The sequence below is a fragment of the Candoia aspera genome, chromosome 1 (genome assembly GCF_035149785.1).
Source record: "Candoia aspera isolate rCanAsp1 chromosome 1, rCanAsp1.hap2, whole genome shotgun sequence".
NCBI classification, from domain to species: domain Eukaryota; kingdom Metazoa; phylum Chordata; class Lepidosauria; order Squamata; family Boidae; genus Candoia; species Candoia aspera.
The window spans coordinates 91,029,465-91,173,643 of record NC_086153.1 but is presented as its reverse complement, the minus strand read 5'-3'; the positions used below and the strand labels follow the sequence as shown (position 1 = coordinate 91,173,643).

The 144,179-nt window shown below is 40.6% G+C and overlaps 2 protein-coding genes and 1 long non-coding RNA gene across 3 annotated transcripts; 2 read left to right on the top strand and 1 right to left on the bottom strand.

Annotated features, from left to right (window-relative positions):
* Positions 1 to 11,070: 11,070 nt before the first annotated feature.
* Positions 11,071 to 30,590, bottom strand: PERP (p53 apoptosis effector related to PMP22). Its single transcript, XM_063309428.1, has 3 exons — positions 30,263 to 30,590; positions 16,344 to 16,487; positions 11,071 to 13,636 (listed from the first exon to the last, which is right to left on the bottom strand). Exons 1-3 carry the CDS (start codon positions 30,474 to 30,476, stop codon positions 13,425 to 13,427), a joined length of 570 nt encoding a protein of 189 aa, XP_063165498.1. The 5' UTR covers positions 30,477 to 30,590; the 3' UTR covers positions 11,071 to 13,424.
* A 24,385-nt stretch (positions 30,591 to 54,975) lies between these two features.
* Positions 54,976 to 133,700, top strand: ARFGEF3 (ARFGEF family member 3). Its single transcript, XM_063309337.1, has 35 exons — positions 54,976 to 55,174; positions 57,456 to 57,507; positions 62,287 to 62,368; positions 63,414 to 63,545; positions 80,936 to 81,004; positions 81,443 to 81,565; positions 81,880 to 81,922; positions 82,961 to 83,039; positions 87,758 to 87,862; positions 90,689 to 91,013; positions 92,689 to 92,801; positions 95,598 to 96,508; positions 97,771 to 97,937; positions 98,688 to 98,853; positions 100,891 to 100,998; positions 101,610 to 101,825; positions 102,031 to 102,141; positions 103,450 to 103,600; positions 105,819 to 106,133; positions 107,398 to 107,531; positions 108,617 to 108,762; positions 110,009 to 110,188; positions 114,358 to 114,502; positions 117,157 to 117,279; positions 119,109 to 119,206; positions 119,831 to 119,975; positions 121,773 to 121,901; positions 123,471 to 123,647; positions 125,011 to 125,125; positions 125,649 to 125,751; positions 126,865 to 126,996; positions 127,677 to 127,807; positions 129,678 to 130,905; positions 132,312 to 133,198; positions 133,628 to 133,700. The coding sequence occupies exons 1-34, from the start codon at positions 55,075 to 55,077 to the stop codon at positions 132,501 to 132,503; spliced, it is 6,546 nt and encodes a 2,181-aa protein (XP_063165407.1). The 5' UTR covers positions 54,976 to 55,074; the 3' UTR covers positions 132,504 to 133,198; positions 133,628 to 133,700.
* Positions 133,701 to 134,273: 573 nt separating this feature from the next.
* Positions 134,274 to 137,033, top strand: LOC134501502 (uncharacterized). The gene is made up of 2 exons (XR_010068360.1): positions 134,274 to 134,910; positions 134,942 to 137,033. It is a non-coding gene; the product is annotated as an uncharacterized LOC134501502 (long non-coding RNA).
* The last annotated feature ends 7,146 nt before the right edge of the window (positions 137,034 to 144,179 follow it).

Genomic DNA, 144,179 nt, shown 5'->3' with positions numbered 1-144,179 from the left:
AATAAAAAATGGTTATAGAAGTGGTTAAAGAGGGCTAAACAAGGAGTCTCCAACAAAATGAAGGGAATTAAAAATAAAAGTAATGAAATTACTTTGGGGGATGTGCTACACTGGACTTCAGTTCCAAAACTAGAAAGCCCTTGCAGTCTCCTGTTACCAGGTTAACAACTTTTGTCTAGCTGGGCACAGTGGAGAAGCTGCCTTCTAGGGAGAAGTAACCAGATCTTTTGCAGTGAGGAAATACAGACGATACACATCATTCAGCAACAACAAAGCTTTATTGATTCCAAGCAAATCAGCAAAGATTGCACTCACTCTTCATACATACCGCCCCCGCCCCCCAGCTTCCCAGCCGGGTTGACCAAACTTGAGCATGAGTTAATGGAGAAAACAGCTATGTAGCAAGATGAAAGGGTCCACATGAAGGGCTCTTCCAGCAAGCCTAGATTTTTATACAGAAAAAAAAAAATAGCACGCTTTGGATTGCACAGTGCCATGCCGGTTTGCACTTTGATACCAAGTCCAGCGTAATAACAAATTATTCATTCTCAGGTAGAAAATGTCTAATAATAGCTTGTCTAGTTCCAAGTACTTCACCAATATCAGCTTTCCCACCATCACAATTACTAAGCTGTAGCCTCAGAGTTGGACCACTTTGGCCTATTTTATCGAAGGATGAAACCAACTGAGAGAATGCTGGAAGGAATATAGGAATGATAGTGATGTGTCAAAGAGATTTGGTTTATGGAGTGGTTATGCAAGTGAGTAAATATTGCATCCATGCCTGATGATTGGAAGACTGCTTTTACTGCTCTCCTGTACAAAGGGAAAAGTAGCAAGAATGAATGCAAAAACATCATGGGGCTTAGTTTATTAAGCATGCCTCTGAAGGCATTTGGCAGAATTATTCCTGAAACCATGCAAGAGGTGATAACGAGGAAAATTGGAGAAGTACAGATAGCTTTTGGCCACACAGGGAGTGTGCTGATCAGGCTTTTACTCTTCAGCAGCTCACTGAGAAATTTCTGAATGTGAGAAAGAAAGTTAGTTGTATATGCAATAATTTAGAAAAAGTATATGATAAAATGAATCAAGATAAAATATATGATAAAGTGAATAAACTCAAATTATGGAATGTTTTGCATGAATATGGAACTTAAGGTTGGATGCTGAATGTAGTTAAGTGTGGTTTATGAGGGAAGTAAAGCAGGCATGAGGATAAAGGGAATGCTTAGTGACACTGAGCAGGGCAAAAGACAAAGTTGTGTGATATCCCTTTTATTTTTTAACATATTTGTGGATAAATGGAAAGCCAGTTTGGTCTAGTGGTTAAGGCACCAAGCTAGAAACCAGGAGACTGTTCTAGTCCCTCCTTAGGCCAGAGTTCTAGTCACTCTTCAGGCATGAAAGCCGGCTGGGTGACTTTGGGCCAGTCACTCTCTCTCAGCCCAACTCACCTCTCAGGGTTGTTGTTGTGGGGAAAATAGGAGGAGGAAGGAGCAACAGATATGTTCCATGCCTTGAGTTATTTATCAAAATAATAAAGGTGGGATAAAAAAATCTAAAAAGAATATAAAAACATCGCTTAGGGTGACATGGTTGGAAATGTGAATACATGTACTTTTGTATGCAGAGTATGTTATGTTATTAGGTAAGAAGCCAAATAATTTTCAGAAATATTAAATGGACTTTATGATGCAATGAAAAGCAAAGATCTGAAAATTATTGTCTCAAAGACCAAGGTAGCTGTGTTTGATAGGGCAGCCAGAATGAATGATTATAAATTATCCATAATAGGTGAAAATCAGAGCAAGTAGATGAAGTCGTGGTCCATCTGCAGGTAGTCCTTGCTTAACAACCGTTCATTTAGCAACCATCTGGAGTTATGATGGCGCTGAAAAAAACAACTTATGATCATTCCTCACATTTACAATAGTTGAAGCATCACTTGATCACCATTTTCGATCTTCCTAGCCAGCTTCCAATAAGCAAAATCAAGAGGGAAATGCTTAATTCTCTTAACAACCACATGGTTTGCTTAACAACCATGTAATTCGCATAACGACCACCACAAAAATGATCATAAAATCGGGTCTGGATTCTCTTAACAACCACATCACTTAGTGACCTAAATTCTGGTCCCAGTTGTGGTTGTTAAACAAGGACTACCTGTATTGCATTTCATTCCTTCTTAGCCACTGCCTTTGTTTGGATTAGCTATTGTGCCTGTAGTGGAACACCTCCTTCCCTCTGGCCACTGGTCATGGCCCTCCATGGCTATTTTGTCCCAAACTGCCAGGGCTGCCATCTATCCTTGTTCTGTTTAGACTGTGAGGTGAGCAGGCAAGTAAAATGGAATTCTTTATTTATACTACAACTATATACAATTAGCAATTGTCTCTTAAATAATAGTTCAGTTCAATTCAAGCCCAACTGGGCAAGGGCAGAGTGCTTGGCAAAACAACAAAGCCAGGTTCAGCTGGAGAACCCGATGATGCGGCTGCACTGGACTCGACTGGGGCTTGCAGCAAGGCAGCTAGGCAGGACTTGACTGGAGACTATGACAGGGAGGCAGGACAGGATTCGGCAGGAACTGACGGCAAGGTGACTGAACCAGCCTCGGCTGGAGAACACGGCAAGACTGCAAGGCAAAACTCGGCTATGGATCGTAACGAGGCAACAAGGCTAGGCTCAACTGGGCTCCATGGCAAGGAGACAAGAATGGATTTGGCTGGACCTCGTGGCAAGGTGGCAAGGCAAGACTTGACTGGGCTTTGGGGCAAAGCAGCAGGACTCAACTTGGCTGAGCTCTGTGGCAGGATGGCAAGGCAAGGCTCAAGTGGGCTTTGGGGCAAGGTGGCAGGACTCGACTCAGCTGGGCTTCATGGCAGGATGGCAAAGCAAGGCTCAGAAGGCTGGGAAGGCTCTGGTTCCGTAGCAGCTATAGGGCAGGGCTCCAAGAACAGTTCCGGCTTTTCTTCTCCTTGGGAAGCTGTTAGCTCAGTGGAACGTTTGTCTCCAGCATCTCAGTCCTTGCGCTGGTTCCTTTTTAAGCTGTTCCCTTCAGGCAGTTTCTCCTCTGCAGCCAATCGGACTTCCTTTTGTTTGGTGCGCTTTTCGGGTCGCCTTTCCCTTGTGCTGATTGGCTGCTTTGAATTCAGCTCCTGATTTTGCCCAATCAGCTGCTCAAGACTTTATTTATTTATTTATTATTCAAATTTTGCTACTGCCCACCTCCTCCCAAAAGAGGGACTCTGGGTGGTTTACAATAAAATTAAGACTATAATAATAGACAATTGAGATCTTATAAAATAAATTACAAATATAAAATACAATATAAATAAGTATAAAATCCAAGAGGTTAAAAATTCTAATCAGGTGGGAGGGGATCTAAGGCACGAGCCAACCCCATGAACGGTTGCTCACCTTCCCGCCCCATACAAAATGGCAGAACCAGGTTTTCAGGGCCCTCCTGAAGGTCGGAAGTGAAGGCGCCTGCCTCACCTCTGGGGGCAAGATGTTCCGGGGGGGGGCAACTGCAGAGAAGGCCCGCTTCCTGGACCCCGCCAGATGGAGTTCTCTTGCAGACGGGGTCCGCAGCATGCCTTCTCTGCCTGACCAGGTGGGGCGGGTCAATGTTGTGGGGATGAGATGGTCCCTCAGGTAGCCTGGCCCCATGCCATGTAGTGCTTTAAAGGTCATAACCAACACCTTGAATTGGACCTGGAAGCAAATTGGCACCCAGTGCAGCTCGCACAGTAAAGGCGTTATATGTGCCGATCTAGGGGCACCAAAAATAGCCCGTGCGGCTGCATTCTGGACCAGCTGAAGCTTCTGGATACTCTTCAAGGGTAGCCCCATGTAGAGCGCATTGCAGTAATCGATATGGGAGATGACGAGGGCATGAGTGACTGTTCGGAGGGCCTCTCCGGGAACTTTCCTGCTCTGCTGAGTCACTCGGAGTTTTGATTACCCCATTTTGCCTAGCGTAGGTTTTGATTTCCCCTTCCTCATCCTCAGAGTCAGATTCAACCCTTACAGTCCTGGAGAGGTTCAAGCTGGACACCAGGAAGAGCTTCCTAATTGGACTAGGCTACTACACAAAGTAGTGAGTTCTCCTTCAGTGGAGGTCTTCAAACAGTGGCTGGATGGTCATCTATCAGAAATGCGATAAGGAATATTGCCCTGACCAGGAGGTTGGACTAAATGACCTCTAATGATGACTATGCTTTTGTTTCTTCTGGCAAATGCACCCTTTGGTTCCGTATAACACAATGGGCAGAAGCATGTTCTTATTTTCACTTCATTCCTCACCACAGACCACATGCTATTGACTATACTTGATTCTACTAGCACTGGCAAGTTTTCAAATATCTTCATCCATTTTCCCATTATACCAAAGTACATAAATTCATCTATTTGGTCTGATTTTTCAATATTTATGTTGTGCTGGCTCAGGTTGGAAAACAGTAGTTTTGAAGTAGAGCAGAAAGAGGACGTTGTGTTTGTGGTAGGCTGGTGGTGGATCAAGGACACCACCATTTATTTATGCCCTCCAGAAACAGTTTGGTGGGCTGTATTTACAATGGGGCAACTTGGCTGCTGATCAGCCTTGTTAGACAAAATTATCTGCCTGATTGGGTATGGTTTTTCACCCTTAAAAAAAAACAACTACTGGAGCCAAATCTGTCCCTAGGCAATAGTTGTTGAGCTTAAAAACAAGGAATGGTAGCCAAGTTGGCAGATTCCAGTGTTTTTTTTAAATGATTTTGATGAAATGTTGAGGGAAAGTTAATGTAAGGCCAAACACCTCTCTCAAGGTTAGATCAGAGACTAAATTGAAAAATTATAAACTGCTGGGTATATGGGGTAGCAGCACAAAATATGAACAAAATATGAAACCAATATGTTAGTTGTATTGCAGGGGCATCCTGAGGAGTGGGCCCAAAAACTCGAGATAGCGTTCACAATCATGCAATTGGAGCCTTGCCTCTTGATAATCAAATCAAATTATCCATTCAGTTGTATCTGAGCCTTGGCAATTCCATAAGCCAGCTCTCTCCATGATTTCCAATCTTGTACAGCTTCTTTCAGTTGCTTTATATTTTGGCCTATGTCTGCTTTGATTACATCCAACCAGCACATTCTTTGGCATGTATAAAAGTCTGTGGGAGTGGGCAGCTATAATAAATTTGAAAGGAGGAGGAGGAGGAGGGGGTGGGCTTTGATCACAAGGTCACCTCTTCCTTTTTTGACTTTTGTGATACCCTCATGGATGCCTTTCTAATATTAGAACATTGAATGAAAGCTAATTGACCCTACAGTTCCTTAATTCTCTTAAGGACTGGGGTTTACATCCAGGATCTATAGAATGACATTCTTTGAATCCCTGCTGCTCCAGCCGTGGAAGAAGGACCTGCTATGAGTAGAGCTCAACATCATAGCCCAGGGCAAGAGAAGCCAGGAAGGCTGGTCAGAGGAGAGCAACTTCCCACTAACTTTTTCCTCACTCGTTCTGCCAGCTGCCAGTTGTTCTTCAAGTAAGATGTTATATGAAGTACAAGCCATAATCTTCTCTTTTTTCTATATTAATTTATTTTTATATATACTTTTCCTTTCAGTCCCCAGACTTCGAAATATAAGACTAACCTCTGTAGGGATTGGCAAGCAACTGTGTAAAATGTAGTCTCTGATGTGAAGTTTAGCATGCTGATCATAATAGTAGCACCTTTAACAGCATCAGTGTCAAGGCAAAAGGAAGACAAAATAAACACTGATGATCAGAAAATGGGGACTGATTCCTTTTCCTACTCGGTTATATCCATAATAATTTCTCCTTTTAATCCCATTCTCATACTACTAAATTTACTCTGGAGAGGTTTGTGATTAAGGGTTTTAAGAGGGATATCCATGACTTCTTTCAGGCATATAGAGAGATTGTGTTGCAAGCATAAAAGCAGATGAGGCTGCCCCTGCTGTTTACACCCAGACACTTAGGGCTGCAATGGGAACGGGTGTGTGCATGCCCAGGACTCAATGTAAGAGGTGATGGATCCTAGTGTAGATCCACGTTAGTGGTAGGGACAGGGCTACATGGACCAGATTTCATCCATACAGCCCATTTCTGTGTAGGAAGTTCTCAATTAGATCAGGCATGAAGGAGGTTATTTAGATTATATCTAGCTAATGGTAGCATATGCTATACGTGGCATGAGATGTCCTTGTGGTAGCTACAGATGAAATGTTTTTCGAAATTGAACAATAGATCATCAACAAACAATTCCCTTGTAATAAGTGTTGCTAACTGAAACCTGTATGTTCAAAGGTATTTGACTGAAAACAGAATGTGAGATTTTGTTTTCATCCAGCAAAATAATTGCAAAGGGCCTGATTTTCTTGTAACAAAGTTTGCTTTCTCAATGTTGAAATAAACTTTTTAATGCTGAATTGCCTTTACAAAAACATTTCATTTCTCTACTGCCTTTCCCAGAAGGCTCAGCACAATTTTTATACAATTTAGAGCATTTAAATACAGTATCTTAAAAGAAAATAAACTCAACATAAAACTAATATAAAAACCATTCATAGTTACAAAAAAAAATCAGACTAGGCTGAAAAGACAGGTATTTATGGCTCCCCTGAACATCTCCAAAGGTAGACACACACACATACCCCAGCAGGAGCACATTCCACTGCACAGGGGTGATAACTGAGAAGTCCCAGTCTTGAGTCTTCACGAGAAGGGCTGATGCTCCCCAGAGAAAAGACCAATACACTTAATGAACAGTGAGGAATATGCAGAGAAATATACATATTCTTAAGTAATCTTGACATAAGCTATTGACAGGCAACCTGTGTATTTAAGAGTAGGCATGATATGACCTGTCCAGCTGGCCTCAGATCCAATCTGCCCTCCTGCCTTTTGAACTGAAGTTTCTGAACTACAGAAAAAAGGCAGTGCATAGCCCACCACATACTGAAGGTTATCAGCTGATGTTCTGAGGTCATCCTCTTCAAGGAAAGGGTGGAGCTCTCATATTAGTCACAGCTGGTGAAAAGTGCTCCTGGACCTAACCATAGTCTGAGATTCCAGGCTGATATCAAAAGCCATGGACATCTGCATCTAGCTACAGTGACATCAAAGTGATGGAATGTGAGTCATTATATCACAATGCAAGCTCCGCCCTTTCATACTTATATCATAATGTTGCATGCAAGTATATAAGGAGTGGAGTTTGGGTCACAACATCATGACATAGATTTATCATTTTGGTGTCATTGTGGCCCACGCCTAGAGCAGTCCCAAATAGCCTACCTGTTATTTCTGAGGAAGTGTAATCGTCCATCCAGATACAGGAGAATCCATCTCACCCTTCGGATCATGATCCTATACAAATATCACCGCAGACTTCCTACTATTCAGTTTCAATCTATTATCTTTCATCTAGCCTACAACTGCTGGTAGACAGTCATTTAGTGAAATCATGCCTGAGAACAATAATATGGCAAAAATAGATTTGGGTGAAATCAACATATTGGTAACACTCAGCACCAAGTCTTCTGATATCTTCTCCCAATAGTCTCACACAGGTATTTAAAAGCACTGGTGAGAGAATGAGGGATTCCTGTTTAGAGGAGCAATTATCACCAAGCACCATCAAATGAGATGGCAGCAGAACCATTACAATGCAGTGCCCCCATCCCCAACATTTTGAGATGGTCCAGAAGGATACCATGGTCAGTGGTACTGAAAACTGCCAAGAGAACTGAAAGAACCAACAATCCTGCTTCCTCTTTCCATGTCAGGCCAATCTAGGCCAACTCAACCCACTAGCCTGATCTAGAGCAGGTTTGAAATAGGCTTCGAGAACCCATTCCTTTCAAGATCATTTGAAACTGAATAGTTTTCATCCTATCATCTTTCACAATCAATAGATCTAGGCTAGGCTTCTTAAGAAGATGTCTTTGCCTGCTTTAAACATTGAAGCAGCAACACGGCAAGGTCAGCTGGGGTGGCAGGGCAGCAGGGGACTTGGAATGCACTGTGGCAAGGGCGGCTGTGGCTGGGACGGGGCTGGGGCAGCTGTGGCTTCCCGGGGTGTGGCAAGCAGGGTATGCAAAGCAGGGTACAGGGCGGCCAAAAGGGGCAGATCTGGGGGGGAGATAGGCAAGCGGGGGGAGTTGAAGCACCCCTGCAGTTGTAAGTGTGGGCGGGCTGCCAAGCACCCGAGCTTTGATCACATGACCACAGGGGCACTGCAACAGCCTAACTTTGGGCACCTGTTATAAGTCACTTTTTTCAGCATGTTTGTAACTTCAAACAGTCGCTGAACAAATGGTTGTAAGTCAAGGACTACCTGTATACATTCAGACTGATTTTGGAAGAGCCCCACTGGTACTTTAAAACTACTTCTGCTATGGTGAATTATCATGGGCTGTTAGTGGTGCATAAAGCCAGTGGCATCCCACGTTCTCTTATGATCATCAGCACCCCACACAACTCTGCCCCCTCTCTTAAGAGAAGGGTGCTAGCTAGACGCACACTTTCCAAGTGTTTAGCACTCTCCCTCCCTCCCTCTGCATGAATGAGCAGGGCACAGATCCACTTCCTATACACTCTCTTCTGTTTCTGTGTCGCCTCCATCTCTCCCTGTTATCAGTTCAGGACTGTATGCTGCAGATGACCTAATATTTTCAGCTTCTCCATCCATTTCTTCACTTTTCTCCAACTTGTTGAAGTACATGATCCCAGCTTTGTTCTTAAAATCTTAAAATTGATACCAAATACCAAACGCTGTTGGAGTCAGAGCTGTGCAGGGAGGCAGATTCCATATCACAACCTGCCTTGGAGGAAGGTATGACAAATAGATAGGGGGGTTGTAGTAAGCCTTGAGTTGCAGTCTTAATCTTACCAACCTGAACGGAAGTTTCAATGGAATGGAAATTAAAATGTATTTGGGATATTAGTATATTTTTTACAAGATCCAGTGTGATATGATTTGAGCATTGATCAAGGTTAAAATCTCTGTTCAGCCATGGATAACAATTATTCAAGCACTTGTAGTCTAATGCATCACACAATAGTTGTTGTATGGAAGAACATGTGTATCAGTCTCAGCTCCATTGAAGAAAGGTAGGCAATAAAGACAGATAATAAGTAAGTCTGAGATTTAAATACTAGAGCTCTTATTTTCCTAGTATCAGTGCAATAAAAATCTACTCGGGTGGATCACATTCTATAATTGAAAGCGTCTGCAAAGCTGAAGTACCGAGTGTGACCTTTGAAGGTAAGATTGCCTGGTGATGCAGGATTTGTACACATATTTTATTTACTGAAACATTATACCTTAACTGAGGGATTTTTCATCTTCTATCAGGAAATTAGTGAATTGCCATGTTTCCTAGCAGGAAGGCATATTCCCTCTTTTTTAAAGGGAACAGTAATAAAACCCCTTTTAAAACAATTAGAATCTCCCTTTATTCAGCAAACCTGGAAAATTACAGGCAGGTAAGGTGATTGCCTATGGTGATTGCGAAGGTAGACTTGTAATTCCTTGACTTACCTGGGTAAGACAGTCTATCTGGTCCCATTTCAGATAGGCTAGAATAAGGCATAGTTCTAGTGACTGAACCATGGTTTTGGATGCTGGAAATAACCCAGTGAAATCATGCAGATGTTATTCAGTGTAGTGTTTTACAACAGTCCAGATAAATTATCCGCAGTGGCTTATATAAAACTTAGAAGGATAACCAAGTCCCTTTCCCACATATGTACTTCTGAAATTATAAGAAAAATAGATAAAATGGTCAAACTGGATGAATAATGAATTACAATTATTAAATTTACGTATATGCCACCCAACTCCCAGCAACTCTAACCTAACAAATTGTTACATTTGGAGATTGCAGTGTATTATCAATGGCTACTATATGAACTGAATGGGATGCCTCTTTCCAGTGTAATTATACCTTTTTCCATGGGAAATATTCTGATTAAGAGACAGAGGGCTGAGTCGTGCTCTGCAAGGATTTGAGGGTGCAGACCATCACCTCAGGAACTCTAATTGGGAACAGTGAACTTTGGACTGTTAACGAGAACCTCTATACTGTATATGCTCAACTCATATTTAAATATAGAATCATAGTACAGTACTGGAAAGGCCATTGAATCTAAACCCCTGATCGGTGCAGAAATTTATTAAAGCAGTATTGAAAACAGCAGTATTTGCCATATAGTTTTTCTATATATGCTTTTTCATGCATCTTCACTCTGGATGGTAAATAGCATGACAACATTCTCAGCAGTGTGCATGTATTCATTCACTTAGTTGCAATCCTTGTTTTATGTAAGACTGATGCAATCTCTAATATCCAAAGTATGTTGCATTTACATCCAACTCACCTTTCATTTCACTGAGTTTGCGGAGGAAATGCTCCAAACTGATCACAAGTTTTCACCTGCATATTCTCAATATAATTTATCTATAAACTTTTTTATATAAAGATAAAACACACAGAATTCAAACACCCATTTAAACATATGACGTAAATATAAAATGCTAGAATATATGTGAACACTCAAGAATCTTTGTTTTGGCTTTGGCTTCTTGGATGCTGGAACAGTGGTGTAACTCAGTCTAGGCAAATCTAAATATGGTCCTTTGAAGTGATGTGTGATATTGTTTTATTACTGACCAAATGATAGAATATCAGCAAGAGCTAGACTCTGCCTTCAGCTATCATCTGATGATGGAAGTAAATGTGAGCTAAAGGAATTTAATCTGTATGAATTAAAGACCCTTTAATTTTTATTCTATTAGTTTCTTTAAAAACTTCTTGTTGCCAAAACATAATCCTACTTATGTTTATCCAGAAAAAGCAAACTCTATGAAGGCAATGGGCTCATTTCCATAAAGTGGATGGAAGATTTCTGTCTTCAATTGTAGATTACAATATTTACAGAACACATAGGCAGTATTTCATATCTCTTTAAAAAAAACTATGTTCTATCACAATCCAATATAGCATAAAATACAACGTAACTTTAAATAATGTGGATTCACATGAGAATTTCTTATGTACCTTAAGCAACTTTTATTAATCAACTCATGCAACAGTGGGTGGATTACTTTTGAGAACAATCATCGTAAACTTACAAAACAGTCATATCTGAAATTATACATGGGAATATACAATATTTCTGCAAGTACAAAATAAGCTTCTACCAAAAGGTACAAAATATATGGTAGACTTTTTTTTACTAATATACTGTACACTCAGAGGGCTGTCAGATTAACAATGGATTTAATGGTGTTAAAGTTTTCACATATTCTAATCAGGGATTCCACCCATGATAATATCTTCAGTGATTGCTTAACTTTATTACTGAAATTAATGGAATTTAATTCTCTGCAATCTTCTCTGTGTTTATTTAGGATTAAGACCTACTGAACTCTGTGTTCTGTTGCTGACTAGACATCCATAGAATTATGCCAGGATTGACAGGCAGAGTTGGAATTTTGAAAGTGTGCTGTAGGCATTTGGGCAATCTGACTGCCAAAGGTGTATCTGTTTACACAATGGCTGCCACAGGGTGTGTTGGTAGGTGGGCAGCAAATCACAGAAATCCTTTAAAAAGGCAAAATGACGTGGTTATTCCCATTTAGCCCATTCCACCAATGCTTTGTACCACTGCAATTTATCATTGCCTTTCTTTTCCTAGGCAGATAAAGTGCTAGGCTTATACCCAAGTACTACTTTTATTTTGGAACAACATGGGGTGGGGGGGCGGTCTACATGAGATCCAGAGGCATTATTTTAAATAAAATGTCATGGGCTGGCACTTTGCTTTGCAGCATGGAAGCATTCCATATAATTTAATTAAAAAATAAAATCCAGAGCTTCAGGCACCTGACTAGCCCCACTGGAGCTGTCCTCAGGTATACTGTGCCCATAGGTACCACACTGCCTACCTGTGAATTACACTGTAAATGCTTGAATTTGGAAAGCTCAGTCTAGATTATTAGTCCACTACTGATTAATTAATCCTGAAGAACCTTATCCAAAAGTTTAACTGCCTTGTAAAACCACCTTATAGAGGTATTCTACCCTTTTGAAAAATCAACCACTCATGGGAGCTATCCTAATCTACCCTTTGATTCAACGCCATTCGAATCCTAGATAAGCGTATGGGGTGTGGTGATAAAATGAGATGAGAAGGTTGGCAGCAGAGAAGCACGTTTCGAATTGCAGCTATTCAATATACTGTACCAGCTTCCTTTTGTTGTCTAATAAATTGGGGAATCTAACAGTTATCTGGGTTTTTGTTTTTTGCTTTAAATCCATATATACTGAGAATAAAGTTGTAATATCAGATATTGGGGAGAAGGGAAATTCAAAGTATAATTCTAAAGTTTTAGCTTCTGCCTAATTTCAATTTATGAGACATATGCCGTATTTTATTTATTTATTTTCTATCCCTTTATTTTTATAAACAACTCAAGGCAGCAAACATACCTGATACTCCTTCCTCCTCCTATTTCCCCCACAACAACAACCCTGTGAGGTGAGCTGGGCTGAGTGTGTGTGACTGGCCCAAGGTCACCCAGCCGGCTTTTATGCCTCAGATGGGACTAGAACTCTCCTACTACGCCTGATTGGCTCTTGGGCTGAGAGAGGGGGACTGGCCCAAGGTCACCCAGCCAGCTGTTCAGAAGTACGCAGGTAAATTCAGATGGAAGAGCCTTGGCATTTACCACCAATAGCATTATGCATTTACGCTTTCTCTCCCAAGAAACACAAAATGGCTAACTTCCCGACACTAATTATCTCAATAGAGCAGAGTTATCATATTCATAACCTCATCTAGAAGCATCCAATGATGGGGTGGGTGGGTTATCACATAAATTCTTTAGTGTGAGATACCTGCACATACATGTTCATTTTTTAATATCAAGTAAGCTATGAAGCATTGTTGCAGCAGAAATGCCAGTAAAATAATAAAATTTTAGCAGAATCCAGTGCTTAGACGATTGCGTACCGAATGTATAAATAGCTACACTTTCAAACATTCTTTTATTAATGTATATTGGGTAAGGAGTTTGAACTACAGGCTAAAAAACAAAAGCTTACAATTGTCCAACAGTTAACCCCCCCGCACCCCTTTATATATACTCAGTAAAATATTACTATCTTGGAACATATCACTTTGCCAAAGCTTCTGTCCCCCACAAAAACCAATTAATTCCTGAAGGGAATTGTTTTTAGTTATCAAAATTCAGAATGCAATCTTTTTAATAAAATAAGTCTGAAAATAGGGATGTCTAAAAATAAACTGCATTTGTTATTCAAACAAACAAATAATCCTATGTCAGAAACAATATTGCTTTATTCCCTAGAAATAGTTTCTATTAAGTCCGCGCAGGTTATATGCCATCATGCCTGTAGGGTTTTATGTTACCCAGGACTTCATCTTCCCAGTTGGGAAGACAGCAGAAAAAGAACGCACAACCTATCACAATCACTGTACTTGCCCAACCAAAGCCGTAAGCCCAACTGAACATGTTGCTTCCTGTCAATATAATATCTTCGGTGTATTTCACTGGATAGATGACCAAGCTTAAAATCTGGAAAGCAGCTGGATGGAAATAAGGTGGAAAGAAAAAGCATTAAATAAAATCTCATACTGCACAGATATTTGCAGCAAATTGTATTTCCATTAGAAGAGATTAGGACAACCCCAACCCTGCTGGCCTCTTGTAAGATCCTAAAGACTTGCTTCTGTGACCTGGCCTGGGGCCCTGAGGGTGTGAAGGGACCCATCTCCTGGCTGTATTAGCGTTTGTTGACTGGGTTACTTCCTCGGCTGCTATGCATTTTAATTGTTGTTTTTATTATTATAATTTTTTTAATTTAATGCTTGCTGCCCAGAGTCACTTTTTGACTTTACAAATTGATTAATTGATTGAATAAATAAGAGGGATTGTCAATATAGCACATGAGATATCAGAGTATATGTCATACCCATAATAATTTATGTAGATAGATATAAAAGTTTCTAATTAAATCTCTTAAAGTTTCAGCATTCTTTCTTGCATGGTATCTCACAAGATGGGGTTGAGATTGCTGGAATCTAGTCTAGGGGGAATCATCCAGCATTAGAGACATGGCTGAACTCTGTCTGCTAATTTTCAATGAATTACTTCTGTAATTATTGGTAAAACCAATAATTGGTCTTACCAATAATTACAGATTTTCCAAGTCTCTTTTCCAGAGACTTGGAAAATTTCGTATTAGTGATGTCTTTTCCCATCAACACAAAAATTGTTGAAAATTACTTTTTCAGAAAAAAATTTGAGTATACAAAACTTAAACATGGGAAAGCATCTATCACACAAGATGTATGAAGCATCACTAAACATGTGTGTAGCAATCAGACAAGTGAATATTAATGTGATGTTTACATCTGTTTCACACAAGTAAGTTATCACAGAACTAGGAGCCATTGGGCAAATTCCCTTCTCAAAGCAAGAATCCAGCACAACTGATTCTACTGTCAAACCACTTCTTTGAAGTTTTCCCTAACATTCCACTGGAACCTGCCTTCCTGTAACTTCAGAGCATTCTTAAATATCTTGCACTTGGGATAACAGAAATCATAGCTGTCTTCTGTGTAATGTTCCTTCAGATACTTGAGGATTGCTATCAAATCCTCCCAGTACAGTTGGGGGTTTTCTGTTGTTGCAAAGCTCAACATATTTAGCCTTCCATGTGTCTTCTCACAGAGAGAAGTTTTAGTTCTATGATCATGTTGGCCTTCTTTGAAACCATTACAACTTATCTGAATCTTCTTCAACCATGGTGCCCAAAACTGGCCAGGTATTCAAGATAGGTTATGACCAATATAGAATAGAATGGAACTCATACTTCCTGTGATTTGGAAACTATGCTTCTATTGATGCAACCTAAAACCATATTTGACTATTTGCAGCCATGCATATTCAGCATGATCATCTACAATTCCAATTTTTGCATAACTATTACTAAACCAGGTTTCCCCTATCCAATATTAGCACATCTGATTTCTTTTTCTTAAATGACTAACTTTGTATTTGCCTCTGCTCAATTTTATTCTGTTATTTCCAACTCCTGTTTCTACCCCAGGAGTAGGCAATCCATAACCACAGAGAATAACCAGTACTCCAAGACTGCACAGCACAATTTTGGATGTTGTATTCAGAGAGAGAGTTAAGTGTGGGAATAGCAGTGTTTTGCCACTCCCATTCCCACTCGTAATGGCCCCATACATGCCAAAATAAGACAGAAATCTGACTACCCTCTTCCACTAGTATCACCATGAATAGTTTCTTGCAGCTTTCCAAAAACCTGAAGGCTGAATTAAAACTTCCAACTCTCAGAAGCTGCTCAACTTGACTTAACCTATTAAAATAATTTTGTTTTGTGCTTCCATCTTTAAGGATTCTAGTAGTCACGCCTAATTCTGCCTTCAGCTAATCTAGAAAGCATTCCTTCCACCTCCTCATCCAAGTCATTAATAAAAACACTGAAGGGCGTGAGATCCAGATGAAGGCTCTAGTTGAGTTTCTGCACTGCACTAAGACTTGGTTGGATAACCATGGTTTTTTAATAAATGATTTGCTAAGGTTTCACAACACATTAATCCATAACTATGCTTCACAAATCATCCTAGCTAAATTCATGCAAGACAATAAACCCAAACCAAAGAAACCTCATTACAGCTTAGCACAGTGTACAAAGTCATTCTTTTTATAAATGATTCTCAAGCTAGCTGTGGTTCAACCACAACTAACTTGCTCCATAGAATTCTATGGGCATTTTTGTCAAATGTTTTGAAGAGATTAAGATATAGTATGTCCACAATATATAAGGGAATATATTTACGCAATAATTTTTTGGGGGGAAATTTATGTAATTGTGGATTTATGCAATCAAATGCTCATGTGATATATCTTTAATAACACATCCCAACAGTAATATTCTAAAATACATAAAGGTTCCTCCAAAAATGAAGATATTTGCCTATTAAAGAGTAACCTGGGGAAGGCTAATTAGAAACTAAATGATGGCTTGATATTGGCCAGTTTCAATTAAGAAAGCTGACCACAGTATATCTGAGTCTGGACAGAAAGCTAATTGTTGCTAATATGAAATCTAAGAAAAGTGGTGCCGGAGGAGGAAAGAGCTGAATAATAACTTAAGGCTTGGCATGACTCATTTTGACATATCCTAGAGAGAAGCATATTTCAGGAAAGTCATATCAATTATAATTGGTCAGAAAATCAGTGTCTTATTTACAGGCTTACCAGCAACAAAAAGCAAGCCTCCAATTCCTCGAACAAAGTTAAACCGCAGTATTTCAATGGAAAATGCTATGACTGCTAAGCAGAAACAGATGCAGACGATGATAAAACCAACAAGATAAGTAGCAGCAGCAGCTCTGCCCCAACCTTTGAAGAAAAAAAAATAAGGAATGAGAAACATAAATACCTTGTACGTAAATACACACATTTTGCATTAGTTAAACGTAAGCTTAGAAAAATGTTGGTTAAAGGGATTGAGCAGAATCTTGCTTCTATTGTTAAAGGCATTATGAAATATTGTGATGCTTCTTCTCATCTGACACAATTTATCATGTGTCTTTTTTAAAAGTTCACCTGAAAAGTCTTAGGACATTTTATATGCATTTTCCTAATATATATTTGTACACAACTTTGCTTTCTACAAACCTTTTCTGCATAAATTGTTTTATGCTGCATAGGTGTATACAGTAGTAAAAATAATGTATAAAATTATAAGGGTCGCTTTGGTGAGATGGGCGGTGAAGAAATGTGAGGAATAAGTAAAATAAAATAAATAAAATATATGCTTTATGTATTTTTTAAAAAACAACAAATAGCAATACAGGACAGGACAGGACAAGACAGGAACAATGTAAAAAAAAAAAAGCTCTCTCTTATAAGTAATGTTCCAGGCCCTAAAAAAATCTAGGTAAAGGTAAAGGTTTCCCTTGACGTTAAGTCCAGTCGCGTCCAACTCTAGGAGGCGGTGCTCATCTCCATTTCAAAGCCGAAGAGCCGGCGTTTGTCCGTAGACACTTCCGTAGTCATGTGGCCAGCATGACTACACGGAACACCGTTACCTGCCCGCCGAAGCGGTACTTATTAATCTACTCACATTTGCATGTTTTCGAACTGCTAGGTTGGCAGGAACTGGGACTAGCAACAGGAGCTCACCCCGTCACGTGGATTCAAACCGCCGACCTTCCGATCGGCAAACTCAGCAGCTCAGCGGTTTAATCTGCAGCGCCACCATGTCCCTTAAAAATTCTACTTACTAATAAATTGGCAGAAAAGCCTTGCCTAGATTGGAAGGCAAAAGGATGGAGAAGGAAGTTTGGTCTAGTGCAGCCTCTCAACTTTTTGACCCTGGAGGAACCCTTGAAATATCTTTCAGGCCTCAGGGAACCCCTGCACATTCAGGCTCAAATATAGGCCAGAAGTTACAAAATTATTATATTCGTTTCATGTGTGGGCCTGGATATATGCATTAACAGTGTTCTTAAACTAAAAATAGAGAATGAAACTTACCTCTTTAATGTAAAGTTGCCTGAATTTGAAATAATTTTTTAAAATAAATCATGATCTCCTAGGGAACCCCTAGTGACCTCTCCTGGAATCCTGGTTGAGAAACCCTGGTCTAGTGGTTAAGGCACCAGGCCAGAATCCAGAAGACTGAGAGTTCTAGTTCTGCCTTAGATGAAAGCTGGCTGGGTGACCTTGGGCCAGTCCCTCTTTCTCAGCCCAACTCACCTCACAGGGTTGTTGTTGTGGGGAAAATAGGAGGAGGAAGGAGTATTCAGTATGTTCACTGCCTTGAGTTATTTGTTAAAAAAAAATAAGGGCGGGATAAAAAAATCTAAAAAATGTACAGTTGAAATCCATCAATGAAGTAGGTAAGCCTTATTAAGACAATAAGCATGGCAAATCATGGATATTTTATGCTTCCCTTCTCAGCACAGACTGGAAGGTGATCTGACAATTCCACATATACTGTATCTTAGATTAACCATAATTTTGCATTATAGCCAATGCTAAAACTGTTTTTAATGTGTGACTGCTGACAAAAACCACCAAACAAGCTTCATAACTATGGCATGAATTTGGCTTGTTTTCATTAACCATAGTTATGAATAATCAAAGTTTCTCTGGGCTTTGAAATCATAAGAGATTGCTGTTAGTTTATATATGAAAACAGAAGCCTTCTGAACCATGGAGAGACGATGAGTGTCCAAACCCAAGGTTTCTTTCCTTCTAACAATGAACCAGACATGGGCAACCTATGTCCACATATATCCTCCTACCACCTTGAGATTAGTCTTTAATTTTTTTCAAGTTTCTCTTTGCTTTTGCCACCATCCCCTTCTAAATAAGGATGGAATTAGGAGCAGAAAAATCTCAGATAGCTTTTCCTCTCACAGTTAAGACACCCACAGACGGGCATCCATCCTCCCTCATTTCATCCCTTAAAACAAGCTGGGTAAGCTGGGTTGGGGGAGAAAGTCCAGGGCAATCTCACTTAGTCATCTGTATGGTCAAACAGAGAGTGTGTCATGCGCTGCCTACCTCCGAGTAATACTCAGACGCTGATTCTGTGAAACAGGCTCTGATTTATTCGCAGTGTAGGTACAGTATAGGAAAAAAGCTGAGAGTGACAGGAGCGCGCCGGTGCGGGGTTTAAATACCCCGCGCCGGTCAGCGCCCCCTCACTCGCGGTTACGTCACCCCCCCTTTGTCCAACACGTTGTCCTGCCGGTAGGTGAGGGGTTGCGAGGCCCCGCTGGCGTTCCGGGATCGCCCATCATCGGTTTCCCTATTCCTCCGGTGATTGCTGTCAGCTGGGCGATCTCCGTTGCGTTAGCGCTAACAGCTTGGGTGTGCCTCGCGATCCGTTTAGCCATTGTCTCTTGTCCTTCAGTCTTTGTAAGTTGATGGCTACTTATCTTGAGCCCCTTCCCCTGTTTCCTTGTTATTGTCATGTGTGCCATTGCGCTGATGTCTTCAGCTCAACGGCACTCATGACATACTGCCCCCTGTCCGAATAGTGCCCCCCCCCCGGTTTTCTGGTTTTTACCAGGAGAGCTGTCAAAATGGTTTTTTTTTTTGGTTTTTTTTTTTAATTTCCCGCCGGAGTGTTTTTCGCCCCTCCCTTTGTTCCGCCCTCTCCCACGTGTCTCTCTAGGGTGTGTTCTTGGTGCGCATGCCCAGGTCACACCCTGGGCGTGCGCATGCTCCGGCCACACCCTGTTTGTTTGGCTCAGTTCGACGAGGAGAGAGGCGTGGCTGGTCGGGTGCTTATCAGCTCCAGGTAGGGCCCTTCTTTTTTATTCTGAGTGCGTCGCCTTTGTTATGTGTGCTCCTGGGCGTTGCCCCCAGGATGCACTGTTGACTTGTTTGCCACTCCCCCGTGGGCCCGGGGCGGGGGGAGGGTGCTGGCGACCGCTTGTTACTGCCTCGTGGGCCCGGGGCGGGGGGGGTGAGTCCCGGGGGGTGGAGGTCCACCCAAGTCGCGGGCTTGGGGGGGCCCTTTCCCTTGGGGCACGGTAGGCGGGGGGGCCCGCAGGGGAGGGGTTGTGCAGGTGACGGTTTGCTAGCCTTGGTTTTGGCTTGTCGGGGTATGCCCGGTGAAAAGCCCAGGTCAGGTCAGGCGCGTTAACGTTGTGCGCCGCCACCCATTCTGGGTGGGGGAAGTGTTTCCACCTGACCAAATAGTGTAAAGTCCCCCGTTGCCTGCGAGAGTCGAGTATGTCCCTTACGTCAAAGTGATGTTGCCCGTCGATCATCACCGGTGAGGGCAGTGGCGTGCTTGGGTGCCATCGAGAGGTGGTTGCCGGTTTCAGGAGGCTGGTGTGGAACACCGGGTGGAGTCTCCGTAGGTTGTGTGGCAGGTCCAAGCGTATTGCCACCGGGTTCACCATCTGCGTGACTCGGAACAGCCCGATGTACTTAGGCCCCAGTTTTTTCGAGGGTTGGGGCGACTTTAGGAATTTGGTGGATAGGTAGACCATATCCCCCGCTTGGAACATCGGTTGTTGGCGCCGGTGCTTCTCGGCCTGCTCTTTGTAGGCCGCCTGTGCATTCTTCAGCGCTGCCGTGATTATTGGCCACGATTCCGCAATCTTCCGTCCCCAGTCGCTAGCGTCCACCTGGGGTTCCGGGGGTTGTGGTAGCTCCGGTATGGGGACGAAGTCGCGCCCCGAGACTACCTCGGAGTTTTCCCCGTGCTCGTGTGGACGGCGTTGTTGTATGCGACTTCGGCGAATGGGAGCAGTTCGGCCCAGTCGTCTTGATGATAGTTGGTGTATGAGCGTATGAATTGCTCTAGGGTGGCATTAAGGACCTCTGTGGCTCCGTCCGTCTGGGGGTGCCAGGCAGTGGATAGGGCCTGTTGGGTCCCCGTCAGCTTTAGAAAGGCCCGCCAGAACTTAGAAGTGAACTGTGTGCCCCTGTCGGTCACCACACGTGCGGGACATCCGTGTAACCTGTACACGTGGATGAGGAAGAGTTTGGCTAGTTGTTGTGCGGACGGGACCGACGTGCAGGGGATGAAGTGGGCCTGTTTCGAGAAATAATCCTTCACCACCCAAATGGCCGTTTTCTTCTGGCTGGGTGGGAGGTCCACTATAAAATCCATAGAGATTTCCTCCCATGGGTGGGAGGGTTCTGCCACCTGTTGTAAAAGCCCCGCGGGTTTGCCTGGTGTCCGTCTGGCCCTAGCGCACGTTGGGCAGGACGCTACGTATGCTTTCACATCTCGTCTTAGCGCGGGCCACCAGAATTGACGCCTTGTTAGGTGTAGGGTCTTAAGGAACCCAAAGTGTCCCGCTTGCTTGGCGTCGTGTGATCTGTGCAAGATCGCTTGGCGTTGCGCGTCCGGGACATAGATTCTGCCTTCCCCCCATGCCAGGTCCTGTGCCATCGTTACCTTGTCGGGGTTTGCCAGGAACCAGGGGTCGGTTTTGAGGGCGGCGGCGAGGTCCGTGCGTATCCCCCCTGGTAGTTGCGGTTGGCGTCATCTGGTCACAGGTTGTCCCGCCGTTGGTTGCGCTGTAGAGTCGAGCTGCCTCCGAGCACCGCTTCGGGTGGTCACGGCCATCCCCAGTTGCGAGGCGGATAGGACCGTCCCAATGGTGTCTGGGGCGGGTTCTTCGTCTTGGGACAGTCGGGAAAGGGCGTCGGCCAGGAAGTTCTTTTTACCCGGCATGAACTTCAGCTGGAAGTTGAAGCGGCTGAAGAATTGGGCCCATCGGACCTGTTTTGGGCTGAGGCGTCTGGGCGTTCGGAGGGCCTCGAGGTTCCGGTGGTCGGTCCAGACCTCGAATGGTTGGGTGGCTCCCTCGAGTAGGTGTCGCCATGTTTCTAGCACCGATTTTACCGCGAAGGCTTCTTTCTCCCAGACGTGCCATCGCCTTTCTGTCTCGGAAAATTTCCTCGACAGGTAGGCGCATGGTTTCAGGAGTCCTGTGGGGTCCTTTTGGAGTAGGATGGCCCCCAGGGAGAAGTCTGAGGCGTCGGCTTGGACCACGAATGGCCGTTCTGGGTCCGGGTGCACGAGGATTGGCTCCGTGGTGAACAGCGCTTTCAGCTTGTTGAATGCAGTCTGGCACGCGGGAGTCCAATTCAGTACTGTGCCCGGGTTCTTGGCGCGATGGGTGTCCCCCACCCCTTTGGTTTTGAGGAGGAGCACTTTGTACTGGAAGGCGCCTAGGGGGCAGTTGAACGCAGTCTTCCATTCGTCCCCCTCCCTGATTCAGATGCGGTAGTACGCCTCGCGAAGGTCCAATTTGGAAAAGACTTTGCCCGTGGACAGGTGGGCGAGCATGTCTTTCACCAGGGGTAAGGGGTATTTGTTGGACAGGGAAGCCGCGTTTAGGCCCCGGTAGTCGGTGCAGAGCCGTAGGGTGCCGTCTTTCTTCTCCCGGAATAAGACGGGGGCTCCGACCGGTGAGCATGCTGGCTCTATGAATCCCCTCTCTAGGTTTTTATCGATGAACTCCCGGAGGGTTGCCATCTCCTTCGGGGTCATCGAGTAGATCTTCGGTCTAGGTAAGGGGACGTCGGGCAGCAGGTCGATCCGGCAGTCCGTCTTGCGGTGGGGGGGTAGTTGGTCAGCTTCCGCCTCTCCGAAGACCTCGGAGAAGTCAGCGTATTGTTCCGGTAGGTCTGCTGTGGTAGCGGCGTTGTCCTGTGTAGTCGCCTCTGCTCGTCCCACAGTGGGGTTGGTTCTGCCCGCCGGAACTGGTGCCCGATACTCGCCGTCGCCAAATGTGAAGGTGCGGGTCTCCCAGTCGATGCGCGGGTTGTTTGTCGCGAGCCATGGCATTCCTAGGACTGCAATGGGTCGTCCGATGTGGGTGACGACGAACGATGTGCATTCGGTGTGAGTGCCCATTTGCAGGGTGACCGGCCCCGTTTGCATCGTGGCTGGTTTCCCTCCCGCTGTAGAGCCGTCCAGCTGGTGGAATGCCAACGGCGTGGGGAGGGGGAAGCAGCGGAGGTCGAGTTTGGCGACTAAGTCGGGGTGGATGAGGTTTTTTGAGCACCCCGAGTCCACTAGTGCCGCGGCCGTGGTGGCTCCGTTGCCGGCAGAGAGTTTAATTGCCGCCATTATCACGGAGCTTTCGCCGTTCCGTCGGGGTGGTCCGCGCTGCTGTCCCACCGCCTGCCTCGCAACGCGTTTCAGGGCAGGCGGGGAGTGTTTCCCGCCGGCTGGTCTGGGTCTACGTCGTCCTCTTCCCCCCAGTAGGCGTCCCCGCCTTCCTCTGGTGTCGCTGTGGCTCCGGTCATTCGGCGGTGAGGGGGCGGCGGCGGGTTAGGTGGTTTGGGGCTAGTTTTCGGGGTGGGTTTAGGCACACTGGTCGGCGGTCGGTTGGCGAAGCAATCTGCCGTCTTGTGCCCTAGTTTTCCACACCTCCCGCAGGGCCCCCGATTAAATTTCTTCTTTGGGTATGTGGGGCCGGCCGTCCCCACGTGTGATGCGGGTACCTTTTTGCAGGTGTTCTTCGTGTCTTCCGTAGTTGACATGAGGAAGGTGCGGTGCACGTGTTCTGCTTTCCCCGCGAGGTGGATCCACCCGTGCAGAGTTTCTGGGTCGTCGCGGTAGAGGGCCCATTGAAGTACGTCGCGGTTGAGCCCCCTTTTGAACATTTCCAGCAGGGTGGTCTCGGACCAGTCGTTGACCTTCCCCGCGAGGGCTTTGAACTCGAGGGCGTAGTCTGGGACAGTGCGTGTGCCCTGTTTAAGTCTTTGGAGTGCGCTTTTCGCCCTCACTTTGGCTAGTGGGTCCTCGAAGTAATTTTTCATCTCATTGATGAAGGCGGGGAAGTTGGCGAGGGCAGGGGAGCTGGACTCGTACAGTTGGACGTACCAGTCCGCCGCCCGGTCTTGTAGTTTGATCGCCACGGCAGCGATCTTGTCCGCTTCGGAGTCGTAGGAGTGTCCGTGCCTCCCCATGAACTCCCTGGCGTTCGTGATAAAGAACGACAGTTTCGCAGGGTTCCCATCAAAGAAGATGGGGAAGTCCTTTGGGGCCCGGGCGTTTTGTGCACCCCTTCCTCTCGCTTCCCGGCCTGTGGTGTCGTCCGCCTGGGCCGTCTGTTGACCTTCATTTGGCCCGTGGGGGTTCGGCGCTTCGCTCGGGGTGTGGACCTGTGCGGGGATGTCGTTGGGCGGCGCGGGGGGCATGAGCGACTGAAGCATGGTCCGGAGTTCCTTCAGTTGGGTCTCCATGGCCGCGAGTCTAGCTTGTGCGTCCTCGTCCGCGATCCGCGCCGCTGCTGGGGCTGGTTCCGTCGGTGTGTCGGCGGGGGTGGGTTGCCGGTGGGGTTCAGTCTCTCTCGGCCGTTGGTCCGCTTCCTCCGCCGTCTGCTGGGTTGCTTCATCGTCCTCCCCCGTGCTTGCCGCCGTTGGGCTGCCGCTCCACGCCCGTTGCTGGGGTGCGATGTGGGGCGCGGGGTTCTCCGCTGGTCTCGGGAGGTATGTTGCTCCCTCCCGTGGTCGGGTTGCCTCCGTCGCCATCTCCCCTTGGGGTTGGAGCTGAGGCTCGGGTTGGGTCGGGTGGGCGTCCATGGCTCCGGGAGTCCGCGGTACCTCTGGCCTCGATCGGTCCTCCTCTGCTTCTTGCCGTGCGGCTCGCCCCCCTTGTCCGCGTCGCGCCGGCCTCATCTTCCTGGTCTTCTCGCCGTCTACTCCTCCCGCGGCTCATTGTCGTCCGGTGGGGCTCGGCGAGGCTGAGTTTATGACTCTCAGCTTTATGTCATGCGCTGCCTACCTCCGAGTAATACTCAGACGCTGATTCTGTGAAACAGGCTCTGATTTATTCGCAGTGTAGGTACAGTATAGGAAAAAAGCTGAGAGTGACAGGAGCGCGCCGGTGCGGGGTTTAAATACCCCACGCCGGTCAGCGCCCCCTCACTCGCGGTTACGTCACCCCCCCTTTGTCCAACACGTTGTCCTGCCGGTAGGTGAGGGGTTGCGAGGCCCCGCTGGCGTTCCGGGATCGCCCATCATCGGTTTCCCTATTCCTCCGGTGATTGCTGTCAGCTGGGCGATCTCCGTTGCGTTAGCGCTAACAGCTTGGGTGTGCCTCGCGATCCGTTTAGCCATTGTCTCTTGTCCTTCAGTCTTTGTAAGTTGATGGCTACTTATCTTGAGCCCCTTCCCGTTTCCTTGTTATTGTCATGTGTGCCATTGCGCTGATGTCTTCAGCTCAACGGCACTCATGACAGAGTGCGACTGGACCTCCCCAGTCCAAGTGCAGCATCTTAACCATATTAGCACAGCTTAGCTTTATGTGTCTCTAACTTTCCTCTTTTCAATGAGACTTTTTCTAAATCAAAGAGCCTAAACAGTGTGTCCTTTCCACCTAAACATATTGCTTCTGCCCTTATAGCTTTTCTTTGTTTTTTCTGTGATCTAGTGCCAGGTCATGGTTTGCTTAACTGTAGTTTACTGATTAAGCTACAATTGGATAAGTTTACAAAACAAGTAAATAACTTTAATGATTAGGACCTAGTCCTATATCTCAGTACCTTTTTAGAAATGGTGTTCGTACAGCATCGTATTTAATACTCCAAATACAGTTTCATCAGTGAGACAGTTGATAAATCAAACCTTACCGTAACAGCTCTAGGTTATACTTCTGATTAGTGTAAATGCAATAAATTTTACGTTTAATTCTTTCCCCTACAATTCCCAATATGGACTTTATTTATTTTTTATAGCAACCATAACCTCGTCATCTTCCAGGTATATGGACTTCAACACCCAGAATTTCCCAGCCACCTTGGCTACAGCAGAGAATTCAGGATAATTCTCAGAAATCTTCACATCAGATTACTCACATTGGGGAAGACTGCACTAGTTCAACATTTTCATCTATCATAATCCCAAGTTCCTTCTCTCGGTCAGTGATCACTTGCTTATACCCTATCAATATATACATACAGGTATGATTTTTAAATCTTCCATGTGTATTACTTTACACTAAATTACATTTGCCCACCCTCCAGATTGGTAACATTCTTTTGGAGCATTTCAGTTTTTCTCTTCTTGATCCTCAGACAACTTGGTCCCTTCCAGAACATTTACGAATGTGTTAGAATACTCATCTAACTATAGAACCTTGGATTAACTCACTGCTTACAATTGTCCATTATGAGAAACAACTGTCACTATCCTTTTTGTAGTTTGGTGCCCAAAAGTGGAGACAGTATTTACTCTCTGACCAAGAGTGGGGTTCAAACCCACATGATCATGCATCCATTGGATCTTAAATCCAATGCTTTAACCACTTGATTAACCTGGTGTCATAACCAACCCATTTTTTGATGCCATACTTGTGCTAATTTCCATTCCTTGAGGGGCCAATCTTAATACTTTCTCAGAAGATCACCACTTCATATCTGATTTTTTTAAATCAAGTATGCTTTTTCTCAGTTTGCAAGCAAAGTCTAGAATTTAATCTGTGGTCATCTCTATTTATTGTAACTCCTCAATCTCTTACTGAAAATGTTAGTTTTGTCATAGGCTATTACCCTATATTTTCTACAGTGAAAATGACACATTAAGTATAATTATCCTCTTTTAATTATACTTAACTCCTCTGTCATCCAATGGTCCAATGGTTGTTGCACAATAAAGGAATCATCTGGGACAACTGCAAGTCTTGCACCATGACTAATATTAACCTGGTTTGCTACAAATTGAGAGTTAATTTTTAAAAGCAGTTTTTAATTTCAGAGTTAAAATTAAAGATATTATTAAAGATATTTCCATACTGGATAATAAAATTATCCAGTATGGAAAGAGGAAGAAAAGTTACACAGTAATAGAGGAAAGGAGAGATCCCATAGTTTACTCCTAAACCCTTACCTATGGCTGCTGGCTGAGGAATCATCAACACATTTACAGCTATAACAACTCTAACAAATAATTGTTTAAAAAGTAAAAGATATAGCAAGTTCGAATTATATAGGCCTGACCTTGATTAGAACAGGTGATTAGAAAAGTTTATGACAACATCTCTCCTATAAAATTCAGACAACTGTTAACTACAATTTCATTTTATAATCTGTCTTTGCTGATGAGAGGCACCTTTTCATACTGGATTTCAGTACACCTCCACAAGCTGGACAAACTACAGTATATAAACTGAGAGCAAGGCCCACCCCCTCTTCACACTGAAGATGTTGCCTAGTCTGGCAATGAAATGTCTGCAAGAAAACAACAAAGCTCAGAGAGCACCAAGGACTCCACGGATTTCAGTTGTGTTGCTAATCATATTGTTCTAATACCGCTCTTATATTTCCACATTTTAAAAAGCAATTAACAATTAGTACTGTTGATGAAATTGACAACTTCTTAAAAGATGAAAGGAGATTTTGTTTGCGACGAATAGTGTTTGAGGCAAAAGCCATGTAAGAACCATAAATTCAGTTTTTCGGTTTCCTAAAAAATCTGCTCTAGAGAATTGGGGAACATTCCCCAAAAGTGTGGGATAACAGAGAGGCAGGAGGCCATATGAATAAGCATGACTTCCTCTGCCTACCTTATGCCTGGAAAGTGTGGAGTGATGGATGGGGTAACACTACTAATCCACATCCCTTTCGTTCTACAGGAAAAAATGATTATAGTTTTCTATTTTCTATCTGGAGAAGAAATAGCCAGAGTAGAAAAAAATGAAGCTTTATCCATCATCTATTCCATTTTCCTTCACCCCAATTTCTGTAACAAGCAACTGGGGTAGAGGCTATTCTTCAATGCAAAAAAAAATTTGGGGGGGGGGAGAAAAGATATATATGGTGCCATATTACATCTAGTTTAAGCAAATCTGAATTACTGACTCTGCAATTTAATTATCATTCCAAACAGAGAATACCTTCCTCCCCAATGCATAGGGAGTGGCTCTTTTTTGTACTCTGTGCAACTTTAATACTTAACAAGTACAATCTTGAATAAGAATCTGTGCCCAATGTTGGCCTGCATTAACAAGCAATCTTAGATTCCTTTTAAATGAAAGGGTAGAATAAAAGCAATGTGTGAATTATGTGCAGCTTTTAATCTGAGTAACACCATTTTATGTATTGAGTAATCCTTTCATGCACTGTATTTTTACCTTTTTTTAAAAATAAGGCACTGTTCAAATTGATAGCAAGTTCTTCAATCAGGTATATGCTGAAGTTTGCAATAATCTTACAAACCAGTTGATTTATTGCAACACATTAATCTTAGCTTGCTTGTGCAATTAGCTTGCATACAGCATAGTAAAGATAAAGGTTTCCCTTGACATTAAGTCCAGTCATGTCCGACTCTAGGGGGGGCGGTGCTCATCTCCGTTTCAAAGCTGAAGAGCCGGCGTTTCTCCGCAGACACTTCCGACAAAGATTTAATGTTCATTCCATTCCCAGTGCATGTTGAGCATATCACCCTTCTATCTAGGTATTCTTTACAAAACAGACAAAAAGTGCTATAAGAAAGTCCAGAATTTAAGCACTGTGTCTTTAGAAAATCTGCACACCTGAAACAGCAAACAACAGTTTGGCTTCCCTCACAAAAGTCTAGATTTAAATAAACAAGTCTATTTTAAAACATTTTCCCTGTGCACAAGTTGTAAATCCCCTTGATTTTATTTTTATGTTCCCAGATTGAACCACTGAGCCTCTTGCTTCTAGATTTTCCTATTTTATTTGCAAGCCAATGTTGTTAACCATATTTAATAGCTAATTATATTTAGAGAGCCCAAACATAAACATATACACAGACTACTTCTGGCCTCAAACATCTAGGTTAGAGCATAATTTGCCACCCTAACTTGACTAACCTCAGTGATCAAATCTACCCTGAACACAAGTGTTGCAAAAGAAGATGGGAAAATAGTTTTTGATCTTTACATCAAAACCAAGGTGTTTTATTTTGCTTAACATGATTTCAGATAAGCCAAATTTGATTCCAGCAAAGTTCTATGCAGCTGATCACTTGCTTGGGAAGGGATAAAAGACACTCCTCACAAAATTACTATCAACACTGACTCATAGCACAAGATATGCCATAAAAATAATATTCATGTATAAGCTCTCCACCAGGAGTTCAAGCTGGCTTGTGTAGGGGTCTCTCTTCATTTTATCTCCATAACAACTCTGTGAGGTAGATTGCACTGTCCAAGAATGACTGCCCCCAATCCTCTACTGTCAGTGTGGTAGTCCACAAGACTGTTCTCCTTCCCTAGAGGAACCCATTTTCAATAAGTGTTAGAGCTCCTCAGCAGCTTATCTGGCTTGTATAAAAGTTCTGTCTTGCTTAAACGATTCTCTAATTTTTTTTTGTCAAAACAATAGTTAAGTATAGATAAGTGTTAGAGTGAATGCTTACTATTTCTATTACAGTTCAAGAAATACACACACAGCAAAGTAGCTTGCATTTGGGAAGCACCACATTTAGACCATAAATTATAGCCATTTTTTAAAATATAGTTAGGGAACAAATGCAATCATCATTCTGACTTCTCCATTTAAAGGAAGAAAAAAAGGCGATTACCAGCAGATTTAAAAACAGCTCTAAAGGACATGCTTGGCAGCACCGAAGTTCCTCTGCTTCTACATCTCCAATATCCTTTGTCGTTCCATTAGTTCTCAGGGCACCATTTCACAGACACTCAATCTTCTGTAATTGGCACCCTCCAGATGTTTTGGGAACCCAAAAACACTTTGCTGTTTGGAAATGCTGGTAATTGCCATCCCAACATATCTGGAGGCATAAAGCTGAGGAAACCTAAGTTAATGTATCACTGTATCACACAAAGACTATCATGGCAATATGTTAAAAACTTCTGGGTATGTATTTCCTTAACTACAAAAGGCACTGCAGATCTTCCCTATTTGGCCATCATTCAATTCTAGCTCAGTCTCAAAAGAGATTACAGGCTGATTTGGTGTCAAGTTACAACCAGTATTCAGGGGCAAAGGAAATGGTTGCTCCCCCACCCCCTCTTAAAACAAAGGCTATTTGATTCTTCAGCTCTGACCGAAGGTTGGTATTTCTGGTGGAGAACAGAAATAAAGACCTTCAGAGACTCCACTTCTGTGCATTAAAGCAAACCAACACTGGTGAGCAAAGCTTGTCAAAATAATATTTCTGAAGAAGTTTGATGAGTAAAGGGTGTGGCAACCAGTTTAACCACACCCCTTCCAACTAGTCTCGATGAATAATTTTCGATTGATACTGCAGTTCACCTTATTGCACTTTAAAATCCTTAGTTCAACAATCTAAATAATGAGGGTCTCACTGTCTGACTGTTACCCTCCATCTCTCCCTGCGCCTCGCTCTAGGGTTGTGTTACACTAACCCCGCTTTTGAATGGCTGCTCAGTCTAGTTTCTGCTCCTAATTACCTATTTCTCAGGCTCACCAGACCACTAGTTTTGCTTAAAGGCGACGACACTGCCACATATGTAATTGCTTTCCAAGCTAGGCCTGTATCCTTTAACGTGAATCGGTGCGCCCTTTGGCAACTGCGTCTCCCGGGGGAGTTTCTTCCCGGACACATTTTCCGATTAATTCTGACCTTTTCACCACCGTAACCCCCGCAAGGCTCAGAACATCGACTCAATAAAGCTAGACAGAAAACACCCTTTAGGCTAATGGTGCTCGCCATTTGCCGCCCAGACTTACTGTAATCCATGAGAGAATTGCAGATCCATTCCCCGTCCTTGGGGTTTTGTTTGTGACAGTCCCGCCACAACCAGGCTTTACGCACGTACGGGGCTTCGGCCGACTCCAACCATCCCTTGCCAGCCAATGCAATGATGCCAAGGATGATGGCTAAACCCAAGAGAAGGGGCAGGAGCCATCTGCACCTCCAGCAGGCCAGGCCGCACCTGAACATTTTGTGCAGACAGACTTCAGGGGAGGAAGAGGAGAGAAAGCAGGAAGCGTGGCTTCAAGGGCAATTTCCTCGGGCCGGGCTTGCGCCTGGGAGAGGCGGTAGGAAAGCGCCGGGCTTTTTAAGCGGCGGGCAAGGTTCGAAGGAGGGCGCCGCCCAGATTCCGGGCGCGGAGAGCGGCAGCAGGAAGAACCTGTCGAGCGAGGGAGGAACTGGTAATAAACAAACCTGGATTCCAAGCACACTCCTGGGCTTTTAACCCTTTCCTGACGGCAAGGTAGCATGCATATCCTGAGGTGCGGTTCTGTCAAGCTGCTGCTAATGAAAGGCGAACAATAACAACTCCCGACAAATAAACTCGTAAATTAAGTTTCTGACGGATACCTTCAAGTATCCGTAAGTAAAGCAAATAAGTAATTCCTAATTAAAAGGAATTTCTAAGTCTATGTGCTTAAAATCAAGCTGCAAATGATGTATCTCGGGAATTGCTTTCCAAATGTATTCCTCGTTCTTTTGGAATGACAGTTTTTGTTTTCTGAAGCAAAGTGCTCATTTCAGTCCAAACTTCAAACCGGAGCCATTCCAAACGTTCCAGATGGCTTCGAACTACAGCTCACAAAATTCCCAAACCAGAATTCAGGGATTTGTACTCTGGCTTGGAGGCTACCAAGTTGGGAAGGGTGCTGTAAGAGATCTAAAGCTTCTTTGTTGTACACTTCCTTGGAACGTATAGTTATTTGTTTGAATATGTAAAACTGGAAGCAAGTTTGCTCTCTGTTCTACAACCAAAGAGAGCAGAACTGCAGTTATCTTCCTCAGACAGTGATCAAATATCTTAAGTTTTCAGAAATCTCTCCTATTGTTCCTGCACTTTAAACAAAGGTTATCATCTAGTCCACTTCATCAGTCTACCATACCTCTGCTCACATGTGATTATCCCAGAAGACCTTAACTTGACAGATACATCTAGGACCAGTGTTTCTCAACCTTGGCAACTTTCAGATGTGTGGACTTCGACTCTCAGAATTCCCCAGCCAGCCAACTTGGCTGGGGAATTCTGGGAGTTGAAGTCCACACATCTGAAAGTTGCCAAGGTTGAGAAACACTGTCTTAGACTTTTGTTCCAATAGGCTGTGGTCTATGCATGCAGAAGAATGAAGTGGCAGACATTCCTGATATATGACACTTTCTGTATGGCCTTGTTTTATTGTTGTTCAGTTGATTACAGTTTTACTCAACAGGTACAAATCTTCCTGCAGTGCAACTGCAATGATCTAGCAGCGATTTATCCAATGTAAAAATAAGACCTAACTGCATATCCTGCAATAAAGTCGGCACATCATTTGCTCTGAAATCACAGTTTCATACATTGCAAACTAGAAGTGGAAATACATACTTTGAAAGTTCCTCAATTTATTCTTTAATTTAAAAAGGCCTCTGGTTTTAATTATGATGCGGAAGGAAGGAAGGAAGGAAGGAAGGAAGGAAGGAAGGAAGGAAGGAAGGAAGGAAGGAAGGAAGGAAGGAAGGTGATAAGCCCTGATGTGTTAGTTTTCTTCTTGTATTGATCTGTATATAAAGGAAACCCATTCACAGATTTCTCAGCCTGGGGTCTGAGTATAGTTCATTCAGTTGATAGTGATGCATGTATATACAAGCAACCAAAAGAATTGGCAGAAGACTGGATTTCCTAGAAGTTTTAGAAAAAACAATATCCTTGAAGAAAACAATATTTATCCTAGCAGAATCTCAGTTATTTTTCGAGATCCAGTATTGGAGGATTACAGACTTAATCCCACGGAACCAGTAGCAGCTGCAGGGATTCAGTTTGGGACAAATGAAACAAAAGGGGCAATGATTTGCAACAGCAACCCAAAACAAAAACCCAAATTCCCCAAAAGCCACGGTTCCACTTTACATGGATTACAATATTTAGATTTCAAAAAAAATGTAGTGAGTGTGAACTGAGAACTTTTACTCCCATAAATAGTTTCACCTTCAATCTACTTATTATGAGAAGAATGGGTGGCTTATGTAAGATCACTGACATACTTTTATTATACTTGGAAGCTCAGATAAGAGAATTGCATTTTTTTTTAATGCTGAAGATATAGTGAACATGCAGGATCAGTTGCAGCTTTCTATCAAACAATAAATATTTAGGACTTTTTCGGTAGGCAATATCAACTATGAATACAATGCCTTTTTTAAAAAAATAAAACCAGGGAAACCATTTAATGGATACTGCTAGTACTGGAGTAAATGCAAGAAATGCCGTGTATTTCTTGAAAATAATAGTTTTAGGTGTTTGGATATTTGGTACTGTAATATGTGAGGGCATCTTGAGAAAGCTTTGTTGCTTTCTCTGTTTCAAATAAAGTCCACTGTAAATTAAGACCATGACTTTGAAAACTATACTTTCTGGGAGCTGACTTATATAAAGGCTTGCATCATTATCATATCGCTTGTAGAATTTTTTTTCTCTGAACTAGCAGAATGGAAGAACTGGAGTTAAAAATAGACTAATGTAAGTTAGTGGAATATCAATTTTTATTCAACAATTCTACTATCTAGAACAGAGGGGCACCATCTGGGGCCCCAACATAACATGAAGGTCCCTAAAACCATGAATGCAGCCCTTTGAGGCCACCAAAAGCAGATACCAAGCTGTAATTTTTAGTGAGAAAGAAAAATATTTTAATTTGTTATACCCACCCGACTCCAAAGGACTCCAAACCAAAAGAAATCCATAAAAACAGATAAAACATAAAACCACACAGACAGCCTGGACTAACACAATCTAAAAGCAACACAAATAAAAAACCTATTATTATTATTATTTAATACATTTATAGGTTGCCCATCTCATATATGACTAGAGAGCAATCACATTCACTTTAATTTTATGCAGTTTTAATCACAGGCCTGCCTACTACTTTTTGGAATGTGGCCTAGGATGCCATTCAAAAACTAAGCATAGCCCTCAGCCCAGAAAAGTGTGGGTGTGAATTTTGCTATCTATGTGAAAGTACATATTGTCAAGACAATGGTCTTCCCTGTTTAATGTATGACTGTGAAAGCTGGACTATGGAGATGGCTGAACAAAGAGACATACAGGACTGTGATGCTGGGGAAAATTATTAGGTGTACTTGGGCAGCATGAAAAGTAAATCATTCAGTAGTAGAGGAAGTAAAACCAGACTGCTCACGAGAAGCTCTAATAACAAAGTTAAAGCTTATCTTTTGAACACATAATGTGGAAGCAAGATTATGTGGGGAAGACCCTGATGCTTGTAAAAAATTGAAGGCAGGAGAAAAAGAGGCCAACAGAAGATGACTAGACACAAGCATGAGCTTACAAGAACTCAAAAAGCAGAATGTGTGTGTGTGTGCATGCATGCATTCAAGTCAATCTTGGCTCCTGGTGACTACACGGACAAGTCCTTGCAGTTTCTTGGCAATATTTTTCAGAAGTGGTTAATTTGCTACTCCTAGCTAAATATTGTCCATCAATCACAAAGTTTGAAGTGACTGAATGACTGAAGAGCAAATGAAAAAGAAAGAGGCTGTATTCACCCATCACATTAAACCATAATGTGATTTGTTTGGTTTTGGCTTAGAGGGCACAGACTTTGTGTTAAACATGTTTTATAGCTTAGCCAAAGTGCAGTGTGTGTGAATCAATCAAATAGAGAGAGAGATTGGGAAGAAATTAGCTTTTTAAAAGTTATTGTTAAAATATTTATATCACACACTGTATTTTAGACAGACAGCACAGGGGCACCACTTTCAGAAAGAGTTACATGATTGATGTTATGCAGCACCCTCCTTCTTTGTAATAAAACGTTTTATCCTGTACTTTTAGGGTGGCACAAAATGTAGTTAGATGCTCCGATATGTATCTGGATTGTCACCTATCATATGAATATCCTAATTTTAGCAAGATGACTGACACTGTGCTCTATGTGACAATTACCAACAATTACCAACCATTGTTCCAATGAGCACACTGTGGTCACAAGGTAGATTAAGAGGAATCAGGGGAAAAAACTTCAAATTCTAAATTGCAGTCACATTCCTGATTAATGATGTTATTTCATCTTTTTTACTTGTTCCACTCCATGCCATTGTTAGATTGTTTCATCCAATTTTTAACATTTCCAAATATAAAGTCAAGTCAGTATGACAGGTCAGGAATTACAATCCTGCAGTTTCCACTGATTGTGACAAAGAATATACCACTTTCCTTTGTGCCTTCAGGACAATGCACATATTAATAGCAATACTACCCAATTTGGGAAAAACTTTTTGCTGAAATGCGTCTTATTCCAGATTCCTCCCATGCCTTTCTCCCAGCAAACTCCTCTTCCAGATTTCACTGCATCAACTACCTTGAGTGACTAATTTTTCCATACACTGTCTTGTCCAGAGATGCACTTGATTGCAGAGAGGGGTTGTAGACAATGGATACTTCTGCAGTGTTGGGCTGCACCAACTTATAATTGTTGATTAGTTGTGGCTTTGTTTTAAAAGAGCTCCTAGAGGCAAGCATTTGGACAGCCAATTAATTGAGGGCTTAGTACCCTATCCCAGGGCTGCCTTGTGTCCCATTTATTCCAATTCCATGTAGTGACAGCTTACTGAGGAATATGTCTGTCCTTTTCACAAGCTTCCTTGTATTCCTTAGTTACATACATTATTCTTAGCTTATGTGGAATTTTGTTGTGTTCCATATTTCCTATGTGGAGTGCCAAGCTGGCAGAAAAATGGATGTGCAAATATTGCCATCACTTTAGCTGGTAGTGTCTGTGCTCTTCTCCTTTTCTGGTTCATTGAACTGGTTGTCATAGCTATATAATCTTTGACCCTTCTAGACATATAAGATAAACTCTGTGTGTGAATACAAGCAGGTAATGCAGTCTTATCCTTTCGATACATGGGACTACAAAATCCTATATTTTTCAGCCAGTTTACTGATTCGTTCTGGAACATGATATTGTTACTGTTGGCATGGCCTTAGTCAAAATCTTGCTTGGCTCACACATTTCTTGACAGAGTGGATAGGCTTGTTCTATTAATCTAGAATTTTTTCTTAGAACTATTTTAGGTTGCTTACATTAGACATTTAGAATGTGTCAAGAACAGTCCTGCAAAATGGCTGCTGTGGGTGGCTTTTGTGTTCACAAAACTATGGGGGACCTAGCCAACTAGATTGATCACAAAACTCCCTACTTTTACCTTTACCTTTCAGGGCCTCCCTGATTACCTGTCTTCATTTTCTGAGCATCTGGAATACTTTAAACAACACTTTGGATTATTGGCACCCACATTTATATTTTCTAAGGAAGTTTATTGTGTCCATTTGGAGCCCATAGGCATTCTTGAAAATAAAGATGAAGCTGGAAGATGACACATATTTATAGCATACCAGTTTCCCACTATTTTAATTAATATAATAAAAACAAGTTAAGAAGTCAGATGTGGACCTAGCAGGCACTAATGTCTATACATTAGCATTCCCAAGCAACACACGGATGATTCCAACATGTGATAGAGCCTATATGTTGGGGTATATTTTCCTGAACACTTCTTCTGGATTTTCTGAATATCCATCAGTTCCAAATTGTGCAGATGCAAATTTAATTTGCAAGTCCTATGCATATTGCTGGAATTTCCCACAGTATGTACATTATGCACACCTCGTCGTAGCATGTCAGTTACTCTATTACAACAGTGAATGAAACTGAACAGGTCTTCAAACTATCAATGACTCAACAGAGAATAATTAGTCTGGAGAAGAACAAATTCTCACCCCAGCAGATTTTACCAGTTCTGCGCATCTCAGTGCTACTTCCAACTGTTTCCTAGTAAACATATTCAAGTGAGGAACGTATAGAATAGGACAGAAGTTTTGTTCTGTGTTTGCTGTTTCTGATTACACCAGTAATAATTGGTACAGACCGTCCCAATTTCTAAGTATCAGGCCTGCCAAATCAGAAGACATAACTCCTCCAAAATGTGTTCATTGAGAAATGCAAGGAGCGTGCCCTCAAAAGGGCCTCTCTTGTAAAACATAGTAATTAGGCAGGTTCATAGTGAGACAGGCAATCTCTTGGATAGCCAAGGATAAAGTCATATAAGTTCAACACTTTGAAGTGATTCTGGTATTCACAGCAGATCTCCCAGTATGAGAATGAAATGATGATAAGATCATGCCAGGACAGCTTTACCCACTGGAACAGAGGTATTGTTGTGTCAAGATTTATTATTTCAAATGTGATCCTCTTTCACAAGCTCTATTCAGGTCCCAAGAGATTCTGATGACTATGAAGAAGTGGGTATGAGACAGCTGAAAGGGTAGGATTGTAAAGATACGGCATGGGACTGTAGGAAAAGTATTTGTGATGGTAGGGAAACAAAGCTTTAGTAATTAAACTTGTATTGTCCTGCAGCGTCAGGACGTATGAGAATTAATGAGAAATTAATAATCTCACACACTAGTGACAAATCTTGTAAAATGGAGGATGAGCTTTTTCCTTGAGACATAGTGCAGTATGATTATTTCATTTCATTTTATTAAATTTATTCTAGCTGCCCATTCCAATAGACTCTGCGCAGCTCATAAAATCTAATACCAAATTAAAACCATTAAAACATAGACAAAACAGCCCAGACTAAAAACAGCTGTTAAAACACAAAGCAACAGGGTGCCCCCAAACACACTATGGCCTGGGACCAAAACTAGGTTTTAAGAGTGTTTCAGAACCCCAGGAGTGTGGGTGTCCTTTGTACTTCTGGGGGGATGCTCTTCCAGAGGGTGGAGGCTGCAACAGAGAAGGCACACTTCCTAGGTCCCACAAGATGGCAACAATTAACAGAAGGGACCTGGAGCACACTTACTCTGCCCAAATGAGAAAGGCAGTCCCTCAGATAACCAGGTCCTATGCCATGAAGGGCTTTAAAGGTAACAACCAGCGCCTTGAATTGTACCTGGAAGCTCACACTGCTGTGTGTGACACATGGGCACAATGAGAAGTGTCCATTACTGCTTGCAATGCTGCATATTGAACCAGCTGCAGCTCCAGATGGTCTTCAAGGTCAACCCCATGTAGAGTGCATTGCAGTAGTCCAGCTGTGAGGTTACCAGGGTGTGAGTAACCATCTGCAGAGCCTCTTGGTCAAGGAAAGGGCACAATTGGCACACAAGATGTACCTGTGCAAAGGCCAATAAATTCGAGTCCAAGAGGACCCCCAAGTTGCACACAGGTCTTGAATGGGGAAGTGCAACCCCATCTAAGACCAGTGGTGGAAATGTTTCCAATATTGAGGAGGGGGAGCACAAATAGCCACAGCAACTCAGTTGTCAGGATTGAGCCAAAGTCTGTTCCTCCCCATCTAGACCTGAACAGCCTCCAAAAACTGGGTCAATACCTGAACAGCTTCACTTGTGCAGTCCAGGGTAGAGATGTAAAGTTGGGTATCTTCAGATCCAAACCAGCAGATGACCTCACCTAGCAGTTTCATGTAGGTCTTAAACAGGAGGGGGGAAAACGTTAAACCCTGAGGCACACCGTGAGGGGCCGCAAGGACAATCTCTTCCTGTCAACACCAACTGGAACTGATCAGTTGGGGGTTCCAGTTGGTGGAAGGAGGTGAACCACTGCAGCACCTTGCCACTTACTCCTAGCCCCTGCATTTGGTCCAGAAGGATATTGTGGTTTATTATATCAAAAGCCATGAAGAAATGAAGGAGCACAAGGATGGATGTACCACCCCCATTTCAGCTCCACCAAAGGTCAACAAGCGTGACCAGTGCTCTCCGTATCCCAGTCTGAAGCCAGACTGAAGTGGGTCCAGATAATCTGTAATGTGAGACTGCTGTCCAACCACCTCTTGAAATGGGTGTTTAATCTGCACTTGCAAGATAATGAGGTGATCTAAGAATCTGCATAATATAGATTGCTGCAGGCTAAGTACATTTCTAAAGACAAAAACAAAGCTCCAATAGAATAGGTCAGATTTTGATAAATACTGAAATAAGCAACAACGACAAATGCTTCCTGTTCAAAGCATTAAAGGAGCAGTATTTTTAACAGTTAATTTAAATTACTACCACAACATGCAAATAGATTAACATTTTTATTGACTAAATTGTTAATCATCTGGGCAATATATTTTCATGATGTTAAAAATTATTTTAATGAACTTTATAAATATCCAGTGTCATCTTATATTCTTCCCAAAAAACTATCTATCTGGACTCACATTCTGCTTCACGTAATAGCAAAGCAGATGTTTCAGAGAAAGCCATGCACAGAACCTGAAGCAGTAACAAAACAATGACTGTATAGCACAAAACATGTTCGCTTATGCACAATTTTCCTGAGTTTTAACTTTGCATTAACAAGAAGTAGCAGGTGAATGCAGTGAGCACCACCCAGTTGAACACAAGGCCTTGCTGCTTTGTTGACTGCCCACTTAAGTCAGTTACTACATACGTGCTACTTTGTGAGAATTATTACTGCTTAAGTGCGATTTTCCTCCAAAAAATGAGCAAACTAATTGAGAAGAATGTGCCAAAAAGATACATTTCAAGTGGAGAAAGAAAAAGAGAAGCTTTATTGATTAAGTTTGAAACTCTCAAGCTTTTTGAAAGAAACAAAAGGACATGTGACATTGTGCATGCTACTAGTCCAAATGAGGTGACGTTACACACAATCAGAAGAAATGGTGAGAAAAATCAAGGTTTTTTAGCCAGAACAAGCAAAGGTGCTACAAAGTCTATTAGAACAAGACATAAAGAATTGGAAGAGATGGAACATCTATTAAGCGTTTTGATTCAGATCTGACGAAGAAGAGATAAGGGGCAAATTTCTCACAATAAAAGAGAAGGTGTTAGCAATCTATGAAGAAAAATAGCTGAAAATTCTGAATGAGCTGCGTGACTACTTGATTAGGTTTATTGTGTTTGGTAATGTTTTGGTTACAAATGTGATTTCATTCTTGACTTACCTGTCTCTAACCCTATTTTTTCTACACGCCTTGTTATACATACTGCATGATTTTGCTTAGCACAAGGGTTCTTAGGAATGGAACTATTGTGCTACAGTATATGAGACCAGACATATTAGTGGGGCAGGTTTTATAACAGAAAGCAGGTTTATTTGTAGGAAATTCAGTATAGGGAAAGGCAAAGCCTGTCACCTAGTTAACGACATTCTACCAGGAGGAGAGTCCAACAGCATGTGCTGTGCACATGTGCCTGGGAAGGAACACCAAGGAAATTACCTGAGATTAGCAATCACTTAGGCAAAGAGGGGCCACAGAGTAAATCCTCTCTCTATCTGACCCCTACTGCCCCCTTACATCAATAGGTCATGAGGTGCTGAAAAGGCAATATCATTGGATTTGGACCACCAGCACTTACTTGCTTACTTATTTATACAGTTTATAGGGCGCCTGACTCCCAACGACTCTGGGTGGCTTACAATTAAACATAAAAAATACAAAATAAGGGAAAAAAGATCATGGTGGCCCCAAAACAACCCATTCCAGCAGGAGCTCAATCTTCACTCTGTCCCAGGGCCTGGAATATAGTAGCTTCCTGAATGTTATCAGGGTGGGAGCCATTCCCTTCTCTTGGGGAACATCGTTCCTGAGGGCAGGGGTCACAATGGAGAAGGAGTGCTACAAGGAATCACTCCAAGTTGATTTTTCACCTATGAGATGAGGCAAAAATAATTTCTGTTAGTTAAAGCCCCTGCTTGCCAGCTGATTCCAAGAGCTGCTGGCAGAGAAATCATCCAGCAGAACAAACAGCAAAAGAGCCCAAGAAGGAGGCACTGCAAGGGAAAACCCCTCCCCAGACAGACTAGGGAATTGCCCATAATGCCCATGCAAAGAGAGTCCTACACTGAACCAAATAGGAGTTCTCTGTGATAATTATTCCAACCACCTTTCTGGGTCTGGAGAGGTTTGGTTTCAGCACAGAATCAAGAAGTCTATGTCCAGTTCAGCTGAAAGCTGGGCTTTTGGGTTGGGGTGTCTCACCCAAAGAATAATTAAAGAAACAGAGGGTACGTATGAGTGAACAATTCCTGAATGGGGAGAGTTAAGCACTGAGGAAGAATTAAATATCACCAATCTGTTTTGAGTAGTGCCAGGGAGAGAATTTTTCCTGAATCATTTTCTACCTGTTCTCATTCAGTCTGATGTTTGTTTTAGAAAATCTGTTAAAGGAAAAGAGAATTTTTATGGAATCATAACGGTAAAAAAAATCTCTCTGGTGGTATGCAGCTTCCTGGGCCCCTTATGTCAGTTAAATTTCAATGGAAAATAACAACAGGGAATTCACTTGCAATGTTCTCACCACCACTAAGGAGAGTCATGCCCTTGAGGTATTCTTGGAGAATTCCTCCTTCTTCTCTCCGCAAATGTCCTTTTCTTGTGAAAGTATCATTTCCAGATGGGCGAATCAATATCAAGTTCATATACTAATCAACTGCTGCTCCAAGCACCTAGAACCATGGTGGAAAGACAATGGCATGATCCCCTGAAGCACATAACCAGGATTGGCATTATTTGACATGGTGATAATGTCTGATATCGTACCACATGCCACCCCCACAACATGCTCATGATGCTATTTCAGCTTTCCATAGGGTGCCAGGAGACATGGAAGCCCCTCTCCCACCTTCCTGCCTCTGTGGACAGGATGCAGCTGCTACTAGTTCCATCTTGTAAGGCTGACAGTATGTTTATACAGATGGTTAGTCACCCAGTGTTTGGATTAGTCTGAAGCTTTTGAAACTTGGTGGTGATTCACCAGTTACCTGAATTACAAGACAGTTCTACAGTAGTGATCTAGGTAATTGTTTCTTTAAACAAAACAGAGAAGAAACTTGGATACTTGCTGCAGGGGCAGGGATGAGCCTGTGGAGTGAAAGATGGGGCGGACTCAACCCTTTTTTCCCCAATGCTCTAGCCTTGGCCCAGCTGTTACGTAGTTTCGTCAATGTAGGGAGTAAAGAGGCTGACCTTGATGGAGAGGAGGAAGATCTGTTGCCAAGGCAATGAGGAGATAAACACTGCAGAAGCCCAGATGAGGAGGGAGGGTTAAGAAAACATCTCAGACAGGCACACACTCCCCTGCCGAATTCACATGAATATAAAAAAGGAAGGAAAGGAACCACATTCAGACTTGCAAGATTCTGTTACTATAGCCAATCTTAATAAAAGTAGTTTTAGGCCAACATGGCACTTGTTTTTTGTTCTGGTCTGCCTTGTAGGCTTGATATTCATTGCTACTACCTGTTGTCTTGGGAAATACCTTTACCTGGCTTCCTCCCCACAGCCTTGGTGTAAGGACTCTTACTGCCTATGGCTGACTTGCCAGTACAGTAACATGGAATAATTAATTAATTAATTAACTGAACTCTGTAGTGCCACCTCATGGCCCTTGTAGCTTTGAAAAATGCTACCTCAGAAAACAGCTCCCTCCCTCCTTTTAAAGAACTGAAACCAAGAGCCCAATTTATAATTTAAAAATCAACTAGATTAAAAATAATAAAAAAGAACATGTAAAACTTTGTTTTAACTTTAGGTAGTCACATGCAAAACCAGATACGGGTGGATGAAATAAGAACTACAGCACTGATAAAAATCACAAACAGCATCTTCAAAATCAATCTCATGTAAAATGCTGTTGGAGAGATCGCATACAGATCTACCTAAAATGGAGCAAAAAAAATGTATTTTTTAATTTTCTTTGCACAAATACAATATACAGTAGTTCAAATACAAAATCAGAGATGATTACCAGAAACAATCAAGCAGCCATGGCCACAGAAAATAAAGCATAAATCTTGTTGATGCCTCTTAGCTTCTGTTCCCTATTATTCTGTGATCCAGTGATCACCTACACTAGATAAACCTTGCTTCTTACAGGTTTCCAACTTTTAAGTGGAGCCTTAGCATCATTGACACCCCACCCTCAAGCATCCCCCTCTGCTACATTAGTTCTCCCAGGAGATCAGGGCTCTCTGGGTCTTGTCCAGCCCCCATGCCAAGGCCATGTCCTCTCCAGGCCCAGAGAACTCCAGTCTGTTCTTGTGAACTCTCTTGCACCTCCCCACTCTGCATCTTTCTTTCAGTCTCTTTTTTAATCAGAAAGGGTGAGCTTGGGGAAATCTCCTTTGGGGCTTGCCTGATCGAGCCTCTCTTTGTCCTTGCTTCATGCCTGAGGCTAGAATTCCCTAATGACCAAGTTTTGTTCCCAGTAACCTAAAGGAAGGAGCCTTGGGCCATTCCATGGTCTCAGTTCATGCAAAGAGAGCAAAGATGTTGACTCACTGTCTAAGTGAGTTTTGGATATGTCAGTCCTGGGGTAAGGCTTGGCTGACCTGCCTACATGCAGAGGATGCCTGAGTGAACAGGGGCTTACTCATTTATTACAATTGCATTACATATTGAAACCATTAGGGGACACAACATTAAATTGTACCTGGGTAGAATGAGGGGTACTATCCCTTTCCAGATTTCAGTCCCTTCCTCTGATTTAGATATCCTGAGAACTATTGTCAATAAGAAAACACATTTTCCAAATGCATTTGGCAATATGTAATCCTATTTACTTATTTATGTATGGCTCCTATCTTCCAATCGTCCCTGCTTTGCAACAAATACTCCCCGTCCCCAGGGCCTTCCACTCAAGAGGTAACAGTGGAGCTGACAGAGAACTGGGATAAACAAATAGTAGTTTCTGGCTAGGGTTCAATTTCAACCTGTTCCAACCCATCCAGTCACTAACAGCTTCTAGACACCAAGCAAAAGATATTAATGGCATCTACAGCTGGGCCTTAGGTCGCCCTGTGAAGCTGAGGATTGTCATGGTAGCATACCTCAACTGACAGATGACCTCTTCCAGCAGCTTTTATAAATGTTAAAGAGCAAGGGGGAGAACACCAGACCCTGGCTGATGTCTTGCTTTTCAATGCTCCCGAAAAGAACCATCCACTGAGGTAGGAACAGAACCACCCTAACCCTTGCAGGCTCTCCATGGTGAATGGTATCAAAAACCACCAAGAAATTTAGTAGGACAAGGATGGATACACTCCCCCCATCAGGTTCCCAGCAAAGGTCACCCACTAGAGCAACCAATATTCAGTCCCACACCCAGGCCTGAATCCTGACGGAAAAGCATCAAGATAATCTGCTGCTTCTGGAGTGCCCTGCAGTTAAGAACCCCCTCCCTGGGCAACAATCTTCCATAAAAAGGTTGGAGACTGGGCAATTGTGTTCAAGCACTTCTGGATCCAGGGAAGGCCTCTTAAGGAGGGAGATCCTATCTGAAGGCTGCCGGCATCAACCCCTTCCAAAGAGAGGTGTTGACTGTCTCCAGAATCCAAGTTGTAAGTGGCAGGAGGAACATGTAAGATGCAGGAGGAACATGGATCATACCTGAGAAGATCCTATCTACTTCTTTAGAGTCCACAAGCCCAAAAGAAATCCAGATAAACAGGTTAGACAATGTCCCAGTCACCATTTCAGATTCTCCCCAGGTGGAGTCAAGATGTAAGTCAACTGACTTTGTTGACAAACTGCTAAGCAAAATAGTCACAGCTCACAGATGGGAGATGTTCCTGAACATCCCTTCCTAAGAAGGAATTTATTACTCTAAGTGAAGCAGCTGGCCAACAGCCCACTAAGAGAGCAGAAATAATGATGCTTCACCTCCCTTCTTGTTACAGTGTAGGTTCAAACTTGATCAGGTTCATTTTTGAACTTTCTGAATTCTGGCAACTTAATCTCTGGGAACTCTGCAGAAAACCAAGGTGCACCTCAGCATTGGCAAACAAAAAGGCTACCCAGGGGCAATTTCATCAACAGCCCAACTTATCTCTTGTTGCTAGAAGCTAACGAAGCAATCAGCAAAACTGGGGAAACGCCTCAAGTATCCTCCAGAAACCCTCTGAATCCACCAAGCACCCAGGGCAAACCTCCAAACACAGTCCAGCCTGTGGAGGTCCCAGGTGGCAGTTAAATATGGAAATGAGCCAGATGTAATGCTTGTTTTAATGGCCCAACTGAACATGCAGGCACTCATACCCTGACACTTCAGGATCAGTTGTCCCTGATCACAAACAGGTCATGCCACACAATCCACACCACCACCACCACTCCCTGGCCTTCAGCCTGCAGTTTGTGCAGGACCTGAGACCAGGCTGGGCAGATTTCCAGCAAGGCAGCCTTACTGCCTTTGCCTGGCTGGGCCAGGTCCACCCACTCAGCCTGTTGTGAATGACAACAGTCTTATTACAACTGATCTGAAGCTTATCAGCATCATCTTAAGGCCTAGTTTACCATCCACCAGGACTCAGGAGTGGGGCTGCCAAGGCAGAGGCAGAGATCAAAAATAAATTGTCACACTTCCTTCCCTGGAATGACACACCCAACATCATCTGCTATATCTCTTTTGGCTTGTCTCATGCCATCATCCCCAACATGTCAGCCCCATTTGTCTTATCTACCCACCATCACACTCCCACATTCCCACACTGGGAGCACCAACAACCACACAAGCACTCACTAGCCTATTATTCACACACTCAATCTCTAACCAGCTTTATCCCAACATACCCCATAACTACCAGGTTTATTCCTGGCAAAGCTACTGAGACCACTCTAAAATCTCAATATCTCTATAACAGCTGCGCAACATAGAAGCCCAACGAAACAATCTCCCCCCGTGCCTCCAGGAGCTTCCTCTTAGTTTTGTATAGTCAGGAATAATTTACCTTTCTTTGTTCTATGGTTTGGTAATGTAATGTAATATTATTATTATATACACAACAACGTGACGTCACAAGTGCCAGTTCTTTAGCTGGTGTTGGCCTTCATTCGCATCGAGTTCTTCCCAAGAACCTAGGATGTCGTAAGGTATCGGCATAGTATATGTGCGGATCCAAGCAGTGTGGCCTTTTGTAAGTGACAGATGGAAATTTTGTCAAAGCACAAATTTTCTAAGTGCCGTCCAAGGTTTTTGGATATGGCACCCAGTGTGCCGATTACCACTGGGACCACCACTGCCGGTTTATACCATAATCTTTCAAGTTCAGTTTTCAGGTCTTGATATTTTGTGATCTTCTCCAATTCTTTGGCTTCTATTCTACTATCCCCTAGTATTGCCACATCAATTATCCACACATTCTTCTTTTCAACCAGTTAAATCTGGTGTGTTATCTGCCAAGACTTTATCAGTTTGTATTCAGAAATCCCACCATATTTCAACCTGTTCATTTTTGACTACTTTTTCAACTATGTGTTCCCACCAATTTTTCATTAATGGCACATGATAATTTTCACAGAGGTTCCAGTGAATCATTTTGGCAACTGTGTTATGTAATTCAATAATAATAATAATAATAATAATAATAATAATAATAATAATAATTTATTGTTCTATCCCACCTTTTTATATATATGTATATATGTAACTCAAAGCAGCGAACATACCTAATACTCTTGCCTCCTGTTTTTCCAACAATAACAGCCTTGTGAGGTGAGCTGTGCTGAGAGAGAGTGACTGGCCCAAGGTCACCCAGCCAGTTTTCATGCCTAAGGAGGTCACAGTAAGCCAGCACCTTAACCACTACACCAAACTGACTCTTTAGAAACAGTACAGTATGTGTATTATGTTCAATAACAGCAACAGATTCTATTCTGCTTGCATGACTTTTGTTCTCTTAACTGTTGTTGACCTCCTTTCAATGGCTTCTAGCTATTTGATTTAACGTAATTGACTTATTTATGCAGAGCGTAAGGTATAACAAGATCAGAAGGAAATGCTGGGAGGCATGAATGGGAGATGGGTTGTTTTTAGTTTCTTCAATTTCACAACATATTCTTTGGGAAATATGCTGATTCTAACCTCTCCCCCCAAGGGCTTGATTAAGTAAGTAAGTAAGTATGTATGTATGTGTGTATGTATTTATTTATTTATTTTCCTAAAAATATAGCATTGTGGTTTTCTGTGAGCAAAAATATGTTTCTTGAGCCTATGTTTATGATTAGTATCTAGTGCAGAAAAGTCAATTGTTACTTCCAATTTTGTTTAAATTATGATGGAAGAGGGGCTAAAGGTGTGTTTCTTAACCTTGGGAACTTTAAGATGTGTGGATATACCTGCTGTATAAACATGTTTGCTGTTGTTGTTTTGCCTACTAGTGCAAGTGAAGAGTTAGCCAAATGGGTTCCAAAGCCCAAGAACAGTTACTAATAAAGCCCTGCACTTGGGGTGGGGCCAAGATATTTATATTGGATTTAGCTTGCTCAGAACATATTCAGAATTCTTTGCATGCACAGATGATAGAGAAAGGCAGAACCTTGTGATTTCACTTTTACTGAGTAAATTAGGCCTAATTTCGTGTTAGCATGGAATCTTTCCTGTTTCACAAGGTAAAACTTTTATATAAAGATTATTATTATTATTATTATTATTATTATTATTATTATTATTATATACACAACAACATGACATCACAGCTGCTAATTCTTTAGCTGGTGTTGGCCTTCATTTGCATCGAGTTCTTCCCAAGAACCTAGGATGTCGTAAGGTATCGGCATAGTATATGTGCGGATCCAAGCAGTGTGGCCTTTTGTAAGTGACAGATGAAAATTTTGTCAAAGCACAAATTTTCTAAGTGCCATCCAAGGTTTTTGGATATGGCACCCAGTGTGCCGATTACCACTGGGACCACCACTGCCGGTTTATGCCATAATCTTTCAATTTCTGTTTTCAGGTCTTGATACTTTGTGATCTTCTCCAATTCTTTGGCTTCTATTCTACTATCCCCTAGTATTGCCACATCAATTATCCACACATTCTCCTTTTCAACCACAGTTAAATCTGGTGTGTTATCTGCCAAGACTTTATCAGTTTGTATTTGGAAATCCCACAGTATTTTGACCTGCTCATTTTTGACTACTTTTTCAACTATGTGTTCCCACCAATTTTTCATTATTGGCACATGATAAGTTTTACAGATGTTCTAGTGAACCATTTTGGTGACTGTGTTATGTCGTTGTTTATAATCAGTTTGTGCAATCTTCTTGCAGGAGCTGAGCATATGTACAGGAAACAAAAACGGTTTCTTCTGCTTCTTTGTACAATACGCACTTTGAATCATTTGATGATTTTTGAATTCTGGCCTTCATTGCATTAGTTTGAATAGCTTGCTCTTGAGCAGCCAAAATCAAGGCTTCAGTTTCTTTTTTTAATGTTCCAGTTGTAAGCCATTGCCAGGTTTTATTTTTATCCACTTTCCCTTCGATCTTTTGTAGAAACTGACCATGTAATGCTTTTCCTTGCCAGCATTCTGTTCATGTTTTTATTGCATTATTTTGGTATTCATTTTTTGTTTCCTGTACATTCAGGAAGTTCTAATTTTTAACTTGCATCAGTGCTTGTTCTTGGCTGTCTTTTACATCATCAGTCAATGCATGCTGTTCTTCTTCGACAGTTTGTTTGAATTGAAGTAAACCTCTGCCTCCATTTCTGTGGAGCAGGTATAATCTATCAATATCATTACAGGGTTATTGAATAGTGAATAGTCATGAGTTTTCTTGTTTTTCGGTCCAAACTGTCCAGTTCATCTTGTGTCCAGTTAATAATTCCAGCAGTGTATCGTATAACAGGTATGGAACAGGTAGTGATCATTTTGATGCTGTTTCCACCGTTCAATTCTGTCTTTAGCAATTTTCCAACTCTTTGTATATATTCTTTACTAATAACATTTTTAATTTGTCCATGCTTGATGTTACCCAACTGTAAAATGCTCTTATATCCTGATGGCTCCTTATAGTTTGGCCATTCGGCATTTTAATTCCATTACTGTTCATGATTTTACCCCAATTTATTGCTGCTGTAGCACATCTCTCTAGGCCAAATTTCATTGCTATATCTGTGCTAAAAATCCTTACAGTATTTGTCAATGACTGGATTTTGTTGCTATTATTATTATCATACATATTTCTTACCCTTCAGAAAGGCAATATACATGTACATATTAACATACACGTCTAAATTTATAGTTCCCTCTGTTGGAAATGCTATGATTAGTAAAAGCCTTTGTTGTGCTATTTATGGGCCATATTAAACCTGACAGAAGTGGCTGTGTCCACTCTTTCTGTGCCTGTTCATATAGTCATGCATATATAAAGTCAGGGTCAGGAATGATTGAAAATAAAATCAGGGTGTGGAAAAGTGCACAGGAAAACTCCCACTCACTTTAACCCTTTGTAATCTAGTTGCTCCAGTAAGTCCAAGCATTTTGTTTTGTTCCCAATTCATGTTCAGCATCAAAAACAAAAATTCAGAAAACAGCCTGGAGCAAGCAACCCAGGGGAGGTAAAGTACAGGGCTGGGATGGAAGTAAGAGTTAAAAGGGCAACTGTACTTTGCTTTTCAAATGAATAGTATTTAAGGCTACCGGATCTCATCTGCAAAAAAATAGAGTTTTCTGTATCTTTTTTTCTGCTGTCTAATGGTCACCCAGATGTTTTGCAGTTGAGATCTGGTAGCTATAGGTAGGGTTAATACTAGAATTAATAGCATTTTTATCGCAATTGCTTTGGCAATACAATATACTTCTAAATGAATCACAGGGAGACCTTTGCAATGGACTCATCTCTAATCTTTCCTACACACCCTTTATGATTCAGTGTGATTAAATGGGTGTCACTAGGTTTGAAGAACTTGACCGATACTTTTAGCGAGTCAGCAGCTAGCAACCAATTAAATATTATGATAGGTTATCCTGAATATGATCCCGATCTTAATAAATGGTCCAACCATTTAGTAAAATTAGCTCCACCTTTAACAAGTACCTTAAAGCATTCGTGGTTTATGATTACTGCTGCCCATAAGACCCAGAGGAGTCCAGTTTGGACTCTAAAAACTATGGGGACAAAACCAAATTGTATCGCACTTTAGGTTGTAATTGGGAGAACATGAAGATATGGAGTACCGCAGTGTGCTCTACATAGGGCTGTCCTTGAAGACCACCCAGAAGTTACAACTGGTCCAGAATGTAGAGGCACACCTGCCATTGGGCATCCCTAGGTTCACCTATATTATACCCATTTGTCTGAGCTGCAATGGCTCCCAGTTTTCTTCCAGGTACAATTCAACGTGCTGCTTATTACCTTTAAAGCCCTACATGGCATGGGACCAGGTTATCTGCAGGACTGTCTCTCCCTGAGGACATCTGTCTATCTCACCAGGGCGAATAGGGTAGGCATACTCCAGGTCCCTTCCCTTAAATATTGCCATCTTGTGGGGCTTTGGAAGTGTGCTTCTTCCATTGCAGACCCTGCCCTATGGAACACCCTCACCACTGAGATCCAACAGGCCCCTATCCTTCTATTTTTCCAGAGAGCATTTAAGCCGGGCTCTTCCCACAGGCATGGGGATAGGGTGAGGCCAGGGTGGGATGAGACTGTGGATATATTAGAGAAGTGTGGCTGTGGCGCCAGGTTTTTCTGTTTTTATTTTTACTGTTGAAAGTTTTTTATACTGTTTTACACTGTTTTATTGTTCATAAGCTGCCCAGAGTTGTTTTAAGCTGGGTGGCTATATAAATAATAAAATAGATAAATAAATTATTGCTCTGTCATGTTCTAGCAGGGGACTGTAATTATTGTATAACCTTGTCCAACACACTTCTATTTGGGGTGGTCATCTTTCTTCCACCAAGCTTGCAGCTGTAGGAGAAACACACATAGATCAGTGTAGGAGGAAAGAGTCACTGACTGTATCATCCAGAGGCATCCTAGAGTTGCAGCCATATCAGTTTCACATTACTTTAAGGTTGTTGTGTAGAAATCCCCCCACCCAAACCTCCTGCCATTGTTACATGAGTTGTGGAATCCATGCAGCTCATTCCTATTCTTTTTGAAAGACATGAGAGCCAGTTTGGTCTAGTGGTTAAGGTGCTGGGCTAGAAACCAGGAGTCTGTGAGTTCTAGTCCTGCCTTAGGCATGAAAGCTGGCTGGGTGACCTTGGGCCAGTCACTCACTCTCAGCCCAACTGGAAGCCAATTTAGTGGCCTGCTAGAACCACTGAAATGGAGCAGAGCTTATAACACAGCTGAGAAGCTGACACAGAAAAAGACAATTATCTTAGATAGCTTCAATGAGCATGTCAGAGAAACACAGGTTATTGTTCTTACACACTCAGCCCTCCCAAGCATAAAGAATTACACGCTTAGACAGATTAGGTTAAGAACTAAAAAGAATCTTACTGATTTTATTCTTTGTTGTTCTGTTACATCCATCTTGGTGGAAAAGATGAAGTTCCTTTGTTCTTCTTTTCTTTTCTTTCTAAATACTTAGTTTTGCCCTAAACTCTTGGCCCTATAGCTGCCAAGAGCTGCGTGGAAGAAAGGGGCAGAATTCTTCATCAAGGCCTGAGCACATGGCCCTGATGAAGAGAGCAGCATCCATGCTGCCTGCTTGATTGGTGGAAGGAGGAGGAAGAGAGGGAGAGGGAGTGGGAGTGGGAGTGGCAACAAACAGCTTCCTCAGAGTTGAATTGTGGGACAACTCAATTTACATGCTAATTCACATGCTAATGAGGCATGCTGGATTTGCCAGGACTTCCAACACAACTCACAGGGCTGTTGTGGGGAAAATAGGAGGAGGAAGGAGTATTAGGTATGTTCGCTGCCTTGAGTTATTTATAAAAATAATAAAGGTGGGATAAAAAATAAAATAAAAATAAAATAAATCTGCTATATCCTGCCACACTAGCCAAATAATCATGACAGGACATCTTGAATTTTTATGTTTGTCTTCAATAAGTTCTTCCCTTTCTATACTGGCAAACAAAAATATTCCTTAAACACCAAACATCTGGAAAATATCCAGATTGGAATACACTGGGATGGGCAACCAGAAAGGTGCAGTAAGTGTCTCTGCCAATGTCAAAGCCACCTGCTTCAATGTAGATGTCTTCCTGGCAAACAGCCACATCACTGTGCTGGATGAGGAAGAGGGGACCTTAACTGCTAGCAGCCTGCTTGGTTCCTCTGTTAGATACAGAAGAAGAACTGAGCCCTTGGCTTCTCACCTGTGTGGAATCGCCCTGCACACACTTGTCTTCATTTCCTTGTTGCCTTTGGTTATCATACCAATTCTGAAATACAAAGTTAGAACTAGCTCTGAATAGTGTTGAAAAAAATGGATTTCTCCCAGTGTTATTTAAGTAGATGAACCTACTTCATACATGAAAAACATTTAGAAAATTAATTTGTTGTTTTATTATTGTTTTTGTGGGATTATTATTAGGATTGTTTTGAATGGGTTTATGTGGTTTTTTTATTCTAAGCCATTTTAAGCTTAATTTTACTACGAACAGATCTGGTATGTCATTTTAAAAAAATGTTATAAATTTAATTTGGACTAATTGTTTGTCTATTTATTTATTTTCTATCCCGCCTTTATTATTTTTATAAATAACTCAAGGTGGTGAACATACCAAATACTCCTTCCTCCTCCTATTTTCTCCACAACCACCCTGTGTGGTGATCTGGACTGAGAGAGTGACTGGCCCAAGTTCACCCAGCCAGCTTTCATGCCTAAGGCGGGACTAGTTTTATCCCAAATGCCTTCCCACAATTATGCTTTGGATATCTTGAAAGGTCTTTCTTTTTTTGAAGCTTGTTGAAAGCTTAATTTTCATCTACAGTCCTATACTTTTATTTGAAAAGAAGTCTGAACTTGGTGGCCTTTATTTCTGACTAGACATGTATAAGATTGTATTGCATGATTTTTTTCCTTTTCAGTTTAGCTGACCAGCCTTTATATAGCAATTTGTCTTTTTATCCAATTACTTTTATCCTCACTATCTTATGTCTACATTGCTAAGGAAATGAATAAATATCCATGTTTAACCACTAGAGGGCAGAAGATATAGATGTAAAGGAATGGGGGGCATTAAATGCTGAATTATTTTAGAAGGTAGAGCTAAGGACTATTCTACAAATTGTGAAGATAGCTTCATTCCTAATATTTGCTAAAGTACCTTTTTAGAGGTAAACACCTTAAAGAATGCACTTGTCCTAAATAAATAAAATTGGAGAAGACATCTTTTTCCATTTTTTTTCCTTTTCAGTTGTATCAGTTGAATCAGTTATAAACAACTGAGTCATTAAAAAAATACTTATTGAAATATGGTAGAAACTATTTATCCAAATGATCTGGGTTGGAAGATTGCACCTTGGAGTAACTCTGATTACCTGGTCTTGGAACTAACATTTAGGATATCCTGCTTCTTAGCTGCCCAAAGACCAGTTTTTTGGTTTGATCCTTGCAAGGTTATTACATTTTATATAAAATGTTAGTAGATATTGTTGTGAGTGTGTGCTATCTACTATGGAGAACTGTTTATTATGTTGTCCAGGAAATTATGGTGTGTAGCTCTAGCATGAAATTACTGAATACATCCTTCAAATGGGCAGAATGGAGTTTTGAAAGTGGAGATGCTGAAATGGACCCATGAAATTAGGCTGCCTCTGACCAACTGCTGTCAATTTCTTTCAGCTATAAGAGCACAAAACTCTACATATCTATTCAGAAGTACTGTAACTCTCATTCAGTCATATATGGATACAGGTTGGCAGCAAAAATCACACTTAGCCTCAGTGGTGGATTAGAATGACCAAACTGTAACACACAGTGAAAAATTCTCACCTGTTTTAATAATGAGCCAATAGTCATACTAGATCACAATTATCAAGCTCAGCATTGCTAGTAGACTGTGGCAACCATATTCTTCAAGAAGTCTCAGATTCATGCATTCTTAATGTTTACCTGGTAGTCATAAGTATTGTTGTTCATTCGTTCAGTCGCTTCCGACTCTTCGTGACTTCATGGACCAGCCCACGCCAGAGCTTCCTGTCGGTCGTCAACACCCCCAGCTCCCCCAGGGACGAGCCCTTCACCTCTAGAATATCATCCATCCATCTTGCCCTTGGTCGGCCCCTCTTCCTTTTGCCTTCCACTCTCCCTAGCATCAGCATCTTCTCCAGGGTGTCCTGTCTTCTCATTATGTGGCCAAAGTATTTCAGTTTTGCCTTTAATACCATTCCCTCAAGTGAGCAGTCTGGCTTTATTTCCTGGAGGATGGACTGGTTTGATCTTCTTGCAGTCCAAGGCTCTCTCAGAATTTCCTCCAACAGGAACTCATCATCAGCAAACCTCTCACAATAAATAAATAATTATTCACCATCTTGCAGTAGCTCCATGGAAGTAGATTTAATACCTCTCCCTCCTCCCCTTTGAAGAAGCCACAAATGGCTGGAATTGCTCAACTGCATGCTTTACGGAATGGCAATCGCTGGGTATGCAAAACTCGTTAAGCCAAAACAGTTGTGACTTAGTGAGATATGCGAATCAGGGCAATATTTTTCTCCTACTTGCTTTCCCTGCACTATAAATGTCTAATATTGTCTCTGTAGCCTTTCTTTCGTTTCATCTAAGGAAAAGCATCTCAGTGAATAGTGAGAAGGTTTGGGGAGTGGTCAGAGAGTAGAGCTGAAAGAACCACACTCTCTGTGAGATCTCTTCCCTTCCATGACTCTGTGTGGTTCTAGGTAATATTCTATGCACGTTCCTACACTGGGCAGCGGCTTAACTCCTAGATCCTTATCCAACCATTCCATATTATGATTCAGGGTATGAGGTGACAATCTTACAAAATCAAGAGGATGCCTTTTTTACTGCATGGACCCTGCTTTAACCTCCTCCTACTTCTATTCCTCTCCTCCAATCTCAAATACCCGTTTATTCAACAAATGCGTCTATCACCAACCAACTCCCCTCCACCCCAACGAAACGATCACCTAAAACTAGCAGTGCTGGCAAGCTCTCATACTGTAACAGGATGATTTAGAAATTCAGGTTCAGTATTTAGTTCTGTTGCTTCCCTCGGTTTAGCGCCAAGTGTGTTCCTGAGCATGTCAGCATTCCTTCTATTTGACCCTGGGAGTAACCCACCATTGTACAGCCAGAATGAGAGAAAAAGGGTTTCTACTGCAGGATTTAGGTCCGTGGCGCTCCTTTTATTCTGAGCCGGCAGCAATCCACCATTACGTTATTAACATTAGGAGAAATGATTTCTGGATTAGAGAGGAATGTAGCAAGTCCAGGTGCAATCGGTTTTTCTTTCGGGCTGTATTTACGCAGCACGCTAAGCCATAATGAAACTGAATGGCTGGGCTTCCACGTAAGCAAAGCACACGACGGCCTCGCCGTCGCCGTCGCCGTCCCGCCCGCCAGCGCGCGCGACCTCTCCGCCCGCCCCGCCTTCCCGCTGGTGGCGCTGTGGCTGGAGGTCTGGGCTGCCACCGCAGGGAGCTGCCGTCACCGCCCGCCCTCTGCCGGGCGAGGAGGGGCAGGAGCACGCCGAGTGACGTGCCCCATCCCGGGCTTAGCATGATTCATCAACAGCCGCCGCTAGGATGCTGCGCGCAGCCCCGATGTAGCGCTTGAGCGCCGACCCTCTCGCCGCACTCCCGGCCCGGCGTCTTCCCTTCTCTTTGGATGCCGCGGGGCAAGATGGAAGAGATCCTGAAGAAGCTGCAGAAGGAAGCATCGGGGAGCAAATACAAGGCGATCAAGGAGAGTTGCACCTGGGCCAGCGGTAAGGAAGCTGGCGGCGGGCGGGAGGCGCTTTCCCTCCCGCTCCTCGTCCTTCTCCCCCGCGCCAGAAGGGAAAGCCGCACCGCTCCTCGTAGGCTGCCTTCCTGATGCCCCGTGCACGAGCTTAATCTTTCCCTGTTAGCACCCAGCCTGCGCTTTAAAAGCCTGGGGCTGGGGTTTTTTGTGCCGTTTGGGAACGTGCTTTTGACCCGGGGGTTGCGTTGAATCCATCGCTGGCTGTCGACCTCTTAACTCCGCAGATAGAGGGACCCTTTCCCCGGCTTCATCGCCTAGCGAAGGGCCCCCTCCGCCCAGATCTCCGGTGCATTTACTTCAGTACATTTTTACACTCAATTCTGTGGCTGCAGTAATTTCCCATGTACTCCAACGCTGATTCCTTTAGCCCTTTTTATACTCTTTATTCTGAAGCTTTTTTTTTTGGTCCCTTGGAGTCAATTTTTACTCCTGATTTTGGGGGCAACACTTCTGTCACCCAGCTGGTTTCCATGCCTAAGGCAGGACTAGAACTGGGAGTTTCTCCTCCTTGTGCAGGGCTTTAACTGCTAGACCAAACTGCCTCTCCTTTTAAAGTGCAGAAGTTGTAAAGCTCCTGTAGAAAAATGATAAAAACAGAAAAGGGCTGTGCTGCTTTAATGTAGCCAGTCACAAAAGTTGGGGTACCCAGGGTAACTGTGGGTCCTCCCTTGCAAGAGTCAGCTTTCTAATGGAAGAACTATCAGAGGACTGTTTTCAAAGGTATTTCTGTAATTCAAAGGTTGTCCAAGACCCCTTGACAGGTCAAAACCTCCTAGAATGGAGACAGCTGGGCCCATCAAGAATTGGCATCTGACAGGAGACCAGTCTACCAGGCAAATGGCCGCTGTTTTCTGGCTATAGCAACATACTGTATATTTTGTTTCTTCTTAAATGATAATATATAAACTTAAGCTATAGCCACACCCCCTATGGGATTGTTTCTTTTTAATCCATATTTCCTGTTTTGTTGATCCATAATTAAGCACCTTACAATAAACCAAGCAGGACTTGCTGTTACTGCAATCTGTATATCTGCAGGTAATGAACTTTAAAAGGAAAATGATAGTTTAGAGATTAGGATTATTAAAGTGCTCTCTTAATCTCCTGCAAGGGCCTAGCAATTTACTGTTCTGCCAACAGCTTTATTTAAGTTACTTCCCAGGGATGTCTGTAGGGAGGAAGTCTAAAACATCAAGATGCAATCGAAGCCCTGCCCCCTTTTAACCTGCGTTTACCCCCCCCCCCCCATGCGGACTGCCCTGCTACTACTACACATGACATTCTGGTTAGAAAAGAGTCCAACAGGATATTACAATGTAGATTAAAGAAAAATATACCTCCTATCCACCTTTTAATCAACATATGCTTTCTTTAGTGATAGAAGTCTGGTATGCTACTTAGATGTGCATGTTGTGCTATGCTAAGCTGCTTCACCATTTTTGTAACTTTGGTCAATAGTGTTGCTTTTATATATGAGTGATACTCCTTTTTAAGCGTTCCTTGCAATATATTTAATACGCTTATGCACATGGGGTTTTAAAATAAATCAAGTCTTCCTACATCAGCTTGTGCAAAAATAATGCTCATCTTTTATTCAGCCCAGAGTAGGAATGGAGTTATCCACAGGATGACTTTTTGATTTTCACTTAGGAGTTAGAGGAAAATAGGCTTGCCAGGTGGGAGGTCTTCAAATAATGGATGCCATCCAGGCCAGATTATATTAGTATTTGTAAATCCAATTGATTTGAACAAGAAAATTTAACCATGTGCCGTGTATGGATCATAGAGTTGTATTTTTTTTTATTTTAAGATTTGAGTTCATTACATTAACTAAACAATAATTCATGTGCATTTAGTTACAGAAGCATAATACGCTTGTTGGGAAGTTAGGAAATGGTGTCATTTAAGCCAAAGAGACAAGACTTGAGACATTTTACCATATGTGAAAGAGAAAAGTAGGCCTAAATAATAGGAAGGACAGTGTGCTTATAATCACTTCTTGGGGAAAAGGTGCTCCTAATTCAGTCCTGAACAGTTAAATACTTGCCCCTTGGCAATCCACATACATGCGCACTTGCAGTGTACAGCACTGAATCAGCTGAACAATTTTAATCTGGGATAATCCTGATTGAACAAGATGGGACTTAACTTCAAGTAAACTTGCATAAGACTCTATATAGTGGTATGTGTTTTCAATTCCATGCTGGGTGCTTTCTGAAATGATTCCTTCTCCCTTTTCTACCTAGAAACATTAGAATCTCTAGATGCTACAAACAAGATCCCTCCTTATCAGCTGAGGTAGGAAATACGTATTTCTTTATTTTATGGATGTCAGTGACATTAGAAATGAGAGAGGGAATGTCTTCTCTGTTTTACATTTGCTTCCTCTTGAAGCCAGAGTGACACTGCTGTAAGCTAAAAGTAAGTTGTAAGCAAGTGGTCCCATAGGTCAGGTTTACCATTTTCTAGCTATTGTGATGTATTTGTGGTTGTGAGCTGCCCAGGAATGCTTGGATGCAGAGATTGCTTGAAATGTGGTGGGAAATGCTGTGCTCTTCGTTGTCAGATCCCTCTTTTCCTCGCCCTCAATTTCTGTAAAACCTCAGCTACAGAAATGAGCAAGAACATCGCAATCTGTTGTGGTGGGGGAAGGAGAAAAGAAACTAAGGTGTTAACTTAGAAGCTTTTGAAATGTTGTCTCTGTCCATGTGATTAACCTGCATTTCACTGTTATCCCAATTAATGCCACCATCATTAATTCACATTGTTATTGCTTGTTTATATAGTACTAATTCCACAATCAGAGAAAGGCAATTCTGCAAAATCCCCATGGCCCAAAGCTTGTGAAAGTCTGAAGACCATGATATATGTAAGGAAATGGAAATGGGTGAAGTTAAAAGCTCAGAAGAGATTATGAATTATGAGTCTCTTTTTAGTAAATTGTTTGGAAGTAGACACCAATTTTGTACTACATGCCCCATTCTTGCTTAGGAAAGAATGATTTGGCTAATATATTGTTTAATCATAGTTTGTGGAACCATAGTTTTCAGTCACAGCAGCTGGGTTCATGCATCACATTAAGCCAAAAACAAACCAATGGTGTTACGGCTAAGATGATGCATGAACTTAGATGATGTGCAAGCTTTGGGAACATTGAAATGCCATTAGGTAATAACAATGGCAGGATTAAGACTATAGAAGCAGTGGAGCAAAAATTACAAATCTGGCATGAAGTTCAACCTATATTTTTGTCTTGGGGCCCATAGCTTTGACATATTTCTGATGGGTAGACAGCCTTAGGTTGTGGAAAATACAACAAAAGGTATCCCCACTCTCTCCTTCTTTGTTAATCCCAATTTGCTTGTCAGCAGAACTGTTTTCTGGATTGATACACTGATCTACATCAGAGTGAAATTGTTGTTGTAACTAAAATTGCAAACATATATGTAAAGTGTTTTGTGTAGCCTAAACTAAACTCAATGCTCTCCAGCTATTTTGGTCACAACTTCCATAAAATAACAGCTAAAGTGGCCACTTGTTAGTGTTTATGAAAGATGAAGTGCAAAGCATATAGAAGTCTTATACACACACAGTGTGTGTGTAAAGCACTAATTTTAGGCATTATTCTAGGCATCATAGGCAACTTGCAATTCCATATAGGCAAGTGTATGGGCAGTGATTAAGGTTTTCCTCTTTCGTCTTCACCCAGTATAAAAACTAAAAGGTCTCTTAGAACATCAATACTCTTTTCCCTTGCTCAGTTTAGAACTGCAGCTTTCTGTCTTTCTTCAGATAGATTATAGTAGGTAAAGGTAAAGGTTTCCCTTGACGTAAAGTCCAGTCGAATCCAACTCTAGGGGGCGGTGCTCATCTCCGTTTCTAAGCCTTGGAGCCAGCGTTGTCATAGACACTTCCGGGTCATGTGGCCAGCATGACGACTCGGAATGCCGTTACTTTCCCGCTGAAGCGGTACCTATTGATCTACTCACATTTGCATGTTTTCGAACTGCTAGGTGAGCAGGAGCTGGGATTAACAACGGGAGCTCACCCCGCCGCGCGGTTTCGAACCGCCGATCTTCCGATCGGCAGCTCAGCAGTTTAACCCGCAGCGCCACCGCGTCCCTCTTAGATAGATTATACCTTAAATGAAAAAACAGGCAGGAAACCTGTGGGGGATTATTTATAAGACTGAGTATTATTACTGGCACAAGATCTTATATTAGGGGTAGGATAAATTAGAGCCCATGATTTTATTGAATATTGTAGCTCAGTTTCCTATTGTCATTGGGTGAAAGTGCAGACAATTTTTAAATTGATTATGTGTTATGTTTTCCATTGTGTTTCTTCATTTGGCACATGATTCCTAGATGAACCTGAGGGCAGTGCACACTTGAAACATGATCTGGAAGAAGTACTTCGGGTCTTGTGTGAGTGCAAGCACAGCATCTCTCTGTTGTTCATTAGAGCACAGACGCAGAGCCTGAAAAAAGAAGTAGCTGTTTTAATAGTTCCATTAAAGATTTGGTACTTTAATGTTTCAATTCAACTTCACATGTAAATCTGAAATATGCTGTATCTGCTTTAATGAATAGCAGAAATGTGCTGTGGTTGTGTGAAGTCTGAAGCACTTCTTTCAGATGTTTTTTGAAGCAAACCCAGCCCTAGTAAATACATAATAATGTTTGCATCACAGCTTGAAACTTTCATGTAATGCTCATGGATGGTGCTATAATTCCAAGACCTATAGTAGTTTCCTTTTTACCCAGTTCTCTAAAGCAAATTCTAGCAACTCAGAAAGGAAGAACTTATTTGAGGGGAATCTTAATTTAAATTTAATAAACATATGTTGCCTGAATCCCAATGTATTTGGGCAACTCACAACAACCAAAACAAGGAAATTACAATAAAACAAATTTTAAAAGAAGAAGAAAAGATAAAAGATGGCAAGAACTGGATGGGAATGAAGCAAGGGACCTCTTCCTCCCTCTCAAAAGGCTTATTTTACTTTTTGAGTGCAGTTCCATAATGTGTTAATTTTATTTAGTGTAATTCAGGAAATCCTATAAAATCAACCCCAAACTATAAGCGCTTTTATTGACCATTGGCTAGAAATGATGTGGTTATCATCATATACCTTATCAATGAGTTTGCAAACACAACTGTATGAAATACAGGTAGGCTTGCAACAAAGTATAAAGGTTCAGATTTGGATTTTGCCACAAGCCATAACAGTATCAGAATGACCACATGCTGAGCAATTGGAGGTTTCAAGACCAAATGGCTGGGGGGGGAGCCATTCCACTAAAATGAGAACTGGAGCGAGGAAGATCTGAGTTTGTTTTTCTTTATTAAGACACCTATGAAGTGATCACTGGGCCTCACCCAAAGCAAACTGAGAGCCCCCAGCTTAGGTCAGTGAGGATTATACACAAACAGAGAGAAAATGGGCTAATCAGTAGTGTGTGATTAATTACATAGTATAGTCCCCAATTTGACATCACTCATGAGGCAAATACTTGGACCTGAACCCTGAGGCTGACGCTTGGTTTTTCTGTTTCCCTGATCTGCTCCACTGAGCAGAAACTGGGCATTCTATTTATTCCTGATTGAACCTTCCATTTATTGCGATAAATGTGGCTCCGCTTCACATTTCCCTTTGCTTGGCAGATGTAGCCTCTTATCTTCTTATTTACTTCTTTGCCTCAGGGTTAACTGTGGTTAATGGCAGCATCACAGAACATTCTGCATTCCTTGCTTGTTGCTTGTGTAATATAGTTTTTTTTTTTTTTTTTGCCTTTTTGGTGGCTTTGGGTCAGTGTTGACTCCTGGCGAGTACCTGGACAGGTCCCTGCAGTGTTCTTGGCAAGGTTTTTTTGGAAGTGGTTTGCCATTGCCTTCTTCCCAAGGCTGAGAGAAAGAGACCGGCCCAAGGTCACCCAGCTGGCTTTGTGCCAAAGGCAGGACTAGAACTCACAGTCTCCCCGTTTCTCCCTGTTTCTCCTTGTTTCTAGCCCATTGCCTTAACCACTAGCCCCAGTTGACTCTCTACATAGGTAAATATATTATATCAGTATTAAAACAGAAGCAAGGAGGAGCTTTCATTGCAACCAGTCTGGTAATGACTTCTAAGTCATCTGAAACTTCCTTCTCTAGGAAGTATTGGGCCCAGAAAAATGTAATAATTTTGTGTGAGAGCAGAATTAGCTTCAAGGTTCCTTATTTTCTGTCTGATTTTGTTTCCTGTTCTTTTACTGGGGCTCTAACAGATGAAAAAAAAAAACCTGAGCCTTTCTCTATCACGTCAGCATTGCATGGTGAATTAGTCTTATAATTATCTGCCATATGGCACTTGTTCCCTTGCACTTACGAAGCAAATACTGTTCTGAAATGTTGTGTCATTGCCTTCAGCTTTGGACAACATTTTCTAATACTGTAGCTCTGGGTTACCTAGGGTGGTTGTTGTTTTTCAAGAATGGCGATAACTGATCTTGCTTTGGTTTACATCTGTAGGCTGTGTTGATCAATAAGGCTAAGTCCAGAACTACCTTTCTGCTCTAATAGGTACGGTAGACAGTTTTGAGGGTTGCCTGAGCTTTTGAAGAAGGCTGGTGATAGCCATGGGAGATGCATGTAACTTTTGGGAAATTGGTGCAGGTTGTTAAAAGACACGAAGGCAAGTTGGTTTCCTACTTCCACTGTTTAGTTTTCTAATGTCTTTTTCCTGTGTTTCTGCCAGAACTGTGCTTCTAGAAGTGTTTTTCCCCACATCCTTATTTCATATATCAACAATGGCTTCCATTTGATTGCTTTAAAATTTACCAAGATGCTTTAAGGGATAGGACTTAAGATATGTGACTAATTCAGACGATCTGTTCTATATTGTTTATTAGACTTATATCTCCTTTCCTTAAAGAGCATCCATAGTGGTCTCTCCTCCCATTTTCCCCCACAATAGCCACTCTGTGATGTAGGCTGAGCTGAGAAAGAGCATCTGGCCCAAAGTCACTCAGTGAGCATCCACGGCTAAGAGTAGACCAGAACTCAGACCTCTGACTCTTCTCTTTCTTTGAAAACTAGGGAGAAGTGTCTCCTTCCACTGCAGCTTGCTTTGGAGAGCAAGAATATGAAACTGGCACAGCAAGCTCTAGCAGGGATGCAGGTACGTGGATAAGGTTTTGCCACATTTGGAATTGCTGAGTAAAATAAGAGTTGACAGGAAAATGAATGGTAAAAAAGCTTAATTATACACTTTAAAAGCATGCAGGCCCATGAAATGATATGGAAGATAAGCAGGACTGTGTATTAGGGTTAATCCTGGGCAAAACCTTTACAGGTGCTTGTAATGTAGCCTTCCTCAATTTGATGCTCTCAAAATGTATCTGCTGATAAGTGAGCATTCTCAGCCAGCCCTCTTGGGAGCTGTACCCTGACACATTCCCAGTTGGGGAACAACGCTGCAGTGAGTATTTATGGAGCAATGAGGAGTCTTTCATCTCACTCAGTGAAGGCTATAGGGACTATTTATGAAAGGGGGACTTTGTGAAGCCTACACAGAAGGACATCTCTGATAAGCACTGCAGTCCTCATATGCTTGTCTAATGAATCCTTTAAACAGAAGCCGTTAGTACCCCAAGGTATGACCCTAGGCTACAGATGCTCCATCTTGGGCAGTTACTGCTGTGGTACTTTGAGGATCGAAAAGCTGCCTCTGGATGCATGAAAGAGAGGAGAAACTTAGCAATTCATATTCTTTGAGAAAAGTCCAGAAGGCTAGTTTGACCAGTGTGGAATGAGTGGGATGGTCTGCATTCAGAGGGCAAAATTTGGTACTGCATTTGCCATTTTTCTATCAGTTGGTCAGGAAACTTATCCTTTATTCTTGTTGGCAAGATTGAATCTTCTAGTTCCGGTATAGCATCATTGTGGAAATGTTTCCCCACCCCACCCCACCCCACCCCACCCCCAGGCTAGAAGATTGAACTTGTCTTCGAATTTTGTTTGCCTTATCTGGAATATAAAGGCTTTCCTATTCACACCTTCAACAGAAATTATCAGGTTCACTGCATCTTAAGTGATAGGCATTGCATGCATTTAATGGATTTTACTATTCCATCATTTGCTAGTAACTATCATTTTTATAGCAACATTATGAGAGAACCAAACTGAGAACCTCTGAAATTAAATAGTTCAATTTTTCTTTGCAGAAGCTACTGTCTGATGAGCGATTTGTATCCATGGAAACTGACTCTGATGACAAGCAGTTGCTTAATCAAATGCTGAATGCAGTCAGAGTGACTCCATCTCTCAATGAAGACCTGCAGGTAGAAGTGATGAAGGTTAGTCTTTTACAGACGTCAGTACTTGCATGTTTGCAGAACAGGCTTCCTATCTGACTCAGCTGTGCAGTTCTCCTGGAGTTGGCTGTGACCCTTAATTGAATTGTTTTATACAACGGTACAAAGTTAGCTGTCATGCTTGTGACACAGCTGGATTATTCTTTACTAATGTAAGCCTGGATCTGCAGGACATCAACATGTCAGTGCTATTTTTTTATGTCAAATGTAAAGGTAGCCATCCTCTTGGCTGAAAGTCCGTAGGCTGGAGCAACTACAAAGCAGAGCTTTATGCATGTTGATGACCTAACAGACAAAACCAGGTGCCTTTTGCAAACAGAATAATGGTATACACCAGGTCTTTAAAATCTGTAACACATCAAACCAATCTTAGCTTACTAGGCACATCTAATGTCCTCCGGAATCAATGGCTAGGAGAGGGTGCAACAGGTAATGTAGCCAAATCCAAGCCAAAACATAGCTAGGTGATATCTTTATTAGGACTAGTATTTGGAACTCTCCACTTTTTTGTTACATCAAAAATGGGAAATGAGGAAATTTTTAAAACTGGGCTAGACATTGAAAGCCATGAAGTTTGTAATTTCAAATGAGTCCTGAAATGAAGACAGTGGATTGAATGCAGTCATTTTTGGTACTGTTGGTCTCAGACTGCAGTCAGGTATGAGGGATAAAGAAAGTGGAATTTCTCTTCCCTCCAAACTCTGGAGACATAAATTACAATGATGTCCTATTCTGTTACCTACCAGTGGCAGAGCAGAACCAGAATCATCACTGTCCTTACATAAACAAGGGTAGAGAATAATTTTAATTGTTTGCTAGGGTAAAGTAATTTTAACCAAATTATATAGTTGGCTCTTTTATCTCCCTCTCCCCCCTCAAAGAAAAGTTCTTGGGCTCCTCAAAAGTCCCTCACTTTTGTGGAAGAAATGTTTACTTCCAAATCTCTGGCACAATTCTGCTCCTGAATTTATATGTGAGAATTGTAAATACTTTGAACATTGAATGCATACTGCTACTCCTAGAAATACATACTTTCATTACTGTGAATTAAAATAGCAGGAGTGCTGACCTGGCAAGCAACCATATGCATTGGAAATGAAGGAATATCAATAGAACCTTGTTCTGCGGATTGTTACTGTGGCAGTTCTTTGGTGGAAGACTGCATGTCTAGAGAAGAATAAAATTAAGATAGTGTATTTCCATTCTGTAGGATGTCTGTCTATCTACCTATCAGGACTGTACAGGTTTTGAAAAAGAGATGATGCACTTGGGCTCCCATATCTTCCAAAGCACTTCTCTGAAATAATTTTTGAAGCATGTACATACATTGCCTTTCACACATACAGTTGTTTCTACATCGGTAGATCACAATTATGTCCAGAAGAGGTTCATTTCACATTTTTCCAGGTGTTTGAATTCAGTACAAGACAGTTATAGTACAGTAAGCCATCTTGATATTCCAGCTTCCGCAAAGGGAAACTATTTTTACATTTCTCATGGTTTAGTTCTGGTTTTGTAATTTAATGAGTGGACAGTTGGAAGGAATTGAATTAAAATAGATTTTCTTTTAAAAGGTAAAATAATTGAAGGGTTGTCATTCCTTCCTGCCATTCTAGAAGCCTCCAGCATGTTAGATGTTCTGGAGTGTTAGGACTTCAGAATACTCCAACCACAGCAGCATTCATTTCTGGTCTTCCAAATATCCGTGTTTTCAAAGAGCCACTCAAATGAATACTAATTGAATTTTGCTTAAGTTCTTCAATCCCTCTTATTTCTAATATTTTTTAATAAAAAGATAAGAATATACAGGGAGCTTCATAGGTAGAGAGCTTAAATCTAATATTCCTTGTCTACTGTGCTGTCTGTCTGTCTATCCCATTCAATCATGTCTTATTCTCGGAGACTGTCTGGACAAATCCCTGCAGTTTTCTTGGGAAGGTTTTTCAGAAGTGGTTTGCCATTTCCTTTTTCCTAGGGCAGAGAGAGAGTGAGTGGCATAAGGTTACCCAGCTGGCTTTGTGCCTAAGGCGAGACTAGAACTCATGGTCGCCCGGTTTCTAGCCTGGGGCCTTAACCACTACGCCAACCTGGCCTTAATTAACAATTAAGCTGTAGCTTTTCAAAACTATGGAGCATCTGAGAGTATAGCTCTACATACTGAAGTTGTCCTTGATTACTACTGAGGAGTGTTTTCAGTAACAAATGCCTATCCCAGCAGAGAATTTCCAGGCAATGTAGCTGTTCTCTATATAGGGCAGATCTGATAAGTGCTATGCTTCTTCAACATCCAGTTACTGGTAGTGGAGCCTTTGGGGGACTGGAGGTTATCTGGGAGTGACCCAGGAAGCGGAAGAGGAAGCAGTGAAGCTAGGGCTGGGATAGTGATGTTTGCATAAACCAACTTGAAGGAATGAGGAAGGTCTATGGGTGGCCTTTCAGGGATTTGGGAAAGCAGGTCAGTAAATGTGACTTGTTCACATTATTTTGAAAAGAGCATGAGAAAAGCGTGCATCCTGAATGAAAGTGCAATGAGTTGTTGTTTTTTAATCGTAAGGCATAGCAGTTCAGTGTTCATGCTGCTTTTCTTGCTAGGAAATCCTTGTGAGGTCCAGCAGCCAGATGTGTAGACTATTTAGCCATGACAAGTCATGTTGCCCTGGGTACACCACGAGGAGGCTAGTCTACATTGCACCGAGTTGGGCTGAGGGAGAGTGATTGGCCCAAGGTCACCCAGTCGGCTTTCACGCCTAAGGCGGGACTAGAACTCACAGTTTCCTGGTTTCTAGTCCAGCGCCTTAACCACTAGACCAAACTGGCTGGTCCGATTGCAGTGGTGCTTATAATTAATTGATCACAGTCAGTGCAATGAATGACGAGGGCACTTAGTTCTCACATTCTGGGAAATCAGGTTTGTGGGCCCATATATTGGGGCTAATCCAAAACAGAATGTGTATTTTGGAGCTAAGGTATCAACTCTATTATATATTCACTCCTTTAGTCTTTCTGAATATTGGTGTTTTGTGACTGTGTCCATCACAGCAGACGTTTTATGATTCAGAGTGTCATTTCCTCTCACAGCATTCATTTGGTAACAGTGCCCTTAATAATTTCTCAAAATTCTGGATGTGTCAGTGAGTCAGAAAGATTGATATGAAAACTCTGCTTAGTATTTGCTATAAGCACTTGGCTAGACTTACAATCTTTCTTTTGGAAATCGACTCATTTTATGTTAATATTGCCAGCTTTGGGCTGGGAGATGTCTGCAAAAATTGCCCAGTAGACAGTAATTTTGCACATAATGTTTGCCAGATCACTTTATCATCCTAGTAGTAAAACTGCCAAATTATGAAAATGGGACTGCTCTGACAGGAGACAAGAAAATGGGCAACTTCCTGTTAGAGAAAAGATTCGAATGGGTTACCGGATATTTTTTTTCCCTTGATTTGACTTGTTCCAACTTTCCTCATTATCCTCAAATGTAAAAGTGCTGAGAAAGTAGCTATGTGCAAAGAAAGATGAAAATAACTAATTAATTCCTGCTCAACTATTTCCCTGAACCAGTGTCAGGAGTGACCTTTTCTAGTATTTATGAGCCATTCTTTCTTTACTGCTAATTAAAGTGATAAAGAATCTCTGGACTGAGATGATGGCTATATACACTGATAAACACTGTTCTTTGTTTTCTTACCCTGACTCTGGAATAATTAATCTTCATAAATTTAGTAGGTCTCATGTATCATGCGGACATGGAATAAAGAGAAGCCTTTTGCATTACAAAAAGGATAACCAGTTACATAGAAAGAGATGGGATTAAATAAAAATGGTTTATACCTGCATTTTCATGAAGAAAATCTATCTATGTGGTCGCTAGGAGTCAAAGATGACTTAATGGCAAATAATCAACATCATTTACTGCATTTACTTGATGGGTGTGTTAGTTGCTTGTTCATTTCAAGAAACATTAATCTTTCCTTAACTGAACAGAGGTAAAGATGCACTGTTATTGATTTTCTGTGTTGACTAGGATTTTCATGTTGTTTATTGTACAGAATTTGCCAGTCACTTTTCATACTCTGTGAAATGTAATTACATTACATACAATGAAACCGATACTCTTGGATTTTCTTCCATCTAAATCTTTCCATAGATTCAATTTCTGTGTGAGATGACAAGCACATCCTGATCCTGTGCTTGCCTCCTTAGATGCAAATGCCTGTGTGTTCACTAAGATTCCCCCCCCCAAATATGCAAAATAGAGTATTCAGAAAGTCATGGTATGTTAATATATCAGGTACTTAATTGCAGTGAGTCTTGGTAAAAGCAGGCTTGTGAACAATAGTGTATCATCTGTTGTATGTGTATCAGGTTGTGATGGGAGATAAAGTAAATGTTCTATTAAGCTGCATTTAAGCTCATAATATTCCAAATTTTCTTTGTATAGCTACAAATGCTTTTTGTGAGATTTAAGATACTGCGGGGTGGCTGAGAGCGGCTTTGCACTAGTGAAAGACATTTCTGTTTCTACAAGTCAAATCCTCTCCTACCCACTACTATACAGCCTTTGTTCTGGAAATGTCAAATGTCATTTATAATTACTTCCTTGTTCAGCCTGACTGGCAGAACAGGAGCTAAACGATTTTTTAGTCACCTAAATTGCTGTTGTAAAAAATTTGGAATGACCTAAGTCATTGTTTTAAAATACTACTTGAGATTCCATAATCCTTAAACTAAAATCTGCTGTCCAGAAGGGGGTGTATTAATTTGGGCTCTTGAAGAATTTGAAATGTTTCATTCAAAGAAGATTGATAAATGTTGCCTCTGAAGCAGTCTCCCATTGCAGAACCAAGTGAGCTTTATACTGAGCAATCAGAATGATCAGCCCCGACCAAGAGTAGCAAGTCTACTAGCTACAACAATGCCACGCATGCAGGAGAAGTGGAGGAAGCAGCTCTGGTTGGCCTGCGTTCAGTAGCATCCACCAGGTGGGAGGTCAGAAGAGTCAGGATGGCAGTCACAGCAGCACAGTCGAAGCCCCACCTCTTTTGTACATGCATTGATGGCACACGCATGTCCAAATGGTGGGCTTCAATAATGTTGCCACAACTGCCATCTTGACTTTTTGATCGCTCATGCGGAAATTGCTCTTGCCTGTGTTCCCAGCTGCAATTTTTCTTCATGTTTTTAACCATTGTTAAGAGTAAACTTAGTTAGACTAGGTAATGTGTTCCTTCACGTCCAGTTAATTATATTTATAAAATATGCAAAATGCTGGAAAGAAATAGCACGATTTTTACATGCTTTGGAGCCGTTGACAGCATCCAGATTTTTCTGCTAAGTGATCATTAGTAGAACTGTGTAGCCCTTTGGTACTTCAGAGGATGCGGGAGCGTGAATGCAGCACCTGTCTGCCAGACCTTTCCCTGGATTTGCTTTGCACCTCTTTTAATGGCATAATCCCCTGAAGAGGCAGGTTGCTTTGAAACGGTACTCTTTAAACTTCTGCATAAGATACAGTGCTGTCAGTGCTCTGTTGCTTAAGAATATAGTGTCTCTGGTTACAGCTTCTACTAGAGGAATAAAAACCATTTTACTAGCCATAAAAATAGGTATTAATTACAAAAACAATTTTAAAAAGTAGATGACAAGGCGGGCCATCAGCTCAGATTTCACGCATGTCACCAAAATCACCTGTTACGATTTGGATCAGAATTTTACATCCAACACACAAACCCTATTTCAAAGGTACTGCTCAGGGTTTGAAGGTATAAAAGCCAGGAGTACAGTTTTTGTTGTACTTGGAAACCAGTGCCATTCTCTAAGCACAGTTGTATGCTATGGCAAGTACACAATAAGAATTTTTGCCACTAAATTTGAACTACTAAGTGTGGCTTTTAAACTTACTCCAAAGGCAAACCTGTACCGAGAACATTCTGACCTCTTAGGAGTAAGCTGCATGGTACATTAAGTAGTAATGCCAGTGCTCTCTGTTTTTGTGTGAAAAAAGTGAAGAAGCTTAATCCTGCCCAAGGCAACCATATGGGGTTCTTTTTCTTAAACCAAGCAAAACTACAAGACCGAACCCTCTGTGAATACCAGTGGTGCCCACCCTGTTTTCATCTGTGGTATGGGGTGAGAGAGAAAGAGGAAGGGATGTTGACAGAGTCGGTGATTTGGCTGGAGCAAGAGATGATTTCTGTTTCCTGTAGTCATTTGAAGTGGTCTTGGTCGGGACGAAGGCACCATCACTTTCATCAGTTTCAGGAAAAGGCAGAATATCATGCTCTGAATACACATTACATTTTTTTTTGGTATCAGCCATATATATTTCATATTTACAAGTGGCAATAAAGCAGACTCTTTAATTTTTCTTCTCCTCCCCTCCCCCCTTTTTTCATATTTTCCTTACATAATTCTAACTCTGAATAGGAATTTTGTACCCAGAGCCAGGGATGAATATTATCTTCTTTCTGTGGTTACTACTGGCATTATACCTAAGCAGACATTTTGCTTGGCTTCAGGCTGAGGTCTGTCTTAGCCCAGTGGATTAATGCATCCCTTCTTTAGGGAACATCCAATAGATCACATGCTTTACAGTTGTTCCACCCCTGGTATAAGACTTTGCCTGGAGATTTAAGCATCCATCACTCTGAGTAATTGTTTCTAATCACAGGAAAACCTTTTCACAGTTCCAGTGCTTAATAGAAAGCTCTGTGTTCATCCTCTTCAAAATTAAACACATCATGCTGTATACACTGAAGGAGTACCTAATCCTTCGAAACGTATAAATGCTTTCCCAGTTTCTTTTGCCTTTTTTTTTTTACTGGGTGGCACAGATGTGCTTGAATCAGAGAACTGAACCTAATTTTAACAACTGGGACCACCAGTTATACTGCCTTTTCTGGACTTTGGTCAATACTTATTATCTGTAAAGACAGAAGTTTAGAGTTCATTAAGAACAACATATGGAAGTATACCAGAAAATAGAAAATTAAAATTGCTGTCAGTTCCATGTAGCAGATGGAAGTGGTTTGTTGCATTCAGCATGCCTAGAATTATTTGCAAACAATGGGGAGAAGCCTCTGAGTAAAGTGGAATGGTCCATCCCATAGATGCAAGTTAGAGCAAAACCAATGCTGGGAGACTACAATTACAGTATCAACAAATAGATTACCATCAAACTATGAAATAGCCCATCAAATTCTACAAATCCTTTTGGATCTTTTGTTTGTTTGTTTATTCGTTTAGTCGCTTCCGACTCTTCGTGACTTCATGGACCAGCCCACGCCAGAGTTTCCTGTCGGTCGTCAACACCCCCAGCTCCCCCAGGGACGAGTCCGTCACCTCTAGAATATCATCCATCCATCTTGCCCTTGGTCGGCCCCTCTTCCTTTTGCCTTCCACTCTCCCTAGCATCAGCATCTTCTCCAGGGTGTCCTGTCTTCTCATTATGTGGCCAAAGTATTTCAGTTTGGCCTTTAATATCATTCCCTCCAGTGAGCAGTCTGGCTTTATTTCCTGCAGGATGGACTGGTTTGATCTTCTTGCAGTCCAAGGCACTCTCAGAATTTTCCTCCAACACCACAGTTCAAAAGCATCGATCTTCCTTCTCTCAGCCTTCCTTATGGTCCAGCTCTCGCAACCATATGTTACTACGGGGAACACCATTGCTTTAACTATGCGGACCTTTGTTGTCAGTGTGATGTCTCTGCTCTTAACTATTTTATCGAGATTTGTCATTGCTCTTCTTCCAAGGATTAAGCGTCTTCTGATTTCCTGACTGCAGTCAGCATCTGCAGTAATCTTTGCACCTAGGAATACAAAGTCTTTCACTGCTTCTACATTTTCTCCCTCTATTTGCCAGTTATCAATCAAGCTGGTTGCCATAATCTTGGTTTTTTTAAGGTTTAGCTGCAAACCAGCTTTTGCACTTTCTTCTTTCACCTTCATCACTTTTGGATCTACAAGATCACAACACTATAGTTCCCTTGTTGTGATCTTCTAGACTCTCCATCTCCAATTCTGGTACTCTCCAGAATTCCCAGATGACAGCACATCTGGAGAGTGCCAAGCTGGAGAAACCTGGTCTAGATTACCAATCCCATTTCTTCTTAACTCCTTAACTCCAGATCTGTTATTCCTTAGTGGCCTCCTGTCCAAGTACTTGTGTTTCATGAGATTAGCCAAACAGAGCTCATCTTTAGAGTTGCTCTTTTATTGCCAGATTTTTCTTCAACCCTATTTTCTATTGACTCTTCCTTGTTGCTCTGCCTTCATTTTCCATGCAGAAGTGTGATTTTAATTGTGAATGATAAGAGGGCACTTATTTTGCAGGTTTTTGAAAAAAAAAATCTGACACTGGAGGGGTGTATATTATAACTTCTCCCAGCCATTTATTAAATGTTAAGCTATCCATTAACATATACCGAGTAGCTGTAGCTGTTTATTTATTTAATTTATATAGCCGCTCATCCAGTGACTCTTTAACGAGTGAATGTATTATAACACTCAGAAAGATAATGTGTGGGTGTTGCTATTTTCCAAAGCTTCTTCCATAAGGGAATAAATATATAAAAATTATTAATATTATATGTAGTGGAATAAGTTGCACCTTTTCCTGGCTCTGTACAAGGAAGCAATGGCCCTTTCTTCATTCCTGCATTCTGCTCCATTGAATAGATATGCTGATTGCCCTTTGTTTCTGCTCACTCCTCTTAATACCAAACCATTGTTTTTCATGTTTGGGTGTGTGTGTGTGTGTGGTGTGTTAAACCTTTTCTCAGCTGCAGTGGATTTTATTTCATTTTTCTCTCTCCATTCTTGGTGTACATTCTTCCATTTAGGTTATTACAACAGTATTTTATCCATGTGCCACTGAATGTGAATTGTGTAGATAGGCAGCTTCCTGGCACTAGAAAAAGATAATTTCTGAGTAGATGTAGTTAGATAACATGAGATTTATTACTTGGTAGTTAACTATTTCATTTAGCGGTACTGAATTCATATCAGTTGCTCATCACTGCAGCAGATAATCAGGTAAACAGTGGGGGGGGGATTAGGGGTTTGGTGCAATGAATTTTGCAAAATATTCAAACTTACATAAACAGATGATATGCTTTTGAGCAGTGTGTTCTCCTATGACAGGTTTTCATTTGGTAGAGATTTCTTAAAATTGTAGTTGGGCCAATCTCAGGCTATAAATCTCCTCTCCCTCTAAGGTTTCTAAAAATAACTATGATTCCAGATTGAATAAATTGAAGGATTGGCAGCTTTGCAAATACAGAATGCTTTATTTCAAGACAGCTGTTCTGAAAATAACAAGAATACAAACCCTACAATTTTGATTTGAGGACTTTAACAAATTGTGGCACTTAAGAAACAATTTATTTAGACTGCAAGTTACTTTCTGTTTTTATATATCTGAAATGCTTTGCTGTTTTACAATAATCTTTTTTAACATTCTGCAATTATTTTGAAAATGAAAATTTCAAATTATATTAAGTGCTGATTGGCCATGTGTAAGTGCTTGAAAATACTGCCAAATTCAGTTGTAGGAAAATAGCTTTCTGTTTAATAATTTTAAAAAAAAATTCCCCGCTCATTGATTTGTAGAACTCATCAGGATAATATCATTCATTTTCTGGGCAGCCAAAGAGCAAAACAACATTTCCTCTTTTATTGCAGAAAGCTTTCCAGTTGTGATTAACATCTACATTGTTGTTATGGTCACTCAGTACTGGAGGAAACTTTTTTCTGAGCATGTGCAAGACAAGAATCCAGTATTGTTTTCTCAGAAGATAACAGGGTTTAACTAACCACATAAGCTGCTCAGAGTCCCTTGCTGAGATGGGCGGCTATAGAAATCAATCAATCAATCAATCAAATAAATAAATAAATAAATTTTAAGAAAGGTTTCAAGCTCCATCCCACTTTTCTCCCCAGTATCTAAGCATCCATCTTACTTTCCATAATGCCCAATGCTACAGTGGCCTTGTTCTGGGTATCTTGTTATTTCAGATACTCAGATTTAAATTGTGCAGAGTAGGACTTTATGTTGACATTGATGTTGGAAAATAGTCTCTTTTGAGGATATGAACAGGCAACTTCACTTTGAACCTTAGGACCCATCTCAAAATCTTTCTGTTTAGTTAAGGATATAAATTCTGCATTTATACAGGGTTGAAAGAAATACTTACCCTCTTAGAATTTTGTCAGTTGTTGTTGTTGTTAGTTGCCGTCGAGTTGTTTACGACGGTTGTATTTCTGGTTGTATTTCTTTTAAAACTGATTTGTTTTTGTTCTTCTGGCAGTCCATGGTATTTTCAATAATCTTTGCCAACACCACAATTCGAATGCATCAATTCTTCTTCTGTCTTCCTTTTTTAATGTCCAACGTTCACAGGCATATGTGGCAACTGAGAAGACCATGGTGTGAGTCAGACGCACCTTCGTTTTTAAACTTCTGAAAACCTTAGATAGGTCTTTGATGGCAGATTTTCTCAGCGGGATATGTAGTTCGATTTCTTGATTATTACTTCCCTTGGCATTGATCGTTGATCCGAGTAGAATGAAATCATTGATGACTTCAATCTCTTCTCCATTTATTGTGACATTGTTTATTCGTCCATTTGTGAGAATCTTCGTCTTCTTCACATTCAGGCGTAGTCCGTATCGCTGACTACAATCTTTGATCTTCATCAGCAAGTACTTCAAGTCTTCTTCATTTCCAGCAAAGTTGTATCATCTGCATATTGCAAGTTGTTAATGAGTCTTCCACCAATTCTGATACCCCGTTCTTCTTTGTACATTCCTGCTTCTCGAATTATTTGTTCAGCGTACATATTGAATAAGTAGGGTGAAAGTATACAACCTTGCCGCACACCTTTTCTAATTTTGAACCACTCGGTGTCAGTTTTCTGTTCTAATGACTACCTCTTGATCCGTGTACAGGTTCTGCAAATGTACAATTAAGTGCTCTGGAATTCCCATTCTTTGTAATATTAGCCATAACTTGTTATGGTCCACACAGTCAAATGCCTTTGCGTAATCAATGAAACCGAGGTAACCATCTCTCTGGTATTCTTTACATTCAGCCAAGATCCATCTGATATCAGCAATGATATCTCTCGTACCACATCCTCTTCTAAATCCAGCCTGGACTTCTGGTAGTTCTCTATCGATGTAAGGCTGCAAACTTTGTTGAATTATTTTCAGCAAAATTTTGCTAGTATGTGAAATCAATGAAATTGTTCGATAATTTCCACATTCTGTTTGATCTCCTTTCTTTGGAATGGGCATGAATATGGATCTCCTCCAGTCAATTGGCCAGGTCATTGTCTTACAAACTTCTTGACATAAAAAAGTAAGTGCTTCCACTGCTGTGTGTTAAAACATCTCAACTGGTAATCCATCAATTCCTGGAGCTTTGTTTTTCGCCAATGTCTTCAGTGCAGCTTGAACTTCTTCCTTCAGCACCAATGGTTCTTGATCATATTCTACCTCCTGAAATAGCTGAACATCGACTGACTCTTTTTTATACAGTGATTCTCTATATTCCTTCCATCTTCTCTTAATATTACCCATGCCATTTAATGTATTGCCCACAGAATCTTTAAGGATAGCAACTCGGGCTTGAATTTTCTCTTCAGCTCTTTCAGCTTGAGAAATGCTGATCGTGTTCTTCCTCTTTGATTTTCTAGCTCTAGGTCTTTGCATATTTCATCATAATATTTTTCCTTATCTTTTTGAGCTGCCTTTTGAAATTTTCTATTTAGCTCTCTTACTTCATTCTTTCTTCCATTAGCTTTAGCTACTCAGCATTTAAGGGCAAGTTCCAGAGTCTCATCTGACATCCATTTGGATCTTTTCCTTCTTTCCTGCCTTTTTAATGATCTTTCTCTTTCTTCATGTATTATGTTCTTAATGTCTTCCCACAACTCTTCTGGTCTTCGGTCATCAATGTTTAGTGCATCGAATCTATTTTTGAGGTGATCTCTAAATTCAGGTGGGATGTTTTCTAGATCATACTTTGGCACTCTTGGACTTGCTTTGATTTTCTTCAGCTTCAGCTTGAACTTGCACATGAGCAACTGATGACCTGTCCTGCAGTCAGCTCCTGGCTTGGTCTTAACTGATAGTATTGAGCTTCTCCATCTTCTTCCACAAACTTAATCAATTTGATTTCTGTGTAATCCATCTGTCGAGGTCCATGTATATAGTTGTCGACTGTGTTGTTGGAAAAAAGTATTGCAAATAAATAAATCATTGGTCTTAAGAATCCTATCATGCGATCTCCAGCATTGTTTCTGTCACCAAGGCCATATTTTCCAACTACTGATCCTTCTTCTTTGTTTCCAACTTTTGCGTTCCAGTTGCCAATAATTAACAAAGCATCTTGACTGCATGTTTGATCAATTTCAGATTGCAGCACTTTGTAAAAGTTTTCAATTTCTTCATCTTCAGCATTTGTGGTCAGTGCGTACATTTGAATAGTAGTAGTATTAACTGGTCTTTCTTGTAGACGTATAGATATTAGTCTATCACTGGTGGTGTTGTCCTTTAGAACTGATCTTGAAATATTCTTCTTAATGATGAATGCCACGCCATTCCTCTTCGATTTTTCATTCCCAGCATAGTATACCATTTGACTGTCAGATTCAAAGTGACCAATGCCAGTCCACATCAGCTCACTAATGCCTAAGACGTCGATCTTTAGGCGTTCCATTTCATTCTTGACAACTTCCAATTTTCCTTGATTCATACTTCGTACATTCCATGTCCCAATTATTAGTGGATGTTTGTAGCTGTTGCTTCTCATTTTGAGTCATGCCACATCAGCAAATGAAGGTCCCGGAGGCTTTACTCCATCCGTGTCACAAAACTTGGCTCTACTTCGAGAAGGCAGCTCTTCCCCAGTAGCATATTGAGTGCCTTCCGACCTGAGGGGCTCATCTTCCAGCACTATATCTCAGAATGTTCTGTTGTGATCCATAGGGCTTTCATTGGCACGTTTTCGGGAGTAGATTGCCAGGCCTTGTTCCCTAGTTTGTTCTTTGTCTGGAAGCTCTGCTGAAACCTGTCCACCAAGGGTAACCCTTCTGATAGTAGAACTACTGGTAGCATGGCTTCCAGCATCATAGCAACACGCAAGCCACCACAGTACAACAAACTGACAGACGGCTGGTGGCCTACTTATTTTAGGACTGTGTTTCCACTGTGTTATTGAGGTACAAACTTTAATAACATACACTGTGTTATTAACCTTAATCGTTGTTTTAAGCAGGAAGATGAGCTGCATGTTTTATTTATGTGTTTGCTTGTTAGATTTATTTCCCACCTTTCTTCCAGGAGCTAAAGGTGGTGTACATAGCATTCTTCTCCAACTTTTTACAGAATACCCCTGTGGGGTAGGGTAGAGAGATTGAGAGTAGCCGGGCCAAAGTCACTCACTGGGCTTCCATGGCTGTTAGTGAATAACAGGGCAATTTAAACAGTCATGCTCTCATGAACCTCTACAATGGCGCCTGGACTATTGCATTGGGCTTTACATGGAGCTGCCCTTGAAGACCCCTGAGAAGTTTCAACTCATCCAGAATGCAGTGGCTTGTGTATTGTCTAGTACTCATCCCATGAACACATTACCCCTTGCTAGGAGCCTTGCACTGGCTTCCAGTTAGCTTCCAGATTCAGTTCACGGTGCTGCTTATTACCTGTAAAGCCCTACATGGCTTGGGACTCGGGACTTCAGGACTGTCTTGTTCAGGCAGAATTGGTGTGCCTGACCTGGGTGACCCTGGAGAAGCTGTTGGTGATCTCCCATTTCCATGAGATATACAGGATGGAGGTTCATAGGTAAAGCTTTCCTTGGCTCCCACACTGTGGAATAGCCTCCCACCAATTGTTGGTGGCTATAATTCTGGCCTTCTGGAAACTGTTCTGGAAAACTGAGTTCTTCCAGATTGATGCATGATCCTGTTAATGTTTTCTACTACCAATTAAGGTTACTATGGTAACTAATCATTTTGGCCGGGTGAAGAGGTTGAATTCAACTGTCCCCTTTTCGAATGTTAATTTTTGCACCTGGGGGAAAGAACTTGCCTGGACTTGTTTTAGTTTCTGTTTCCCTTCTGTATAGGCATGTAGAGAGTTTAGCAGCTCTCACTGAGAGCCTGTAAGAATGCAGAACCTTTTAAATATGTTTTGCTTTCTGTAAATAAAATTATTTTTATAGAAATGCCTGGTGTGTGACTTTTCTGATCTCTCCTGGGCCAAAGGCTTTCCTAGCAATCTGCCAACAGATCCTTAGGTTGGATGATTGTAATTATAGCTTTAGGATTATATCATTTATTTTAAATTTTACAGTGGGTGCTCCTTTTATTTTTCTTTCTTACTGTAAATCTCTTGAGAATCTCACAATTGCAACAGGTAGAAATGTAGTAAATAAAGAAATCCAGAACAGCAGTTTGACTAAATTTAAGCAAGAATGGCTTCCCTATATATTACATGTCCCAAAATAAGGAAACCTTAGATACTTAGAGTACAGTTTTAAGGGGGAAATGTCTGATGTAAAGATAGTATCCAAAAGCAATTGTAATGTGTATAAATATATTGATTTGATCAGTCAGGTGCAACTGGAAGGAATTTAGAACTCCGTACTTTTTTTACTGTTTTTTAAAATTATTGTTATTATGTATTCATTATTTTTCACTTTTCACTTGTTTTCTTGTTTTGCTTTTTTACAAGATCATGTGTATTTATTTTAGGAATAATGACAGTGTTGAAATCAATATAAATATTATCTTGAGTTTTGTAGTGATTTTCAGTTATTTCTTAAGACAGTATGAATCTAGTTTTATATATCCAATTAATTACTTAAAGAATAAAATGATTCATTATAATTTTCATAATAATTGTAAATTATTTATTCACTGATATTTTATTTTCCATGCACTATTTTTTTACTTTTTACTTTTTATTTTTATCTAGTCATTTATTTTTTTTCCTTAAATATTTTAAAATAAAAATGTTAAAAATAGATGGAGATATATTATGTTGCTTTTGTTTATAAACGTTTAATTTTCACTCGATTATATTTTGTATCTAGTTGTTTTAAATACTGTCACATGAGCAATTGTCAGTGAAAGCAGTATTGCATGGCAGTTTAATTTTTTACCAGACTTGTCAATAGTCTCAAAATAGTCTCAAAATGTGCAACAAGAAATGTGTTCAACTGCAAAAAGAAAAGAAAAGAAATCACCCTAATCAACAGTATTATATTATAGATTGAATGGAAATTCTGTCCCTTTAATATGATGAATATTTCTATGATATATTTTAACTTGATGTGGTAAAGATTTGCAAACTCAAACAGAAAAATAACCAGTTTTTTAGAATAAGAATTTCTCAACAATATTATATAAGGACAGATCCTGGATTAGCAAAACAGTGCAGGTAAAGACTATAGATGGAAGATGCCTTCTGTGCATCTGTTGCAGATGAATATGAATACGAATCACCACTGTAAGTGTGGTTTTCCCTATAGACCCAAAATGGCCAAAACTATATTAAACTAATTCTGCCATGGCACCCACCTTATGGAACATCATCCCACCCCCCAAGGTGAGGTCGGCCCCATCCCTGTTAACTTTCTGTAAGTCCCTCAAAACTTGATTGTGTCAACAGGCCTGGGGTCGCAAGGGAATGGTGAGTTGCTGAGGTGGCTTCATGGTTGGTAATATTTGTTGGTCTCTCCTTGCCTTTTGGGGGATGCGGTGGCGCTGTGGGTTAAACCGCTGAGCCACTGAGCTTGCTGATCGGAAGGTCGGCGGTTCGAATCTGCGTGATGGGGTGAGCTCCCGTTGCTAGTCCCAGCTCCTGCCAACCTAGCAGTTCGAAAACATGCAAATGTGAGTAGATTAATAGGTACCACTTCGGTGGGCAGGTAACAGCGTTCCGTTCAGTCATGCCGGCCACATGACCACGGAAGTGTCTACAGACAAACGCCGGCTCTTCGGCTTTGAAATGGAGATGAGCACCGCCCCCTAGAGTCGGACACGACTGGACTTAATGTCAAGGGAAACCTTTACCTTTACCTACCTTGCCTTTTAATCATAATATTAATATTTTTAATTGTTGACTTTTTTATATTACTGTTGTATAGTTTTTTATTGTATGCTGTCCAAAGTCACATTTTGTGAGATGGGCGGCCATATAAATATGATGAATGAATGAATGAATGAATGAATGAATGAATGAATGAATGACAGTTAATTATGTGTGCCCCTGGATTGTTTCCTTGGGTTTGAGGATTTCACTACCAGTTCTTGCAGTGACATTTGGATTTCTGAAGGAGGGCAATTATAAACAACTCTGAAGCATAAACAATATATAACCATTTTTGTATGAAGATTTTGGAAGTTATTTCACAGGTTTTGTATACTTTTTGTGAAATGACACATGCAGTGCTAGCTGACATTTGCTAGGTCAGTTAAAAATTGGGAATAACATCCAAAGTATTTAGCATTGAACCATTTTTTTAGAATTTGCCTTGAGAAAAGCTGCGGTAAGTGCCACATAATCATGCCAATGGATGTCATTGAAATTAATCCCTATTTTATGGTTAGGATCCTTTCTATTCCATTGTCTCCTTCTAAGAGCAAGCTTGAGTAGGATCTAAATTTTCACTTGCTATTTGCAGAGGCTTTCTTAACTTTCTCAAATTCCTAGACAGCAGTCATTTAGTATCCTTACAAAACAAGAAATGTGTCATATTTGTTCTTTATAGCACATTTCATTGGTTTATAGCTTTACAAACCTGTTTTTGCCCTGTAGATTTAATTCATAGCTTGGTAGATATACTGTTCTAGCAAATGTAGTTAATATTCCTGTTGCCACTGTAGATCTTTCCCCTTCAAAGGTTGGGTCAGGAAGGTCCCAAAATATTTATAATTTTATTCTTGGCACTATAACCTTTTTCATGCTGGTAGTTTCTGGGTGTGCTAGACAGCAGTTTGCATAATCACTAGCCAGTATGGTTTATATCCAACATATCCAGAGGCTATCAGGTTGTAAAAGACTGGTACAATTAATGTTTAGACCCTTGAACTACTCAGAGACCTTAAAAAGATACCTCTGAATAATGGCCTGCCTTTGTGTGGATTGTATTAATTTGTTTGTTGGTTTCTGTTTTGGTGACACTTTGGCTTTAATGTTTTTTGGCCTGTATGTGTTGTATGATTCTGCAGTTAGATAACAGGGGAATATGCTATAGGCTTGCTCCCAGATGATGTTCATCACTGTTGACTCTTAAAAAATGTTGTTTATTTAAGGGAATAGTCAATCTAAAGCTCTTTTGTACTGTATTTGTTTGACTCTAGGTATTGCTCTGCATAACATACACTCCAACGTTTGAGTTGAACGCAAGTTCTGTACTTAAGATTGCTGAAGTGAGTATTCTCTGTCAATTGGAAATTAAACTTGGGCTGTTCAATAAAATGACTGTGCTGCTAGGTATGGCATATTAGATTTATGTCAGTCATATATCACTAATGCAGGTAATTGTTTCAGAAGAGGTTGCCATTCCCTCATCGCCCTCTTGAACTCTTTCAAGCAAGCAGCTTCCATCAGAGTAGGAAGAAAAAAACTAAATACCAAAAAGTGACTTCTAGTAGTTTTCTGTTTTGTATATATTATTATGAAATGAGACTTTAGTATTCAGCAGTATGATAAGATAGATGAGAGAGAGAGAGAGAGAGAGATGCTGCTATATAAAGATGGATATTTGGAATAGTGATTCATGTCTAAAACAGCTGATACACTTTACCTTCTAACCAGTATAATTGTGTTGCTATTATTGTCTCTTTTTTTTTCCTTTTCCCAACCAGGTCTGCATTGAAACTTATATTTCCAGTTATCACCAGCGGAGTATTAATACAGCTGTACGGGCAACTCTCAGCCAGATGTTGAGCGATTTGATTTTACAGTTGCGGCAAAAACAAGAAAATACAGTGAGTCTGTTGGCAACTGTAATGGGACTGGTCTTTGCTTCCTATGCTTCAGTTAGGGTTGGTATGATATTCACAAAACTGAATTTGTAAATAAGCATCTACAAAATATTAAAGCCTACAAAAAAAAATCAAGGTGATTTTTAACCAGCTCTGAAATTTTCCTCTGGATCAGGTTTTATCTGAGCAAGAAAATTATAGACTTTTCTCTGTTTCAGGAGCAACTTTCTACAAATTGTAAAGTAAGAAATTTGTCTATAGTAAGTCTTGCCACTTTTCTTTGTGCTAATGACATTACCTCTGTCCTTCTTCAATAGATGACTGAAAGCCAAGGAGTTCTTCAAGGGCTCAAGAATTCAGGTATCAATTAATTAATGTTGAGAAAAATGATTTATTTATTACCTTCATATTTATACAAAATTTTGGTGTAGTTTCAGTTTCACAAAATACACAAGAGGCAGGCAGCTTAATGCTCTGGAGCTGCTTCAGTTCCCATCAGCGTCTTGACAAGGGAGTTTGAGAACAACATTTGAATGACATGGCATTGCCTGTCTCTGCTATATACAGCTTCCGCTTTCTTCCTTTCCAATTTTTCAGAGTGTAATTGTTTTTCTATCGTAGCAGCCATCTGTGGTGAATGGCTGTTGGGTTATTTTGAAGCAATAAAAACCTCCAATGTTTAGATTGCATGTCCTCCTATCTTATATCAGTCTTCTCAAAATTGTATCTTTTGGATGTCATAAACTACAGTAGCTATAGCTTTGACCAGTATTTTCATTGGTCAGGGAAAATGGAAAATATGAGGTAGCCAAGCTGATTGGGAATCATATGAGTTGGACTCTAGCATAACTATAGCATACCAGGGTGCCGTGAATATGAACAGCTTCTAGCAGTTTCATGTAGCTAGTGACTGAGCAATCAGAAGGTAGTAAGTACTTCATGTATACAAAGAGAACTTCAGCTCATAGATACTTTGTCATCTTTTTTCCAAAGGTTTGGCAGAGGATGAAAAAGGTTGAATGTGCTGGTATAGTACATATGGAATTCCAAGAGGTTCATTATGAGTCAGCTCATGGTTGTTTCCCATAGTCTCTACAGCTGAATGATATGCAACATGACTAGTACAAGTGAAGTGCTCTACAGAGAAACGTTCAGAATTCACCCTCTGTAGATCATGCATTCTAACTCTTCTCTTCTTTGATTTGGGAGTTGATAAGATCCTTGATAGAGTTGCTCTAAGAAGGAGGTTTTCTTGCAATACCATATCCCAGTCATCCACAGTTTCTGTGTGATGTGTCTAGTTGCTGAGGTTGGAGATATTGCACACGCCTAATTTTGGTGTAGTTAGGCTTGCATATATCTGAAGCTGCTAATGCATGCCTTTTGTTCACTTTGGAGATTCCACCACTGAGTCATTCTGTGATGATGTTGTCTCTGTCTTCATGGTCCTCTGCGAAAAACTTCAGACAGCCATCAGGTGAGTGAGTGTTTCCAACTTTAAATGGGGCTAGGGAGGAAATCTACCCCTGTTCTTGGTTGGGTTCCCTATCTGCCGTGTAGAATCAAGCTTAGATTTGTACTAGCTGATGATTAATTCTGCAAGCATAACACTAGCTTGACAGTATTCAGAGCCATACACTTCTTCTGTACCCTACATACTCTCCCTTCCTAAGCTCCTACATCCCGTGTAGTGCTATGTTGTTTTCCATCAGCAATAAAACTATGAAGAACAAGTTTTGTGTAATTTTGAAACACAGGCATCAGAACATACTACAAAAACAAATTCTGTAATTTTTCAGTTGCAGATATTTGCTCTGCCAGGTGGAGTCTTCCAGGCAGATCCTTGAACTATAATTTGATCAGCTGTTACAGCATTCGTTTTGGTTTGTTATTGTACTTCCCATTTTGGATGTTAGTTTCTATAGCATTTGGTCTATTTAAAGAGAGTAGCCTACATGTTTTGCATTGTTACCATAAAGAATGTTTTGTATAAGTGATTAGCAATAAACAAATTTCCTTGTGTGATATTCAGCAGCCTAGAACATGTTTTGGCAAATTAGTCCTTGCTGTGCTAGATTGTAGTACATGAGCATCATTATAGAAAATTAATTGAATATTGGATTGGACAATTACAGAGTATGTATACTGGAAGAACAGTCAATTATTGTTCCTAAGAATTATTGTAATTTATATAATAATATATACATTCCTATAAGTTTAGGAACTGTAATTACTTGTGCACCTAAATAACTATAATTATTTGCAAGTGATAACTACTTTTTAATTGCATATAGTTTGTTAGGGATGTTTATCTTTATTGATGGGCACATTTTTAATTATTAACAGTGCTTGTAAGTGTGATTTATTATTATTATTATTATTATTATTATTATTATTATTATTCATAGCTAGTATTTCTTTATTACAATTATTCATATCCCACCTTTCAGGATAAGAACCCTCACAAAACATTTTATGACAAATTTAAACAATTTTAAAGTCTTGGCAGTGAGAGTACCTAGCTGAGCTTGTTTGAGCATAAAAGATAAGCAGGATTGAAGGATCTCAAGGACTTACAAGGTTTGTGGGCTAAACAGGGACATGGAAAAAACATCTTGGACAAAGAGAATGTCAAATTCATTTCATACTGTAGCCTCAGACACTACATGGATGTCTCTGTATGGATTCACCAGGACTCAAGCTTTACTCAAAGGAGCTGTGTTTTTTTTCTTAAATAAAAATTGAATAAAAAGATACAAAAAAGAAGCCAGCTCCTATGATCTTTCCCACTGTTAGTAGTAATAGCTTTGTTGGAGAGTCCAGTGGAGAAGACTTTCCCCATTTCCCCTTTAGAGATATTTCCCAGAAGGTGTTAATGAGTAGAAGAGATTATGCAACTGAGCAGACTTCTGTGGAAGTGGTCACCTGCTGCCTTCCTCCTCCCTGCTGGGTGATTGAGGGCAGTAGCCTTTTTTGAGACAGGAAGGAAGAGAAGAGTCCAGCTGAACAAACTTCTGGGATGAGCTTTACTGGCCTTTCTTCTCCCCCTTTTGGGGACCTTTTCCACATAATAGTAAGGAACTAGTATGTATTGTCTAATTTAGTTAAGTTCCCATTATTAGAGTAAACAAACAGTATTGCTTATTCTCTAATATAAATATGACAGCAGTTTCCCTTCCCTGCATTTCAGTATAAATTATTTTACTTGGACATAAAATAGCAAATGCAACTGAAGTACCCTCTGTCTGTGAAGCATGGCAACTGCAGGGACTGTTGCCTTATGATGTAATACTTCTATGGCATATGTCAGCTTTCATCAACCTGGCACTATCCAGAACCAGAATGACTTTTGAATTATATTCTAGCTAGAAATTCTGTGGGTTGAAATTATAGAATCCTAGAGCTGGAAGGGGCTGATCAAGGCCAACCCCCTGCTCAGTCCAGGAACCCAAAATAAACCATCTGCAACAAATGGGGGCCTATCATCTATTTGAATGCATCTGACAAAGGTGAACACATCAACCTTCTCCACTGTTGCCCTTCTGTTATTGTTAGGAAGATTTTCCTAACCTTTAGTTGGAATCTGCTTTCTTGTAACTTCAGTCCATGATTTCATGTTCTGCACCTTTAATGGCAGCAAATGGGTATGACACTCTTTCAGTACTTGAAAAGTGCCATCACATTCTTTCCCTCAGTTGTCTTTTTCTAAGGCTACCCAGTCCCCTCAGTTTCTCCTCGTACGAGAAGAGTTTAGCTTAAACTATTAACTTAGTTTCCAGTCAGAATCATCCGCTGCAGCAGGGGTGGGGGTGGGACAAATGATGAAATCAGCATGGTGGTGTTGGGATGCGAGCTCCACCCCATTTGAGCAAAAGTGGTATCATCACACCTGTTATGAAAGAGGCAGAACTTGCAAGACTGCAGTTGGATCCGGTGAACACCTCTATTTCCAGTCCCCTGATTATCCTCACTGCTCCTCCTTGCTCAGTATCCCTGGAGGGCATCAAGTTTTGGAAGGGCTGGCTGGTGCTGTAATGCTGTGATACGGGCTGCATGAATGATTTTAGTCTTTGTATGGAGATCCAATAATGGGCCAGCTTTACATTCCCAAATAAACATCATGCATCAAACCGCACACTGTGATCATTCCAAAGAAATCACTGATTTCATGTAACTGGCGTTCTTTCAGTTGAACAAACAGATAATTGGGATAGGTCATTTCTAGAATGTTGGTGGGGATAACCATTGAAAAGTCCTCTTCCAAAACTGGCCATTAAATCATAATTGCTTATGATAGAATTCTGGTCTGGCTTGTTCTTAATACTGTAAGTCTCTGGTTGTTTCCCTGCTAGAATCTTATATCTTCTAGAGTCACTCAACCAGCATGTGTAGTGGAACTTGCAGAAAGGAGATTATCTGCCAGTAAGCACAGAGAAAATAGAAAAATCCTAGAGAACGTTAAAGGACAGAAAAAGAATTGAAATTCTAAGAGGGACTCCAAAGCATAAATGGGAAGTAAACATTTCCATGTTCCATGGCACCAACAAAGAACATGGAAGAGGGTAATTTTGCCTCTTTCTTCTCTCCCCACTTGAGAATGAGCAGGCAGCAATGTCCATGGCCCTTATCTTAAACAGAAAACCTAAATCTAGCTAGCTCTGCTTTCCTTTAGGGCCATACAGGTAGAATAATTCATTATGCTCTTCTCTTGTAGTGCTTTATTTCTTCTAATTGCCATCTCAGAGGAAATCTCTCTCTGTCTCCTTATATATAATTCTCTTACATTACCGATAGTGGATTATTGGGATAGCACACCTTGGCAGACTAGGTTGATTAAAGAAGAAAACAATGTATATTTAAATTTATCTGCTTTCCAAGTAACTAGATCAGATACAGGCATAGAGAAATATATCTTAAAATATTAACAATAACCCTTTAGGCTGCATTATTGCCCCTCCATATCTAAACAAGGCACACATTTGTAAGTTTGTGGTTTAGATCCCTTTAAATTAATCTTCAAAACTTAATGTGCTTGTGCTTGGAGATGTGTGGATATAACCTAATGAAGCAGGCCATCAAGTGATAACTTTTCAAGAGAGGCTTCCATTTCTCCAAAAGTGGCTTCACCTTTTTAAAAAATGAGTCGGTGGAATTCACCAAGGGCAGTAAAGTAGAGGTTTACTTCATTATTTTGTACTTGATCTAATATCTAACTAGATCATTATTATTTCTGTTTTCTCTTGCTGGGTTATTTGTGAGCAAAGTGAAACTGGTGAGCTGGAGAAAAATTAAAGAATTATTCATATGCTTCGTAATTTGGTACTTGGGTATAGACCCCTAAATGACTTAGAAACAAAAGTCTTGAAAGATTGTCTCCTGGAGTACTAAGCTGCCTGGATGGTGAGACCCTACGTGTGATCACATGGGGCAGTGATACAAAACTGAGACTTCTCAGTGGCACCATTATTAGGGAAGTCTGATTAGCCTCATATTACTGAATTTTAATTGATAAGTAAAATGTTAGCTGCAGCTGCGCATGCATAGATATATTTTTATTTGGGTGGATATTTTGGGTGTGTGTATTGTTAATAATACTAGCAACCTAGAAAAAAGATCTCAGTCCTTAAGGAAGGAGTCACGCATAAAAGCAGTCTTCCGTACACAAAGATGACATAGAGGCAGATATATAACTGGATGCCATCTTCATAAATATTAAGATATTCATCCGACATTCAGTAAATGGGCAGGATACATTTTTAATGTATGCGATAATGCAAATACCCTTCCAAAATGATCAGATGACACTATATTAAACTAATTGCCTATGGTTAGAACGTGATTGAGTTCACGGAAGTAACTTACGGCACCTTAACCACATTTCTGCACCTACCTCTTTCCTACTGAAATCACTGGCAGGAACATGCTCTTTTTTAATGAACCAAAATACTTAACTGCCAAGTTTGTGAATGTGTTCAGCAATGTTTCTTCCTTCATTTTCACAAGTAATGTATTATATGTACTTTTCCCGACATAATTGCATGCAGCTGTTTTTTCTTGCCTTGCCTTTGGAGAGGACTTTTCTTTCGGGGTTTTTTTTTTTTTCTGATTCATGGGAAAGTATGCAGTGCCTGCTTTTTCATTATCTCCGCAGGAATGAACCACAGGCCTGTTATGCATTGTGCTTCCCTTTTTCAGTGACAATCAGCAGTTGCAGCTTCTCTACCTGGAATGCATTCTCTCCATGCTGAATAGCTTTTCTCCTAGTATGCGCCACCATAAAGGATTCACTGACCTCATCTGGTAAGCAGATGTACTTTGAATGTTACAGAGAACAAACAGGTTCAGCCTTGCAGAAAACTTCTTCGGTCTTTATATTTGAGCAAAGGTAATACCTGTCTATGAGATTTATTTTAAAAGAGGGGAAGAAATACTTAGGGAATTCAGTCTACCTGAGTCTGAAATTGCTTCATGATCTGGGTCTGGTGTATTTAGTATATGCTGCAAGTCAGAAGTCACCTCTGCTTTGAGAAGAATACCACCCACAGGAGAACAACAGCAGCCCCTCGCTGAAACTGCAGCAGAGGAAGCCTGGGATCCTGCACTAGAGTTGGTCTTCATGAATGATCTGGTCCCTTTCACGGCAGGGTGACTTAGTAGGCACCTCTTTCTCTAACCAAGGAGAGAAAGAGCTTTGAGACAGCATGCAAATCGAGTGAGTGAGTGATTGTATTTATATCCTATTTTTCTTCCTCAAAGACCTCAAGAGGGCATATGTGGGCATCTCGATTGAACCCTACAACCCTGTGAGGTATGTTGGGATAAGAAAGTCCAAAGTCACCCAGTCAATCATTTGATCAACTGAAGACTTGAACTGGGATTGGCCCTTCTCTAGTACTTCAGTGGGCTTCACAGCACTCTGGGCTGAAGACAAAAAGCTCCTCTGGAGCATCCAAGGGCATACAGGCAGTACTTATCTACAGTTGTTAAAACCAAAGGGAAGGCAGCTTAAACCAGCTGCAACTCTTTAAACCAGTTGCAAATGGTAGCCATACGATCCTCAGAAAAGATACAGCTGTGTTAAGGAGTTGCAGGTAGGTGCTACATGAGCATTCCTGCATGCTCTGAAATATTTTTTATCTGAATCCAAAGTGCTGCACAGCCTTGTTGCACATACATTTCCCTTCATATATTCACATATTGTCAGATATGGCTTTTGCAAATCAGAAGCCACATCTGTCTTTGAAAAGAATACCACCCAACAGGAGAACAACAGATACAGTATATCGAAAATGAGGGTAGACCAGTTGTAAAAGCATGTTTTTTTATGCAGAAGGCTCAGTTCTGGGTTGAGTTCTTAGTCAGATGGATGGAAATTTAGGAGAGCCACAGCCAGGTGATATTGTGGATGACCCAGTGAGTTGACAAGGCACTTTTCTGTGTATCTGTGTACCATAACCAAGAAGTTCCTTATGGAGGTGTTCTGTGTAGAAGGTTTAGGACAATTGATACTATAATATAACTTTAACTTTTATGCCAGGCCATCGTATTATTATGGCTGTGAATGCTTTGGTTGCACGCAACCACAGTACTTCTCTGGTGACCGTGAATGCCGCTCAACATTCTTTTCAGATTGCTGTGCAGATCTGGATCAAAATATGCCACTATTATAAGACATTCACTCTTTGAAGTTCATGCAGCTCTTAAAGTAGCCCCAACTACTTTTCACGGTCTCATGAAAGCTTGAAAAAGGCTGAATTGCTTTAATCATTCTGGAAATAGGCATAGCATATTACTTTTTTCAGGTTTGAGTTCCTTTCGTTCTAATTCTGCATATATCGTACAGCCACACCTTAGTTCAGTTGTTGTGTGTGGATATGCATCTTTCCCTTCCCCTTAATGCTCATATGCTAAAAAAAATTAAGACCTCAAGGGATGCAGAAAACTAATGAAAATTTGCATTAGAATATTGCTTTTAAAGAAGATGGGGTATCATCTGGACACAGTAACTATCATTAAACATATAGACACATGTCATTTGCATTCCCATGAGACTATAGCATGAATTGGAAGCATCCAAGAAGAAATAGCAGTAGCTATTCAAGGATATCTCAAAATGGTTCATGGATTGAGCAAATATTAGTTGAAAGGTAAATTTGTCATTTCAGTTCCCAGTGTATTGTGGTTGAAATAGTGAATCACAGTCTTTAAAGATACCTGTATCGAGAACAGAAAGAAATGTTATAGAAGTTAGTTTTGCTACTAAACTGAAATTCCCATGGAAGCTGGCCAACTTTCCCATGTATTTAAGGTTTAATTTTATTATAATCTGCCTTTATTATTCCTTTTGGCAACAGCTCCATTTCCATTTGTAACATTCTTGTATTTCTGATGGTTCTTCAGTATGTGATGTTGTAATGTATAATTCTATTTCAGTAACAAATTTGTACAGTGATCAAAGGTGCAATGCTAAGTTTGAAATTACTAGATCTATTCTGTTTTAATTTCCTTGAATAAAGAATATCCTTCACTTCTTTTCACAACACATCAGGATGGTTGCTTGGTAGTACTTCATGTGTTTATTTAAGGGACTTTCCTCAGTCATGCAACAATTACTTGCAGGCTTGCCGCTGTATGAAATACAATCTTTGGAAATATTGTTTGATGCCCTTGAGTCAAGTCTGATTCCTGATGACTATGTTCACCATCTCAACCTTTCTGATAATAACTCATAGCTCTTCTAGGTACAACTCTGTAATTTCTTTCATCCTGTCCATCCTCCTTATCTGTTGTCTTCCCTTCTACTTCTCTCAGTTTTGCCCACATAATCTTCTTTTTCCCCTAGTCCAGTATTTGCCCACATTCCATGCCCAAAGTGTATGAGTGTGAAATAGGGACAAAAGCAGTCAAAAAATAAGTGCAAGTTAAGGCACATGGATGAAGGGCTAAACACCAAAGCCATAATTCTGTTTACAAGTGAATCATTCTGTGTTTCAGTACTTTTGGATTATTCCATTTTTCTATAAAACTGTACTTTCTTTTCAAAATATAACAAAAGCATTTTAACTATTCAAACACTTTATCCTTCACTCTTTCTCCCACCCTACTTCTTTAATTTATTTTTCTCAGGAAGCAGCTTTGTCCAGCCCTGATTGTAATCTTGGGCAATCCAGTTCATGACAAAACAATCACATCTGCTCACAGCAACACTAGTCATGAAGCCGATTCTCCTTCCTCGGGAGTCTCTGACCGTGGCCGAGGGTCAGGCTGCTCTACAACTGCCCCTGCCCTTAGTAGTCCTGTTGCACGGACTATCTACTACATTGCAGCGGAGCTCGTTCGATTGGTGGGCTCAATGGAGTCCATGAAGCCTGTTCTGCAATCTCTGTACCATCGGATGCTTCTGTATCCCCCACCCCAGCACAGAGTAGAAGCTATCAAGATCATGAAAGAGGTGAATTTACAGGAAGACACTCCCTGATTGTTTTTTACATTTGGGAACTTAAATTGCAGCTGAAGTTTCTTTATGAGTCACAGACTTTCTGTTTTCAGTAATAAAATTTATAAAACAATACAATGATAAAAGAAACAGCTGGTGTACAATCAGTAACAACTTTGTTTTCAGCAATTCAAATGGAATGGTCTAATTAACAACCAGATTTTCCTGCTTGACTTCTAACCATAACAGGGCTCCCTGTTATGGGTAATAATCCCTACCCTTTGACCTCCCGGGATGAATGAAGAAGATACCCTGCTGATATGCTGGGTCACAGCTATTTTATAGCATGTAAGCAGCCATTACAAGCAAGCTGATGCAGATTGTATGCATTCTCCAAGCCAGGTCCAACTGGATACTAATTTTCTGTGTTAGCTGAAATCTGCAGATCATTCTGAAACATTGGCTCATGTGGAGACTAAATAATCAATTAAAACATACATGTAAGAATAGCTGACTTTAACAATTAATTTGACTAATACAAGGAAAAGTAATATATGGATATAAATTGACATTGACCAAATTGACATGGTGGAAAATAAACGTTTACAAAGAAGATCTTAGTGATTTTTACCAGGATTAACTGGAATAAGATTTATAGTACTTTCTGCCTCCAGTTACCTTTTATAGTAGTTGTACAGTATGCACAAAACAAACAAAGCACCATTTCCTTGTTGCAATTCACATCATGGAATCAATCCATGAAACTGCTATTAGGAAAAAATATTCTTTATTTTTATGAATATGAAGATATTCTATTTGGTCTAGTTAAGAGTCAGTAGTGTTTATCCTACTTATGCCCAGTTCTAACCTGCCATTAAGAGATGAATGGCAAAACCTGCCAAATATTTTCTATGGTTATGGAGGTTTTTTAGAAGGACGTAAGAACATTAGGCCCTGCCTAGTCCAGCATTTATTGTCACACAATTGGCAACCAGATGCATTCAGAAACTTATGCATGGACACATGAGCAGGATGTTCTCGCTCCCAGTGCTCCCTGCAGCTGGGATTTTAGGTACGTTGCCTGTGATTTTGGAAGTAATGAACAGCCATCAAAACTAATAGTCCTTGTGGCCCAAACCTTTAGTAATTTTCCTGCTACGTTTTAAAAACTGCCCAAATTAGTGGTCCTCACTCTGACGTCAACAGACTCAGTATGTTAACTGAGCATTTTGTAAATAAATATTTATGAATTTCCCCACATTTAGTTTTAAGAGATTATCCTGAGTTATGACATTTTAAGATATTATTCTAATTTTAAAAAATAATATTAGATGCTATAATATATTGGTGGAATTATATACCATTTCCCTGCAGTTCTGCCATAGGGTAAAAGTGATGTCTTATGAAAGGACATTTTAGAATAGTTTATTACAGCAGCCTTTGTGAACTCAACCTGGAACAAGATTAAAATGTGAGGAATGCCCATAAACATTTTATTGTTAGGTCTTTCCTCTTTGCTTGAGTTCTTGAATAAATTTTGACGAGTTATTTCAAGATTAACTGCAAATCTTGAAAAATGAAAAGTTTCCTTTGCTTCAGAACAGTGCCTTTGTTTAGAACAACCTGCTGAAGAATTAGTCTCTTTAACATAATGCATTTAACTGATGTTCTCAAATTGCATTATATTTAGATACTCGGAAGTCCTCGACGGCTTTGTGATTTAGCAGGTCCCTGCTCCACAGAACCAGAATCCAGAAAGAGGTCCATTTCAAAAAGAAAATCCCACCTGGATCTTCTTAAACTGTATGTACCCATTATTTTGGAATGCTTAGTAACTGTTGCATGATTGCTTTAAAAAAAATCTTCTTTGACAATGTTTAATTCAATAGGCCTTCCATAATTCTAATTAGCACAGTTTTCTGCTTCATCTAACAGGGCGGACCTAAAAGGCTAAGAATATGCTAAATAATTCTAAAATATAATGCAGGTATGCATAATGCATATTCTGAGACAACAGGAGAAACCTTAATTACAACATCTGTAGGATTTTGCCTTTTGAATACAGTCAGTGACTTCTTGATTAGGCAGGCATTTGTTTTATCAGATGGATGCCTTTATTATTTAACATCTCTCTCATTTTCTGCAGCTTGTCTAGAACATTTAGAAATTAGAAATTTCTAATTTAGAAATTGCAAGGGTTTGTACTTGACTGAGAAGCTTCACAGGTAGAAAAAACTTTCTGAGGAAAATGTAAAAGCTTCTTAATACAAGTAGTCCTCTTTTAATGACAATTCATTTAGCAACTGTTGAAAGTTACGATGGAGCTGGAAAAAGTGACTTATGACCAGCGTTCATGCTTATGACTGTTGCACCTGCAGTCATGTGATAGTGATTCAGGTGCTTGGCAACTGTTGCACCCTTATGACAGTTGAAGCATCCTGTGGTCATATGATCACCATTTGTGACTTCCCAGCTGGCTTTCAACAAGCAAAGTCAATGGGGAAGCCAGTAGGTGATCACAGTTGCAGTCATGTGATGTCTCGTTTAATGACCATGGGTGATTTGCTTAACGACTGCAACAGGGACTGCTGGAACTAAGCAGGGCGATTATGTGATGTTTCACTTAATGATCACTTTGTTTAGCGATGGAGTTGCTGGTCCCAATTAGGGTTGTTAAGCGAGGACTACCTGTAGTTATTCCAGGCTGATTGAGGGGGTTTATATACCGCTTACAGATTTCTGTTCTAAGGAGGACACCTCACTAAACTAATTTCTAAAATTTCTGAATCAGTTTTGGAGAGCCTGATGCATCTGATGTCCATGTGTGTGTGTATGAGTACACATATGTATATTTGTAGGCATATATGCATGCAAATTAAAGATTGATATTTCAGTTATCAATTTAAAATCCAATCTATATGTGATGTACTGGTAGGTCTCAATTAGTGCTGATAATGAATCCTATGAAGTGATTACATTATTTGAATTTGCACTATTCGAAGTGATATTTCTATGGAAAATAGGGTAATCGGTTCCAGCTCAATGGAAATAGGCAGTGAAAATTTTTAAACATTGTTAAAATGTTCCATCATAATATATGTTTATTAATGAAATATGACAGTAAAAGATTAAAAGAATATACTTATAACTTCATTTTATTTTTAACGAAGTCACAGAGTAGTTATAGAAATAAAAACAAAATATTCTAAATATCATTCCTAAAGGTAAGCTTACACTGACAAAAACATCTTTATCATATAATGCAGGAAGTGGTAGCAAGATTGTTACCTAGACCACCCTTCGGTTATTTTTTACATGGTTTTAGTTTTTCTTAATTGCTTCTAATGGATTACAACCTGCCATGAGACCTTCTAGATCAGAGTTTCTCAACCAGGGTTTCGTTGGACCCTAGGGTTCCACAAGAGATCACTAGGGGTTCCCTGGGAGATCACAATTTATTTAAAAATTATTTCAAAATCGGGCAACTTCACATTGAAGAGGTAAGTTTCATTCTTTATTTTTAATTTAAGAACACTGTTAATGCATATATACAGGTCTACACATGAAACAAATATAATAATTTTGTAATTTCTGGCCTATATTTGAGCCTGAATGTGCAGGGGTTCCCCAAGGCCTGAAAAATGTTTCAAGGGTTCCACCAGGGTCAAAAGGTTGAGAAAAGCTGTTCTAGATAGATCTTATAAATATTTAACATAAATAAATGAACAAAGGACAAGCTGGAGGATAAACCCATATCCAAAGCTTACCTGCTATCTCCTGTATTCTCCTGTAGTTCTTCAAAATGAGCATCTTATTTTTTTTTTTTGAGCTGTTTTTGAACAGAACCTTCCTTCTCTCCATTTTGCACACATGATTAACATCTAAAACCTCAATGGCAGCTGTGCATGTTCTAGCCTCAACTGTGTGTGCACTGGTGAAAGGTCCCCTGTGCAAACACTGAGTCATGTCTGACCCTTTGGGGGACGCCGCTTTCACGTTTTCTTGGCAGACTATAGAGCGGGGTGCTTGCCATTGCCTTCCCCAGTCATCACCCTCCCCAGCAAGCTGGGTACTCATTTTACTGACCTCCGAAGGATGGAAGGCTGAGTCGACCTGAGCCGGCTACCGGAGAATCCAGCTTCTGCTAGGATCGAACTCGTGTCATGGGGAGAGTTTCGGTTGCAATACTGCCGCCTACCACTCTGCACCACACGAGGCTGTCATGCGTACACTAGTCTCTCATTAATTGAATTTTGGCCCACGTTAAGCACGACCTGGTATCAATTTATAATTCTCACTAAATTGAATATTACACTATTTGAACTCACATTAATCATGACCTACCTGTACTTACTTAGATATAGATATTTTAAAAATAATTGTGAGTCATCTTGAAATTAGGACAGCCTATTCAAGAGATTTTGTAAGCACTTGTTTGAATGGAATAGTGGGTCACATGGATCTGGTTAATGAAATGCTAGCTCATTACCAAAGAGATGAAACCTTCCCTCCTCTTTACAGGCCAAATTCTTTATCCATTGTATAATTGATCTAGGAGGCATAGGAATGAGGGGTATCTTATCTTTCTTTACATTGTAGAATCTTGGATGGGATGACTGAAGCCTGCATAAAAGGTGGCATTGAAGCATGCTATGCCTCGGTGTCATGCGTCTGTGCCCTGCTTGGAACGCTGGATGAGTTAAGTCAAGGGAAGGGCCTTGATCAGGAGCAAGTACATCTGCTTCTCCGACGGTTGGATGAATTAAAAGAGGGGGCTGAGACAAGTAGAGATTCCATGGAGATCAATGATGCTGATTTTAGGTGGCAAAGACGTATACTGTCATCAGAGCATGCCCCCTGGGATGCAGGCCATGAAAAGAGTCCTGACATTAGTATTAGCGTTACCACAGATACAGGTCAGACAACCCTAGAAGGAGATATGGGGCAGACAACACCAGATGATCGTTCTGAAATTCGTAAGAATTCTTTGCAATCCCCAGCTGGACAAGCAGGCAAAGAAATTCATTATAAAGAGCCAGAATCAGAAACAGTTGACCAGCCAGACGTAGTTCAACGGAGCCATAACGTTGTCTATCCAGATATAACTAATTTCCTTTCTGTTGATTGCAAGGCCCATTCATGTGGATCTAGATACAGTGAGAGTAATTTCAGTGTTGATGACCAGGATCTTTCCAGAACTGAATTTGATTCATGTGACCAATATTCTATGGCAGCAGAGAAAGACTCTGGAAGGTCAGATGTGTCAGACATAGGTTCAGATAACTGTTCATTGGCTGATGAAGAACAGACACCACAAGATTGTCCTGGTCACAAGACTTTACGAACTGCTTCCCTTTCCTTGAAACTACTTAAGAACCAGGAAGCGGATCAGCACAGTGCCCGATTGTTTATCCAGGCTCTTGAAACTCTCCTCCCACATCTTATAGCTCTTCCTAAAGTAGAAGAGGTGGATTTGGCTCTCCAGAACTTTTCCTCAACTTTTTGTTCAGGTTTGTAAGCAGCTCATTCGCTTCACCATTAGTGTTCAATCAATTACTGCATTAGAGTATCTTTGCATATATGTCTGTGTTTGCCTACATCTGTCTCTCTCTCTCTGCCTTTATTTAATTATTTAGTTAACTTATATTTATGTCTGTTCTACGTTTTTATTAGTTAACTTAAGGCATAATTTCATGCAGTGTTTGGAGGAATCTGCATTCTAATCTATATGCAATTAATTATATAGTGTTGGGATAAAGCACATTTTACTTTAACTAAAGGAATGTCTGACCCCTTGTAGACTGTTTTTAGGAAAGATCTGTGAATGAGGTATTATTCCAGTGTTGTTCTTGTCATGAAAAATCCATTGAATATTTTATGCTTTATGTAGCCATTTCCATGTGTTTAGCTGAATTAGATAAAATGATTCATCAGAATAGCCTATTAGGTTAAAAAGTTTTAACAAAGATTTTCCATCATCACAGTATCTCAGTGATTAATTCTAAGTTGTATATATAACTTTTCTGTTTCCTGTTATAAAAAGACTCCATAGCTGACATACATTTGCTGAATATTCATGCCTACTTAATTATAATTCAGAAGCAAGTTGTTCATTCATTTCTGATTAGTTGAACAGAAACATTTTACAGGATGCTTTGCATTTTATAATTGTGTCTTTATAATGTTTGAAAAACTTACCCCCCACCCCCAAACCCCCTGAATTCTAACAAGATTCACTATAAAACCATGCTGGCCCCATTTTTCAAAAACAAATATTTCTGCTTTGTGCAGCTTCAACTGCTGCAGGTTATTGGGCAATGATATAGGGCAAGTTGGACCTGGCTTTGGATAGACTTTTTTCCCGGCCTTTAATAGTATAAGTTTTAAAACTTGTTCGTTTGCATAAGCAAATCTGATTTAGCCGTATCATGGTACAGATCATGTTTATAGGTAGAGTGAGAAGTCATTTCAATTATTTATTTCAATTTTCTTCATAATATTGGTATTTGAGCTTCTTCAAAATTGAATAGGAATACCAGTGGTAGTGGTGGGTTGGGCCGTATATGCATGCGAGAGACAGGGCTGTATCTAAAATCACCCCAAAACCTATCACTAACCCAAACCCAATCCAGTACTGTGTCCATTACCCTGGCCATTTTACTCCTTTCTAGGTGTCAGCAGTGTAAGTTATCATTATTTAATTTCTATGAATTAAAAAACATGACTGAAACTTGGTTCTTGTGCATAATTTGTGTCTCTCTGTATTTATTAGGTATGATGCATTCTCCAGGAATTGAAGGGAATGCCAGCTTTAACTTCCAGACCCTGATGAACGCAGATAGCCTCTATGTAATCTCTCACTATACACTTCGGCTCAATCTGAAGCTGTCAAATGCAGATTACTATCGGAAGAAACCTGCCCAGTCTCCTGTATTACTGGTGAGCTCCAAGCCTACCTTGACCTATACTGTGAGGAACATCTCGTACTCGGCCATATCCTGGTCTGTAAATCTGCAGTTCAGTGATCAGGTTTAGTCTTGCTTCGGCTCATGAGCTGGAACAGAATAATCACAGTAGCTCTATCAGATCAGTTTACATAGCTGCATGGGCTTAAAGAAGGGGGATAAATGAAATAGAGATTAAGATGTCTGTTCTCTCTGTTTCAAGGATTTAGGGTTTAGATTTTTAAACACCCTTCTGAAAAGCATTAATCAGAAGAGAAGTCCAAAATTAAAAATAAATGCAACCTTTTCCTCCTGATTCAATGGAGCCCTGGATTTTTCAATAATTATATAGGGAGAGGGACATTATGGCAGATTGCTTGCATCACTTCCTTTTCTGGTTTACACCAGCCACGTGCCCTGAGTTCAGGCAAACAGTAAACTGCTAAGATTCCCAAAGAAAGGGAAGAAATTGTGCAGTGAGAGGAAATGAAAGAGGGGAGCACACAAACCTAAGACTTGGGGTGCTCATGTATAATTCGATATTGCTTTGAAATGGCATGAGAGAGATTGAGAGGGAGGGAGGGAGGGATGCTGAGATCCCCTTTGTAAACATAGGAGTATTTTTATCTCTGTTGGGAGCTGCAGCTGTATGCCACTATCACATTTGTATATGTTAAATTCCCGAGAAAGAAACGATACATCTAGCTGTACCTTACTGACTAAATGATGCTCTTCCATTCTGCAGAAGGAATTCATGAAACAGATCCAGTCCAGTGGAGTATTGATGGTATTTTCTCAGGCCTGGGTTGAAGAACTTTACCATCAAGTATTGGAGAGAAATCTTCTTGGGGAAGCTGGTTATTGGGGAAATCCTGAAGAGCATAGCCTTCCACTCATCACTATGCTGACAGGTTGGCTCCATGACAGTATTGCCATTCGAGTACTATATAAAAACCAGTGCGTGTTGATATGAAAATAAATGCATTTATATCAGTGTTTAATATATTAGAAATAAATATTAAGGGGTTCTAGCTAATATTGTATCCTCCTCCTAAAATGAGTTTGTGGGTAAGCTATTAGGCTAAATTATTTCAAATAGACGTTCGTGACAAGGCAGGACTGTGATTGGAACATCTCTGGTCATAGTGCAAGGTTCTTCTTTTTGGATCAGAGTACACACAAGCAGCTTACATTGAGGCCATGTTCCCAGGCATTCCACAGGAATGCAGAATGTCTCATGCGGGATGCTTCTGATGAAATGAGTGGCTGCTCAGGAAGGTTTATCCTCGAATAAAGTTGGTTAGTTGTGAAGCTGCGACTAAACTCCATGCCTATTCTGTTGCCACACCCTAGCATAGATCTTTCCCTCACGCTATCCCATGTGGGGTGGAAGTGGACAGAAACTCTGCTTTTCAGTGATGGCATTTTTCCTCTCAAATTTGCTAATAAACCTTCCTAGCATCTACTGTAACATCTTTCAAAGGACAGATAACTATTCTATTTATCTCCCCTGGCTTTAAATTTTCCTAATTCATTCTTTTTAATATTCTGGTTCCAGTATTTTGCATGTTACCCTTTGTTTTTAAACATTTTTTATAAGCTGCCTTAGTAGGTTGAGAGGTAGAAGAGTAATATATTCAACAAAGAAACCAATACACCATTCCATAGTTGATTTTGTTACCTAATAACATTAGGTAAAAGAATTATGTAATTATATATTTGAACTACAGATGCTTCTTTTCTATCGTCTACTTTGGTAACATTGCAGAGTTCCGTTTGCTTTTTTAGATAACATTAGTAAATTCAGTTTGCTCTTTGTCATAAATTTTCAGTGGTTATTAACAGAGTATAAAACTAAACAGTAGCTCCTTCTTTTAAAAAAATGTTCTAAACTCCCACATGTGACAAGGATAAATAGCAGAGATTGTTCCTTTGAGGGCTTTGTATATCAGAAGCTCCTCCCTTATTCACTGCAAAGATAAATACTCCATAATTCCACAACAGGCTGCCTGGCCTGTTTTATTAAAGTTAGTTTATTGCTAGCAAGCTAGAATTGTTTCAGAGCAGTGTGACCATTCCTCAACCCAGATGTGTAGGTTCTACTATCCCCCTCCCCGCATAAATCCATTTCCAGGAAAAAAAAATGACTTTAATTTTTAATGGTGATTGTATCTTTCATGGGAGTAGTAACTTAAATTTTAAGCCTCTTTGCTCAATAGCTCAATCCGACTTCAGGGAGATGTCTTCATCATTTACAATGTAAAGTAACAACTTGCACGTATGGCTTGAATGGCCATCCATTCAGCTTTCAGATGATACAACTAAAGAGTTTTCATGTCTCACCCTGTCTCATATACAGTATGATACTTCGTAAAAGGGTATTCAGTTGCAAGTCATTGGCTGAATTAATGCATCACAGCAAGCCATAATGTGCTTTATTTATTTTTTGCTTAGAGTGATGTGCTGATATGGTCAGTGAGAAAACTATGGAGGTTGGGGAACTGGTCCATAGTATGAAACCATTACTTATATTTAAGTTACTGATTGCAGTGTGGCTGTAGCTTATTCAGTCAATCACGGTTAAATCGTAACTTAGCACTGCTGCATATTTAGTGTGAAAATGTACTTCCTTACATCCATTCTTCATGGCTTCTGCCTGTGAACTGTACTGGCTGAATGCCTTAACCAAAATGTGAATCTAAGGTTGCTCTTGGCTTTCCATTCTGATTTGTATTACTGGAAGTGGTGGCTGCTCCAAATTCACCGAGCATGCGTAACCACAGAAGAGCTGCACTTGTGGTTAAGAAGCCATTGAGAAGGGAATAAGGAAGCAGTGCGTGCATTTGGAGTGACTTACGGTAATGTGTCATGGAAACTTGCCCCCGAGATGTAAGAGAGAACAAGAGCAGTGCATCGCAGATACTTCATCTAGATGTTTTCCTTTGCAGACATTGATGGCTTGGGAAGCAGTGCAATAGGCGGGCAGCTGATGGCTTCAGCTTCCAAACAGTCTCCTCTGTCCCAGACCTGGAAACCAGATGACACAGTGTTGGCAGGTGGGGGATATGCACAGTGTGCAGCATGGCTCACGTGTCAAATGTATGCATCATATTTTAGGCTAGAGATTTAGCTGTTGATTGATAGACAGAGAAGTGTTTCCCTTTCTGTGTCTTCCAAATCTGCATGCATGATATAGATCTCATTTAAAATCTGGTGCCAGCTTTTACCTTTGTCAGTGAATTAAGTTTTTATTTTCCATTTGGGGCATTTCATGGATGCCATCACTTTTATGGTTCATTAAAATGTACATTGTTGAAAAAAATGTATGCTTGATTTTGGAATAATTCACAACGCTTGAAATAATTTCTCATTCTCTCTCTTTCTCTCTCTCTCTCTCTCTCTTTCTTAATCTTGACCGCACTTTGTTGTTGTCCTATGAAAATCCCCTCTCTGCTCTCCTATTAGCTTCCAAGGAAAAAAGTTCCCATAAGAATCTGTGGAAGCTATTTTTCTGGGCCAATGTCAGTATGATGGAGATGATTTCCATCAGGGTCATGATGGGAGGAAATTAACACTTCCCTCCCCACACTTTGGTATCATTTCTGATTAAATATTTAGCATAGTTAGAATAATTCCTAAGACCATCTTTCACTTTTCTTTGCTTCAGGAGTCGCTTTTGCCCGATACCTTCTAATTGGTTGCTGGAAGAATTTGATTGACACCTTATCGACACCTCTGACTGGTCGCATGGCAGGGAGCTCCAAAGGATTAGCATTCATTCTTGGGGCTGAAGGCATCAAGGAGCAGAACCAAAAGGAGAAGAACGCCATTTGCATGAGTCTAGATGGGCTAAGGAAGGCAGCCCGGCTCAGTTGTGCTTTAGGTAGACTGTATTCATTGGCATAGTTTTCATTTTTAGATAAATCTATGCACCCTTTCAGTATCCAGAGAAGAAGCTTCAAAACAGAAGAGCTATATGATCTTCCTTTACGTTTTCCCCCTTTGTGCTGCCAGATGTTTAGCAAATGCATGGTTAGTGGCTACTGGGATGAACTATAATTCATCAGATGTTTTCCTCCTGATCGTAGGAGTTGCTGCTAATTGTGCATCAGCCCTTGCTCAGATGGCTGCTGCGTCATGTGTTCAAGAGGAGAAAGAGGAAAGAGATGCCCAAGAGCCCAGTGATGCTATTGCTCAAGGTACAGGTTGTCAGATGTTCAGTGGCTCTCAGCAGTGTCCATGATCTCTGTGTTGTTCATTTTGCTTAGCAGGCTTGTTGGATGTTCTTGTCTGGGCCTCCCCTTGTTATGGGTGGGTAACCTCTGCAAAGATCAAGAATAGTTGCTTTAAGCAAAGAAACAAAAACTTTTGCCGATTTAAAACGGGCAAAATCCCACTGGATAAAACAAGAATAGAAATTTTACATGCAGTCACTTTATGGCATAGTATTGTCACAACAGGTGGCAATGTCTAGTTGACATCCAATCTTGAAAAAGCTTACTAGGGTTGGATCCCATTCATATTTGAGGGGAGATAATCCCAGACTATTAGATTTGACTCGGTAGCTGAAAAGAGGATTCCAAAAGTAGATGATGGCAAGCTACTTCTACGCTTTGCCAAGAAAATAATACGGATATAGTAAGGTGGTAACCATAAGTGGAACATGACTCGTGGGAGACTTTATTGTATTCCCAAAAAGGTTTGTATGGGTTTGCGACCAAGATTACTGTAAGTAAAATACAGAACTATAGTCTGTGGCACAGGAACGTGAGATTATTTCTTACCTGCTTTTCACCCCTTTGTAACTGATACTTACAATATACAGAAGGGGAAATGGGTGTGAGCCTCCTGAATCTGCCCAGTCTCTGAGTTCAGCAGTACAAGTTGCCTTTGGTCCATATACTTGCGTAGATACAGAATATGTTTGTGGGCAATCAGGAAAATTGCCCATTCAGCCTGTCTGCATGCAACATTTTTTAACCTTTTCTGCTAAATATTTTAGGTTGGGACCAGTGCCAGTAGGAATGATCTTCCTTTCCTCTCCATGCTTTAATGCAAGGCAGGGTGACTTTTTTGGCCTCACTTCCTCTTTTTCTCCTGCCTGGGGGCTTGGAGGCCACAACAGATGATATTGTAATGACACTGGAGTGGGAAGAGACCTTTTTTTTTTGGAGCCTTTCATTTCCCGGGCTTTTAGGGGCAAAATAGTTTCCTTAAGCCTTCCAGCAGCTGAAGGCACACATTTTGACTCTTCACCCCCAAAGCAGGAAAAATTGGTTTGATTGGGAGGGTTGAGGGGTGCTTCCATACTTTCCACACCTTAAATTCCTCCAGTCCACCACAGCAAAATTAAGGGTCTGACATATTTAACCCCAACTATCGCAGGCCACTTCTGCCTTAATTTGCTGTAAAGATGTGAAAAGGGCTCAAGGGTGTTTATATACTGCACTGAAACTCGATAGGCTTTTAAAAGACATTCTTTTCTGTCTGAATATATAATGATACAGTAAAACAGAAAGTAGAGCAAAAACTGGAGCAGATGGGGAAGGTGCAAGGTGTCTGCCTCCACACCGCTCATGTTTTATGCATGGATGCTGTTCTCAGCGTGGGACTGGAGATGGGAAGCCACAATCCAGACTGCTGGCCTCATGTGTTTAGGTAAGGAAACTCTTTGGCTTGAGGCAATTTAAACTGTAATGTAGTGCGCTTGCAGACAGCTTTCTCCAAAATTAACTTAATTAACAAAATTAATCTCCTTGCAGATTGCTTAACTTGTTACCCAACTGCTTTGGTGTAATTATTTTGATTCCTTAAAAAAATACAAAATATAATCCACCCCTTTGTAAAAAAAAAAGAGATCTGTGGAAGGCTTTGAAATAATTAAGCAGGAATTCGGACTTTTTAACCCTTTGGGTACTTTAAAGATCCCATACCAATCCCTACAGCTAAACCTCTTTCTCTAACTCCAGTCCTTCAGCAGCACTTACCCAGCAGCTGCACATATCCAAATGACCACTAGATGGCAGCTACAATACATTATACCTAAACTCAATGTTCTTTGCTGCCACCTAGTGCTCAACAAGTGAAGCAGTGTTCCATAATTTTAAGGATTTTTTTTTAAAAGGTGAATCACTAAATGATAAAAAAGGGAAAGAAAAAAGAAATAAAATGCAATGCATTGGAGTAACTAGGGGATTGTCTCTGCCAACTGGAGGAGACTTTTCACATGGGAGATGATGTTGGATGGGACTGGAATTTCAGCTGAGAAACCACCCATCATGGGCCTCAGAATATTGTGCATTTAAAGCTGTACATAAATGCTGTGTGCATTTAGAGCACACAGCAAAGACCTCTTCCAATTGCACCATAAGAGTGTGCTGTGGGTGCAGTAAGATTTAGGGCAGCATAGTTTCCAGCTAGCTCTGGAACAGGAGAGGAGCAGCGGTGAATATCATCCACTAGCAACTTCTCTTCTTGTTTTTCTTACGTTGTGACAATCTCGCCGGGAATAATTGACCTTTGAGCTGACCTCTGAACAATGATCTCTATCTCTTTTGTCATGAGGTCCTTTCTCAAGTTATCTCTGGCCAACCCATCTTTTTATCTTACCAGTTAGATGAGCTGTCATTTTCAAAATCCCATAGGTTATATTTCCCCCAAGAGGGTTGAGAATTCTTGATCATTCTGTTCTATCACAGCACTGTTTGGGTAGGAATAGCTCTTTGACAAGGAAACATGAACCAGCAGCATGCATGTTCCCAGACAGGAAATACAGTAGAGTCAAAGAAGAAAAGGCAGGACAAGGAACGGGAAACTTCCCCACCTTTATTTTGCTTCTGTACTTTCCACCTATGAATTTATTGTATGAATTGTGATCTTTCCTTGCTTTTGTTACATTCCTTTGATTTGATTTGCCTTTTTAAAATTCAAAACAAAAATCAAGGGGCCTTTACTTTAAACTTATATTTCAGGGCCCATTAACTTCGTCTAATCAGTACTGGGCTGCATAATTATTATCTGTCACACAGTTTATACAGTATTTGATATTTGTGTTAATATATTGTTTTCTACTACAGATTAAGGTTACTATGGTAACTAATCATTTTGGCCAGTGAAGAGGTTGAATTTAATTGTCCCCTTTTCAATGGTTGCATTGCCTAAGGGAGGAACTTGCCTGAACTTGTTTTAGTTTCAGTTTCCCTTCTGTGTAGGCTTGCAGAGAATATGCAGCTGAGAGAAATCTCTCCTCTCAGCAAACAGCCTTTAAATGTGTTTGCTTTCTGTAAATAAAATTATTTTTATAGAAATGCCTGGTGTGTGACTTTTCTGGTCTCTCCTGGGCCAAATGCTTTCTAGCACTCTGCCAACAATTTGTCCATAGCAAAGTTCCAAACTGAAGATTATTCTTGAAAAACCATTAAGAGGTTCCCCCTGCTTTTTTGACATTTATCTCTGTCTAAATATATGTATGTGGGTGGGTGTGTATTTCTCTTTCTTTCCCTCTCCATATGAAGCATTCTGACACAAATGAGTTCAAGTCTAAGAATTCATCAGCCCAGTTAAATGTTGTTTAATTCTGTTTTATTTAATTATCTGTCTAAAGCTGCTTTGACTAGTGGTGTATTATCAATGAAGATGTATTGTCTGTAGCTCAGGTTATCTTTTTAATTGACAATTAGCATCTCTACTTCCCTTGTGTACAGATTTACTACTTGCTATTGAATGGCACCCTGCTTACAGTGTAGCTGTTTGTATTCTGGAAATAACCGAGGATCATCTTTAACAAATAAATGTTTGATATAACCAATGAGATTTGTGGTGATTAAACCAGCAGAACCATCCATGTCATGGTTCGCTTTCCTGTTTTTATTTTCAGAGTATGTGAATACATCAGCACGTTGGAACATGTGCATTTCAGTGATGGCACACCTCAGCCACCTGTAACTATCACCCAAGCCCCACAGGTGGCAGGGGAACTTCAGGGTGAAGTTCAGTCCACAGACTCACCCCAGGAACTGGTTCTGGAGCAAGAGGCAGCCTTGAGGAACAACCCTGTCATCCAGCCAGTGTCCATTCAGGATCTCATCAAAGAAGGCAGTAAGGGAAGAGCTTTTGATTTTCGGGGAGGCAGCCTGATGACCGGGAGCAGCGCAGCCAAGGCTATCCTCACCCTCTCGACTCAAGCCGACAGGTATTAGCAACAACATATTGGATGAACGTCTGGATTTATTTAATGCCCAATAGTGGAATGCTGCCTTTTTCACAACCTGGATCAGTTTAATGAATGTCCAGAATTAGTTATATATTTAGTCACTGTTTTAAGACATATATAAGGGAATGTTGACAATTATTCTTAGGTCATTGTCCTTATTCGGTATCTTTCCATTCTGAAATTCCCATGCATGAACAGAACAGAACAGATACATGAAAGACAGAGGAGTGCACAACTTCTAGTCAATTAGTCTTCTAATTTAGTAATGAGAAATCTAGATAGTCCCCCCAAGAGGCCAAGAAAGTTGTACTGTGAAATTCAGATGCAAACTATCAAAAACAACAGTGTAACATGTCACAAGATACTCTGGAGAAGGAGAAGAAGTGGGCTATAATTGTTTTACAGTCAGATACATACATACATACATACATACATAGACACTCCCTACTGATCTCTTCAACTTTCATTGCCAGGAAGAAATGTTGCAGCCAGTTCAGTTATCCCATGCTTGATTATTGTGGTTAAAAGTTGGTTTGTTTGTATCTAACCATGATTTATATTGTCAGATAACATTGCAAGCTGTTTAGGAAAAAGAAACTGACAGCTTCAAGCACTGCCTCTTCCTGGCTGTGTAAGAAAAGAAAATAGGGGAAACGCACAAGGCTAAAGTTCATTGTGGTTCATTCTCAGCATGCTGCATAATAATTTAATGCGATGTGCTTCATGATTTTTTTGAAGAAAAAAAGATGCCCATTTTCTCAAGTGTCCTTTCTATAGAATTTCTTTAAACCCATTTTTAGAAGTTATCTTCATTTGGAAATTAATTATCTAAAATAAGAATTTATAGTACATTTGCTGTATATTTTTTCTGAACTACCATAAATCAGCATTTTTATATACATTTTATTGCATTTTTGACTGTACTGTTGCTGTGTTCAGTATATTCTTAATTTCCCCCCCTATGTTTTGTTACCTACCTAACCAATCAAAAGTTGGGTTACTTGAGGCCAGCAAAATCAAATTAGTCCTTGCTGGTTCTCTTAGGATTCAGAAATACCCTTTTCCTTCTTAATCTGATTCTCACTGTTTTGAATTCTTGACTGTTATACCCGCGTGCTAAATTCTTGCACATAGAGGAGAGAAAAGGTATAGTGACTCATGTCTGTTTAGTTTAGTTGCTTAAATGAAAAGCTGGAGTGAAGATTTGATCAGGGAGTGATACATTCTGCCTCTTTCCATGAAGGCTATTTGAAGATGCTGTTGACAAACTGAATCTGATGGCTTTGGGAGGTTTCCTGTACCAGCTGAAAAAGGCCTCCCAGTCCCAGCTCTTCCAGTCAGTTACAGACACAGTTGATTACTCTTTGGCTATGCCAGGTATGCTTCTGAAAAAGGTATCATAAACTTCTTTTGCTTCAAAATATGAAGGCAAATCTGCTAACAGTACAAGTTCAGCACATTGATGCTGAAGGATCTGGACTGGCTGCCAGTTGTTTTTGGGATTCAGATCAAGATGTTGGTCTTAACCTTCAAAGTTTTCATCAGTTTGGAACCCATATTTCTGAAGACTCATTTGTCTTGATGATTAAGATCTTTCAGAAGAGGGTGCCCATACTTGCTATGGCTTGCTTTTCACAGGAAAGGGCCTTCTGCATCACCTCCCAAGCTGACAGATGTTCTTTCTTCAAAGCTAAGATTAGTCCCCCACCTTTGCTATTTTGAAAGGAGTTAAGCCAATATCCCTTTAACCTTCCTTGTTAAAACTACTAGTAGTTGGTTTTAAATGTTTAACAGTTGCCTTATACTTTCATCCTACATCTGCTGAGCAGAACTTCCTTCTAAGCAGACATGTATAGTATTTCACTGTTAATATTGGTTTAATTTGCCTTTTATATTGTTTTTGAAATTTCCTATAACCACCTTATTGCCTTTTCTCAGAAAACCATAAAGTTATCTTCTCTGAATGCCCTCTTGCGTTGAGGTGCAAGAAATGGATATATTGAGCAGGACTTTTCAGTGGTGCCCCCCCCCACCTCTATTCTCTAACATCCCAGAATACCCAGATGAGGCATTGACTTTATTGCCTTTTTGGCACCAGGCAAATACTGTTTTATTCTCTCAGGCATCTTAATCAGTCAATATGCTAATTTTAAACATATATGGCGCTTAGACACTTCTTAATTATTCTGCCAGCTGCTCTTATTTTTTGTAGTTTAATTACTTGATTACTGTGTTTTATTGCATATTTCAGCTAACAAATACAAACAATTGTTTGTTTTTATTGGGCTGTAAGTCACTTTGGGGAAAACTTTGTTTCAAAGGGTTACTTACAAATTTTAAATATAATGAATGACTGAACTAATAGCAAGGAACAGCAAGGAAGTTGGGTGTGTATGTGTATATTGCATTATTTTAATCTTTTATTTATATTACCAGATACTCTACCCATTTTTAACTTGTAGGAGAAATAAAATCCACTCAAGAAAGGAGAAGTGGCCTTCACTTGTTCCGCCTAGGGGGAGCCGTGCTCCGAATTGTGAGGAGCAGAAGTCGTCCTCTGCTCCACCTTATGCGCTGTTGGCACCTCGTGGCTCCTCACTTAGTTGAAGTGAGTGAAACTGGGACTGGGGACAGAGAAATGTATAGATTCTGTAGCATTGTCACATCGCAAATGGCACCCCAGTATTTTTATTTTATTTAGAAGAATTAGAAACTGCCTCATTTCAGTGGTTCTGAGAGGTATATTAAATCAAAACACAATACAAGGGACAATGTAATAACATAAAAAAAATAGCAACCAGCAATGAAGCAATTTTTTCTTTACCTGCTTAATCACCAGAGGCCTTCTGGAAAAGTCAGATTTTAACTATTCTTTGTAAGGCCATAAGAGTGGGGCCATCTTGCCTTCACATGTAAGTTGCTCCAAAGGAGGGGAGCAGCCACCAAGAACATCTGCCTAAAAGTCCTTTTCCACCCAGCTTCCTGATAGGAGGGAACTATCGGGTGCTTCCATTCACCTGGATCAGGTGGGTCTCTAAGATACCCACCTCCCAAACGATACCGGGCTTTATAAGTAATAACCAGCACCCTAAATTGCACTTGGAAACTGACCGGCAACCAATGCAATACCTGTAACAGCAGCATTATGTGGTAAGATCATGATTGTCCAGTAAGCACATAAGCAACCACATTTTGCACTAGTTGAAGTTTCCAAGCAATCTTGAAGGGCAACCCCATGTAGAGCAAATTGCAGTATTCCAGATGTAAGGTGACATGGGCGGGGATAACCACCTTTAGAGCATCTGGTTAAAGGGCTTAAAAAAGATCTATGAAGGTAAAGGAAACCCTGTAAGAAAGATTACGCTCCAGAGAATATTTCTCTAACTTGGTGCCTTCCAGATATATTGGCCTACATTTTCTGCATCCACAGCCAGCATTGTCAATACAAATGCTGGATGGGGATGATAGGAAGACAACAGGTCCTGAGGAAACCATGTGAGGTGACCTGTTCTGCTGTCACTTCTCAAATCCTTATATAATTAGCTTGTGGGTTTTTTTTAATGAGTCTATTTTACTTGTCTATTTTTTGTATATATTTATCAGTTCAACAATGGTATCCCATGTATTTGGTGCACCTTACAACCATATTTTCTAAATGCTAATGCTTTTGTCCAAATTATATGTGGGGGATAAAAGAAGCCAAAGCAAAAATAACCAGTTTATGGCAACCCTTCTTAAGCTTAGATTCCTGCCAGGACTTCTATGTTTTCTTCAGTTTTCTTGCTCAAAATGTTTCCTGCCTGTTGTTATTAACAAAAATATTATACATTTTGCTTCCACTTCTCTCGTTGCAGGCTGCCTGCCATAAAGAAACGCATGTTTCCCGGAAGGCTGTTGCTTTTATCCATGACATCCTAACAGAGGTTCTGACAGACTGGAACGAACCCCCTCATTTTCACTTCAACGAGGCACTTTTCCGTCCCTTTGAGCGCATCATGCAGCTAGAACTTTGTGATGAGGACATTCAGGACCAGGCAAGCTAGATTTTGGTTAGGCAAGGAGAACCTGTCCTCAGGTTTTTAAGTTTGGATTTTTAAAAAATTATTATATCCCTAGTGGATGCAATTTTGCTTTATCTATAATGACAAAGATGTGATGGAAGACTGGTGTTCTTCCATAGATGCAGAAATATCACAGCAATATTTAGAGAATAAAATTTAGCTCAGAAATCTCCATTTTTAATACAATATATATTGTTGTTTATTCGTTTAGTCGCTTCTGACTCTTTGTGACTTCATGGACCAGCCCACGCCAGAGCTTCCTGTCAGTCGTCAACACCCCCAGCTCCCCCAGGGACGAGTCCATCACCTCTAGAATATCATCCATCCACCTTGCCCTTGGTCGGCCCCTCTTCCTTTTGCCCTCCACTCTCCCTAGCATCAGCATCTTCTCCAGGGTGTCCTGTCTTCTCATTCTGTGGCCAAAGTATTTCAGTTTTGCCTTTAATATCATTCCCTCCAGTGAGCAGTCTGGCTTTATTTCCTGCAGGATGGACTGGTTTGATCTTCTTGCAGTCCAAGGCACTCTCAGAATTTTCCTCCAACACCACAGTTCAAAAGCATCGATCTTCCTTCTCTCAGCCTTCCTTATGGTCAAGCTCTCGCAGCCATATGTTACTACGGGGAACACCATTGCTTTAACTATGCGGACCTTTGTTGTCAGTGTGATGTCTCTGCTCTTAACTATTTTATCGAGATTTGTCATTGCTCTTCTCACAAGGATTAAGCGTCTTCTGATTTCCTGACTGCAGTCAGCATCTGCAGTAATCTTCGCACCTAGAAATACAAAGTCTTTCACTGCTTCTACATTTTCTCCCTCTATTTGCCAGTTATCAAGCTGGTTGCCATAATCTTGGTTTTTTTGAGGTTTAGCTGCAAGCCAGCTTTTGCACTTTCTTCTTTCACCTTCATCATAAGGCTCCTCAGTTCCTCTTCGCTTTCAGCCATCAAAGTGGTATCATCTGCATATCTGAGATTGTTAATGTTTCTTCCAGCGATTTTAACTCCAGCCTTGGATTCCTCAAGCCCAGCATATTGCATGATGTGTTCTGCATACAAGTTGAATAGGTAGGGTGAGAGGATACAGCCCTGCCGTACTCCTTTCCCAATCTTAAACCAGTCCGTTGTTCCGTGGTGTGTTCTTACTGTTGCTACTTGGTCGTTATACAGATTCTTCAGGAGGCAGACAAGATGACTTGGTATCCCCATACCACTAAGAACTTGCCACAATTTGTTATGGTCCACACAGTCAAAGGCTTTAGAATAGTCAATAAAACAGAAGTAGATGTTTTTCTGAAACTCCCTGGCTTTTTCCATTATCCAGCGGATATTGGCAATTTGGTCCCTAGTTCCTCTGCCTTTTCTAAACCCAGCTTGTACATCTGGCAATTCTCGCTCCATGAATTGCTGAAGTCTACCTTGCAGGATCTTGAGCATTACCTTACTGGCATGTGAAATGAGTGCCACTGTTTGATAGTTTGAACATTCTTTAGTGTTCCCCTTTTTTGGTATGGGGATATAAGTTGATTTTTTCCAATCTGATGGCCATTCTTGTGTTTTCCAATTTTGCTGGCATATAGCATGCATTACCTTGACAGCATCATCTCGCAAGATTTTGAACAGTTCAGCTGGGATGCCGTCATCTCCTGCTGCCTTGTTACTAGCAATGCTTCTTAAGGCCCATTCAACCTCACTCTTCAGGAAGTCTGGCTCTAGCTCACTGACCACACCGTCAAAGCTATCCCCGATATTGTTATCCTTCCTATACAGGTCTTGTGTATATTCTTGCCACCTTTTCTTTATCTCTTCTTCTTCTGTTAGGTCCTTGCCATCTTTGTTTTTGATCATACCCATTTTGGCCTGGAATTTACCTCCGATGTTTCTAATTTTCTGGAAGAGGTCTCTTGTCCTTCCTATTCTATTGTCTTCTTCCACTTCCGCGCATTGCTTGTTTAAAAATAATTCCTTATCTCTTCTGGCTAACCTCTGGAAGTTTGCATTTAATTGGGCATATCTCCCCCTATCACTGTTGCCTTTTGCTTTCCTTCTTTCTTGGGCTACTTCTAGTGTCTCAGCAGACAGCCATTTTGCCTTCTTGGTTTTCTCTTTCTTTGGGATGTATTTTGTTGCCGCCTCCTGAACAATGTTGTGGACTTCTGTCCATAGTTCTTCCAGGACCCTATCTACTAAGTCCAGTCCCTTAAATCTATTCTTCACCTCCACTGCATATTCCTTAGGAATATTAGTGAGCTCATATCTAGCTGATCTGTGGGTCTTCCCTAATCTCTTTAGTCTGATGCTAAATTGTGCAAGAAGAAGTTCGTGATCTGAACTACAGTCAGCTCCAGGTCTTGTTTTTACCGACTGTATAGATGACCACCACCTTTGGCTGCAAAGGATGTAGTCAATCTGGTTTCGGTGTTGTCCATCTGGGGAAGTCCATGTATAAAGCCGTCTCTTAGGTTGCTGGAAGAGAGTGTTTGTTATGCACATTGAGTTGTCTTGGCAAAATTCTATCAGCCTATGTCCTGCTTCGTGTTGTTCACCCAGGCCATGCTTACCTGTAATTCCAGGTGTCATTTGACTGCCCACCTTAGCATTCCAGTCTCCCGTGATGAAAATAACATCTCTTTTAGGCGTGTTGTCCAGTAGGTGCTGCAGATCCTCATAGAACTGATCTACTTCAGCTTCTTCAGCATCTGTGGTTGGGGCGTATATTTGGATCACTGTGATGTTAGATGGCTTGCCCTGAATTCAAATTGAGATCATTCTATTGTTTTTTGGATTGTATCCAAGCTCTGCTTTAGCCACTTTACTATTAATTATGAAGGGTACTCCATTTCTTCTGTGGTCCTCTTGTCCACAGTAGTAGATCTGGTGGTCATTTGATGTGAAGTGGCCCATTCCAGTCCATTTCAGTTCACTGATGCCCAGAATGTCTATCTTTAATCTTGACATCTCACCAAGAACCACATCCAATTTGCCCTGGCTCATAGATCTTACATTCCAGGTTCCAATGGTGTGTTGATCCTTAGAACATCGGATTCGCCATTCACCACCAGCACCGTCAGCTGCTAGCCGTCCTTTCGGCTTTGAGCTAGCTGCGTCATCACGTCTGGGGCTAGTTGAACTCATCCTCTGTTCCTCCCCAGTAGCATTTTGACCATCTTCCGACCTGGGGGTCTCATCTTCCGATGGTATACCGACATATCTCTGGTTGTACTGACCCATTTAGTTTTCACGGCAAGAATACTGGGGTGGGTTGCCATTACCTTCCGCAGGGATCGCATTTAGTCTGACGTCTCTGTCATGACCTTCCCGTCTTGGGTGGCCCTTCACGGTTTAGCTCATGGCATCATTGAGGTGCTCAAGCTCCAGCACCACGACAAGGTAACGATCCTTTGCTGAAGAAAATATATATATATATCCTCTGAATAGCTGAAACAGAAAACACTGACCAGTTATATCAGGATAGAGGTATCCCGATTCAAAACGTTGGTTTACCTTACCACAGAACATATATTTTTAGCACTATGATTAGAAACATATAGCTGATAAAGATCTTGATAAGAGCAATATGTCTTCCCTGTCCTGATTTCTTTGATACACACACACGAGTTCCGTGAGGGTGTAGTGCCATGTTCAGAACATTCCAGAACTTAGGACTTTTGTTTTTCAGGAACTCCTCATCTCATTCTAATGCTCATATTTCTCACACTTTTCCATTTTGTCCTCCACACCACTGTAGCATATGAATTCACTTGGTAAATAACTTTACCCAGATTTCATCATATTTACAGGAACTCACTGAAATTAGTGGGCCTTGTGAGTCTGAACTACAGGTTGTCCTTGTTAGTGACAGCCTCATACTTTGTGACCAGTCTTCACATTTATGACCTTCGCAGGTCTGTAAAGCAAAGGAAAGTTGAAATAAGGTCATAAGCACAGTTGCAGTTTCACTTAGTGGCTGTTTCACTTAACAACCAAGTTGACACTCCCAATTGTGGTCACTAGACAAGGACTACCTGTAATTTGTTTGCTTGATCCCAGTGAGTCTGTTCTTAGCCTAGCTAAGTCTAGATCCAGCTTAGCATTTTCTTTGTGTTGGTTCGTTTGTAACACTTTCTGTGCTTCAATTGTACCAGGTAGTCACATCTATAGGAGAGTTGGTGGAGGTGTGCTCAACTCGAATTCAATCAGGTTGGAGACCATTGTTCAGTGCTTTAGAAACTGTGCACAGCAGCAGCAAGTCAGAAGTTAAAGAGTATCTTGTTGGAGAGTATTTGATGGGTGAGGTTCTCTAATTCTCTCTGCCCACTCCCCCTGCTTTATGAATTAATTTCTGAAAACTAATCTGTTGTAAAATACCCAACAATACCAACTAAACTGGTAAATTAAAGTTAATATAAAAGTTTGTTGCTAAATATTAAAAATAATCAGTGGAAATATAATTGTATTTCTATTTCTATTTGGTCAATCAACCTTGGTTTTTATTGCTCACCATAGTATTTCAGAAAAAAAGGTAATTATTTAGGATAACATAGCACTGATTTAAGAAATGTCACAACCTATTCCATTTGTGCTTGATTCTTGGAGCTACACATGAAACCATGTAAGCAGTCCATACGATAACTGTGTCTTTATAAACTTAGCACATGTACCAAAACCATTTCCACACCACACCACACCGTTTTCACTCTCCAATACTTCACAATTTCAGTATGAAATTGATCTGTGTTCATCTTTGTTCCTGCTGACCTCAAAGTGTTAAAAACATACAGGGAATGCCACGCCTACTGCTCACTGTAGCTGATCAATCGGAGAAGGCAAAAAAGTCATCTGATTAGAGTATTCTCCTCTAAGGGTCTCACTCTCACTACCAGGCCTGCAGACCCACAAGACTGCCCATCTAAAATAGAGATTGAGCCTCAGGGACAATAACTTTTTAAGGAATCAGGCTAAGCTTTCAGCACATCCAAACTAAAATAACACAACATACTAGCTGATTATTTACCCTTGTTAAAAGTCTGGATGCATTGATCCTGGACTGGGCTTAAATTTCTTTTCTTCTGCACAGCTATGCTGCTGTTCCAGAAAGAATTCAAAACAACAAAATCGTTGAGCGAACTCCTTGCTAGCTATTTAAAATCAGGATGGTGGTTCTATTTGTTCAGGATATTAGCAATGGTTCCTCCTGGTCTTCTATGCTAGAGGTAAAAAGGATTTTTTTAGGCTTCTGCAAATCCTGGAAGGCAGCAATGGCAACAACAAAACCCTCACCTCTACTCCACAAAAAAGTGAAATAAAGTTGTAGAAACTACCCCCTCCAGATTTTAGTTCATGTATGCATTGCTTGGCCATTTGCCATGAAATGGAACACTTGCTATGAAGCCGTTTTCCAGCTGCAGGGCTGACTTTCCTCCTGCATTTAAAAACCACTTACATTGTGAAATAGCAGCTTGCTGCCATTTGGGAAATAAAGTATTTTCCTAAACATAATCGAATGCTACCACAGTGGCTGAAGCAGGGTAAAAAAGTATTGCGTAGGGTACCTACAGAGACGCACCAAGAACAGGTTCCTGATGCTCAGAGTCAAAAGGCAAAAAGAGGCAAGAGTTCCTAGCAGTGGGAAAACAAGCCTTTCACAAGTTCTGTGGAACTGGACCACTGCAAAAGAAATAAATAGTCGAGTTTTGTGTGTGTTTCAGATTAATCGGTATGGAACCAGGGGAAAAAAAGATTCAGCTTGGGCATGAAGAGAACACTGAAATTTGCAGTTGATTTTGACTTGGTGCAGAGTGCCAATGTGGAAGTGACTCATGTTTGCCTACATCTACCCCATAGTCTGCTGACTTTAAATCTTCATTTATAAAATAATAATTAGCTTAAGAGTTGAAGGCTGTTCAGAGCCAAAAATATGAGGTGGGGCTCTGGATTAGTTTTCTTTGCTTGCAGTACATTGCCATAAACTCCAATATGATTAAGGATGAAGATAAATATTACAGAAAACCAAAACCAAAAAAAAAGCGCCCGAACTACAACCAACAGCCTTTGCAAACTCAACTGATGTGAAATGTGCTGTCACCTAGCAACCACTTTTTCATTGAAAGTCTTCATCCCTCCAAGCATTTCATAATTAACAGTTTTCCAGCTGGTAGTCAAAGTCCCAGTCAGATTCTCGATTGAGGCAGGCTGGACAATCTCCTAGCTTCATCTCCTTCCATGTTGAACAGTTCAATCAGTAGGGATCCACAATTATTTTGCAATTATGCAATTAATTATGCAATTATGACATTTGCATAATTGGATGAAGATGTGCAATATTTTTATTTACCTGATTTATAGCCCACCTCCCTACTCTAGGGCTTTATCTGGATTGCAAAAAAGCCAGATGAACATGAGCAACACGAAGATTACGAAAACTGGAACTTTCTAACGCTAATTAGTAGTTACTTGGATTTTTTTTTCAGTCCAGATACGTTAATCTTGTACTTGAGTGAGTACCCTTATAGGAAGCTGCTTTATGTTGAATTAGAGGCTTAGCCCCCCTGCATCAGCACTGATTAGCAGAAGTAATCAGTGGAATGATTGGCATTTTTTCATATATGAAGGTTCCAGGGATTAAATTTATGGCCTTCTAATACCACCCCAAGTACTACTATTGGAATCAGAACGCAGACTTCCTGTTGTTGTTCAGTATAGACATGTGTATGTTTGTTCAGTCTCTCTTCATTTAATTTGGCACTGGAAATGTCACCCTGTGCTGTATTCCTAAATACACCTACCTTTGCATAAACCTCCTTAGGACTTACCTTTAATTTTAAAATGCAGTGGATGTACTTCAGAATAAGCCCACAACAGTTCATATTATGTACTCTGGAGCCATTTAGCTTCTAGAAAACAGAACATTTTATAATCAGCTAAACCTTTTCTTTCTGTCTTAGGAAAATGCCAGGCTCCAGTATTTGATGTCTTTGAAGCATTTCTAAATACCGACAACATCCAAGTCTTCGCAAATGCAGCCACAAGTTATATCATATGTCTTATGAAGTTTGTCAAAGGATTGGGTAAATCTCTCTCTTTCTCCCTCTCTCTTTTTTAAAGAAAGAAATGGACAAATTCTATGTCATAGGGGGATTCTTGTTTGTTGAAACAGATGGCAAGCAGTGTACTGGAGGGTAGCCAGCACCAAGAACTGCTTCTGAATGCATTTTTAAAACTACAACAATTTGTGACGTTCTTTTAATGAATGCTGAAGTATCGGCTCTGTGATTTATGGAAATGGACCCATATGGAGCTTTTGTAATGTTCTGCTGCCATCCACCCCCATCCCCATAATGTTCCAAGAATGCTGGTGAACATTTTTGTATTGTATTTTAGATAGTTCTTTTGCTGTTTTCTGGGGGCTACCATGATCCCATTTTATGCCTCCATTAGCATTCATTAACAGCTGTACGAGAATTTTATATAGCTTTCCTTCTTGCTGCTCTAAATTCAGTACAAGCCAGACTCTAAAACAATTGGTACACTTGCTGAAGACCACAAGACAAAAGTCAGCACAGTTTCTTAAAAGCCTTTAATATATAAAGAAAAATGTAATAGAAGGACATATTCTGGCTCCTCATGATTGGCTGCAATCAAAACAGAGTATTTCCCTGCATATAAGATTCAAAAATATCAGGTAGGATCAGGAGAGCTCAGCTCCTCCCAGTCCATAAATGGTTACTTTTATATCCTAAATTTCTATTCTACCCTAAGCTTTGTTCATTACTGCATCATTGCTTTATTTGGGTTGCACAGAGTACACAATTAATTTGGCTTGCCTGGAATTGATTTTAGGAGAAAGAATGTTGTGATGTGTAAATTGACATTATATCTAGTAGGAGAAACAGGGTGACACAAAATGAGGTATGTAACATGGAAGTAATGTGTTGGCATCATAATGTGATCCAAGGGAGTTGTGCTTGTCCCAATGTGCTTTAGATTAAATTGGTTAAATAGATGCTATGCTATGGAAGACCCGGTAGGTCACCACCTGAGCACCTTACTCAGAGATGTTCATCAAATTTCTTTTTCATAAGAATCTTCAGAACACCCAAAGAATGGTAGAAAATGCCATGGAGATTGAACTGCTTCTTGCCAATAATGAAAGTAGAGAGGTCTGGTGAATTAAGGGGGCTTCATGTTATAATAACTGGAGCTTAAAGTCTCCAAAAGGACAAAGGTATTTGCTTCTATTTCTTTCTCATTTGGAAGAACTACTAAGACATTTGTTTGCATATTGAAAATTGATAATAATTATGTGAATAATAATACATAATTGGAACTAGAGCATTCATTTTCTCTCCTGGCTCTTCTATTCCTCCTTAATGTAGCTTGCATACCAGTGGATAACTGGATGGTTCAGTGGAACTGAGGCACAGAAAAACAGTCCTTAGAGCAGTGTTTCTCAACCTCAGGGACTTTAAGATGTGTGGACTTCAACTCCCAGAATTTCTCATGCTGGCTGGGGAATTCTAGAGTTGAAGTTCACACATCTTAAAGTCCCTGAGGTTGAGAAACACTGCTTTAGAGTAAGCACAGCACTTTGTGCATAGTGTAGTATGTTTACTACCAGCACTTGAACGCTGAGGGAAAGATAGGGATATACTGGCCCTCCAGCAGAGTGTCTTAGTGCAAGCAGGATTTAACCATCATATTTGATCCCTGCACCAAGCCAACAATTTCTGCATATACTCCCAAGCACTTTTTCTGTCTCCCCCTACTTGTTAATCCTCTTAAACCCTGATTTATTTTGTGGCTGAGTAAACCTTTGTGGACCTCATTGATATACAGCTCATAATAGCAATGGTCTTGTCATCTGCTATGTCTTGCTTTTTTCTATCTCCCTTTGCAGGGGAAGCAGACTGCAAGGATATTGGTGACTGTACATTAGGATACCTGTCTACAGATTTGTGCCTTCCTGCTCTTGATTATCTCAGGAGGTGTTCCCAGGTGGGCAGAATGAAGCCACACAGACTCAGCTGTCATCCCATTGAAGGCACTTACATTAGTTCCTAAATGGGGGCCCTTACACATAGTGAGCTGTCCGTGTGCATTAAAGAGCTGGTTTCTGAATGTGGAGAAACCTGGCTTAGCACATTTCAAACGTCAAGTGGTACATTCTAGACTGAAATAGTGTCAGGAATTGGGGCTTCCCCTATAATAATGTTTTTATTATAATGCCACATGGTTCATCCTTAGCTATGCAATGTGGGGGAAGAGTTTAACACTTAAATTCTATTTGGCACTTTTACTGTCAGATGTCCAAGTAACTGGTATTAGCAGTTGGAAGCACATTGTAAGTACAGTGTCAATGAGATTAAGATCACAATAAAGGGGTAAGAAAATCATTTCAAAGTTATGTAATGATTCACATTTCCATTCCCCTATTTAGCACCAGTCTCTTCTCTGCCACCTAATAATTCCTGCAATTTGTTTTGACCAGTTAAACTATCAAAAATAAAACATATTTTAGCAGAATGTTCTTTAAATATGCAGGCATTCCACCTGAAGCTTAATCTCATGATATGCCAATGGAAATTCCAAACCAATCGCACCATGTCTGTCCCTTTTTAGCTACTTGCCAAAATCTACAAAATGCCCTTGAAGCCTATTTTTCTCAGCGGGAAATTTGCGAACTTACCCCAAAGGATCCAGGAACGATCTGCAGGCAGTGAGGATGGCGTTGAATGTGTCCTTTCTGAGTTTGATGATGACACAGGTAAGCAAATGTGACCCTAAAGAAGAATGGACTTAAATATCACATACTAACAAATGTGGTTCCTTAGCTATGTCATATGAAGTTCAACTAATAGATTCTTTACAATTAGATGCAATGAAAATATATATAGCACCCAGAGACTCAAATAGCAACCTGATATCACTGCCATTTATCAGAGAAATAATTTGCTAGAAGGGAAAAGCTGCAGCCATAAAACAGGTTTTTTTTTAAAAAAGGAAAAATAAAAAAGACGTAGGCTTGAATTTCTCTTTGAGATTAATTGCCCTGATAACTTTTCCTTTTGAGCCTGAAATGTTAACACAAAGTTAAGGAGAGGGAAGGTGTCATCTTCTGCACATGCCCATTATCAGTTATTGTACAAGCTTTAGAAAATTTCCTGCAGCCATGGAGGGGTGGACTAGAAGTGCTTCAAGTTTCTGTCAAATGATTCCCCTCATTCCATCTGAAGCAGATTAGGCATATGCACTATGCAAAGCAAATCTGGTTGCATAGATTTCCCCCCCATTATATTACAGCCTTTTACTGTGCAAATGCAAGCTGGAGTCTAGCCATTGTGGGAAAAGAAAACATCTCCAGATGGAGGTGTACATGGAATCTGATCTCCAGTCTGTTCCAGAATAGGGAAGTGCAACTCAACTTCTATACAGTGATAGATCTGCTGTGAAGCCTGCAGTTGCCACATTTGCTAGCTTAGGGAATGTCTCCTCTATAATGTTGTCTAAGGAATTTCTGCTGCAGACTCATTGTCTATTTCATTATTTGTCAACTCAGTTCCTCTCCATTCCCCATTTTTACATGGCTATAACACTGTGATCTACATCTGAGAGCAAACAGATCAGTGATTTAAAGAGAACAGTATTATTTGTGCAAGCATCATTATATCACAAGATGCTATATTTGATAGGCTGTGTATGTACAATGTACATTACAATATCATGCCTTGATTCAGCAGAGACATCTCTGTCTCTGTCCTCAACTGGAGCCAGTTCCGGACAAGATCCTAATGGACAATTTGTGCCTTGTGTACCATATTTTAGATGGGGTCCAGATTTTTATTCTATTTTTATATTTAATTTCTACCTCACCTTTCTGTTTATGCCAATAATCAAGGAGGCTTGCTGTCATCCCCCTTTTGTAACATTCTTCTATTTTCCTATTGTATCATCTGATTTTTTTTCTCACTGAAAATAAATACGTTAATGAGGAAAAGATACTATAAAAACAGCATAGTTGTGCTAATAACCTTTGAATGGAACTAGCCTAGGTGGATATCAGAGGTGCATACTGGGCTGGCTGTGTGTAATTCCCTGAGCTGGTCAAGCAGCTTGTCCTTTTCTTTTTACAAAGTGGATAATCCTGCTTTGGAGGAAGGGCTTGGACCAAGTCGTGCTCCTCCTCCGTTGATTAATGAGCTTCTAGTTTTTAAAGGGCTGCCCCTTTGAATGTGCTGTTACATCAGAGTAGAAGAAAATATGGGCATGTACATTGATTGTGGGGTATTGCATGAAAACAATGGAAGATTTGGCAGCTAAATTTGGGCAAAGGAACAAGGGAAGACCAGATATCAGAAGCTCACATGGTGGATTTCTTTGCTGGCAAGCTGGCATATGGCATCTAAATTAGCCTTTGCTGGAAGCCAGGAAGACAGAATTGAGCAAGTCATACATCCAACCTCTAATAAAATAAAAACAGACATAATTGGAAGAAAGAAGTATGAATCTGGGAAAAATTCCAGAAAGCTTATCATATATTATCCATAAGATTTTGTTTCCTTAGGCCTTATTAATGTCTGGATCATTCTGCTAGAAGAGTTGACGACTGCCATATCCAATTGTCCCCGCCAGCACCAGCCTCCTACCTTGGATTTGCTCTTTGAACTACTAAGAGATGTTACCAAAATGCCAGGTAATTGACTGGGTTTCAGTACAAAGAATTAAAACCACATCCGTGGGTGCCCACAGAGCATGTGTCAAAATCTACAAGATAACAGATTTTACAAGCCTTGCCCCAAAAGCAGTGGGGCTTATATTATTACAACACACCTCCATTTTGTAGATTTTGACATACACATAGGTACACCCCATTGATGCCACTGATTTCCAGATCTGCTTCCAGAGAGAGTTTGATGTAGTGAGCCAGATTCAGAGCTACTCTCTGCCAATCATTGTATCTCAACCCAATCTACCTCATGGGCTTTTTGGGGAAAAAAATAATTGCAGAAACATTTTCTCTGAGCACGCAGTATTAATTGAGTCTAACTGCTTGGAAACAAACAAAATGGAGCATCCCAGAATTATGCAGCAAAGCACACCCAAGTGTACCATTTCCTTGCAGTTTCCATTTGTACTCCCTGTTCCATACCATTATTAAAACTAGTTCATGCTGGTATATTTAAGGATTTTGCATGATAGTTGGCAACTTAAATATGAATATAAGAACTGCTTACTGATCAAATGCTATTGTATTTCTTTCAACCCCAAATTAAGCTATTTTAAAGTTGAAAGAACAGGTTTAAGATAGAGATAGGAAGTACTTGAGTGCCCAAGTCCTTTTGCCATCCCTTGAACCTCCTAAGAGTACTCTGCCAAAAGTCAACCGCAAACAAGTAATGCCAGCATGTGTGTGTGTGTGTGTTTTGTCAACTGGCCTTACTCATTATTAAATTAAAAGCAAACAAATCTCTTAAAATAAGGGGAAAACAGCTCCAAAATTCTGACACTCTTCCTCCAGAGTTACCGTTTTATCACTGCTTGCTCTCTTTCCAGGTCAATAAAATAGTCTTAGGCTATTTGACTGTAGGCAACTTGGATATAAATTCATAAAGGAGATATAAATTCATAAATAAAACTATTGTACATTTTACAAGTCTATTGTCAGTACAAGACTATTTCCAGTCTGTATTCCCTTAACATGACTATACTCAGGCTCAGAAAGAATACCTGTTTATCCCAGAGAAATCATCTAAAGGTTGGTTGTCACATTAACCTCAGAAACATTACATGTGAATTTTATTTATTCATTGTTTTGTATGATTTATAAAGCACTTCACTCCAGAGGCTCTAGGTGGTACATTATGTATGTATTTCACGTCTTCCTGGTGCAAAAAAGGAAATGTGAAGAAGATGGCTAGAACTGCTCATCTAAGAATAGCTCCATCATCTCTTTCCTGTTCACTTTCATTGCCTGGTCCTCAATAGGCAGGCTGTAGTTCTTGGGATATTGTGGAGCTTAACTTTAGCATCCCTTACCATGGGCCATGTTAGCTGAGACTGCTGGGAATTGGAGTTCAATAGCTGAACTGGAAAGCTGGAAGTCCATAGCTTCTCCCTCTCTAGCCTAGTCAATCAAAACTTCCTGTCCTTCTCTGTCTCTGTCTGTCTTGAGATGTAGCACCCTGAGTGAGGACATGGATTAACCTAAGCATGTATTTGAAGGGGGAGGAGATCCTTTATCCTGCTGTTTTTCATCTTTTAGGCCCAGGATTTGGTATTTATGCAGTTGTACACCTCCTGCTCCCTACAATGTCTCTTTGGCTTCACCGCAGCCACAGCGATCATTCTTACTGGGATGGGGCATCTGCTAATTTCAAACATGCCATTGGCCTTTCCTGTGAATTAGTGGTGGAGCACATTCAGAGCTTCATACATTCAGGTGAGTAAAGCACATCTCATTTGTTAACCTTGTTGCAAATAAACATGATTGTTTTAGAGTCATGCAGTGTAATCAAAATCATGTGGATTCACCATTGAAGTGAGAAAGGGGCCATATTAAAGTAAAAGTAGTTTAGTTTCTTTATTTATATATTCTACATTTATTGTTGATCTCTACTTCAGCAGACAAGGAGAAAATGGAATAATTCAGCCAGATTTCCTTGGTTTATATTGACATTCCAAAAATGGAAATTCAAAGGTACTTGTTCAGAGATTTAAATATTTATTTATTTATACATACATACATACATACAATTTATATGGCCACCCATCTCACTGCAGACTCTGGGCTGCTAACAATAATAAAACAAAAACAAGAGCAAGAGCAATCCAAAAACAGTTTAAATGATTATAATTATTTATCTATCTATCTATCTATCTATCTATCTATCTATCTATCTATCTATCTATCAAATTTGTCACCGCCCATCTCCTCCCACCAGAGATTTGATTGTCTCTCTTGGCACTCAGACAAAGTAGCCATCAACAGACACATAGAGGTAAGCAACACTTACATACCATTCAAAAGAGACAATAGAAATTTGAAAAATAAATAAATGAATGAATGAATGAATGAATAGAAAAGCCAAAAGACCAGAACCCCTCCTCACCGGCAATCAACACCCAGATATGCAAAGATTAACACCGAGATTAACAGCAGATGAACAATCAAACAGTACAGTATACCCTAATCAAGGAACTATTAACTCAATCAATCAACCAAGCAGCAAACAACAGCCCAATCAAGGAACTCCCAAGGAGAGAACAACACCTCCACCAACACAAGCAGGACAAGCCACGGTATATAAACAGAGAGCAGGTCCCCTTCCTTTTCGCACTGAAGATGTTGCCTAGTCTGGCAATGAAAGGTCTGCAAGAAAACAACAAGGCTCAGAGAGCACCAAGGACTCCACAGTTCAACCTTGAGCTACAAATATTCTCTTTGAGTGGTCCTTTTTATCAAGATTGAAAAATATCTTCTGCAAAAATAACAAACTGTGTCTAAGAACAAAATTTCAGATGGTTCACAAATTGTTCTTACATATTATAATTTGGTTACTCATCAAAACCCTAATACATATGGCAGTACCTAGTCAAACTTGGTTAATCTCAAAAACCTGAGTACTTGTATTGTAGTACTTGGTTAATACTTGGATAGGAGACCAGAATTACCAGGACTCTAGGCTAGATTAGGAAACAGACCAGTTCCATATCTTTTTTCAGAAAATAATACGGATGTTCCCTGAGCTTGCAAGAAGTAAAGAGAGACTTTACTTCTAGGAATACTTTTCTTTCTTTTTTAGATGTTGGCTATGAGAATATGATCAACACAATGCTCAGAGATCTTTTCAAGTTACTTGTAGCTTGTGTAGCAGAACCCACAGAAACCATCTCGAGAGTTGGGTGCTCATGTATCAGGTAATACAGATTTTCTTTCTGTATTTGTTCAGCTGAGAATGGAGTAAATAATTATTTGTGTTGTTCAAGTATCTAAAAGTCCTGATGTGTTTCCTTTCCAAACAGATCATTAACTTTAAATGAAAGGTTCAAGAAACAGTGGAAGAAACAATGGAAGTTATATTGCTGTTTTTATTATCATTGTTGTTTGCTTTCATTTTATGATGTTTCCCCTACATAACATCCTGATTGTACATGATAAATTTATCCCTGGCTAAATGACTGTTATTTCTGTGAACCTCTCCTGGGTGACATGGCGGTGAAAATCAAATGCAGACAAAGACTCAAGACTTCGACAGCACATAAGTCTCATCAACTATTCTCTTCTGTGCAACTACTCTGAATGGCTGGGGAACTCCCTGAAGAGATTTTAAGGGTGTGAAGAGGGGAGAAGTTGAAAGAGTACAAGCAGATTCCAATGGGCATTGGATCGTACCTAAAGGATTATCAGATATCTTCCACAATCTGTTTTTCTTCTCTGCAGATATGTACTAGTGACAGCTGGCCCTGTTTTTACTGAGGAAATGTGGCGGCTGGCCTGTTGTGCCTTAGAGGATGCTTTTTCAACTACTCTTGAACCAGTGAAGGTACAGCCTATATATTATTAAAAACTGTTTTCAACCGTTAATATTTCTGGTATGTGTGTCTATGGCTATCTATTCATATACCTACTGTTCGTTCCCACAAGTTTTGTGAATACTGATGTGGAAGCATAGTTAGTTTGAACTCACGACTTTATATAGGTTGCTGTGTTCCTGGGGACATCAGCCACCCTATATGTATCATGATATGGGCCCCCTTTACCCTAGACATCATACTCAGGAGTATCCCCAAGGTTGGGGGGAATCACAAAAGTCAAGATAGCAGCCATGACTATGCACAATTTGCTACCTTTTTTGCCAGTTTCTGGCAAATTGGGGAAGCTGGATTCGCTTAACAACCCGTGATTTGCTTAATGGCCATGGTGATTTGCTTAACAACCATTGTAAAAATGGTCGTAAAATGATGTCTGGTCACATGGTGTCTTGACTTATGACCACAACAACTTACGACGAAAATTTCGGTCCCAATTTTGGTCGTAAGTTGAAGACTACCTAATAGAAAGTCAGTTTGATTTCAAAAGCAGACTCCATAATCATATTATGATAGATTTTAAAAAAGGTATAAAGGCAAAATATTTTATAGAATCTATACAAAGGGTGAATTCTACTCTTGTACAGTAATCTATAGATTTAATGGATTCCAAAGGCACCAATTAGACTTGTTCCAGTTAATAGCCAGAGTATAAACCATGTTGCTATTGACTTCAGTAACCTTTGGTAATGACATTACATAATTATTAAAGATAGCCATAAGATCATCAGCATATCAGAACAATTTATATTGACGTGCCCCTGGCCTCTGTCATGTAGTTGCACTACTTCCCATTATAGTGGATGTTAGTGAACATTTGTTACATAGCTCAACAAACTGTGTTTAGTTTGTGAATGTTGGTTGCACCATCTTAATAAATGTACCATCTTAATAAATATTTGTGGTGTGAGTCGACAGTTAACTGTACTAGCAAGTTTAAGTTCTTATATTAGAAAATAGAAAGAATGACTAGTAATTGTGTAATATGAGAAAGCACTGTTCAGCTTTTTACACTGCTTGAGATACAGATTACTCTACCATACCTGTAACATTTTGTCTCTCTGTAGAATCTGTTGGGCTATTTCCACAGTGGCTCTGAAAATCTGAGTGGCGATGCCTGTGAGGTAAAAATGGCAGCTCCTTCCCTCTCACCGAGTGCCGAAGCTGAATACTGGAGAATAAGGGCAATGGCCCAACAAGTAAATGACTTTGTTCCATATTTAACTGGTCTGTCCACTGATGCATTCTTAAGACTTCTTAAGACTTCCAATAAAATCAGTGCTTAGATTTGACTAGATTAATTGGAAATTCGTTTTGAGCATTTTAACCATCCTTTTATGTTATCAAGTCTAAAAAGATGGGGTTTTTTATGTTGGTAATGTAACTGACTTTAGTTATGTAGTGTTAATTACCCTGACTTATGTCTATATGATTTTATTTATCTACTTAAGTTTAAAATTTGCATACCGCCCTTAAGATCCAAGTAATTGATCCCTGGACACTGATGCCCTCACCAAGTTAAATAAGTTTAGATAGGCAAGACTAATTCATTGAGTGTTGCGGGGGTGGGAATATCAGTTATTCTGCTGGGTTGGTTTTGCCTATTGTATGACTCTATTTGCAGTGCAGATCAAAAGGGAACTGCCTCCTGCTAAGTGAGGCCATTGATCCATCAAACAGAAATTGCTTGGGGAATATTCTGCACAACGGTAGTTCCCCTTGTCTTGCTCAAGTCTTCCTACCTGAGATGAATTAAGTGCAAATGCCAAAGACCGGGCTTGTGTCATTTGCATCCCAAACTGCTTGCTCTGCTGCTGAGTTACCTCTAGTTCCTGATTAACCATAAGGCAACAGCCCATTGGTGTAATTTTTCCTGCAGGTGTTTATGTTGGACACCCAGTGCTCCCCAAAGACACCAAATAACAAGGAAGGATTTGAACATGCTCAGTCTTGTGTGCTTATTATTGAGCTGCCTCCTGATAAGAAGTCCAACGGCCATTCACAAAAAAGGTAAGGGGCACATTTCTAAGGTTAAACCACAAGCAAAATGAAACCGATGGAAGGCAGTTTTTGCTTGTATTTATATTTGGATGGTTTGGTGTCTTACAGTGGAGAATAAAAGGTAGGCTACTCTTATCTCAGTGTGAATATATAATCCAATAGATCAGGTGTTTTCCAACTCTGCTCTACCATGACTCCCTTAAATAATAAATAAATGTGTGTGAATAGAATGAATGGGGTTGAACCAGAAATAAATATACCAAATGTACACCAAGGGATGCTCAAGCTTTGCGATAGAATTAGGAGCATAGACCACAGCGAATGTTGGCAGTGGTCCTGTTCTGCCTGTGCAGCATTAAAAAAAAGGTGACTCTCTCTCTGAGTTGTTTGTGACCCCCAAGCAGCCCTGACCTACAGTTTGAGAAGCCTGGCATTACCTGCATTGGGGGGTGGCATGACTCTTGAGACATCCAGACAATTCATTCTTGCCTCAGAATAAGAGTGTGGTGGTGAACTTCATCAAATATCCTTGGCACGGTTAGTGCATGCTTTAGATGCAGACCCTCATGGCAGGCCGTAGATTAGCATCTTTAATGCTGAATTAGCCAAAGTATGTGAGAGGGAAGGGGGAATATGTGTACAATGAAACTTTTTTTTCCCCCAAGAGTTATTGCAGACAACCAACAACCCTTAAATTCAGATTTCTGGGTTAATTGTGAGCATTTGTACAAACTATGAACTCATTTTAGGAATATAATAAATAACATTCATGCTGTCCCATTTTTCCATCTATTCTGATTGGGACCTCACTCCTTAATTTTTTTAGCGGGGCTACTATTGTCCCCCTTTACAAGACTTGCTACAACAGTGGGTTTGCTTGCTCACTTATTTTGTCTTCTCTTGCATGTCAGAATCAGGAAGTGTACTGCAGTTTTGTTTTCACTTAGTAGAGTTTCTCTTTTTCTGTCTGATTTTCCTTTATAATGCTGCAACCAATACACAGGAAACTTGGGTAAGACAGAGTTTCTTTCCTTCAATGCAATTTTAAACCCAAAGCCGAATAATGTATTTTCTTAAATGGCATTTGAGATATAGATACTTGTCCACAAAAAAGTATCCTCTTAGCTACTTAAGAAGTTTAAGTAGCTACTTAAAAAGAACTGCTGTTCCCTATCTAGCTAGTCTCAAAGGGGAGATGCTTTCCTGCCTTTTCAGACTAATCCAGCAAGGAAGAAGGCCAGTACAGTTGCAACTTCAGCCCTTGGATGAATTGCAACCTCTGTCAGACGCATTTATAAAATGGAAACCCTTGAAAGTTCCTGTGTATATTCCACCCCTTCCTCTTTCCACATTTGCGGTGTGCAAATATGCCATAGTGAGATCTTTGCTATTTTGCCAGTAGTGAATGTGGTACCAAGGACAACGACTTCCCTCCCTGCACAATTTCTGGCACATTGTGATGTCTCACTTGCATGCATGCCGAAAGAGAAAACATCACCACCACTTCTATCTCCAAACTGAAATATGCATGAAACAGGGCATGTCATTTTGGCTAGTCTTTTACCTAGCATTCCTCAGAAAGCCACATCTTTGGTGCCAGAAAACAAATGCCAGAATTCCACCACCAGAGAGTGTTAAAACACAATGAAAGGACTACAAACACAACATCAATTATTAAAACGCATACAGTGCGAGTTGCAGTATGATCAGTATTAGTGAATAATAATGTTTACAACAAAAATTCGTAATAGCTATGAGGTGATCATTACCTTATCACCTGGAGTTTCTTGGCGAAAGAGACTAATATAACTAAGCTGTTAAAGAAATGTTAATGAGGTTCTAAATTCTCTCTCTCTCTCTCTTCTTCTGCTACATGAAGTATCCCTTTCAGGACAATTGTAGTGAGCCTGCTTTCCCACCAAGTGCTGCTGCAGAATTTATATGATATTTTGTTGGAAGAATTTGTGAAAGGGCCCTCACATGCTGAAGAGAAAATAATACACCAACTGCCAGAAACCAAACTCACCGGTTTCCTCAGGTACATTTCTATGCAGAACTTGGCTGTCATCTTTGACCTACTGCTGGACTCATACCGGACAGCTAGAGAGTTTGATACAAGGACCGGGTTGAAGTGCTTGCTCAAAAAGGTATCTGGCATTGGTGGGGCTGCCAACTTATACCGCCAGTCGGCCATGAGCTTCAATATCTACTTCCATGCCTTGATCTGCGCTATTGTGACCAATCAGGAAAATATCACTGCAGAGCAGGTGAAGAAAATCCTTTTTGAAGATGATGAAAGGAGCACCGATTCATCCCAACAATGCTCTTCAGAAGATGAAGACATTTTTGAAGAGACTGCTCAAGTCAGCCCACCAAGGGGGAAGGAGAAGAGGCAGTGGAGGGCCAGGTTGCCATCTCTGAGTGTTCAACCTGTGAGCAATGCAGATTGGGCTTGGTTAATCAAAAGGCTTCACAAACTCTGCATGGAGTTATGTAATAACTACATTCAGATGCATCTGGATCTGGAAAATAGTGCTGATGAGCTCCCTGTCTTCAGAGGAGACCCTTTCTTCATCCTTCCATCCTTTCAATCAGAAACATCCACACCATCTACTGGAGGTCTTTCTGGAAAAGACACCCCTTCAGAAGATGATAAAAGCCAGATTAGGGACTTGCTCACAGAAAACATCACTCCTAAGGGAAGTTCAGATATTCTGCTGCTTCCACCATTGAGCCCCAAAACGGAGAAGAAAGACCCAGGCAGAAAAAAAGAATGGTGGGAGAGTGCTAGCAACAAAATTTACACCATAGCAACAGATAAAACCATATCAAAGCTAATGACAGAATATAAGAAAAGGAAGCAACAACAGCATAACTTGGCTAACTTCTCCAAAGAGATGAAAGCTGACAAGAAAGGGGATCCACTTGGCACAAGAGGGCCAGATTCACCACTCCCCCAACGGCCACAAAATCTGATTGATAAAGGCCAAATGAGGCACTCCTTCAGTGCAGGACCAGAGATTCTGAGGCAAGAAAAGAGGCCACGCTCCGGGTCGACTGTCAGCTCGCTCAGTATATCAGTCCGGGATGGTGAGGCACAAATACAGGTAAGAAAGGAGGAGGAGAGAGGAGATAAAGTGGAAGAACTTTAAATTTGGGACACCTGCTTTTGCCTTTAATATTGGGGCACTTGCTCTCCTAATTGGTTTTTAAACAGAAATCTACAATTGTATAATAAAATATAAGACACTTGTGACTACACAATGAGCCTTAAGCAAAACGTTCAGCTCTTGTTGTACACATGAAGATATACAGATACAGATATCTGCATATAGAATATATACCTACAGCTTCTTGGCCAAAGTGACCTGTTCCAACGTACCTCTGTGTGAACACTCCAACAATCATTTCTGCAGCTCTGGGAGTTTTCCGTGATTAGTTCAAATGCCAACAAGATCCTTGTGGCGCTTCTCACAATAAGCTAGTATCCCATATTTTCTGATTCAATTTAATTCATTCAATTTAGTCACCACCTGACTCCAAACTTGACTCTGGGCGGTGTACAATAAAACCAAGAGAATAAAAATAGATTACAATAAATAGAAAAAAAGAAAAGAAATAAACAACAAGAACTGATGGCAGATCCAGCTATCCATATCCACACAATTCAGCAGGGAATGTGAACCACTCTGACCCAAGGCCTGGGAGAACAGCCAGATATTTAAGGCTTTCCAGAATGCCAGCAGCATGAGAGCCACACAGATACTGGGGGAAATCTCGTTCCAGAGGGGAGGCCCCAGGGCAGGAGGCATGCTTCCGGGGCCCAATAGATGACATTGTTTAATTGAAGGGACCCAGAGCATGCCAGCCATGTTGGATCAAACTGGCTAGGATGATACCACGGGAGATAGGCGGTCCCTCAAGTAAACAGGCCCTATGCCATATAGAGTTCTTTAGGTCATAACCAGCACCTTGAATTGTACCGAGAAGCATATCAGTAACCAGTGCAGCTCATGAAGCAGAAGAGTCACATGAGCATACCGAGGCATGCCCATCACTGCTTGTGCTGCTGCATTCTAGACCAGTTGAAACTTCCAAGTGATCTTCAAGGGCAGCTCCTTGTAGAGCACATTGCAATAGTGAGCCTTTTAGTTACTGCCTTTTAGTTTCTTTCTTTTGGCATGTTTGTCACGCTAGCTTCTTTATGCATCTTGGCATGGATCAACTAGATTTGGTACCGAAAGATAGAAAAGGTTTGTTAAGTGTCCCTCCTCTAAAGAGATAATTCTCTTTTCTTGGGCAGCTTATGCTGATAGGCCTGTTACTCAAGCCTGGCAAAACAGCTTTTCATACTGAACTGCTTGGGTTCTCACTTAACACTGATGTTGCATTTTTTCTAAAAGTATCCTTCCTGTTTTCCCTATTGATCTTTGTTCTTCCATTTGTCTTTTGCATTGTCCTAATGTATTCACTCCCTTCACTCCCCTCTTTTTCTCTCTCTGCATTGTTTTAGGCGTGGACCAACATGGTTCTGACAGTTCTTAACCAGATTCAATCCCTACCAGACCAGATCTTCATCGCCCTCCAACCAGCAGTATTTCCCTGCATCAGTCAATTGACTTGCCACGTGACAGACGTTCGGGTTCGTCAGGCTCTGAGAGAATGGCTGGGAAGAGTAGGGAGGGTTTATGACATCATTGTGTAGAAGACTTTGGTTGCCTTATCGAATAGAGACTGAATCTAATGTACTTCAAGGCATACAAATAAAGTGCATTTGTTGAAAACTTACCTATAAAAATGGTAGAGGGGTATACATCTGCCCAGTTGCTAGTCAGTAATAGCTGGCAAAATCTATCCCACGCTGTTAAATCTTAAGAGCACAGTGTAGTCATACTCACAACACCAGAGAATGTGACATAGGAGAGTATGACAGGAGGAGACTTTATATTAAATTTGAAATAGGTATTCAGACAGGCTGATATATGAAAGCTCAGTATGTTTGATACTGCATATTTTTTACGGAACGAAAAGGAATGCTTCTTTTGCAGGAAGGTAGCAAAGAAGATTGTGGAGCAAGGCAAGTAGCATGGACACATTCGTATAATAGGCTTCGTCAAGACTGACCATTGAGAATATAATGATTGCTGAGATATCTTTAGTACAGATTTCTGTTGTGTCTTAAATGAGGCATCTGATCCTTAAATCATCTACATTTAAAAAAAAAATAGATGTACCAATAAATAGATGGGTTTTCTGGTTCTGTAGTCCTTTCCCATCCCTCCACTGTAAGTTAACAAATGCCATAAAATTTACATGTGTCCCAGGTTTTCTGTTTTCAAGCTTTCCATTTTGTATTGTCTGACTTCTTTGTCAGGGCAAAAGAATCTGAAAATTAGGTTTGTGAATAGAATATGTTTTGTTGTTCATTCGTTTAGTCGCTTCCGACTCTTTGTGACTTCATGGACCAGCCCACGCCAGAGGTTCCTGTTGGTCGTCAACACCCCCAGCTCCCCCAGGGACGAGTCCGTCACCTCTAGAATATCATCCATCCACCTTGCCCTTGGTCGGCCCCTCTTCCTTTTGCCCTCCACTCTCCCTAGCATCAGCATCTTCTCCAGGGTGTCCTGTCTTCTCATTATGTGGCCAAAGTATTTCAGTTTGGCCTTTCATATCATTCCCTCCAGTGAGCAGTCTGGCTTTATTTCCTGGAGGATGGACTGGTTTGATCTTCTTGCAGTCCAAGGCACTCTCAGCATTTTCCTCCAACACCACAGTTCCAAAGCATCAATCTTCCTTCTCTCAGCCTTCCTTATGGTCCAGCTCTCGCAGCTGAATAGAATATGTAGAGTTATCAATTTTTTGCCCTTACAACAAATCTGTAAAATAAATTGTTCTCAGAGATTATTTAGTGACCTTTATGGTTTTATGGCCAAACAGAAATATCATCCACTCATCATTCTTTTCTTAAGCCAAGCTGGCTGACATCCATAGCTGAATATAAAGAAATGTTAGAAATGTTATGTTAATTATGGGACAGATTAGGCCACACCTTTATTTATTTACTATATTTATACAAAATGTTTTCTTGAAGTATATAGAGTAGACCATAACTTTAAAGATTAGTTTATGATATAATAGGCTGGTTATAATTGAGAAAATAATACACAAGGAAGGGAAAATACACAAGTTTATATAATGTGGCCATTATACAAGACAGTTCTTATATAAGAGGAAAGAAAAAAAAAGTCAGTCTGCGATTTGTAGGGAAGCCAGAAGAGATGGAGGTAGCTGGCTAGAGTGGTTGTGAATGGAAGCAGTTCCAGGGAGGAGCAGCCAATGAGGTGTTAGTTCCAGAATGCCTAGGGAAAGGCAGCTGTCACCTCCTCTTGCCTTTCAGATCAGCATTTGCACCTTGTCAACTTCTCACCCTGAAATTGACCATGATTGTCTTAACTTCGGACCTCAAAACTTATAGAACCCTCAAGAGGACGTGAGGGATCACTTGTGTTTTCTCTCCCTCCAGCTGACCGATAGCAGAATGCAAAGAACTTCATCTAGTCAGACTCCCTCCCCTGCCACCCAATTTCTCTGTAATGATCCGACAGAAATGTACATTCAACACAAAAAGAAATTTTAAAACAACTGGCACTCTCCCTCTATGGTTTTCACTACATTTATTTGTGTGCCTTTGTCTGCTTTGCCAAAAAACCCAATCCCCTGAGAAGTTGCTGTGATGGGAAGCTACGTGAGGCATGGTTGATTGTAAAAAATGCAAGCAAAAGCACTAATGTCCTTTGAATGTTTCCCAGCCATTCCAACACCAACCATTTCATACATTTAGAAACTACTATGAATTGTAAAGGTGAAATGACATGTTGTTGATGACAATTTTGCCACCAGCCACTTTTCTTTATAGCTGTGACCAATGCTTCATGTTCCTATTCTGGCTGGTGTGGGAGAGTGAAGGAAGAGAAATTCTAAATGGGATATCTATGTTGGAAACTTATGGATCAGGGTGTGATGGATGGGAGATGAGCTCAGGGACAGGTACCAGGGGAGGCATGAGATTATGTCAATCAATGACCCACAAGGTCTGCAAAGCCAGTGATTAAGTCACTTTGGGTCCAAGGCATGTGACATGAGCTCAGTCTGGTCTGGGACTGATCCCAAAGGAATTCAGAACATTGGTGTGGAAGTGCCTACAGGCAGCTGGTGAGGAAGAGCCAAATGCTAGTGAATCCCAACTAGGCCAATAAAGGGGAGCTCACCCTTGAACTCCTGCTAAAATGGAACAGCTGGCTCCAAAAATAATTCATAGCATGTGAGCCCACACCTTTCCATCATGTTTTACATGAATATAATCAAACCCTGCATCTGCCTTCCCTCTCTTTGTTAAGTCATTGTTGGTGAAGATGCCCAAATGAGAGCAGTAGCTCTTGTCTCTGCAAATGTTAGAGGGCACCAGCAAAGCATTCTGGTGCCACATTGGGATACAGTACAGTTGGGATCTAACTTATGAACAGGGCAGCACTGCCTGTTGTGCTAGCCTTCATTTTCAGTCTCAGTCATCGAACTGGATGAGTGGAAGAGCCTTAATCAGCCTGATATATGATGCCTTGCAGCTTGCTTGAACAGGGGCCTCAGTGTTTCCTTTGCTTCCCCTCTTTCTCATTCAGTTAACAGAAGACCTTGAATGTATGAGTCACGTCAGCTGCTGCTGAACCTTAGTGATTGTCTATTACTAATTCTTTGTCAATGCTGTGCCCTGAGATGATTGTTTGATTCTTCTATTTGTTTGTTTTTTAAGATTTAAATAATGCAGTGTTTCTATGGTTCTTTGTGAAGAGGGAATTATGTTTTAGGGGAACATTTTCACATGGTGTACATCTCCGTTGTTTGTTAGTGAGATCTTGTATGCAACTCTAGCTTGTCTTTGAAGCATCTGTTGAACATGGTAACTTGAGCAGAGGGACAGAAACACCACACACAGGATTTCTTCATCTGTTCTCCCGAATGCTGAAAAAAAATTGTTTCGATTTCAAATGCTGCTTTTCAGTTCTATGCTGTTGGGTCTTGGTTACTTGTACATTGTGTGTGTGGAGTAGCAAAGTGCTGTGTAACAAACTTGTAGGGCCACTATTACAAAGCAGGCAACAATGGATTATATTTATTTATATGATGAAGGGAAGTATTGAGCATTCCTGCCCCTACCAAGAATGACTATTGATTGTAAACCATTCCAGTTGCTGCTATCACCACAAGGGCAAGTGGTAGATACACAACAGTTCATGCTGAAGATCAGATTGTTATTTATTTATTTATTTATTGTGGCTTCAGGTAGTATGTGACTCTAAGATGTAAGTTGGCTGCAAGTTCAGCCAAAGTTGAAGAAAAATGTGGGCAGGGCAGAAAAGGAAGACAGTGCCTCATTCTGCAGATAGGTAGATGATGTCAAGGGAGGAACTAGAAAGTTAATTTGATATTTAATTGAAAATCACTGACTGGAGGGACAAGAATTTTATTATTAATGCTTTCCAACTTGCATAGCCTTATTATGGAAACAAATGTCATAAGACTGGGAGGCATGCTTGGCGGTGGAGCCTTCTGCCTTGCAAGCCATGCGTGCACATTTGTCATGGTGGAGAGAGCCATTAGACTATGTGTGCGCTGATCTACCTGCCCTTCCCATTTTCCAAAAGACCAAGCGCTTGTGAGCCCAGAGCTCATGTTTGCATTGCAAACTTGCAGGGCCCTCCTGGGTCAGGGAATCTCACTTCTCCAGTAGGGCCTGCAAAATCAGGCAGTTGTATACTCAGTGACTTGGTCTCCATACATCTCAAAATGGGAAATGGGCAGGGGAAAGGGCATTCTTCAGGGCAGAAACTTGCACCATTTCACTATGCAAAGGTTGGGTTGCAATTACGGGATCTAGGATGGAATTTGCACATTACAGGAATCAGAGGGCAGTCACAGAATGTAGTCATTCTGTATCAATTTTATTTGTTTACATCCATAAAGGATAGTGCAATTTATGGTGGCGCCCTGATATCCATACTCTAAATAATCTCCTACTAGCAGCTGCCCATGACTTGGAGGCAGAAGTAGGAAAAAAAATGCTGTCAGCAGTGTCAGAAAGTATATGAGTTAGAACCTTCACACAATGCTGTGATTTATTTGCAGAGTTGTTTTCTGTGATGGCAGCTGGTGAGTTTTGTTTTCTAGCATAAAACTCTGAGAGACAATGCTCTGTCTTAACTGAACAGAAAGTTGCTCTACTAAGACGAAAGAGGAACTTCAGTCTTTGGGCAATTTATTTATTATCTTAACCAGTTCCTGCAATGATTACTTTCCCCAGACAGATCCTATGCCAAACGGTAAAGTGCAACCCCCAAAGGAGCAGTTGCTCTCTTATACCAAAGATCCAATTTGTTAAAAAAATGAAAATCAAATAGTGATCCTTGCCACATTCGGGCTCGTACCGTTAGTTAGGCATGAAAAGACAGGAATCCAAACCATTCTGAAAGAGACAACACTTGGGGCCCTTTTCCAGCCAACATTTATTCTTGGATGTGCATAGTCTTTGGCCAACATAATTCTCTAAGCCAGTGTTTCTCAACCTTGGCAACTGGAAGATGTGTGGACTTCAACTCTCAGAATTCCCCAGCCAGCCAAGTTGGCTGGGGAATTCTGGGAGTTGAAGTCCACACATCTTCCAGTTGCCAAGGTTGAGAAACACTGCTCTAAGCACTTAAAGACTCAGAAGAAGGTTGGATGTAAAGAACTTTGGGGCCAGGATATATTGAGACCCTCGATGGGTCCTCACAGTTTGTTGTCTTTGCATTTGTTTTATGGTGGCTACTGAAAGCCTATGAGGAATACCTGTTGACAAAATGTCTGGATCCTGCCATAGCTTTCCTTGTGCTCTTAAAATACAAATGATTCCTCTAGGCCCTCTTCTTCTTTTGGTATATGTGGGGGGGGTGGGGGGAGGGACATATCTGAACAGTTTTTCTTTTGTCTATGTTTAAGAACAGTTCGTTGTAAGCCACTTTGCAAAACGTATTTTGTGTATATTTTGTCCAAGGGAATTCTTAAAGGAGGATATTTTAAAACAAATCATAATTATTTGTGTTGCTTGTGTTGTAGAATAAAGTAACGACAAAAACTAAAATATTTTCCAAGTGTGGAGGTTTTATTTATTTACTTGGAATATCAATAATACAGTACAAAAATGCTTCTGAATAACATAATCAGTTGCATCCCCTTAATTTTAGAATAATTCTGTTTTTTGTCCTGTTGAGACAACCGACTTGACTACCCACAGTTGTCATTCAGAAAATACCATCCTGCCAAATATAAATGCTATCAGAAAGTTACTGAATTGTTGGCAAACATTTTTTTTTTGTTATTTTCCTTAATTTAACTGTAAAGGCTGTGTGAAGATTTCAACTGTAAGTATTCCAACTGCACTAACAAGTGGATTTATTTTCATTAATGACTGTCTGAGAGGCTCTTAATCAATTTAGAGTCTCAAATTTTCAGTTGCAACGATTGAGCTGATAGGAAATGGTTAAATCCCTTTCAGAGAAGAAGGCTGGGCCAAAGAACTTTTTCATTCTTGTTCCTTCTGTATTTGGCTCTGCCTTCTCAGAGAGGATCTGACTTGGGAGAGAGAGAGAAGCCATCTTTGCTCTGTCTCTTGCCTGCAGGTGGCAGATCCTCAAAGAGATTGCTGCCCACTGGCAGCTGTCAGACAGTGGCACAGCAGCTATTTTGGCCAGCCCTTCTGTGTTCATCAGGTGTTGCATGGCAGACAACTTTACTTTCTCTGACCCTGCAGTGCTGCAGAAAGTGCTGTGAGTTGACCAAGCCTAGAAGATACTGCTATAGGATATCCTTTTTCCTATTGTTTCCATTGCTCCAGTGATTTTAGTTGGGCTTACTGTGAAGTGACCTTTTGATCACTGAATAATAAACTTGACAGTTCTACCCAAGGAAAGAAATTAGACAATAAAATGTTCCATTATACCTATTATGTATTACCATGTGATTTCTAGTGTAATGAGCGGATCTGTTGATTACAAGTAATAAAGACTGTCATCTGGTCAATTCCCATGATTGAACTGCAGTGGTGCATATATTTAGATTTAAAGCAAAGATACAAACTACAAAAAAGCAAAAAACTACAAAAAGAAAAGAAAAAACTAAAAAGTGAAAACAAGAAAAAGAATTTTAAAGATTACATAAAGGTGACTTCTGACTTTTAGTAAGAATATACAGCAATTTTCATAATCCATCCCTTACTCTATATCAAACCAAAATCACATTATTTCTATAAATCATTCTGTTAGCATACTATAAAACTCACTGAATACAATTGCTCCTTCCCCTTATATTAAAAGAAAAAGAAATATATAAACCTCTCAATCAACTCCCCCCAAAATACATTTATTTAATTAATTTTACTGCCCAGTCCCCCTGGTGGGAGGAGATGGGCGGTGACACATTTGATAAATAAATAAATAAATAATTTCCTTCCTACCACTATTTCTATACATTTCTGTCCACTATAACAAAAATCAAACTAAAAGCCATATAAATTGTTTACTCTGAAAATTAATAATGCTGCAATTATAACAATCTTAATTCTAAATCCTAAAACCAGCATTTACTGTTTATACCTTATCAATCTTAATCCAAATTGTTGGAAAAAGAAGTGTAAAGTCGAACAAGGCTTAAAAGCAATCCAGATAAACATTCTCAAATCCTTACCCAATTCAAAACAGACCAAAGCATTCACATAAAAAGCCTGCCTGAGCCCCAAAAACTGCTGCGTTGTCAAGTCTCTCAGAGCTTGTAGGCTCAGCTGTTCAGTCGGCCATGTCTCCACCAGAAGTCTGCAGTGGTGCATTCTTGAGGTACAAGGGACACCTGCATGTAGGGCATGGGTTGTCCATTCCGGCATTAGGGGCTGGAACTAGAGAGGAAAGAGTTAAATTGCCTCTCCTTTATTCCTATGATCCTATTATAGTGCTTGTTCTTTGCATTTTAATAGATCTGAAAGTTAAATGCAAAGGGACACATTGTCTAGAATTTAATAATACGACTCACTGGAGTCCAGCATGGTGCTAGGGGCAGTTTTAAACAATACCAGGGCAATTGTGAGTCAAACAACCCTTTCCTACTCAGCTAGGTTGTGCAAATCCAAAACCCTGGTAAGAATCCAAACAACGGCCAAAACCTGTCTGATCAGATCTCCAAAATAATGAGGCAGAGATACAAAAGAGCAGCAAAAAAAAAATGCCAGGCACTCACAAAACTCATGGCTAAGGCCTGGAAGCACAGACCCAACCCCCCAGCAGGTAGACAGCATCCCAAGAACATTTAATGACTAGGTTCTACAACCCACTTTAGTCCTTTCTAGTTTGGCCTATAAGCTATTCTCTTTCAATTCAGTTTGTAATTATAAAAGAAATTAAGCGGGCAGATATGGAGATTTCCAGAAACAGATTTGGAGTTTATTATGGGAGGGGGGCAAACAGAGAGAATACAATACTGCCAACTTCTCATACTATACATAACTGAATTGCCTCCTAGAATCTATCTGCTTTGCCCAACGCCCTTAGCAATGTCATATGAATAATAGCTGCTTACCACTATCTATTAACATCTTGCCTAAAGATTAACAGATTATGAATCAAATCATGTTTAATAACCTTATGGAGCTCTTGGCAAACAGGAGCCCCCTAAATCCCAGCATTAAGGCCCCATGTACATTGGATAATGCAATTCTTTTGTCAGAAGATTCTTGTTTACTTTCAGAAAGTAGGGTGAACTATATTTGTTTTCTACTTTAAAAACCCTCACTGAGATGTTCAGTCCTTTGAGCAATTAAACAGAAAGAATAGATGTAAGCTTGATTGCCCTGTCAATGCCCTATCTAATGGAGGAACCCCAATTTTGCCTCACTTCCCTGTTGTCCAGCCCTGGTAGGATTACCAATCCTGGGCTGCCAAAAGCCAAATAATCACTAGGTGGCAGCAAACAAGTGTAGAAAACTCTCTTTACTGCTCTCTAATGGTTAAATCTGCTGTACTTATCCTATATAGATGTAGCCATCTAATTTAGAATAATTACTCAGTCTCCTAGATCAGGTGGAAATCCTGTATATGTGGGCCAAAATCCCTACTTCAGATTTTCTTCACTAAGAGAACATTGGGGAGATGTTACTTAATTATTTCAAGTTCTATGCTGCTCTATTCCCAATGGCTTAAAAAAATCTAGAAGGGTAAAAACAACAAAACAACATCCAACAGTATATTTTATAATGGCACTGAACAACATGAGTAAATACCTACATCTAACATCCTCTAAATGTTCTCTCCCAGAGCTGTGTTCTTATTTAGTTAAAGAAATTAATTAGGGAGGAGGTAGTTCTTATATATGAATTACCTCCTCCCTAATGAGTTTCTCTAATAGATGACAGCAAGCTGTTCCATTAGAGAAGTACCTCCATTGAGAATGTTCTTCTATGAGGTCCCTGTAGGTGGGATTCTCTTGGAAATGGGACCTTCAGCAGGGCTTCTCTCTAGATCTTACCAGATAGGCAGATTCACTCTGGAGTGGGTGGCTGTCCTAACAGCCAGGAAACACGCTGAGACAAGGAACTGGTCTCTAATATTTATTGCTAGTACTTAACAGGAATCCTAACAAACTGAAGAAGCGTGGGAAAACCCAGACATATAAACCCCAAAGGCTAAGGCGGTCCCGATCTGTGTCTCTTTGAATGGCTGACCAATTCCTCAGTGCTACGCATGCGCTTGACAGTCTGGATGGGAGCCCCCTGCTCGCCATCCTTACTCATGACAGTGGCCTTGGAGATAATCAGGCCTTGAACCATGTAGATACAGCATGTTCCCTCTCCTAATATATGTCCATCACGTGAAATAAGACTCACTTCTGATACAGTATTAAAAAAACAGACACACAGTTAAGGTCTATACTACTGTCTAAATAGAATCATGCTGGCTACATTACCCCTATTTACTTGACCACCCATAATTCCCCAAACATACTATCAGCCATTGCCTCATGGTACCACATAGGGTGAAATCGTAAGAACTTTCTTGATGAATTAATCCAAGTCCACCTACCCTAGTTTTCTGTGACAAGCAGCAACCAGAAAGCATGATAGGGGCTTCACAGACACACTATTCCCAGGCCTGGGAACAGGATCCGTATTATACAGGGAAGAAAACAGGTGGTAGAGGGATTAAACCATTTCAGTCACTTCGTGTCCTTCTTTCCACATCTATCTTCATGCTCCAACTTGTAAAATGGATCTTTGGTATACAAATATAAAGGATTACCAGCTGATTTAGGGGCCTGAGTAACTAAGCTTAACATGAGCAGGGATTTCCTCAATCCTATACCAACTAAATGTCACACCACCAGCACTCTGGTTCTTCTTCTGAAGTAGATCACTGGATTGAGTACCTCCTATGGAACAGCTTACTCTTCCAGGCAAAGATGGCCCCTAATCTTACAGCCTTCCACAAAACTAAAAAACCCTGGCTTTTCTGGAGGGTCTTTCAGGATTGATTCTGGAGATATTAATACAGTATCTAGTTCTATTGTATTGATATATTGAATTATTTTTATATTATTTTATTGTTGTTGCCTTTTTGTTATACATACTGTATATTGTGTAGAATCCAAAGTGAGGGAGGTAATTTTAAATTTAATTTTAAAAAATATTCAGGGCAAGTGACTATCTCTTGTGAAGCATGAGAGAGAGAGAAATGAAAAAGTCCTAAAAGGCCCATGCTTTTGAACCAGAAGTAATGCTGGATTCACAAATTATACTATTGTTTGTTTAATCTCTATTCATTTATTGAACCACAATTAGCTAGATTTCAATGTATATCATGACAAGCCATAAACCATGATTTACAATGTATAATAGCTTGGTGTGTACGGTGCACTAAGCTAAAATTAAACCAGCTACCTTATGTGATATAATGAACCCAGCCTGGATGTGAAACGATGCCTCTTTATAGCCTAGCATAAGAAGCACAACATTTAAAAAAAATAAATAGAACGCAGAAGTGGGCCCAAGTCAAATCACGATCATGGTATTAGTGGGGGCGAGTAACACATAAAGTCTTTGTCCCCACCACAATGCTGCTCTTGATATAAGTAAAAGCTTTCCTCATTAGGATCATTTCCAATCAGGACTATAGTGGGGACAAAATGTTAATGCCCACTCTCTGGGCTAGCTGTTGTATTTTTCATGTATTGCATTCAAGGTTAAAGATGTAAGTAACCTTACTCTGCATAAAGTATTACTCTACAATAACGCCCTCCACCTGGCAGCTTTCTGAGGCATTTGCCCACAACTCCTAGGTATTCCCAGGCAGCCTGGCCTTTGATCGTATTTCCTGGGAATTCTGGAATTTCTGGTCCACCACATCTGCAAGGCTTCTATTGAGGCCCTACAGACAGAACTTTGTTATGCTTTTTATTGTGTTGTTATTGCTTGTAAGCCACCCAGGGTTAGGATACATGAGATGAGAAGGAAGGAAGGAAGGAAGGAAGGAAGGAAGGAAGGAAGGAAGGAAGGAAGGAAGGAAGGAAGGAAGGAAGGAAGGAAGGAAGGAAGGAAGGAAGGAAGGAAGGAAGGGTTATAGATGCCACGGAGGGGAATGTTTGTCTACTTGTTGTCCTTTTTGTATTTTCTCCTGCTTTCACAAACCGGGGTACTATCATTTCTGATAGATCATTTGCCTTACTCCACAACTCGAGGAGGCTGCAAGATGACACAACATTTTACTTTCCGCTGGCAGATTTCCTATTCGATCGCTGACCTTCCTTACATTTTATTTTACAGCTCCTTCATATATTTTTCAAGACCCAAAGTAATTATGATAATCTAGTCTGCTGCCTTATGTTACAAAATCAATACGGTTTTACCCGGTTGTCTCCTCTAAAAATCCAGAGCTGCTTGTGGTGGTTCTCTTCTCCTCTTGGAGATGCCTCAGCGCCCTTTCAGAGCCATAGTCTGTGAAATGGAAGGTATTGTCTCAGGTTTCCTTTCCAGCTAGACAAAAGAACATTTGTGCCTCCTCATTTGCTGGCTGTAGTTCAGATATTTTGTGATGGAAATAGCACTGATTAAATATTGAATAGTTCAAATTCCCCCTTTTTGTAAAAATAAAATCCTCAAGGTTATGTCTCCTTCAGGAGAGTCAGTGAGCTTATGAAGCAAGAAGAAGTTGCTAGGGATGGGTGGTAGTGGGGGAGAGAGGAGAGAAAATGCAATGCCTTGTTCTACCCTGTGTTATTTGATACAAGAAGAAAACCTCCCACCATTTCAAGTCAA

Coding starts and splice junctions, on each gene's coding strand:
- ARFGEF3 (XM_063309337.1), top strand. CDS start 55,075: ATGCCGCGGGGCAAGATGGAAGAGATCCTGAAGAAGCTGCAGAAGGAA. Junction 92,802..95,597: donor CACCTGGATCTTCTTAAACT/GTATGTACCCAT, acceptor TTTACATTGTAG/AATCTTGGATGGGATGACTG. Junction 106,134..107,397: donor CTCTCGACTCAAGCCGACAG/GTATTAGCAACA, acceptor CTTTCCATGAAG/GCTATTTGAAGATGCTGTTG.
- PERP (XM_063309428.1), bottom strand. CDS start 30,476: ATGTTCAGGTGCGGCCTGGCCTGCTGGAGGTGCAGATGGCTCCTGCCC. Junction 16,488..30,262: donor CAATTCTCTCATGGATTACA/GTAAGTCTGGGC, acceptor TTTTCTTCAAAG/GTTGGGGCAGAGCTGCTGCT. Junction 13,637..16,343: donor AGGCTTGCTTTTTGTTGCTG/GTAAGCCTGTAA, acceptor ATTTCCATCCAG/CTGCTTTCCAGATTTTAAGC.